Source organism: Apostichopus japonicus, chromosome 17, assembly GCF_037975245.1.
Source record: "Apostichopus japonicus isolate 1M-3 chromosome 17, ASM3797524v1, whole genome shotgun sequence".
Lineage (NCBI taxonomy): Eukaryota > Metazoa > Echinodermata > Holothuroidea > Aspidochirotida > Stichopodidae > Apostichopus > Apostichopus japonicus.
In genome coordinates, this window is record NC_092577.1 from 27,325,443 (window position 1) to 27,454,470 (window position 129,028).

The 129,028-nt window shown below is 38.1% G+C and overlaps 8 protein-coding genes and 1 pseudogene across 17 annotated transcripts; 5 read left to right on the top strand and 4 right to left on the bottom strand.

Moving 5' to 3' along the window:
* Positions 1-954: 954 nt before the first annotated feature.
* LOC139984740 (uncharacterized) lies at positions 955-16,250 on the bottom strand. Of its 2 annotated transcripts, none has more exons than XM_071998767.1 (10): positions 16,010-16,250; positions 13,539-13,746; positions 11,230-11,317; positions 10,799-10,856; positions 8,969-9,758; positions 7,909-7,983; positions 6,740-6,805; positions 4,098-4,239; positions 3,728-3,873; positions 955-2,204 (listed from the first exon to the last, which is right to left on the bottom strand). In XM_071998767.1, exons 2-10 carry the CDS (start codon positions 13,737-13,739, stop codon positions 2,049-2,051), a joined length of 1,722 nt encoding a protein of 573 aa, XP_071854868.1. In that variant the 5' UTR covers positions 13,740-13,746; positions 16,010-16,250; the 3' UTR covers positions 955-2,048. The 2 variants fall into 2 exon arrangements, with proteins under 2 accessions (XP_071854868.1, XP_071854869.1); XM_071998768.1 differs by lacking the exon at positions 16,010-16,250 and adding an exon at positions 15,949-15,967.
* A 3,776-nt stretch (positions 16,251-20,026) lies between these two features.
* On the bottom strand, positions 20,027-34,421 carry LOC139954744 (uncharacterized). The gene is made up of 7 exons (XM_071954664.1): positions 33,982-34,421; positions 27,501-27,893; positions 27,022-27,087; positions 26,336-26,401; positions 25,498-25,563; positions 24,354-24,410; positions 20,027-21,810 (listed from the first exon to the last, which is right to left on the bottom strand). Exons 1-7 carry the CDS (start codon positions 34,046-34,048, stop codon positions 21,539-21,541), a joined length of 987 nt encoding a protein of 328 aa, XP_071810765.1. The 5' UTR covers positions 34,049-34,421; the 3' UTR covers positions 20,027-21,538.
* A 5,278-nt stretch (positions 34,422-39,699) lies between these two features.
* On the top strand, positions 39,700-50,966 carry LOC139984548 (DNA-directed RNA polymerase III subunit RPC10). Of its 5 annotated transcripts, none has more exons than XM_071998485.1 (5): positions 39,700-39,859; positions 42,495-42,582; positions 43,956-47,173; positions 47,219-49,482; positions 50,601-50,966. In XM_071998485.1, exons 1-3 carry the CDS (start codon positions 39,749-39,751, stop codon positions 44,081-44,083), a joined length of 327 nt encoding a protein of 108 aa, XP_071854586.1. In that variant the 5' UTR covers positions 39,700-39,748; the 3' UTR covers positions 44,084-47,173; positions 47,219-49,482; positions 50,601-50,966. The 5 variants fall into 5 exon arrangements, with proteins under 5 accessions (XP_071854586.1, XP_071854585.1, XP_071854584.1 ...); XM_071998484.1 differs by having other exon boundaries at positions 43,956-47,218; positions 47,264-49,482; positions 50,601-50,965; XM_071998483.1 differs by having other exon boundaries at positions 43,956-46,990; positions 47,036-49,482; positions 50,601-50,965.
* A 979-nt stretch (positions 50,967-51,945) lies between these two features.
* On the bottom strand, positions 51,946-59,021 carry LOC139984547 (ciliary microtubule inner protein 5-like). Its single transcript, XM_071998480.1, has 3 exons — positions 58,368-59,021; positions 56,333-56,372; positions 51,946-55,001 (listed from the first exon to the last, which is right to left on the bottom strand). Exons 1-3 carry the CDS (start codon positions 58,652-58,654, stop codon positions 54,807-54,809), a joined length of 522 nt encoding a protein of 173 aa, XP_071854581.1. The 5' UTR covers positions 58,655-59,021; the 3' UTR covers positions 51,946-54,806.
* Positions 59,022-64,837: 5,816 nt separating this feature from the next.
* Positions 64,838-72,569, top strand: LOC139984868 (uncharacterized). 4 transcript variants are annotated; one of them, XM_071998982.1, is made up of 4 exons: positions 64,838-64,969; positions 67,689-67,851; positions 68,555-68,712; positions 70,433-72,569. In XM_071998982.1, exons 2-4 carry the CDS (start codon positions 67,694-67,696, stop codon positions 70,567-70,569), a joined length of 453 nt encoding a protein of 150 aa, XP_071855083.1. In that variant the 5' UTR covers positions 64,838-64,969; positions 67,689-67,693; the 3' UTR covers positions 70,570-72,569. The 4 variants fall into 4 exon arrangements, with proteins under 4 accessions (XP_071855083.1, XP_071855082.1, XP_071855081.1 ...); XM_071998981.1 differs by lacking the exon at positions 64,838-64,969 and adding an exon at positions 65,401-65,616; XM_071998980.1 differs by lacking the exon at positions 64,838-64,969 and adding an exon at positions 65,402-65,889.
* Positions 72,570-76,512: 3,943 nt separating this feature from the next.
* Positions 76,513-96,978, top strand: LOC139984878 (mdm2-binding protein-like). 2 transcript variants are annotated; one of them, XM_071998993.1, is made up of 18 exons: positions 76,513-76,655; positions 78,129-78,268; positions 79,601-79,754; positions 80,390-80,448; positions 81,821-82,092; positions 83,978-84,079; positions 84,498-84,592; positions 86,365-86,567; positions 87,708-87,875; positions 89,377-89,499; positions 90,006-90,173; positions 90,827-90,955; positions 91,272-91,488; positions 92,777-92,942; positions 93,404-93,504; positions 94,236-94,713; positions 95,566-95,679; positions 96,289-96,978. In XM_071998993.1, the coding sequence occupies exons 2-18, from the start codon at positions 78,190-78,192 to the stop codon at positions 96,391-96,393; spliced, it is 2,733 nt and encodes a 910-aa protein (XP_071855094.1). In that variant the 5' UTR covers positions 76,513-76,655; positions 78,129-78,189; the 3' UTR covers positions 96,394-96,978. The 2 variants fall into 2 exon arrangements, with proteins under 2 accessions (XP_071855094.1, XP_071855093.1); XM_071998992.1 differs by lacking the exon at positions 76,513-76,655 and adding an exon at positions 77,107-77,142 and having other exon boundaries at positions 78,157-78,268.
* A 4,906-nt stretch (positions 96,979-101,884) lies between these two features.
* On the top strand, positions 101,885-104,750 carry LOC139984682 (uncharacterized). The gene is made up of 3 exons (XM_071998690.1): positions 101,885-102,228; positions 103,014-103,106; positions 103,680-104,750. Exons 1-3 carry the CDS (start codon positions 101,944-101,946, stop codon positions 103,995-103,997), a joined length of 696 nt encoding a protein of 231 aa, XP_071854791.1. The 5' UTR covers positions 101,885-101,943; the 3' UTR covers positions 103,998-104,750.
* A 5,401-nt stretch (positions 104,751-110,151) lies between these two features.
* On the top strand, positions 110,152-116,110 carry LOC139984683 (caveolin-1-like). The gene is made up of 3 exons (XM_071998691.1): positions 110,152-110,533; positions 111,803-111,895; positions 114,457-116,110. Exons 1-3 carry the CDS (start codon positions 110,309-110,311, stop codon positions 114,775-114,777), a joined length of 639 nt encoding a protein of 212 aa, XP_071854792.1. The 5' UTR covers positions 110,152-110,308; the 3' UTR covers positions 114,778-116,110.
* Positions 116,111-117,260: 1,150 nt separating this feature from the next.
* LOC139957871 (U2 spliceosomal RNA) lies at positions 117,261-117,337 on the bottom strand (annotated as a pseudogene).
* Between the last annotated feature and the right edge of the window lie 11,691 nt (positions 117,338-129,028).

A 129,028-nucleotide genomic window follows, 5' to 3' on the forward strand; every position in this document is an offset into this window, starting at 1 on the left:
GGACTTTGACCCCAGTGAGCTGAGAATACCTCTGAACTCAATGACAAACATGAATACTTCACAACTAGTTGGACCAACTTATCAAGTAACAGTTTACAAGAATTCAGATTTTGACATCTGGTAACCTTACAGGAGAACCAGTTTACATGCTAACACAATCATGACTGCTCACATATAAAGCCCTGCATGGATTAGCACCAGAATAGTGAGAATACATGAGTAGCATGATCAGTCGGATTACCACCACCCGCTCTCTCCGATCCTCAAATCAGCTACTGCTCCATGTACCTAAGTGGAAGCTGAAGTCATTTGGTCAACGATTGTTTTCTAATGCCACTCCTACTCTTTGGAACTCACTTCCACTGCACATCGAGTCGGCAACCAACGTTAACATTTTCAAAAACAGACTCAAAACTTATCTAATTTGACTGCCTTCCCTGAGCACTAGCACCACTGAGCATTGGTTTTCCTCTAGATATTGGCGCTATATAAATTTGCATTTATTATGATTATTATCATTATAGGATGTTGTCATGGAAACCAAGGCTAGAGATGTCTATCAGTTTCACTGCAGATTTAATGCATCCATGGGAGCTTGTCTGTTGTTCCGCTCAAATATAAAAAGTTAACATATTTGGTTTTTCTTCTGATCTACATTTAGTTCTAGAACAATGAGACTTGAGGCGAAGATATTAATTTTCTAGACTAGAGGGAATTGTTTACTTGGATAATTTCTTGGTGGCACTCATGATTTGCTCTTTGGAGCTAATTAAGTCCAGTAATTAATTCTACCAATGAAAAGAAAGGAGATCTTAATTATCACTAGAATAAGAATGATCTCATCATGAAAATTGACTTAAGTCACTGCTATTTTAATCTCCATACTTACTTCACCATTTATTGACCTTTTTTCTAACAAAAGTACTCAAACTAATAAGAGAGACAAAGAATGAATCACCGTGAACTTTTCATGCTTTATTTGGACTGGCAAATTGACAATGTGTAGGCTTCGTAACCCTACCTAGAAACCAACCCCAAGGCCAGGCAAGATCCGAGATTCATAGCTTCTACCCGAAAATACTGGGAACCCATCCTGCAATCGCAACAACAGGGAAAGGTTTTGAAGTATATGAATGCTTTTCATCAGAATTTAAATTGTTTCTTGTTGTAGTTGAAACTGCAAACCTGTCACATGAAACGGATTGACCTCATTCGGAAGTTCTAGCGTATTGTACTAAGTGTTTTATGTGAATACGTGATAACGCAATTTGAATGACAAACTAAAGTGGTGGCGCTCTTCATGTTCTGTTATCAGGCAGAGTACGATAGGTCGCTATCAAGCTTGAGTAAAAAAGAGTAAATAAAAATAAATTAATAAAATATAAATACATTAAAAAATAAAATAAATAATTGTTTGAATCTATTTGTTAAATTATCGGATTTGAGACTAATTTTTTGTTATATGCGAGACACATGGGCATAACGATAGGCGGAACTGTAAATAGGTTTAGCAGTTTATCATGCACTGCATGGGATGACACTGTGTGGAGCATATAGGGAAGGCTAATACAAATTTGTTAAGGTCAAGTTACCAGAGGGAATAGATTATTTGTCCTACTTTAAACAAGTTATGGGTAATACAGATTATGGGTTGTACCTTTATTTCATAATACATCTTTAATACTCTGGTACTATCATGTCTGTTATATTATAGTTAGGTTTAGCTTACAAATAGACTTGCACTGTTTAAGTGTTATTATGTGTAACGACACATCTGATGGCCGTGATGACTATTAAGTCCGGGAAGATCTGGGAATGTTGTTGACAAATATGTTCAAACCTTTATAAATCACAAATTTGAAGGGCCCAGATATTTTAGGATTATATACATGGGTACGGTTTGGCCAAGGTGCGATTGGTCTACGTGTGCAGTGACAACATGCCCTTCACTTGTTTTATACTTGGGTCAAAGTCCCTTCTACGTAACATCAATCAACAGGCGGCAAGTTTGCTCACAGCCAGAGCTGCGGAGAATGAATGCTATGATATCAGGGAGGATAGTCTTCTTTCCATTCTCTTTCTCTTGTTGGTCTCCATCTCTTCATGCAGATTTCATGAACTTTCAGATGAGGTATACAAGCTGGACTCTTGAGATGCAGCTCTGTGAATTCTTCTGGGTAAGTGACATAACACAGAATAATATCCTACAAAGAAACAAAGCACATACAATCATCAATTTTGTTCACCTTCATTGGATGTCCAAAAATCATACAAATCAAATGTGAGGGTACATCTGGTTAAAACCAAAGCTCAATCAAATTAACCAGAGTGGTTACTTGCCTTGAAAGTATATGCAAAACAAGCTTTCAAATAATGACTTATTTCTGGTATATTGAAAAAAAATATGCCTCGTAGTATGTTATGATCAAGCCTCAAGGAACTGCTACTTGGGAACTAACTCAAAACTTCTTCTAAATCATCTTTTGGTGAAGGATTATAAACACAAAACTGTCAACAAGATCATTATCAGTGAAATGAATTGCTCTAAAAGGAACCAGTTTACTCCCTAGAGATCATAGCAGTTTTGTCAAATTTGTCAGAATTGGCTAACACATGAAGTCTGCCACCAGAATGGACATCCAATTTCTATCAGTAAGAAAATATTGTGAAAATTTTGGTCACTACATCTATGGATGATCAGGTATTGGTTAACCGGTTGTTACAGTCAAAGTGGTGAAAAATGATACTGACTTCAGCTTACTGCCTGTATTTATTGGTCAATAGGAAACCATCTTTTAATGGTACTTTGCAGATAATCTATGACTTCTTTGTTAGCTGAAAGTAGCAATGACATCTTACAGCTGTTATGTACAGTGATATGGTACGGTGAGAGGGAAATACTACTGAAAGCAGATGTTTACAAGTACAATTAAGTCTAGATTTCATATGCATGTTATTCACTAACCACTGTGTCCTTTCACATACTGGAGTGCTGAAACTAAGACTGATATCTTATCATTATCTGAAGATGTCCGTTAATCAGAAGAAGGATTGAGTCATTTTTAGGAAAATTTAAATGACCCTCTATGCATTCCCCCCACCCCCCCCTACTACCAAGTGCTAAAAGTTGCCAGCACTGATCAACATTAGGTGCAGTACACATGATGAACATGAATCTCCAAAAGGTATCAAAAATATTTACCACTGTGAACCCTTAAACCCTTCGTGTAAAATATGACTGTTAATTAGTGCTGATAGTCGCTTCATTTTTTTGTAGTCGATTAATAGCATAGCGCTTCTCGTGATTACTCGGTTACAGTTATGACGTCATCACTGTCATTTTTACATTGCAGAAATACAGTCAAAATAACACTTCTCCATGGTGTCTTTCTTTGTTCTTTCATATTCTTGTGTCTTAACGTGTGGTGTCTTAATCATGTCAAAACATCTACCAAACAAATACTGTGAACAACTTTCAATCTACAACATTTCTTAAAATCCTTCATAGTAAATCAAAAACTTTCAAATGAATCTATGAGGCTACTACAACTACTAGCACTAATAAAAACAAAAGTGCAAACAATGAATATATGTAACACCTTGTAGCGGTGTGATGATTAGTATGCCTACCTATGGCAAGTAACCAAAAACTTACATCATATTTTGTTGTCAAATCATGAAACTTTAGACATTGATTCAGAATTACTTAACAAAAATGATTACCTACCTTGGCAGCATTTTCAATTATTCTGGAGAATCCTGTAAAATTATACCAGGATGCCAAGGCTGAAGTCATCTCAGACCCTTCCTCAACAAGATGAGCAAGAACAGCAAAGCTGGAATGATAGAAGCTTGGTCCTTTCTTGTAAACAACTGAGAATTTAAGGAAGAGATACAGGACGTGTATTTTCAGCATGAGTTGCATGACAATCAAATTTTGTCTCTTATAAACCAGCAGGTTTCTTAAAAGTTCATTTACCCAAACTGCTTCAATCCTCCCCTGTGTGCCAATGATCAATGATAACATATTTCTAAGCTTTGTAAAGCTTCCTGGTAGTTGTTTTCAAACTATCTTAAAGAGATAATCATATAATTACCAAAATCACAGCCATACTTGATGCCACATCTCGGTACCCATCCTTTACTCCTATAATAATGATAGCAGGCATATGTAGCGGGGAATCTTGGCTTCAGGACGAGAAACTCCTTCCAAATGTCTACCAAATTCATCGGGGTCTCCTGAGAAGATAAAATACATGACAGTCCATCAGATTCTAACAGAAGATTATCCAATGTCCACAAACTGAATGTGGCAGCAGTGGCGGAGCGTCCATACAGTCAGGGGGGCGGATGCCCCCCCTGGCGGACTCAGATGGACTGCTGGCGCCCTTTTCAGCTTTTTCTTATTTGCGATTATTGACTTTTTTATTGCGCTCTCATCTACCTATTGACATTTGTCACATTTTGTTGGCGATGACACCTATTTATTCTTCGTTTATCTACCAATTAGCAAGGCCCGGAAAGGGTCATTTCCGGTGATCTAGGGAGTATCTTTACTCAAAAAATTTCTGTACGCTCCGCGCCAACCCGTGCTGGAGCTCCGCTTAGATAGTGTGGAAAGCGCCCCTAGAGACTATTCTCGCCCCCCTGACCAATACCCCTAGCTCCGCCACTGTGTGGCAGCAAGTACTCCTCAACATCAGGTCAACTCACCTTACTTAGTGGTGGGTATAAGCATCAAATCATTCTACTTCCTTCGAAGCAATGGTGGTCGTTTCTCACTTTGCTTAAATTGTGGGTATTTATCCAATCATACCAACCATCATACTTGATACAGTTTAATATTGCTTGGGTTTTTAATACTGATAAAGACCTCACAAACTGTTCAAATTTCTTTCCATTCCTATCTCTGATTTTGAGGTTGCATCACATACAAGCATCATTTAAAGGGTGTGAAGACTAGTGCAAAAAGAAATGTCTCATGCCGGTAATCTGACCTAGTTTCGAATGGGGTGTACCAGAAGTGTTAGACACCACCATCGATCCCAGAAAATACACACACACAACTTGCTACCGTCGGTAATTAGACACTAGTGTACAGTCAGTACATACAGCTGCGGTCAATACCCACAGCACAGTGTACAAACCATACAGCGATGGACATCTCAGGTCCAGCTAAAGATAACAAGGTATCACGTTTCATTACTGCACTGTCTGCATTTTGTAGCGACACGAACAAAACGTCACTTGCAAGCAACAGAAAGTTAACTTTTTCAGATGGCCGCACACGGTTTGGGGAGAGTCTTCAATGCCTTTAAGTATTGGACATCTTCTGTGTCTTTATATCATACACATGTATACAGAGGAGAGCAATATGACTTGTGCTGAAACTGATATTAACCTTCCTTTTGTCAACAATAGGGAGATTCACCCTGAGGCAAAAACAAGACAATCAGATAGAAAACATTTACTGATTTTTGCCACATTTCTTTTGATTGACTACATGTTGTTGACAGTAAGCTCCTTGCACCAATGTGGATTTACATATCAACTTGTAAAACTTGTAATCAAGCATTATTTTATAAATAATATTCTTTATCAGGTTTCAGACTTTCATACGGTCTGTTGATCTCAAATGGTGTTTGACCACCACATAAAACAACAGGGTTTTTTCTTCCTAGGATACAAAGAATGAAGTTCATCCGAGTCTTGACATCAGATTCATAGACCAAATGACCTTTCACTTCCACAAAATGCACAAGGTTTTATGTCTTTACTGAAGTGCATCTATAAGGTATGACAATTCATCCACGCTTTACTTTTGGACTATTTTGTGTTAAAAGTGTTGCATACTTTGACCCATGTTGACCAGAAATGACCTTTGATGTAAATATACAATAATACACATCTTGCAATAACTATGATGAATACATCAATAAAAGCAATCCCCCATGGCTTACTGTGAAGAAACTATCTTGCAACATTGACCTATGCTGACCTCAAATGACCTTGACCTCTACCAACTTTGATAAGCTTTTTGTACTTATCAAGTTGGATCTACAGACCAAAGAGATGTTCAACATATCTGCACTTGAGATATCCTGTTTACAAGGGGTGATTCAGTTAGATCATGACATCATTAGATGCGATATTGACTGAAAGTACTACATACTTAAAGGGTGTGAAGACTCACGCAAAAAGAAACGTCTCATGCCGGTAATCTGACCTAGTTTCGAATGAGGTGTAACAGAAGTGTTAGACAACACCATCGATCCCAGAAAATATGCACACAGCTTGCTACCTTCGGTAATTAGACACTATTGTACAGTCAGTACATACAGCTGTGGTCAATACCCACAGCACAGTGTACAAATGATACAGCAATGGACATCTCAGGTCCAGCTAAAGATAACAAGGTATCACGTTTCATTACTGTCTGCATTTTGTATCGACATGAAGAAAACTTCACTTGCAAGCAACAGAAAATTAACTTTTTCAGAGCACGGCATGCGGTTTGGGGCAAGTCTTCACTGCCATTAAGACTTTGTCATCAACATGTCACTACACTTCCACTTTATGTTATTCATTTTCCAAGAGGTTTGGTCAGTAGAACGCTTCAACTGAAACAACTAGATTGAAGTCAAACAGGTTTTAATTGGAGAATTTAATTGGAATTTTTATACTTTGCACCAGTGCCTCCACAATAGTAACACTGGCTTTCCATGAACAGTATAATTACCTCTGCAGTTGTCGTTGATGGTTTCAACAAAGTCAAACAGCCCAGACCATATGAGAGAAAAAAAGACTGCAAAAATAATCATAATAAAAGAAATCATTTTAATGTTAACAAAAAATTGGGAATTTAATGGCTCCTGATTACTTTTGAGCTCTGTTGAGAAATGAATGAATGCAAACTATAGCTCAAAGTTGGTAAACCAGTGTAACAAACTTCATTTTCTTTTCCAGAACCAGTTCTGTTTTGTAAATCTCATTTACATACACCAGCCATCAGCCGGATTGACTGAAACAATCTTCGTCCAGTTAGTTTACACAATCAGTTTAGCCAAATGTTAGCAACCAATGGCTATGAGTGGTCACTGTGGTGGGGGGTTGATGTTATGTATGAAACCTTGGAAGTGAAACTAGATGACATAAACCAGAGTACTTAGCACAGAAACAAGCTATGTAGGCAAAGATGAATACTTGGATTCCTGTGAGCTACAAGTTGAACTTCCTGTAACTTCCACTTCTTGAAATATTGTGGGAACAATGTTTTCAGGCATGCTGACCTCAAATGACCTTTGACCAAAGGGGAACTTACATACCAAATATAAAATGTACCACAGTTATCTTACTGAAGTTAGAGTGTTTACGAGCAAGTGTTACATACACTGACTTACGCCATCACCATCTAAAAGATGCCTTCAGCAAAAAAAAAATCAAACATTATTGTTTTTAAATATTTAAAATCTGTGAGACTATGATTCAATTTTGCTGCATATAACATACATGACCACTCTGGTAATGTTCATTTTAGATCACAAATATTGTGTAGTAAGAGCTGCTAGCACACTTGGTATTGCTAGCTAACCAGCAGTGTATGATATTAGCCAGGAGTGTATGATATTAACCAGCAGTGTATGATATTAGCCAGTAGTGTGTGATATCTTTACAGCATTAACTCAATGGACACTTCTGTCCAACATTAGAGACTTACTGTTTAGAGCTGAGGAGTATGAACATCCTGCTTACCTCTGCCAAACAGAATGACATCACTGGTCAGATAAGTTTTGCTTGTTTAAAAACGATACACACCAGAGTTCAAACAATGTTCCATAGAAATATATATTACTGGAAACAAGATTCTTCTCAGGCTTTAACAAACACTTAAATACCACAGATATTCACCTCTTCATAGCTCAGCTGCAGAAACTCCTGGACAGGATATGGATCAGGTTTACGTATAACCTGTTTGGACTTCATCTGCCAAAGGAAAAAAGAGCACCAATGGTGCAGTCACTCATTCCATCGAAAGACAGTTGAAAACATTTTGAGAAACATCTCAGGAATTTAATAGTAATTACTGTAATCAACTCTTGCAGCAGGTATATGCATTGTTGTGACAGGGATGGATTGTGGCCTCTGATGTGAATTTGAAGATGAGATAACTGATGTTCAATCATCTCTCCCTGAAGTGACTATGTACAGTAATTATTTCTGTAAAATATTAATCATGCTACTGAATTAGTTCATTGGTAGCACTCTCTTGTCTGAAATTGACTTGAACTTATACATCCAAGTCATGTAGTTAAATTCCTTCACTTGCATCTTTAAATCTTTTGGCTTTTAGTGCAGGCGATACAGGTTGTGACCTTTACTGACCTCAAAGAACATTTGAAACATCTCGTATACTTTTTCAGATAAAATGGCCTTGAATGACCTTGACATCAAATTCTTCAAGAAGGCTAATGATCCACCATCCGATGATTATCATGTCTGTCTTTCATTCAACTCAATCAAATATAGCATTTCAAAGATGAAGCAGTAATTTCCAATGAATTCTAGGCGAGTTTCAATCTTAATCTCTAGACAAACCCACATGACCCAAAACTAGCAAATGACCATTTTGCTCACGTGTTGTGAGCTGCTATGCATTCAGTAAAAGTACCATTACTACACTGATTTGTAAACAAGACCCATTTCGATCCATAGATGACCTTTTAATGTGTCCCCTTTTGACTGATAATGAACTTTTAAGCTTCAAAATTTGCATCCACAAAACTGTGACAATAAATATCAAGAAAAAAGGAAACTACATTTGACATTCAACCAGGCAGCGTCTTAGTAGGTACAGTATCTAGTTTCAAGGTTTTTCAACTCTGTTCTCTGCTGACTAATAAGACCAGGTGTGGTGGAGTCTGGATCTTACAAATATAGCTGGACAATCTTTTCATAATTCTTTACTAACCTTGTGTGTCTGCTCCTTGTCTTCCTGTCGATGCCTCTTCTGATTCTGTGTCTCGTTTGATTTACTGTTCCTCAATTTGGTTTGCTGATGACCCGGTGCATTAGATTCATCCAGGACTTTGAATTGGGTCAACTCTGTGTCTGACTTTGAAACCTGACTCTGTTGCTCAAGTTGCTTATCTTTCTTCATCCTACAATCGTCATCACTACTGCATCTTATGTCACCTGTTCCCATCCCCGTCAAACATTTTACCTTCATCACATCATCTCTTAGGCCAATGCCTGTCAACATATCTATTGGCTGGGATTTACCTGAACATGACTCACATTGTTGACTTCTCACATAACCAGTGTGATCTCTCTTAACACCCTTCTTATGATCCCCTTCTTCTTTAATATCAGTCCAACTAGTATCCATATTCATTGAAATATTTTCCTCCAACTTTGAGGTTTCTTTCTTCAAGAATTGCTCTTGGCTATCACAGATGTGACTACTGTGACCTTCTTTGCTCTTATCTACTTGTGGAGTCCACTCACTGACATCAACATCACACGTCTGGTGATGCAAACATGTTGATTTCTCTCCTTTCTCTTCAATTTCAGAGCTGCTATCTTCTTTCCAAGATGTATCACCCATATCTTCAGTTTCTTCAATGACCTTTGACCCAATGCAAGCAGGTTGGTATTCCTTAGAGGTAGATGGAGCATTTGTATTTCCCTCACCATCTATCTGTTCCTTCTCTCCCATTTTCAGGACTTTTAGTTTACTCCAGGACAGATGTCTCTCATACCTGCAAGAAACACCAGTCAAAAACACACTGTGAGAATCTCTAGCCTTACTTTAAAAAGTGAAATGATGTCATGTGATGTGACACATACATATGGAATGATGTGATGTCATAACATGCTGTGGGAGGCCATTTCATGTTATGTGCTGAGGTGTTTGTGATGTCATATGATGTGAGGTCACAGTATTTTGCAATGTAAAAATGCATAGCTGGAGCCTGGAGGCACACAATAAAATCTTTTTTTGGGCTCATACTAAAGTATTTTAGTACATAAACAATACTGTGGTTCCTGTTTAGTCGAACGAGACAGTTATTTAGAGAAGATTGATATCAAAGTTAGCAGATTCTCGCTGACCAGAAACGTGAAGCTTAAAGCTCATTAACGTACAGGTCACTGCATGACGTCATTCTACGGAGTGTACCGCGAACATGAAACAATAACAATGGACTTTCCATGTACTTCTCATAAGAAAGTGATCCATAATTTATTAACTTCACTCTTCCAATAACCATGCAGCTACAAGAGAATTGTTCACACATTGGGTAGCAATTCTTTAATTAGATTTAGAAGTAAATTATACCGCTGTGAAGTTAGTTACTTATTCCGCGTTCCTCGTTTGATATTCGCGAATGAGTAACTGCTACCTATTCAGTTACTTATTCAACAGTGCTATCAACGTAAAACCTATGGCAAGCCGAATGCTATCTTACAAGATGTTCAAGATTTGGTCATATTTTCCAAATATATGGGTCATATGAACTCTAAAGACGATTTAGAAATCTCTCAAAATGCGTTTTGCTGGGTCCAAAGAATACTTGACCAATTCAAATGACCACTACACCATCACTTCTTAAATGAATGAAACTGGACCATGGAAATATTTTGGCCCTAATCATAGCCTTGGATCACCTACCAAATGGGTCATATGAACTGTAAAGACAAGGTAGAAGGGTCCCACGATGCATTTGACCTTGTCCAAAGAGTGCTTGACCAATTCATATGAGCACTACATCATCACTTCTTAAATGAATGATGGTCTTACCTGTGTTGACGGACTTTTTGAAACCGACTCTGCTGGAATCTTCTTTCAGTTGCTGGTACTGAGAGAAGGAATCATAAAAAGCTATAAAAAATGACATTAAAATAAAGTAAAAAAATGTTATTGTATAATCAAAAGAAAAGCCAAACCAATCCCCAGTGTTAGTTTCTTGGCACCTTTGTCAATTTCCTTAAGAGTTTGTTTCAGTCAGACATCAATAATTTCTCTGGAAGATCACCTTGCATAGAATTGTTCCTTTACACTGAAATTACTTTCATATGCAATTTCTTGTCTTTAGAAATGTGTTAGATGTCACAAACCAGTAATTTATTGGAAAGTAAATTAAATGAAAGACTGGGAAAGACTTAAGAAATCATCTCAGAATAGATACAATATTTATGTTCGGATATAAAGCTTAATGTATGGATACTTACAAGTCTTTCTCTGATGTCCTTGAAAGGAAGACACAAAATAACCATGCTCTGGTTTTCCTCGGGACAAATTACCTTTACCGAAGCATCCCTAAGAAAGAGAAGATCACATGTATATTAATGCATTAATCTTCTGTACCGTTCTTAGCACTATATTGAACAATCCAAATATCTGACATCCTTCTGTTCTTATCCGTGATAGGGAATGGGAGTGATAGGGATGGGGAGTGGTAGTGATGGGGAGTGATAGGGATGGGGAGTGGTTGGGATGAGGAGCGGTAGGGATGGGGAGTGATAGGGATGGGGAGTGGTAGTGATGGGGAGTGATAGTGATGGGGAGTGGTAGTGATGGGGAGTGGTAGTGATGGGGAGTGGTTGGGATGAGGAGTGGTTGGGATGAGGAGTGGTAGTGATGGGGAGTGGTAGGGATGGGGAGTGATAGGGATGGGGAGTGGTTGGGATGAGGAGCGGTAGGGATGGGGAGTGATAGGGATGGGGAGTAGTAGTGATGGGGAGTGGTAGTGATGGGGAGTGATAGTGATGGGGAGTGGTAGTGATGGGGAGTGATAGTGATGGGGAGTGGTAGTGATGGGGAGTGGTAGGGATGGGGAGTGATAGGGATGGGAGTGGTTGGGATGAGGAGTGGTTGGGATGAGAAGTGGTAGGGATGGGGAGTGATAGGGATGGGGAGTGATAGGGATGGGGAGTGGTAGTGATGGGGAGTGGTTGGGATGGGGAGTGGTTGGGATGAGGAGTGGTAGTGATGGGGAGTGATAGGGATGGGGAGTGATAGGGATGGGGAGTGGTAGGGATGGGAGTGGTTGGGATGAGGAGTGATAGGGATGGGGAGTGGTTGGGATGAGGAGTGGTAGTGATGGGGAGTGGTTGGGATGAGGAGTGATAGGGATGGGGAGTGATAGGGATGGGGAGTGGTAGTGATGGGGAGTGGTTGGGATGGGGAGTGGTTGGGATGAGGAGTGGTAGTGATGGGGAGTGATAGGGATGGGGAGTGATAGGGATGGGGAGTGGTAGGGATGGGAGTGGTTGGGATGAGGAGTGATAGGGATGGGGAGTGGTTGGGATGAGGAGTGGTAGGGATGGGGAGTGATAGGGATGGGGAGTGGTTGGGATGAGGAGTGATAGGGATGGGGAGTGGTTGGGATGAGGAGTGGTAGTGATGGGGAGTGGTTGGGATGAGGAGTGATAGGGATGGGGAGTGATAGGGATGAGGAGTGGTAGAGATGGGGAGTGGTAGTGATGGGGAGTGGTAGTGATGGGGAGTGGTAGTGATGGGGAGTGGTTGGGATGAGGAGTGGTAGGGATGGGGAGTGATAGGGATGGGGAGTGGTTGGGATGAGGAGTGGTAGTGATGGGGAGTGGTTGGGATGAGGAGTGATAGGGATGGGGAGTGGTAGTGATGGGGAGTGGTAGTGATGGGGAGTGGTTGGGATGAGGAGTGGTAGTGATGGGGAGTGGTAGTGATGGGGAGTGGTAGGGATTGGGAGTGGTAGGGATGGGGAGTGGTAGTGATGGGGAGTGGTAGTGATGGGGAGTGGTTGGGATGAGGAGTGGTAGTGATGGGGAGTGGTAGTGATGGGGAGTGGTAGGGATTGGGAGTGGTAGGGATGGGGAGTGGTAGTGATGGGGAGTGGTAGTGATGGGGAGTGATAGGGATGGGGAGTGGTAGTGATGGGGAGTGGTAGGGATTGGGAGTGGTTGTGATGGGGAGTGGTAGGTTGGGATTGGACAAAGCAACCCATAGCCATCCACATTTGTGAGTTCTGGCCTCCACCAAAAACAACAAATTTCTTGTTCTCAATGTGGTACTTCTATACACCAAATATGTAATTGGTTCGACCTTCACTTCTTCAGATATTGTGTTTACAAGCTGCGTGTCACAAACGCACACACACACACATATGCCATCATGAAGTTTTAAATAGTGTTGGGAGTTTGGAATGGCAAAATCTTCTTTTCAGTAGTATGAAGTCTTTCTTCAATGACTATACGATCAACAAATAGGTATCTTTACAGTGTCTCTATGAGGTATGTGGTCCGTTGAGGTTCGATGTATGGACGCAACATGAATCCATGATATCACAGCAATATTCAACTTCATAAATTGTTAAAATTTTGGGAAGTTGAGGTTACTTTCAATGCAATTTTCTCTTAACCTGTAATTCATATGAATACATGCTTTGGTGTAGTGATTTTTTTTTTTTTAGGTTACAACTTACTTGCAATAAATATGACTCTGGACTATCCTTTAACAAATACCTAATTTTGAAAGAACTGGATACTTAGGTTTTTACCATTCGGTGAAGGAAGTGCTGATCTCCCTCCTTCTGTACAAGGACTGATCCATCTATTAGTCTTGCTGTGTAATAGAACCATCTTGAATTAGAGGCAGGTTTGTTACTCAGCGACTGGATGGGTATAGGCAGAGGAGCTTCTCCTGTCTGCTGCTGCTGCCAACATCCTTTCTTGGTTCTAAGCTTTGGAGGATATTCCATGGCATATCTGCAACACAGTAAGAAAATTAACTACCAATGTGTAACCTGAGCGATAAACGTACAAGAAAAACACAAGCATTTCAAAAAGGTGATCTGTGATGATGGAGACAAAACATATATCGCACAATGAGTTAATAAAGCAAACAAAGTACTAGGCCTCTTAGAAAGGAAACTGTGGAAGGAAGTTGCCTACAAGACCCATGTTAGACCAAAGCTAGAATTTGCCAGCTCTATATATGGGACCCATATAGTGTTACACAAAAGGACGTGCAGCAAGATTTGTTATGAATGACTACAAACGCAGTGTTAACAGTATGCTGGTATATCTCAACTGGGAAGAAAATTAGAAATACTAAGGACCAAAGTTCGGCTCATCGCCTGGTATAAGGAAACTCACAGCATTACGCCTAGTAAGTAAGGTTCTTCATCTTGTAGCTGATGACAACACTGCAACAGCAACATCTCTTGATTTCAACTATAAAACCCTCAGAGCCCAAAATAACTATTATAAACACTAGCTCTATCCACACACCAACCCTCTATGTAATAAACTACCACCAGAGATCAAATCTGGAGGTTGCTATCCTTCAAGCAGCTTCTGGATCACTACATCAAATCCGGGCAAAAAAGGATCACACATCAACAGCACTTTTGGCGATTTGTGTCGACATAGATCAAGGCTGTTAACCGCACATTATTGCCACGTGCACTTACAGAAGCAGAAGTGGAAGTCAAATTCTAAACACTTTTTGCAAACGGAATTTTAAGCAACAATGCCGTGGCTAAAATTGGCTAAAGTGAAAGAAATATATATGTCCCTTTTGTTATCTTGAAGCACAGTCATTGACTATGTGCTCATTATTGGAATCACACAATTAACTTCAATGCATGCATATATGATATAGAGAAGTTTTTACTTGCTTGGTCAGTTTGACTCACAACCTTTACAAGTATAATACGTAATAATAATATTTCTGGCTGAATCTGATCAAACCAACATGTTTGTAGTGACAAACAACATGTCTAAGACTGCCCCATGCTGCGTAATAAGATAGACCAGGTTTATCGGCCAATAAATCCTGATTATCAGAGGATATTTCCAAGTTTCATTCACTGATAAATCCGTATTTTTTTTTCTCTAGGATAACTAAGATTTATCACCCAGGTATCTGGGTTTACCAGTGTTAGTCCAGGTTTACCTGAGAAAAACAATGTTTTTTCAAGTAATTAACCAAGATAATCACTTTCATCACTATTTGACAATTACGCGGACGAAACATGGCAGAATGATACACTGATCTGTACTACTACTAGGCCTAGTACTATTTGCTTTTGGGATAGGTGGGGCTTATTCGCAGGGCAGCCCTGTGAATAGCCAGACACATACACCTTATTCACAGGGCAGCCCTGCGAATAGCCGGACAAAAGCATCTTATTCACAGGGCAGCCCTGCGAATAGCCAGACACATACACCTTATTCGCAGGGCAGCCCTGTGAATAGCCAGACACAAGCATCTTATTTGCAGGGCTGCCCTGCGAATAGCCAGACACATACACCTTATTCACAGGGCAGCCTTAGACTGGGTTAACGGGCTCAGTAATTTTTGGGGCTATTCGAGTTTGCTTTTGGGGCTATTCGAGTTTGCTTTTGGGCACCAGCTATCTTTTTGAGAGTCTCAATTGGGAGCCTCTATATTTTGAGGAATTTATTGGCCTTTGGGATTCCTATCTTAATGCTGTTAGGATTGGTTTTGGGAGCCTAGGGCCTTAAGATTGAACCAGTCTAGCATTAGTACCGCCAACATAAAAATGTCATCCCACGATCATTTTCACCTTTGTTTTTGCAGAGTGACTGCTCATTTGCATGTAAAGGTGTGGGAGGTGGGGGGGGGGAGGTGTCACACCCTTGACCATATTGGCTTTCAGGCAATATCGGCTTTTGGGGAATCCCAAGATAAGCTCCCTTAAAATAAGCTTTTAAACTTGAACTGCTGGGGCTCCAAAAATTAGCTTATGAAGTGGCTAAGACTATTTGGGCCCAAAAGGTTGGCTTTTTCAAGGCCCCTAAACTGACTGGTATCAATAGCAAAACCTAATAATAAACCTATTTTCAAAATCGTCACAGCCCAGCGAATAAGGTGTCTGTGTACGTTATTCGCCGGGCTGCCCTGCGAATAATCACTTCGTTTGGGATATGTTAAGTATTTACCAGGCCTACAGGCTACACTACAGTATGCCTATTGTACGATGTTATCTACTGCCATGCCTACCTGAAGCTCAAGCATGAGTGCTGTCCTCGGCTACAAAATACACGCGATCTCGTAGCAGTAAGAAGAATGATGCAATATAGAACAGGACTCGCTGGATTAAAATCGCAGAACTTAACACAGGGTGGTGGGCCAACCACAGCAGCAGGTGCGATATGGCTTTTAAGTTCTATGTATTCATTTCTGTACTAAGCAAAACAAAATCGCACACGGCACATGAACCAACCTGAAGCTATCCCAGTATTCATCCCCAGGTTCATCCTAGGATTCAAACTCATCACAGGATTCATCACAGGATTCCTCAGATTCAGATTTATCACCAGATACATCACGGATTCAGACTCATCACAGGATTCACCACAGTATGCAAGAAATTGTCACTTACAAAAATTTGAGTGATCATGGAATACCTTACCCGATTCAATACATGATATCTGTCCATAAAAAACATCAATGTGTATTAGAATGTGAGTCGTTTTCAGATTGACCGAGAAGTATCCAAGTTACCAACAATATAATAGAACGCCTTACTGCGACTAAGAATCACAAAGACTATTCATACATACCATAATTCGTTACGAACGTCAAACGTTCCCGTGGCCTCTAAGTGTATATTTTATTGAGTGGTAGAACCTACATGTAGTATGTGCGGTGGGCCTATACTGGCGAGCGGGATGCCAAGGTGTTGGCCCAATAAGGTGCTCTTGGGATCGCCCGTCCCCGACCATCTATATAGCTATTGATATTAGACCTGAATCACTGACCAGCTTCTATTGTCAAGGGGCAACCAGTGCAAACGGTAATTTACCGAACGTGATACAACATCAAAGTCACGAAATACCGGGTTACCCGACATGCATTTACGGAAGGGGGCAGGTTGGGGGTTGGGAGATGCATGGTCACAGTAAGAAGAAATTATCAAATTCAAAGGTATTCCAATTCTACGTTGGCTTAATAGGGACATAGTGGCGGGGGGTCCCCAAATTTCAAAAGTGGACTTTTTATCTCAAACATTCCACATTTTATCTCAAAATTTGGAAATTAAAAAAAAATATTAAAATTATGAGATAAAAGTCAAAATTTGGAGATAAGAAATCAAAATTTGGAGCCTTTTGAAGACATTTTTTTCTTTTCCTTTGTCCCTATTTAGCCACCGTACAATTCCACTTTCAAAGATTGATTCTAATACATGGGAAAATACTAATCAGATTATTAAAAAGGTCTATTTGAAAATCATTGCTTTGAACATTATTGGGGGCCATGCCCCCCCCCCTCCCGGTGTCGGTGGCTCTGAAAATTCATTACAAAGCTAGTACATATATGCCTGGTTTCATTACCATTTCTGTTTGTTCATGGAGTTATTTAGTTCAATGTTGTTTTGTTTAATGTTGTTTTGATTTTTTTTTTCTGTATCCTCGGAACTAGACCAATATTTGAAGAAAAAATATTAGCAGCTGATCCTACTTTAAAGTTGTGTTGTCTTTTCCCCCTACAAGAATACCATTAGTGATATTAAAGTCACGAAACTTATTACGACCGCCATCTCCCCAAGTACATACAGTAACCAGAATGCAAAATGCATTGAGGTTTCGATGACTTCAATGCACTAGACTTCTGCTTGTTAGTATAAGCAGAACTAGCTGTTACAATAACACTATGGCATGCTAACACAGGTCAGTCTACTGTACGAGGTTATACACACCTCCATCAAAAACAATAGGGTTCTTGTACTCAATGTTATGAATCCACACACCAAGTATTACAAAACCAAACCAAATCTCTAATAACTTCGCACATTAAGGTTGCAGAGGAGTCCACTTATGGACAAGTTAGATTGGAATATGCCCACGCAACTTCAAAGAATCAACTTGAAAGAAGCTAATACAGGTCACTGGAGGTCAACCTGAGGTCAAAGGTCACCCAATGCAGTTCGACTATTGTATTACAATAGCGTAACTCCCAACCTTGATGGACATTTGGTTCTCAAGTTATTGCAAAAATACTAGTATTTGACCCCTAATTGAGCTTTGTTGACCTTGGTTCATATAACCGTTATGTTTTGAAACGATCTCTTACCCCATTCACAAATATCAACCATGTATAGTATGTATAGTTTCATTTTGACCCATAAATGACCTTTGGTGACCTTAGATCACATCACGGTTATTTTAGAAAATGTACCACTTCTTCTTTCACAACTTGTCCTAATATACCAGCCATGTCAGACTTTGTGAATAGAAGTTGTTGCAAAAATGAGCATAAGTTGGCAGTTTTTTGCACATAATCAACCTTGAATGACCTAATGGTTTTATCAAAAATGTTCCCCTTGATGATGTGCACTCTGTCCTAAAATCCCAACCTTGATGGACATTTGGTTCTCAAGTTATTGCAAAAATATTAGTTTTTGACCCCTAATTGGCCTTTGTTGACCTTGGATCATATTACGGTTATTTTGGAAAATGTGCCTTTACTTCATTCACAACTTTTCCTAAAATACCAGCTATGTCAGACTTCGTGATTAGAAGTTGTTGCAAAAATTAGCATAAGCTGGCAGTTTTTTGCACATAATCAACCTTGAATGACCTTGGATGACTTGATAGTTTTGATCAAAAATGTTCCTCCTGATGACGTGCACTCTGTCCTAAAATTTGCTTGGCCTACAATGTACACACATAATGTTGTTGCTAGAAATGTATCAAAACCAACCTTTGGCCCCTCATAACTTGAGAACTGGGTGTCCGATTGAAGCGGGAGTTGGTTTCCTACTGCACAAAGAGCTCTATCATATATCAACATATTGACAAACTTTTCTTTGTTCTGTTTTGTTTTGCCCCTTATCTCCTAAAATGAGCATATTTTTCAAGATTTGACCTTTGACCATTTGACCTCGCGGTCAGATGTAGTTTGACACGCTGATTCCAAAAAGCAACATGACAAGTCTGTGCGACCACCCTAACTGTACCTATTAAAAACAAAAACATTGACCTCTGATAACTTCGCACACAAGTGTCGCACAGGGGTCAACTATGGATCATTTTGATCAGAAGGTACCTTTGAGATCCGATTATGGCCACGAAAATTCAAATAACCCAAAATACTGATAAAGGTCACCGGAGGTCACCCTGAGGTGAAAGGTCACCTAGATGCGGGTCGACTCCCTGATTACAATAGCGTAACTCCCAACCTTCACGGACATTTGGTTCTCAAGTTATTGCAAAAATACTAGTTTTTGACCCCTGATTGACCTTTGTTGACCTTGGATCACATGACCGTTATGTTTTGAAATGATCCCTTACCCCATTCACAACTGGTCCCAAAATATCAACCATGTCGGATCCTGTCAATGGGAGTCATTGCTTGTTTTAATATTTTGGTTTTTGGCCTCTAACTGACCTTTGGTGACCTTCACAGGCACCACAAAAAATAGGGCACATCTACTCAATGTGGTACTCATATACACCAAATATTAGATTGGTCCAAGCTTCTCTACTTGAGATACCGTGTTTACAAGCCAGGCGTCACACACACACACACACGCAGGTGTATTTTCATAACAGTTTCTACTCCTAAATAAAGAGGAGAATATTTGTCCATGACAAAATTGTAAAGCCATCGTAAATCGCCAGTTTGAATCCGTCAAGAAATCCTTGACACACTATTTTGAGAGAATCCTAAATGTAAACGGATATTCTTAAGAGGGCTTTCTCCTCTCCACTTGAACACGAAATTTGCGAATTTTAAATTGAAATTGTGACCCGTTCATTATTATTTTGATTACTGCTTTACCAAATTTGAGTAAACCCTTCGCGGTGAAAACATCTAAGATGTTGTGTACATACTTCGTCAGATGTGACGCAATACAATATGTGTTTATATCATTTGCCAATTTTTATGGCCTTAAATAATACCTTTACGATGTACCGTATACAAAAAAAAAATGGTAAAGAAAAGAAAGGGTATTATATTTTGTTTATATGCATAAAATTTAAGATAGTTTTATTATTGATGAAGTAAATTACTTGTTAACAACCTGGAAATTGGTGCCGACGTGATTCTCCATCAGCTTTAAAAGCTGCTGTTATTTTAATTGTAAACAATATAAACATATGCATACATCATGTAACTTTTTTTTGTCGATTAAACAAGCTCTAGTCATCCATATATTAGATCCAATAAGATTAGATTAATGATATGTAGACCCAATGCAATATCGAATCTGCATAAATATATGTAAATCCAGGCTGTTTTATTCAAGTAAAAGAATTTTGCCTTTCAAAAATTAAATGTCATTTCGCAAGGGTATACCGGTAACCAGAGAAAGCACTGTATGGAATCAGTACCTTAGATAATACTATATACACGTCATTGTTCTTTTCATTTAATGTACAACTTATTAATACAAGAGGAAGTATAATATATATCATCGACAGTATGATCGTCATCAACAGTAATGTGACGATCATACTGAGGACGATGATGGCAGTATCCGACAGTTATACCAATGACAACGTTAACGAACATCCTATCGATACTGTTGATTACTATGCAAGTCGTCGTCGCTGACATAGTAATCACAGTATCGATAGGAAGATCGTTAACGTTGTCATCGGTATAACTGTTTGCTACTGCCGTCATCGTCGTCAGCATGACCGCCACAACGGGAATGTCGTCAACATCGTCGACGTAGTCGTCTCCGTAAAGTAGTAATCAACAGTATTATTAGGATCATCGTTAACGTTTATCATCGGGAAAGGTCGGCTAATGTCGTCATCATGATCGTCATTAACGGGAACGTCGTCATTATCATTGGCGTAGTCGTCATCGCCGACATAGTAATCAACAATATCGATAGGATCATCGTTAACGTTATTATCGATATAACTTTCGGCTACTGTCGTCATCATCGTCATCATGATCATCATTAACGGGAATTTCGTCATTATCATTGGCTTATCCACTTGGTACTTAACAGCCTAACATATACATAATTCATGACATTGGAAGTGGTTAACGCAGTTTTTTGAAATATTAAATCTGAATGAACATAACCATATTTCAGCGGCCAAAAATAGGTCTGTATAACATATATAAATCCGTATGCTATGCTGTGTTACAAATTCGTTTGCTGCATATAGTCCACACTTCGTTTATTTTTTTCCATAGAAAGTCCCCGTTTACGGGCTTGTCACCAGCAGACACATGTCTTGTCTGATTACACTTTGAAATATGAATATTGTGACGTCATGACGAATTTTTGTCGAGGATATGTATGCTTATTTTATGCAATCGAAGTGTGCCCGAAGGAGTCCTCTCGTAGGCATTATATATCGGGAGATATATTCACATCATATATCATGTCCGAGAGTCTTTTGAAACTTTACCTTCACATTCGAGCATATCCGAGAAACAACATAATACATTGCCCTTTCGGCGTTCCATAATCCGATGACTTCGAATCGTCCGAGTGAAGTATGATAAGTGGCCGGGACGCGCGGCTATGCTCGGATATTGTTTTAACGAAAATTGGACGTATTAAACACATACTGTGTTATCTCCTAGTTTTTTACATGTAAATACACGACTTAATGTACGAACGTTCTCTCCGTGAAGTTCATCTTTGTTTGGTAATGCCATTTGACAAGTATTCGTCATAATATCGTAAGATATCGCAGAACAACTTTGTTGCAAGCATTCATTAGCGCACTGGGTGGAACTGAATGTTCGAGATGATTTCAAAACACTGCTTTGTGCTGATATGGTCAATCCGAGAGAAGGTAACCCGAAAACTAACCCAACGTCGATCCCTGTAAAAAAAAAAGTAAAAAAATTCAAAAAATTATTCAAATGTCTTTGCCTTCATGCAGTATCAGCAAGAAGAGGGAGTAGGGGGCGTGGGGGGAGGGGAAGGCATTGTGCTCAAGGGCGGCGAAAGCACTTTTAATCTGGGGGGGAGGGCACCGACGTCGAAGGGCACTTTGCAGAAATTCGATTGGACTGATGCAGCCTGATATTTAGTACCCTTTATAACCCTTATTGTATTATCTTATTTGCGTATACACATCACTCCATCATCGCCCCCCCCCCTCCCTCAGTGGCGGAGCTTGGGGTGATGGTCAGGGGGCGAGAATGGTCTGTAGGCCGGGGGCGCTTTCGACACTATCTAAGCGGAGGGCCACCACAGGTTGGCGCGGAGCGTACAGAATTTTTTGGAGTAAAGATACTCCCTAGATTGCCGGAAATGACCCTTTTCCTATTTGCAGATAAACGATGAATAAATAGGTGTCATCGCCATTTTGTCAGAAAATTACACCAACAAAATGTGACAAATGTTAATAGGTATTTGAGAGCGCAATAAAATAGTCAATAATCGCGAATAAGTAAAAAAGTGGTAAAAAGCTGAAAAGGGCGCCAGCAGTCATTTTGAGTCCGTCAGGGGGGCATCCACCCCCTCTAACTGTATGGACGCTCCGCCACTGCGCCCTCCCCCCCCCCCCCTCAAGGAAAAATGCATACTAGCATTGAAATATCCAATGTGCACATTGGAAACAAGGAACAAGTTTTCTTTCGAAACAAAATGAGGTGAAATCATTACAAAGTCCAAGTCCCAACACACGCGATCGATACATGCATGAAAGCAAATGAAACATGTCAAAATACGAAAGGATGGGGTAGGTTATGGGATATTAAAACTAAACTCATTATTCATAGTAGGCTATAAATGGCTTCTGCTTATTACAAAGTCACAATTTAATATAGCAATGTATTTTTGGAAATGTATTAGGATTTTTTTGACAAATTGAATATGCATAATGGCACTCACCAGAATGCTAGAAGCCTTGTGGTAGTAAACATTTGAGTTTGACCCACAGAATCCATTATTACTTCTAACTTAGGATTAGATCTCTTACTGAAATATCGCTGACCTAATAAGGTGATCAAGAGTACAATTTTTTTATGTAGAAAAAGGGCACATTTTTATCCTGAGGAAAAGTGGGGGGCACGTGCCCCCTGTGCCCCCCCCCCCCGGTTCCGCCGCCTTTGATTGTGCTCCTTTTATACTAGTAACGAGTATAACGTCTTCCTACTTCTCTTTCATGTAATTTATATAATTCCATGATAATTCCTAACAAGGCCCATCTATTTATCACCTTCTCACCACTACTTATGACTTTATCAAATTGGATATCTCGCACTCAGCTGGAGGAAAGCTCTGAAGTTCCTTACGGAAGAAACGCTACCCGCACAATGGTCGTATAGGGTAACATACGCCAATTAAAAACCTCATTGACTTACATATTAAACCACACAAGTAATGTGGTCTCTAAGTCTAGATAGAAGTTCTCACTAGCTAAACGCTACCCATCACTGGATACCTGACAAGTTGGCCTTTCATGGCACCATCAATTTTTTTTCTGCTATCAGAGCCTAAAGTTTCCGTCACTTGTAAACAAACCTCTTCACTCAGTAGTAAACAATTTTCTGACGCTGCTCCTGGGAGGCCTAAAGGGGTCTAAAATCGTCTCAATTCACCCAATTTTTGCACCACATGTACTTCCATTCATGCTCTTCAACATGCGAGATCCATGCAGATCCAAGATAACATATCAAAATATTCTCCTACTGCATTTTGGCACTAGTACTGAGATAGGAGAACATTCGGGCAGATTGATATAGACCAGGGTTGTCCAACCTTTTGCAGAGGAGGGCCACATGGAATGATTATGATGAAGGAGGGGGTCGCATGAACCCTACGCTCGATTTTTCGATTTTTGCGCGAAGCCCAAGGCAACAAAATGTGAGCAGTGCGCGCGGAGCGCACTGATTTATGTTCCTTCCTGATAAAACAGATGAATAAAGTCCAGCCGGCACCCCCCCCCCCTCCCCTCCGCTGAGAGAGTGTCACACAAACTGACCTGTATGCAGTTTTTTTGGACCCAGAAGGTTCGAATGATTGATTATATAGCTTCAAATTGTTATCAATAAATTTGCTCACTAAATTTCACACCGTAGAGCATCTCTGACGGGCCGGACGCAACCCTGCGGCGGGCCGGACTGTGGCCCGCGGGCCGTAGGTTGGACAACCCTGATATAGACTCTAATACGGACGAATTGATATAGACTATGTGCCACCATTGGTGCTATAACGATACAGTATTGTCACTTGGAATTTTTTATACTGAATCTGTGCAAATTTTGATTCAGTAGCAATTACTAATGGTACTTTAATCTGGAAGAACTAAATGCAACACTTGTGTTCGAAGATAATGTGTACAGAGGGGAATCTTGAAGAATTAATTGTATTTGCTTTTAAGAGATATTTTATATACAAAATTGGAACAACACTTACTTGGCAGTCCCATTGTAGAACTTTCGTCTGTGGAAATGACGTCAGAGGTGGTCGTTTCTGACAATACATATGCGCAAGAAAGAAAGAATGGAAACCCTCATGAGAAATCAATTCTAATGGAACCTCGACAATTAATTTAAATCACGTATAGACTTCATGAGTAATTTGCGACGATATTTCTAAGTAAAATTTGACCAAAAATAATATACTAACGTCCAATCTGATCATGCAAAATATTGTTTCGTTGTTCATTTGTATGCTTCTAAGTTTTTGGCACAACTGATATTTAATTGATATATACAGTTACTTTGAAAGATAAATGTAATTTACAAAGCTGTATTATCATGCGCAATGGGAACCCTAATAGTTGTGAGTTTATAACGGGCTTGTTCAAGTTAAAGATGTTACTTCAATATATAAACAAATGACTGGGGCATATTATCAATTTCAAAATATGAATTGAACCGTGTCTTTTGTTGTCCTCTTGAACAATGATGACCTTATTACAAAGGAAATCTTAATAGTCATTGGTAGGGATATATAAAAGGGCCATATTGGAGACCCTCTTGTCATTTAGTTAACATGCACTGTTCTGTGCAATGTTTTTGTTTATAATACATGTCTCTCATTGTATATAGATACTTCAATAATAATAATAATAATAAGACTTATAATGCGCACACACCACTCAAAGAATGTTCATGGCGCAAATGACAATGAGAAATGATACAAATAATACAGAATAATACAAAACAATGACAGAAGAAAAAGTCACCATGGTATTCCGTCTGTTTGTCTATGTGTATGTCTTCAAAGTTCTCTTCTGTAAATATTATTATCATTTCAGTACATTTCTGCACGTTTGTCGACTATATGCAAATTGATTTACAAAGATGACGTAATCATAATCAGAAGCGCAGAGGAAAAAGTCAGACGATTCATAAATTCATGATACATTCGTGGGCGTATGAAAAATGTTTTTGGTGGATGGAATCGCCATCTTTTTTATTTTTTTTTAAATTGTTTACAAATACTGATCGCACATTAACTTCTACATGTTGTATGATTCCCTTAAAAGAGATTTATTAATCAAAATATCCTTGATTTGTATTTGTAATGGATTAATAAGTGGCATAGCTTTTACCTGATGTCGAAGTTAACCTTTCCTCAGTTGTTGAGGTTACTATTGTAGTCATCATGATAACCGGATCTGCGAAAAACCGTAATGTCCATCATAAAAAGTATAGTGGAATAAACAGTTTCAGATGTTTTTTATATCAAACCAAACAAACGTGAAAGAAATATAATACACAGATAGAGAAGATATAAGTAATATCTAACAGACCAACATGTTGAAACATTTCTAAAGGCTTTATATGAATCTAATGAACTGCTTAAAACAGTTGTTTGCTTTCAGACGCCATGTTTTAATGTAGTTTATGGTAACTATGGAACAAACACCGCTATGTGCTTATCTTTGATATATGGAACATGTATTATATCATTGGGCTAGTTGGACGAGAAATTTATTTATGCAATTTAAATTTATCAAAAAGATGTGAGAGCTACTTTTAGGTTAGACTACCCATGTAAATAGTTACCGACCGACGTTGATTGCAGGCTAAAGTATGTCTGTAGCTATGGTAACGGCGGAAAGATAATAGAAAGAATGGAATGTGCCTATTACTACTAAAAATAATCTTTAGTATAATTGAGAAATATGAACCACGATAGTTGAACCTGGTCCATCAAGCTACTCACAGACGATGTTGAAAAATCAATTTTCAAGTATGAATGCAAGGTGGGTATATGGTTATGACTCCTTTTGTCGATGTCCTATTGAGGTCATAGGTTAGGGTCATTGGTTGAGGTCATTGGTTGAGGTCATCGGAGGAGAGGCAACAGTATAATTATAATCAACATGGGGGACCAATTCGCATTAAAGATAATATGCACTGGTCAGCATAATATTGATTACGTACCTAAAGTAGAGGGCAGGCTTTCCGTGGTTAACGAAGCGCTAATGGTTGTCGTCTGTAGAACTGGTTCTGGGAAAATGACAATAATACAAATTACAAGATATTGTGTCTTAGTAATGGAGGGTAATAATTGATTTCATTATTCTACGTAACCATAGTTACGTCTCTAACATATGACGTATTGCATACTGATTTCTGTCTGATCGTTTGTTCATCTGTTTGTACCAAAGCTTTGGTTTCATATGAATATCATTGTAGCAACTTAATTGCACGTTTGTCGAAAGATACATCACACGAGCAAAATTAATTTAAACAGATGACGTCATCATAATCAAAGCCCTGAGACAGTTATGTCAGCAAGTCCTCTCATGGAAAGTCTTCTTAAATTATTATTAAATTCATTTTCTGGTGAACGAAACCCATGACCAGATGCATTATTATTACCCTTGCCTATCCCGCACTTCGACATTGATCCCGACCCCGAGGCTGTAGCCCTGGACTCCCCTGCCCTTCTCGGTTGATTAAAGCACTTGTAAAATTTAAATAAATAGTCACAAGTAAACTTCTGCATGTGTTTTTGTTTATCGCAGAATCGCAGACTATTCAGGTTTCTATTCTGCTTTTTTCTCTCACTTTTTTTGGGACAAATACTGATATACTGATATACTGATAAGTTGTATAGTTTTTACCTGATGTCGACGTTAAACTTTCCTCAGTTGTTGAGGTTGCTACTGTAGTCGTCAGTATAACCGGATCTGCGAAGAAACAGTAATGTCCATTATAAAAAGTGTAGTGGGATAAACAGTTTCAGATGTTTTTATATCAAAACAAAGAAACGTGAAAGAAATATAATACACAGATAGAAAAGATGTTGAAACATTTCTATAAGCTTTTTATGAATTTACTTAACTGCTTACAACCGTTGTTTGCTTTCAGACGCCATGTTTTAATGTAGGTTATGGTAACTATGGAACAACCATCACCGCCACGTGCATATATTTGGTCCACGGAGTGCTATGGAACATGTATTAAATCATTGGGCTAGTTCGACGAGATATTCATTTATGCAATTTAAACTTATAAAAATGATGTGAGAGCTACTTTAGATTAGACTACCCATGTAAATAGTTACCGACCGACGTTGATTGCAGGCTAGAGTATTACTTACCTAAATCAAATTCACATATGTAAGAGTAATTTCTACTACATGGTGCGTCATACCAAACGTCATATTCGCCAACGCCTACGTCTGCTGCAATTCTATAGCATCCGGTGTCCTCATTAAATGTGTAGTTATGAGTACCAAAATGTTTGTACTCCATTACAGACCCATCGTCCCACGTTTGGATTTCGTACTCGAGGCCGTTTGCACCCAACCAATATTGGTAACTGCTGTCGTATGTTTGATTTAAATAAATCTGTTCTGCTTCGGATTCTATAAACACGAGATGAGATGACTTTGATTCACATACTGCTCGAGATTCAGCACGATCCAAGGGAGGCCAGGTAACGATATCATAACAAGAGGATAGAAACTCATAGTCAAATCCAGTTGGACATTCTGTAACTATGGAAACGGTCAGATAAAGAGAAAATTCAGTAAGATGGCGCAGAATATATGGATATAAAGATACGGGTACCGAGAACTATCTACCACGAAAAATTTAATTTCACAGATCTGTTAAATAAAAAGAAATGTTTTGTTTGTATCTATGGAACACTTAAAGGAATAATCTTAGCAGTTGCGCAAGAAGTTATCAAAAAGTGTGAGCAATGGGGTATCGAGGAGAAGCTGCTTACAGTAACACACTGGAAGCAGTGTGGGGTATCGAGGAGATGTCACAGTAACACACTGGGAGCAGTGTGGGGTATCGAGGAGATGTTGCTAACAGTAACATAGTGCGAGCAGTGTGGGGTATCGAGAAGCTGCTAACAGTAACATAGTGGGAGCTGTGTGGGGTATCGAGGAGAAGTTGCTAACAGTAACATAGTGGGAGCAGTTTGGGGTATCGAGGAGAAGCTGCTAACAGTAACATAGTGCGAGCAGTGTGGGGTATCGAGGAGAAGCCGCTAACAGTAACATAGTGGGAGCAGTGTGGGGTATCGAGGAAAAGCTGCTAACAGTAACATTGGGAGCAGTGTGGGGTGTCGAGCAGAAGCTGCTAACAGTAACATAGTGCGAGCAGTGTGGGGTATCGAGGAGAAGCTGCTAACAGTAACATTGGGAGCAGTGTGGGGTGTCGAGCAGAAGCTGCTAACAGTAACATAGTGGGAGCAGTGTGGGGTATCGAGGAAAAGCTGCTAACAGTAACATTGGGAGCAGTGTGGGGTGTCGAGCAGAAGCTGCTAACAGTAACATAGTGCGAGCAGTGTGGGGTATCGAGGAGAAGCTGCTAACAGTAACATAGTGCGAGCAGTGTGGGGTATCGAGGAGAAGCTGCTAACAGTAACATAGTGGGAGCAGTGTGGGGTATCGAGGAAAAGCTGCTAACAGTAACATTGGGAGCAGTGTGGGGTGTCGAGCAGAAGCTGCTAACAGTAACATAGTGCGAGCAGTGTGGGGTATTGAGGAGAAGCTGCTAACAGTAACATAGTGCGAGCAGTGTGGGGTATCGAGGAGAAGCTGCTAACAGTAACATAGTGGGAGCAGTGTGGGGTATCGAGGAAAAGCTGCTAACAGTAACATTGGGAGCAGTGTGGGGTGTCGAGCAGAAGCTGCTAACAGTAACATAGTGGGAGAAGTGTGGGCTAACAGTAACATAGAACATTATAAACAGTTTATCTAAAACAGAATGGGTTTTGCGTCAAAGTTTCGACTATAATTCTCCGAAATTAGATCTCGAAATTTTAGCTTTTGCTCGAAATGTGATAGGAAAATTGCAACCTGTCATTGTACCGCAATTTCTACTTTTAATCTCAAAATTTTGAGCATTTCAACTTTTTTCTACTTCTTGAATTCGGTTCATATGTACATACAATCGGTATGAAAAGTCGAATTATGCAATATCCTGGCATATAGATATAGACCTATTTCGGCATACCGTCTACATTGCATATCTTGCAAGTTTGATCAATTTGAACATACCTCAAGGATACTAGTTTTATTGAGTTGCGAGTTGGCCTATGGTCGTTCAATAAATATTATATATATTATTTCTATTTATTTTACTTTTAAATTTAATGCCAAAAGATATTGGCAAATTGATTCATTACTCAACAAGGTTGATGTGGTGCAAATAGTTAATATACGGTGTTAATATTCTGTAAAATTCAATGGAGTCTTGATTGCCAGATCAACTTAGCGAAAATGGAATTGCAAAGAATTAATTACATATTGTTTTGTGAAACCTGGGGAACTTATTAAGTCGCTATTCAAAACACCCTTTTAGAATTATCGAAACCCACTTACAATTTTCTTTACCTTTTCCGTGTCCTACTTTCATTTTACATGAGAAAACCTCACACAAGATCTCGGGCAGGAACTCAAGACGTAGAAACAGCTACCCCGCGAAGCATACTTTTCTTTCTCTCCGGTAGGCCTTTACAAAATATAAGTGGCACCGTATTTAACACAAGCGTCAGGCCTCGCAGAAACGAAATACCACCAAAGAGTGAGAAAGGCGGTTATTGGGAATCGAAATTACTTTAAAGGTTCTTGAAAATTAAATGTAAATTAAAGACCGTTTTCTTTGCTGTTATTTGACTCTTGTTTTGTTAGTTCGTTTCTGCTTTGCAATACCTAGACATCTGTTATGTTCATATCGTATTGTGTGTTTCCTAGAGAGATGTGTTGGCATTATTTGCCATGAAGCTGTATATATATATATATAAATGCTACTCTAAGGTGATCACAGGATATTATGATAACTAAATATTCTGGGAATGAATTTATTTGAGATTTCAAACCAGCTATATATGAGTTAAGTTGAACATTTTTCTCGAGGTTTTTCAATCATTTAATCCCATAACAATATGAATCCTTACCATGGCTAGTCAAGTATCCTTTCAAATCAGGAAGCCAAATTTGAAAGTTTAACATATTGAACATTTTTAAACATAAAATGAGGTAGGAAATATTATTAAAAGTGACTGGTCGAAGAAATGTTATGAAAAAGGACTTAATGTACGTTTGTAGACCGTGAAAAGCCACTGCTATCACTGTAGGTTGTAATTCTATACAACTTGAATTTTCGAGATATGACGCTATAAATAGCCGAGGTTCATCGAGTGCCTGGAAACTATAGTTTTAATACTCTAGTGTTAATATGAAGTTAAAGGAAAATGTTTGTGTTGAAATATTTGAATTTATAATAATATTGGATTAACATTAATAAGCCGACATCATCAGCCGTTTAGAATTAAAGGAGCATTAGAGAGATTTAATATTTTATGAAGGTGAAATTTTGAAATCCGGAATCGTTATAGAATCAATACTTGTCTCATTTTCTCTTATTGGACATAACGTATCAACAATAAAGCTTTACTTGTTGCAAAACATACTCATATACAGGTTTTAAGTTATACTCATGCTCAATAACTATTTTAAGCACTTGCTTACCCATACCATATGATAATCCCATTGAAAAGGTCATAAGGTCATGCTTTATCAGTTCAGGTTTCTTTCGAATAAAAAATTAGAACACCCAGATTTAAGTCAATGATAACTTAGTCATGTTGGTGGTCAATACTCAAAACTTACCAACCTGTTTGAAGGAATATTATTTGTTTCTTTGCAAATATCCAAATAAAATCATTAACATGAACTAAATTGCATGCATACGAATGAAAAAGACAATTGGAGAATTGGATCAATGTTAAAAGGTAGAGAAATGAAACGAAAAAAAAACATGTTTTTATTTAACTTGATCGATATTATTCGAAACTTGTAGCAACCAACTGAATGCATTTTTTTTCGACAGAGTATGTTGTGCATAAAAGTGAAGTCCTTATGCCAGGAGACATTTGTGTTTAGATCGGGGAGGGGGGAGGGGGAGGGGGGAGTATGGCCAACCATACACCACTGTATATCATATTAAGACATTAATCAGTTGTAGTGCATTCTGAATGCAGGTGTTATACGCATATTTGTAATACATCTATAGGCACGACAACTTACGCGGTGTCGAACTTTTTCACATGCTTGAATGCTCTTCAATTGATTGATACTTTCGAAGACCTTTATGGCCCCTTTGGCTTGCCATACACGTATACCGATATCGTTACAGTAGCTCTTATGAAGCGTATGTTACAATCAATGTTAATGGTACTAAGTAGTATTGTTGTCTATTATACTAGTATGTTTTCATTGTATCAATCTCAGCTGATCGTTTTCCAATGACATTTGTATTTTATTTTTCGATTCAAAATAAGTACGAAGAATTGAATTGTTGTATCCATCACGTTCTTCAAGGTGGATATGATAAAAGTAAACACACGAAATAGAACATGAATGTAACGGAAAGAACATTGGCATGGAATAAGAATAGCCAGGTAATGTTCTAGACACATATAGCTCATGTTAGCATTTCATTATGAAAATAACCAAGCCTTTGTGGGAACCAAATCAGGTTGAGTTGTTTATCATTTCTAGTATGATCTGATCATAGTTTGCTTTCTTAATTTTCAGTCCCTCTTTGGTGACAAATGACGGATTGATGGGGTGACATATACTTATAGCGTTATAACAAGTATACTTACAGATGAACGTATTTATATCGAGCATCGATTGAGGATTGGCAGATATTATAAGTTAATTAAAAATCATGCAAGCCTCTTTTTTTTTATAAAAAATTTGAAATTCCAAATTTGTAAACAAATCAAAAAAGAACTTAATCTGACATGTTGTTGGCCAATATGAAGTGAAAGTCAAATAAGACATTTGGATTCCCGGCGTGTTCTGTATAGATGACTGGGTCTTTTATTATTAGGAGTAGTTTGTTAACAAAAGATTTAGTAAAACACGAATTTAAGAACACGTTAATACCGATCAATATGTGATGATGTCTTAATAAGATAAAATGATGAATTATCAGATGTTGCACCCCACCCCCCCCCCCCTCATATAGAGAAGAAAATGTACCATCTCCATTTTCACTTGTTTGGGGGTCCTCCTCTAGAAACAATAACTGCATTCTGAGGCATAGTTAAATTATAAATTAGTTTTATAATTAGGTCTATACGCAAGGTTTTGCTAATATATACTTTAAAATTTTTTCCCGACTATAACGGTTTCCCAGACTGTGGGTTTCCCTGCCTTCTAGCGGCACACGCCACGACCGACCGTGCCCTCGCCCCCCCCCCCTCCGTATAGACTACTCTGTCACCCCATCTGTGTCATCATCATGTGTAAAAACACTATACAAGTTACAAGACATGAGTATTGTGCCCCTCTTAAAATGTTTGGTGCCCCTCGTTAGAATGTTTCTGCCCCTCCAACAAGAATTCCAATGCAAGATAAGATATCATCTTTACCATACAAGCCATTAAAACGAGACGTTCATAAATGATCCAGTTTATAAAATCATCAGAATTATTCCGTCTTATGTCGCAAGAATGGAATGCTTACTGGTGCAAAGTAAAATGATATTGGAAACTTGAAGAAAAAAACCTTAATGAAATGTCTTAAAAATCTCACTGATTATTTACTTGTGCATCGAAGACAAATATCCGTGAAAAGGAGAACCACAATAAAGTGTCTTATACAAGGGCGTAGGAACCAGGGGGCTGAGGTGGCGCCAGCCCCCCAGTGAAAAATATGGGGGCGGAAGTATCATTCCGTGGGTGTTGAAGTGTGCTATATTGCACCAAATTGCATCTGAGGCTACCTGGAAATGCAAGCAAAAAAATTCCAATGGGGAGGGGGACACCCCCTCCCCTTAGACCCCTCCCCCAGGCCGGCCATCAGTCTTCAGCCTCCCCCCAACTCAAAAGTACCTTCCTAAGCCACTGGTCTTATAGATCTCACTGATTACTTACCTGTGCATCTAAGACAAATATCCGTGAAAAGGTAAACCACAATAAAGTGTCTTTTAAATCTCACTGATTACTAACCTGTGCATCGAAGACAAATGTCCGTGAAAATGAGAACCACAATAAAGTGTCTTTTAAATCTCACTGATTACTAACCTGTGCATCTAAGACAAATGTCCGTGAAAATGAGAACCACAATAAAATGTCTTAAAAATCTCACTGATTACTTACCTGTGCATCGAAGACAAATATCCGTGAAAATGAGACCACAATAAAGTGTCTTATAAATCTCACTGATTACTTACCTGTGCATCTAAGACAAATATCCGTGAAAAGGTAAACCACAATAAAGTGTCTTATAAATCTCACTGATTACTTACCTGTGCATCGAAGACAAATATCCGTGGAAAGGAGAACCACAATAAAGTGTCTTTTAAATCTCACTGATTACTTACCTGTGCATCGAAGACAAATATCCGTGGAAAGGAGAACCACAATAAAGTGTCTTTTAAATCTCACTGATTACTTACCTGTGCATCGAAGACAAATATCCGTGAAAAGGTAAACCACAATAAAGTGTCTTATAAATCTCACTGATTACTTACCTGTGCATCTAAGACAAATGTCCGTGAAAATGAGAACCACAGTAAAGTGTCTTATAAATCTCACTGATTACTTACCTGTGCATCGAAGACAAATGTCCGTGAAAATGAGAACCACGAAAATCCTCCTGATGGTGAAATCCATCGAAAAACTTGAAGACGTAAAGAAAGAGCAATTTCATAAATTTATTCCCAACATTTCATAGAAAGTGACAGAGATAACATCGTCCAATTGAAACTGTTTCTTTTCTAATGTGGTAAATATATCATAGGTCAGAATTTAAATGTCATTTAAAAGTTTATATAACGAAGGTTGTTTATATAATTTTATGCTGCTTCGACTCAGTGGCTGTTCCTTCGATATATAATTGTACGTAACATAATACGCGAACTGTCCATAATTTCGATAAAAATCAATATCCGTGGATATCACATGGACTGTGTGCGCCAACGGCTGGACGAAATTAGACAAAAAGAAATTAAATAAATCGAATCCTAGTCGTCTAAGAAGTGACTTTTCAAGGTAAAGCTGCTGAAAAAAAACACAATAATTTGTTCGATTGTACTGTATTGAACTCAAATTTAATGTTGTAACACAGAAAGTTTGCTTACATGCATGTAGTTCAAATGAATCTTTTTATACAATCCAATATACAAAATGAACCAAGGTTCCAATAATGTAAACATTATCGCGTTATTAACGTTAAATTTGAAAAAATGATCATTGAATGTAACAGAAGAAAAAAATTAATAACGAAAATTATATCCGTCCATTAGTTTCTGTTTGATGCCATTGACAGAAATGAAATTACCGGAAATGCACTGAAACGACCAATCGTGCAATCTCAATAAAGCCAGTTCTGAAGGGTGGTGGTACTGGTGAGCTAGAATTATTGTTATTATTATTATCGATCCTCAGAGTGCTAGCACTCACAAGGACTTCTTGTTCAAAATAACTTGATCAACATTAGTCGGCAAGCTCCGAAAACTTTAAAATAAGTTTTCCGTCGTCTGTAAACTTTGGCGACCTACCGAGTCCTTTTTGCGTTCCATATTTTGCGGACTGTCGGTTGCATTTATATTTATTTTTAACCCAATACTATAATAAGAAGACGTAAGTATCGGATACTCTATAGTTACCATGGAAGCCAATTTTGTGATCCGGTTGCAATTATCGTGGGGCAGAATATGTTTCCAAGAGTTCAGCTGTTTGTTTTATATTGCGAGGGCGGGGGGGGGGGGGGGGAGACTAACCTCGTTATTTTCAAACCAAAATTCAAACATTTCTCAGATTGAATAAAGCTATTGCTTTCATTCTTGACTGTTGACTATTTTTACTCTGATAATTGGAATTGAAATATTACATATTGAGTTTCAATAATGATATGCTAATGTTGAATTGTACCTTGCCGATATTTTCACCCGATACTCACTCATAGCTGGATATAGTAACTACTGTTCATGTCCTGTAACACATATGCTGTACCAGCTATGAGTAGGGACTGATATTTTTCCTAACTTACTGATAAGTTTACTGACATCATGTCACCGATGGCGTTCCTTACTACTCGTCACGTTCACTCAGCAGCAGGTAAAGATAAACTCTTCAAAGACAAACTTTTTAACTGGGAAATTTGACATCTGTCCATTATTGAAAGGATCTAATTGTGGCATGCTTACAAAAACAAATAGAATGAAAATTATATTTGCTGAAGTGATATATTAACACTACCATAGACAACTGAAAGAAGTAAATATAACACAAACTGGAATTGAAGATAAGAGCTAGGTAAGTTTCCTTGCTTCGTCAAATATATGTGAACTGTCAACCAATGGATTGTAGTCTATGCAGCAGTGGATAAGACAACAGGAAGCTGGTATATCGGACAAGTGGCGAACGCCAATGGGCGGTGGAGGGAGGGGGGGGGGTGGGATATCACCCTACCTGATGTCGTCAGCCGGGAAGGAAACATTCAATGCAGAGGTACTTTTGCATTCAGGCGGGCTGAATTAGACCACTCTTTCGGGCACATGTGGAAGCCCTTCCACAAGGTTGATGCCACAACTAACATCAGTCTACTGAATCCCCCTCCTACCCACTCGGCCCCTCCCATCCCTCCCCCTCCCGTCGTGTTCTTTGAAATCCTGTTCATGTCACTGTATCTGACTTGTATAGTATAGAGGACAAGTGAAAGCTCTATTCGTGTATCTATATATGTTTATGATGAGGGTTATATATACTAAGCAGAACATCTCAGCAACCCATGAGTCCTGAAGTAAGGGGAGGGGGGAGGTGGGTTAGGGTAAAACAGGCTTTAAATGAGCCCAGCTTAGACTCAGCCTTCAAAGCGTTAGAAATTTCATTTGAATCCAAAACAAAAAGTGAATCCATGTAGTTGTTTGGTGGTTGCAGTAAAGGTCGAAACTGAATACTTCCGCAACTCACTACTCCTATACAACATTACAAAGTAATAATAATTAAACATTGCAATCTAATATTCTGTATTAAATATTGTAGTCCGTCCAACCAAGAGGAAGTCGATAGGAATTACTCTATATTTTGGTTGTGTGTCTTATCGATTACGAGTATGATAAAGCAGCGAGGCATTGATTTGTAATAAGGTCACGGTTTGGTCAAGTACAGGTTTGCCGATGAAAAGGTAACTTTGTCATCGATCTTAGCTTTCTATCACGTTCTCGTTTATTTGGGTTGATAACGAGTTATTCACCCATTGGTTGATCCCAATCGCGGTATCTATACATACACCTATATTGCTAGAGAGGTGAGGGTGGGGGGGGGGGCTGTTCACGTCTTCTCCACTAAGATGTGGATGAGGAAGCCTTTAACACAAATTTCCTCGACGTTCTCCCTTTCCTGCAGTATTCGTTTGTAATTAACTTAAGTTCCACAAGTGCGCGATATACTGTGAGTAATATACATCTGCCATATTAACAGTTATCAGCACTGTGCCCTAATATGCTAGAATGTCAATTTATGGTCACCCATTGTCAACAACAACTTTGAATAACACCTTCAAAATATCTCACCCTAACCGAAACATTTATTTTGTATTAATTCAACCTTTGGCATACTTGATAAAAAAATTGACGTAAATTTTAAGACCCAATGGAAACAGGGGAGGGGACGGATGGGATGGCGAGGGGAGGGGAGGGGGAGGGGAATCATCACAGGTGACTGGTAAGTTGAATTCCCAACAACGGTTCTTAAAGTCACTAAAACTAGAGGGGTTTATGTAGTGTTACAGAGCCGATGTGAATTATCGTGCGTATAAACAAACGAACAGTTGACGTGACTTTAACTCAAGACTACCGTTGTCTGGTATCGGCTATTCTGGGCACCTTTCTTACATAAACTTGACATAATTCATCATTCCGTAGAGATGTAAACAGATTAACACGATATTGACAATAAGATAGACTTGTTGGTTATGTATTGGCTATGCAGCATCTCAATTCTATAGAACTAAACCAGTAGACTCATAGATTCAGAGTAGATTTTAAAATAGCATGCACCACCGTGCTTATTCCCAATTGATAACATATAATTCTGACATTAATACAACAACAACAACAATAACAGCAGCAACAACAACAACAACTACAACAACATGACGAGACTTAAAAATGTTCCAAACCCGCAAGTATAGCCTATTGCTAGCTAGTGAAATCAGGGAGTTTCCATAACAACTCCCTGGTGAAATAAAATTAACTTATTCATGCAGTATATCCTTGACATTCCAGCTGTAGAATTAGTGCGCCTTGTTGCTGTGGTGATTTATGAACCTCCCTGCAAGTAAAAAAAACTAAAACTATATCATTCTGAGTATTCGATTTTTGGCAGAAATGGGATTGGGTGGAATATTAAGTATTTAGATTGAACTTTCCAATATTACTATTAAGCGAATTGATGTTTAAGAATTAATAACACTTGAACTAAGAAACTTACGTTGTTTGGCATACGTGTTACGTAGTCCACGTAAATCAAATTATTTTCAGAGTCTATGAGAAACGATATCCACAAGTTTATTTAGATTGGGAAATTTCATCAACAACATATTTTGAAGACAATAAATGTGAAAATAAAGAATTGTTTAAAAGGTTTTAGATATTATAATGACTTAAACTCTGCCTGCTTAAAGTTAAGGTAACTACAAGCCAACAGGTAACCATTTCAAGACGAAGCCTGGCTTGTTTGTTTATGTATATGCCTACAATACAGGTTACAATAGTATACGGTATGTAACATGTTACCTCACGGAAACAACCAAAGTGTCTGTAGGTATAGCCTTATTTACGTTTTAAAACAAACCTATGAGATTATCAGTTTAACTTTATACATAACCAATGCAAAATTACATTGTGGTTTCTATGATGTAACCTGAGCAGTTTTCTTCATGAATCTGACGTAATGTATAAAGAGGGTGTACAACATACGTATCAAGTACTTGATCTAAGTAATACAGTAAAACGCAGTGTGATGTGACGAACAATAATTCACAATGACACAGGCTGTCCTGAAATGACCATTGACCTCAGTCAACTACAGGTTTCTTGTACTAAGTGTGATAGATATATCAACATACTAAATATGACATCTGTCCTTATTGAAATATTGTGCCAAACATGGTTTCACAATTTGACCCCTGTGACCCCAAATGACCTTTGACCACCACCAAAACAATGAGCATCTTGTACTCAATGTGGTACTTCTACACACCAAATATGAGTGTGGTCCGACCTTTCCTTCTTGAGATATCGTGTTTACAAGCTGGGTGTCACACACACACATACACACACTCTCCGCCTGCATGAATGCATAGGTATCGATTTCATCGAAACCAAAAATGGACTAAAGGTTAGAACATGCTTGTCGCATCTATACACAGTACCTGGACTGTAATATGAGCATTAACGACGGATCCTGCATGATAGGGAGCAAATCCATGAACTGACGTCCCATCTGCCTTTCCCTATATTTAGAAACGCCTTTGACAGGCACTCACGTTATTGAAACAGGCTGAGAACTGTCTCACAGACTGTATGGGCCGAAATGTTTGGAAATTTACTTAATACCTTTGGGATCACATCACAATTAATACTATGTTTTTAAATTGCGTCTATTAATCTGTAAATATTACAGAAATCACCAGGACCGTTTAATTTCAAATGCGAATAAATGTGTCTTGAGGATCAGAAAGCATGTTTTAGGGAAAGAAAACTACTATTTCCGAGCCCTCAGTGATCAGCTAATCAGAATCGGAGTAGAGCTTTCTTTGGCCTACTGTACATAGGAAAATATTTCAGTGTATTTTTTTACACTTAGATTAGGCTAAGAACATCAGCTTTGGTGAATATTTTAAATGTATACCGGTAAATTTGCTTGATATGTATTGCAACTATTTTTTCCTTTTAATCCATTGTGTGTGTGTATAGATACTTCTACGATACTAATTAGTCTATAAGTGACTGAAATGTGATCTAGTAATGCTCTACTTGACTTCAAAAAAACATAATAATATAACAGCTCTTTAGCTTGAGGTTTTATCACAGATGTGTATGGGCGGAAGCAAGTTTTTATCTGTTGCATTCAAACGTTTTCGAGTAGATGCGTCCCTGGGACGCACGTTTCAAAATCCTAGTAAAACACTGTTTCGTGAACCGTGATTGGTTTATGTTCGAATCAGACTACGGATATTTTATTTCCTGACTGTCTGAATACTGTGATGAATCCTGCGATTAATCTGAATCCTGGGATGAATCCTGTGATGAATCCTGGGATAGCTTCAGGTTGGTTCGAATTTCAGATCGATTCCACAGTAGCGAAATGTTGCTCTTCTGTCCTACATGCGCGAATGTTCTGATAGTCGAAGAAGGGCCAAAATGCTACAGATTTGCTTGCAATACATGTCCATATATACAGAACGTAACAAACAAGGTAAATTCATCGAAAGAAAGTATTTGAATCATGAATAGCTTGTGTATTGAGAAAACAACTATGTTATGCCATACTCATCTACATTGGGAGGGATTTTGCGACATTGGCAACGGATGTATGAATATTATGATGGTACAATATGTGGTAAATTCGCTAAGGTAAAGGCATGAATGTGCTTTCAAATGATAAAGGTGATGCAAGCATTGCTTTACTTGCTCAGTGCTTTAGTTCTTACCTTCAGCTATGTGATTTTACTGATGGCTAGACCAGATTCCATCAGTAATAAAAAGACCTACTGTAGGCTAGATACAACTTGCATAAATTTGAACAAGTGTTAAGGCTACAATTTGACTTACTCTACGAACACAGCAACTACAGTACAGTGTAGCTACTTATGTGTAACACAGAACGTCAAGTTAGGGGACGTGAAGAGTGAAGTTACTGAACAATAAGGGGTTAATCAACGGTCTAGCGTGCGTTACTAACAGGATTATTGCACGATCGGGGGATAATGCAAGCGATGCACGAGGGCGGAGCCCGAGTGCATCCAGCGATAGCATTAACACCCGGAGTGCATTAATCATGTGAGTAACGCACGCTAGACCGTTGATTAACCCCGTTCATTCATACACTACCATTTGTGTGGGGTAAAAATCATAAAACAAAACATTTTTGGTTACATATAACCAAAGATATATTAAAGTGATGCCCCGTAATTTTACCGTGCGTTACTCAGAGGATTAACCACGGTCAGCTGACCTGAATGGACCAATAGGATTTAGGAATCTTTACTAAGTATGAATGAACAACATATACTGCTCTGAGTCTGATGTTACAGTTGCTTGCAAGGTTATCTGTACAGTCTTACTTTTAGGTATTAATGTGATAGAGCTGCTGTGAGTCAATTCATTTCTGTAGACTTGAATAGGCTGATATAAATCCTTGCAGTGCCAAAAAGGAATTGTTAAGTGAAAAATGTGATCCAGCCCTTTTGGTCATATCATGTTTTGTCTTTGTATCGCCATAAACCTTGCCCTGTGATGAATTTTAGCTTCTGTGATAGAGTGCTTGAAATGTCGGCCCATCCTGCCAGAAAATTTGAATCTAACACTGACTTACGTCAAGACGTGTGGCACATAGTTATGAAACTTTATGAAGTAAGATTCTATTGTTTGTTCAATTAGTTGATTTGTACTGCAATCTAGCAACACAGTTAGTTGCAAGGTAGCAGTTACATATAGAGTCAAGTATTATGGTTTGCTTTGCCGGAGGAAAAAATTGATTTTGATTTTTGAAGGGTATCTACATGAAATTTAGCATATACCTAGGTGGTCAAACTGTCACTGTTGATCCCCAATATTTTGTTACCTGAAATCTTTCCATCATAAAGTATGACCAGCATCTGTAGCTTAAATAGCAAATTGAAAATTCTTAAATATGCATGCTTTTGATTTGAAATGAAAAGAAAAGGTTGTAAAATGTTGATCAAAGTCAACCTGAAATGATACTTTGGATCCACAATGAGTTGTGGATTTTTTACAAATTTTGTCTATGATTTGCTCTTGGGTTACAGAGCTTCTTGGTTGTCAGCAGTTTGGGAAGCTTCAAGTTACAATAAGGGATCTGCTGATCCTCCATTTTGAAGTTACATGTATGTTTGTTCACAGACACATAAACAGGGTGCACATGTAAAAAGTGCTTATGTACACTGACTAGTTTATATATTAGATTCAGACACCAACTAACTAGTTTTGCTAGTTTGTTGTATCAGTGCCTCATAAGAATCCATTTTTGATCAATTTTGCTGATCAGTAATACAAATGACCTGGTTCAGACTGAGCATTTGTTATTCCTTGCCAGAGGAAATGATCCTATGCGATGGTGTTGCCTTGTAAACACAGTATTCTCAAATACTATATGGTAAGTGAATGTAGATGCATCTTATTGAGTAAAAGAACCCTACAGTTTTCTGTGGAAGTCAAAGGTCATTTGAGGTCAACAGAGGTAAAAGTCTGAAACTTTGTAAACATGAAAGCTCACACAAATGATGCTTATTACCTTTGCAATGGTCAAGTTATCTGGATCTCTTTTCCTATGCACTGGTACTGTCTTTAGGACACATTTTGCTCAGTTGTTCCATCGGCATATATACTTCAAAGGCAAGAAATCACCCAGCCTTTTGGCTTTCTGGTTGCCTCTCATTGTGTGTTGCAATACTGCATAAATTATTCCCTTGGTTGAGGTCAAAGGTGTGATCCGTATTAATATAAACTGTTGCACATTCAGTTGATATGGGCTGTGTTTAAATTTTTTAATTGATTTGCAAACCTCAACAGCTTGAAACTGACAGCTGGCATTCAAAATATTGTTTACAAGTACTCAACAGCTATATGTCAGATGGTTTAATAGCTTCATAGGCATTCATAATATTGTTTGTACTCAGCAGCTATATGTCAGATGGTTTAGTAGCTTCATAGAAGCTATCCACAGACATTTCTTAACCTACCAGCCCAAACGTTTCTCATGTTCTGTTCATCACACATAGCATGTTTGCCACTCCAATGAATACATTACATTCTGGTCATTTTCATGAGAGGCAGGCATTGAGCTATAAAGCTTTTGTATTGTCTCATAGATGACCAACAGAAAGTATCCCAGACTGAAGGAAGTCGATGATGTTTTAGGGGGTGCTGCAGCCTGGGAAAATGTTGATTCCACAAAAGGTAAGTTTGAGGCAAATGGCAATCACTGAATAGAAACGATTGCATGTTGATACAAAGCCTGACAGGAGACCTAAGTAGCATCACAATTCAGTTAATTCACCTTCACAGACAAGATGCATACTGTACCATGCTCAGATCTGGTTCAAGGGAACTAATAGACAAAATTCTCACACTTCTAAGTAATTTGTTAATAATTTGTCCAGGCAGTGTTGTCATTGCAATTCTATGCGAAGTGCATGTTAACTTTCTCCTTTGTTTGAGTAATATTTATATTGATCAGTGTGAAAGAAAATGTTATAAGTGTTGTCTCGGCAACAGTTGGAAGACTATATCACTAAGTGATATGAAAAATTACAAGAGTTTTAAGCAAGATTAAACTCCAAACACAGAATGCACATAAGAGAATGGAAAAGGAAGAAACGTTTATTGGAGCTTTCACTGTGACTCTAAGACATGATTAATAATACAGTCATTAAAAGTATATTGGTTAGTACTGTAAATACTATAGGCCCCTGTCATGGTGGGCATGACAAAGATCTTGCAAGCCACAGTGAAATTCTGTATCCAAACTCCATGTTGCAATGCTTTACGATGTACAGTATCAGCTTCCTTGGCGAAAAGGAATCTTTAACGGGAACAAAAATATGAAAAAGTTGTACATATTGCCCATCTGTTATGTTGAAATACCCTATCTTAAGTATGTACAGTAAGTTGCATGTTTTTCCCTTTTTAAATGAAGTGACTTCTTTGCTTCAGTTTATGGTGGGTTAAAAACATTGCTCTGATATTTATAGGATTCCACAGGCCACATAAATACCTTGGGCTTCTCACATTCTTCACTGCACATCTATGTAAAGAGTAAACACTGGAGAGACTGTATGCAGAGTTTCTTCTACTTTCTATACCTTGATTGAGACAAGCACCACATTATTAAGGTTTGGTCGAAGGCTCATGCTGCAAAGGGCCCTTCTAGACTAGTGATCTAAACTGCATGGACCCTGCTTTGTCCAAGGGATACAGGATCTGATGCCCAAGGGAAATTTGCAACTTCAAGTATTGGATTGCTTCTGGGCATTAAGTTTACAGCAAAATAGATTGAATCAAAGGTCTTTGAACTCCTTAAAACTAAAACTAAATAATCTCTTACATGCCTTTAGTGAAATACACAGTCATGGAAAAGAATGTTAGTGAGAAGCTTTATTGTAAAGGTTCAAAAGATCAGTAGATATAGTTGAAGTATGATGCAACATACTGTATATGTTTTCTATATATGTTTTTTATATGTTTATTATGTTAAATGTAAAAACACTTTGCTCTCACCATTTCTTTGGCTAATTCTTTATTAAATATATATATTTTCTTCTCCTCCAAAGAAAAATGTCCAAAGTGTGAACATCCAAGAGCTTACTTTATGCAAATCCAAACCAGGTCTGCTGATGAGCCAATGACAACATTCTACAAATGCTGCAGTCCTGAATGTGGCCATCGATGGCGAGATTGAACAGCGGTGGTTCATCAGATGCTGCACTTTAGGCATGTCGGAACAGCAACAAGACGCAGGTCAGAGTCGGTGACATTCAAGGTGCTGGTTAATGTGTCATGTAACAGGGCACAAAGGGAGTGAAGAAAGAGTGGAAAACACAAAGGGAGTGAAGAAAAACATGGATGTGTGTAAACATCTTGCAACATTCCAACCAACTAATTTTCCTTTATGTAAGAAAAGTATCAGCAGCATCATAGAGATAATATGTAACACCTGCCATAAACCAGTTCTGCTACATAATTTAATCATTTTTGTCACATGATCATTATGTGGTATGTCATATCTACATGAGTGTCAGTTATCAAACACAGTTTGTATGATACCACTGGTTTGTTCTTTACCTTCTTGTCAACAAGAATGAAGGTAGCATAGCATTATAAGTCAGCGTTAAGTTGAAAGCTTCACCAAAGATACTGAGTACTGCAGTTTATCTACCCTAGATACTGTGGTGATTTAGAATGATGAAATTCAGACATTGTTGATGTTTATTAAAGTTTCTTTCTAGAGGATGGTACAGTAAAAGAGGAAGCAGACGGGACAAAGAGAATCTTCATACAAATACTGGCGTGGCAATAAGAGCTAGACAGGGTCTGTTGAAATCTGTTGAGCACTGTACCCTTGTTTTGGCAACACTGTTGTTTTATTGTGATGTTATAGTAAATAGTAGCATACTTTATTGCTTACATGTACACAATGTTGATTAGTACTTTAATCTGCACACTGCCCATGTAATAGATTTGAACTGACTCATCTCACCACTTTGACACAATTTTGCTTTGGCTTAAACTGATGAGACTTAAATCTGCTAAACTCTTGATCAGTAAGTTACAAACACTGCCTACCTACAATATCCTGTTACAACTGTCAAGTCTCATCTGGTCGCATTCAATCCAGCAGTGTATACATGACAGGCTGTTAAGCTGATTGATGTTAGTTACAACCTTTGCACACTCAGGCAGTCTTTGGCACACTGTCAATCCTACATCTGGTATATCTTGAGACACTGTCCCTTAAAAAGTCTTTCTAGAGTTGGACCAGGTACAGTAACTTCAATTAATGGTTGAGTCAAGTCATTACCAGTATTTTCCTTCACTCAAGGCAGTCACTGTATTATCTCTATGGGGCAAATTGTGACAAATTCATTGGTATCACTTGGAATTATTGACCTAGTCACGACTCGTTACAAAACTGACTTTACAATGTTTAAATTTAAAGTGTGGATTGCAGTGATTATGCCCAAAATATTTGTAGAAAGAAAAATTGCTTGTATTTGTTGAAACAAAAATGGAAATCTTACTTCAAAAGTTACAAAATATGACACAAAGTTTGAATATAAGACCTGTACATCACTGTTACTTGGCATTTCTTGCATTTATCACTTGTGTTAGTTTTAAGACAATTTTTTTAGAAGGTTGAACATGTCCAAATATTGGAAACTACAGCTTCCTCCTGTTTTAAATAGTGATTTGTTTGATAATTTGGAATGATGCTGAAGGCAGTTTTCATGGAAGATGAGGTGAACATAAACAAACACTAACAACATTATATTCTAAAGATCTACAGACACATGTGGACATTATTGCACTAATCACTCTAACTAGGCAATGTTAGAAATCATGAAAATAGCTGCAAATTCCCATCAAAATTCATCAAAGATTGACTATTTTACAAGTCTTTTCTCAATTATAGTTCTGATTATCAATCCTGATTTATTGATGAATCCTGATTTATGAATAAACATTAGCTAATTATGCACATTAATGATGCACATTTAGTGACTGCCTAATTTTCTGTTATGTAATCACTTGGTTTTCACAACCTTTGTTTCAGGGACATTGGTCACAGGTTTGTGGCCTAGGGCAATTATTTGAAATATTTTATTTTCTTCTTTGAAAAGAGCAACTACATTATTCAAATGATATATGTTGGCTTGTAAGTTGTAATTAGGGGTTAACTTATAAGGGCTAAAGATAGAAATTTTGATGAGTGCAACACTCCACGTCATATTTTGCGCATATTTAATGCTTTTCCCATATCAAAAACTTTATATCTTTGAAACAAGAAGAGCTTTGCCAAAACTTTCAACAGATTTACAAGTATATATATGGTACTGAATATGGGCAAATTGGCTAGGTGTCCGTAGTACTTTAAAACACTCTCAGTTTTAAGACAAAACATAAGATAATAGCTGAAGATAAACCTACCGAGACAAGCTTCATCAATGTGGTTTGATACTCAACAAATGGACTTTCCTAGTAAGATTTCATTATATGAAAGAATTAAGCAACAAATGGTTACTTTAGAACTGTCATATTTCATGCACTTAGAATTTAACATAGACTTTGTATCTAGTGGCCAATGGAGAGAGTGGAAGCATTCACATTATGTGTGTATCTAGTGGCCAAGGGAGAGAGTGGAAGCATTCACATTATGTGTGTATCTAGTGGCCAATGGAGATAGTGGAAGCATTCACATTATGTGTGTATCTAGTGGCCAATGGAGAGAGTGGAAGCATTCACATTATGTGTGTATCTAGTGGCCAAGGGTTAGAGTGGAAGCATTCACATTATGTGTGTATCTAGTGGCCAAGGGAGAGAGTGGAAGCATTCACATTATGTGTGTATCTAGTGGCCAATGGAGAGAGTGGAAGCATTCACATTATGTGTGTATCTAATGGTCAATGGAGAGAGTGGAAGCATTCACATTATGTGTATATCTAGTTGCCAAGGTGAGAGTGGAAGCATTCACATGATGTGTGTATCTAGTGGCCAAGGGTGAGAGTGGAAGCATTCACATTATGTGTGTATCTAGTGGCCAATGGAGAGAGTGGAAGCATTCACATTATGTGTATATCTAGTGGCCAAGGTGAGAGTGGAAGCATTCACATGATGTGTGTATCTAGTGGCCAAGGGTGAGAGTGGAAGCATTCACATTATGTGTGTATCTAGTGGCCAATGGAGAGAGTGGAAGCATTCACATTATGTGTATATCTAGTGGCCAAGGTGAGAGTGGAAGCATTCACATGATGTGTGTATCTAGTGGCCAAGGGTGAGAGTGGAAGCATTCACATTATGTGTGTATCTAGTGGCCAAGGTGAGAGTGGAAGCATTCACATGATGTGTGTATCTAGTGGCCAAGGGTGAGAGTGGAAGCATTCACATTATGTGTGTATCTAGTGGCCAAGGGAGATAGTGTATGTGTTTACCCATACCCACAATGTATCAGAGAAAAAATGAAATAAGATTACAGTGCATTTGCTTGTTTTGTTATGCATTTCCTAGCAGTGAACATTCCCACTAAGATCATTTATTAACATTGTAAACTGCGGCCCTAAGGTAGAATCTCACAAAGTAGTCAAACAATAATTAACATGTGGTTATAGTGTGATATTACTTTACAGTAGCAGGAATGTTTCTAGTAGAACTGAGACATGTCATGGTGTATTCGAATGCTTATACCGAGTACCAAGTAACTTCAAAACTGTGCCAGAATATAGCTAAGAATCTGGGAACCAAGTGAGAACACTATGCTATTTCTTCCTTATGGTTATTTCATGCAAATAGTAATAAGTAACAGAGATAAACAAATGACTGACTCAATATGAATTCAATTACATAACTGTTCTTTCAAGTACTAATAATGGACTGTCCTGAACAAATTCAAGCATTTTAGGACTGAAATAGTGAATTAAAAGTGAACTTTAAATTATTTGTGAATTTCATTGTGACATGGAGTCAATATTCGTATAGAAAAGTGCCTGGACCACTGATTGTTTAAAGTGGATGAAAAACACTCGCTCTGTAATGCTCAATTAGTAAATAATGCTTGTAGGAAGTACAAATTTGATCATTTTAGTAGCACTTGGTTATTAAAGATAAACAGGAGCCCTAAAGGCATTGAAGACTCGCGCACAAAGAAATGTCTGATGGCGGTAATAGTGACCTAGTTTCGAATGAGGTGTAACAGAAGTGTTAGACACCACCATCGATCTCAGAAAATACACACAGCTTGCTACCCTCGGTAATTAGACACTAGTGTATAGTCAATACATGCAGTACGGTCAATACCCACAACACAGTGTACATAGCAGCGATGGAGGATCTTCCCAAACGTATGTTTGTTGTATAAAACGTATAGAAATCTTTAAATTGATGCCTTGTTCGAATAGTTTGTACATCGCATTGCATCGATATTGCAAAAACAAAAACAAATCCTTTTTGGCAAATTTTGCAAAAATTAATTTTTTGAATTCTGCCAAATTAAATGACCAAATTTAAACCACTTTATGATTTTAACATGTTGCAAAACATATAAATTTCAGTAGAATCCATGGAGTGGTAACCTTACTATAATAGCATTTTCTACTTTTTAGGAGGCAATTGCCAGTGTGACTGTTGGGGGCAGGCTTCATAGCAAAAAAAATAATAACTCCATTGACTTAGTGTGCAGTGCTATACTTTACACAGTTAAGCCACAAGATTCCTCAGTTGGGGGTAGAGAAACTGACAACTAATGGGCCCATTTTACAGTCATTTTAATGTAAATTATTAAAACATCATCCATTTCATCTCAGCAAAGGGTTTTCTTTAAATATAACTTGAATTCATGGACCATCTGAGAGTTTCCTTTAAATTTGGACAACAAAACTAGAACCAGAATGCAAAAATGCATTGTGGTTTCGATGATGTTACATGGGCAGTTTTCTTCATGAATCTGACGTAATGCATACCGAGGGTGTACATGTTTTACAAGGGTTTCACAATTTGACCTCTGATGACCCCAAATGACCTCTACCAAAACAATAGGCTTCTTTAACTCAATGTGGTTCTTCTACACACTAAATCAGAGGTTGACTCAAGCTTCCAGTATTGACAATTTGACCCCTGGTGACCCCAAATGACCTCCGACCTCCACCAAAAACGACAGACTTGTTGTACTCGTGGTACTTTTACACACCAACTATGAAGTTGGTCCAACCTTCCCTTCTTGAGATATTGTGTTTACAAGGTTTTCACAATTTGACCCCAAATGACCTCCACCAAAAACAATAGGCTTCTTGCATTTAATGTGGTACTTTCATACATAGAAATGAAATTGGTCTGACCTTCCCTTCTTGAGATATCATGTTTACAAAGTTTTCACAATTTAACCCCTGGTGACCCCAAATGACCTTTGACCTCCACAAAAAACAATAGGCTGTTTGTATTTAATGTTAAACAACTTCATCCACACACCTACACACTAAATATGAAATTTGTCTGACCTTCCCTTCATCATGAATGCATAGGTTACTATTATCATCGAAACCAAAAAGTATAAAATGAAATGTATTTTGAAATTTCAGGGCCCTCACTCAGGCAGTGGCGGCGGAACCGGGGGGGCTTGGGGGGGCTCAGCCCCCCCAATGAAAAAGTTGAGGGGGCAAATGCATGATAAGCCCCCCCAATATTTACCAAGGCTCCGAAACGTGCATCTGCCCATTTTTCAATGCACACCTTTCGATCTGTCCGATGCACACGTATACTATATATATAGGTGTAATAATTTTAGTAATTGCTGGGGGACCCTCGGCCCGTCCCCTGGCTATAGACCACATTGTCACCCCAACCGCGTCTTCACGCCCCGTGAAAAGTGGAAGCAGTGAGTGTGAGTACCGGTAAGCGTAACACAACTTCGTCTTAGGCCAATGACTTGCCTCATTTCAGCCAGTTCTCCAACATCCCCTTACTTAGTGGCGGAGCGTCCATATATACAGTCAGGGGGCGGACGCCCCCCCCCCTGACGGACTCAAATGGACTGCTGGCGCCCTTTTCAGCTTTTCACTACTTTTTACTTATTCGCGATTATTGACTATTTTATTGCGCTCTCATATACCTATTGACATTTGTCATATTCTGTTGGTGTAATTTTTCGACAAAATGGCGACGATACCTTTTTATTCTCCGTTAATCTGCAAATTAGCAAGGCCCGGAAAGGGTCATTTCCTGCAATCTAGGGAGTATCTTTTCTCAAAAATTTTCTGTACGCTCCGCGCCAACTTGTGGTGGCGCTCCGCGCCAACTTGTGGTGGCGCTCCGCTTAGATAGTGTCGAAAGCGCCCCTACAGACCATTCTTGCCCCCCCCTGACCAATACCCCTAGCTCCGCCACTGCCCTTACTACACTCAAAAACGTCTTTGCGAGTACACTACGAGGAATAGCTACTCTCTTAAAACACCATCGAACATACAAATTACAATGTTTTTACAGACTTTTAGGTGCAATCTGAGAAATTGCAGGCTTGAGACCCATATTTTAGGGCTAGGTATTCGCAGCATTAAACACTCGGGAAGTGCCGTTTCCGGCCATCTGGGGGTTTGAAAAAACCCAAAATTTTCTTGTACGCTCCGCGCCAATCGATGGTGGCGCTCCGCTTAGATAGTCTCCACACATTAGCCCCCCCAATAATTTTTCCGTTCCGCCGCGCCTGCACTCAGGGACTTCAATCTGGACCATTTTGGGGTCACTTGTTCATCATGGGCAAAACAGTGGAATCAAGTACTGCCCCTGAAAATTTGATCATTATTTAATAACAAACAAAAAAGTTATTTAATAAACTGCTAGTGCTAATACTAACTTACTCATTGAAGTATTGTGTAATCTGGGTATAGCAACTCTAGCCTAGTTGGTGATAAACTACTGACAAATGACTAATTGTACACCACAAGCACTCGTAACGTTATGTGTATGCATTTAACACTGAGAGTTCCTGTGTACTGTACTAGCCTAATACTATAAGTACTCAGTACTATTGTAGGCCTCCAAGCAGTAGTTTTGGGTGATATAGCTTATGAAAGGGGCGAAACTGTTTAAAAATTCCTCTTATTTGGGGTGACTTACCATATATATTCTCTAACTTCCACTGACTGAACTTCTGAAATCTGAAGTAGCACTGTCTTCTGCAGCTGCAGTACCACAAGTTGGCTTAAATAGAGAGGGCGCTATTTCCAATCTTGCAATGTATGCGTAAGAATTGCATACTTTTCTGGGATGCCATTTGAGTTCCATGGTGGTACGCATTTCTGGGGCCATCTACAATGCTGTACTGCCCTTAACTTAGTGAGACCATAGGTGTTAGGCTTCACTTTGCAAAATGTTCTCACTTCGTATGTGAATTTTGGGTGACTGGCTTCACAAAGCAGGAAATACAAACACACGCACACCAGCGCGATCGCAAAGGTTACTGAGCCTTCGGCATCGTAACCAAAAAGGACTGCTATTGAAATCTATAGAACAAAATGTTATTCCAATGTGCCCATCTTATTGGGGAAAAAGACATTCAAATAGTGGAATTTGTGGTAGCCAAAGGAATGCACAGAAGATCCATTTTGTCTTTAAATTATGAAGTGGTCCCCCTCTCCCAGTCATATCCCACTGCCGCTCGTAGTTATTGTTCCCCTCCCTCCCCCGGATTGAAACCTCGTCGCCCCGAATAGATGATAAATAAACCATCACATCAGCCCTCAGACCACCAACTCTGCAGACAAGCACACATTTCACCATACATATTTACAAGACGTTTCAGTGTAAACCTTAATATTGAAACATCAGTTACCGTTTAACCAGCAAGTTGTTCCATAACAACTCCCTTGTTTAACCATGAACTGTTCAACATTTTAGCAAATAGTGCAAGTCAATAAACGTACTATGCATGCTAATACAATTCTAATAATCAGTCAACTTAATATAAACTGGTAAAGACTAAAAGATATAAAAAATAGAAAATTGTGCCACGAACTCGCAAAATATAAAGATCAAAATAAACAAGCTTTTGAAACAATTACCAGTGCTACCTTGAGTTTTAATGAAATTTCCAGAAAAACTAATGATTGGTAAGTGAGTACATGCCTATATTCTGACACTTATATATTAGTCAACAGGTTCGAAAATATATCCATAAAGTATATATACATGAATAATACAATTGCACGCTTAGGAAGGCATTAACTCTGGAGCCGACCAAGGTGATAATTAGGTGGATCACCATTAGGAAAATGGCTTTATCTCCACTTCGGAACTTTAGACCAAACACCCACAATGTGTAAACCTTAAGCCGTTTGTAGTTACACAGTAGTATCTGCGAATCGCATATGGTATATGTTTGTTTAATTAAGAATACTACCAATAGTGTAATTTTTAATGGTCCGAGACGACCAAATTTCTGTTTGGATGACAAAAATCAGCGTGGAGGCACGGCCCGAGGGACGACTCACACTCAGATTGCATGCGCCCCCTAATACACACAATGATACATTGTTATTACCATCGGTCACATTGAAAAAACTGAATATACAAAACTATATAGCAACAATGCTGCAGAATCTATTTAACATTTCTAGACTTGTCTTGAGGGCTAATGTCTTAAACAATGCCCTTTATTATCATGATATTAGATATAGCAGAAAATGTGATTGTCTTGCGACAGTATAGTATGCTATAAAGCAAGCAATTTACGTTGTCGTTACCTACCGTTAATGATAGTTGGACAGGCCTTAGGCATATTGCATTGCCATAAATTATCGTATGGACAAAAGTGTCAATTTTTGAAAGATTAAAATTTGAAACAGTATGGACAAGCGCCTCTAGTGGGTAAAGGTCTACGGACACCTAGCCTATTTGCCCCATATTCAGTATATCTGTTGTGTGTGATAATCTCATTTAAACTTTTTCGAAAAGCTCTTTTCGGGCAAACTATGACGTAGAGTTTTGCGCTCATCAAAGTTTCTTATTTTAGCCCTTAATAAGTTAACCCCTATAATTACAAGCCCATATATATCATTTGAATAATGTGATGTTTCTCTTGTAATAGAAGACAATAAATTATTGAAAAAATCGCCTTAGGCCACAAACCTGTTCTGTGTCCTTGAAACGAAGGTTGTATACGAACAAAGGAATAAAATAAGAATAAATGAGGCAGTTACTCCCTTTACATCACCAATGTTCCTGCTTAGCTAACCTTGATTCATAAATAAAACTTGGGTTAAGACAAAACTTGTAAATGGTCAATCTATGATACCTTTTAATGGAAGATTTCTTATGACTATTAGAGTGATTACGACAATGTTGTTCCTATGTGTCCGTAGACCTTTCATCCTATTTTTTTTTATATGAAATTCTACTTTTCAGACGCGATTAAATTTCCTCAAAAACTTGACAAAAGTTGTAAGAAATATCGACAAATTCTAACAGTAACATTCGAAGGAGGATTAAATGAAAACAAAGAACGTGATTATATTTAACATTCAACATTGTAAGGCTAGCCTAGCCTAGAAAATATACATTACAAGCCTACAAGGGCCCCCGGAATCTTGATCACAACGTTAACCAAACTTATTTGATATGGACCCCGAAAATAAAACAATTTATCCAGTCATAAAGTTTTTGACATCAGCCATAATATTCCCAAATTTTGTAAATTCGAAAAAAAGCAATTCCAGTCACGAAGATTTTGTAACTTCGTCTTTGTTTTCAGGAAAAGTCCATCATCCTGAAACCATGGTAACTCAAGTCAAAGACTAGTAAGGTCATCATAATTGTGTAATGACCTCAAAGCATGATAAATAAGTTATAACATTATCTGCCATTTCATAGCCAGTCAGTCCATGATCGTAGTCAGGAATAATGTGTTGGAGTGGCATCAATAGTTTAAGGAAGGGAACAATATTAATTTCCTGTAACTTCCTGCAGTAAAGGTTTTGTACAGATAAAAGTGACATATACCGGGCTATAGTGATAGCATAACCAGTCCAAACGTCATTATCTGGTAGCCATAGCATATCGTGATAACTCGGTTCATGAGATGATATACGTAGTAATTTACAGTTAGTGATATCAATACAATATAGCAAAATGAAGCAGCCACATAGCATACAGAATAGCCTAATGAAGCAGCCATATAGAATATCAGTGATACCAATATCATATAGCAAAATGAAGCAGTCATATAGCATACAGAATAGCCTGATGAAGTAGCCATATAGAATATCAGTGATACCAATACAATATAGCAAAATGAAGCAGTCATATAGCATACAGAATAGCCTAATGAAGTAGTCATATAGAATATCAGTGATACCAATACAATATAGCAAAATGAAGCAGTCATATAGCATACAGAATAGCCTGATGAAGTAGCCATATAGAATATCAGTGATACCAATACAATATAGCAACACGAAGCAGTCACATAGAATATCAGTGATACCAATACAATGAAGCAGCCATATAGCATACATAATAGCCTAATGAAGCAGCCATATAGAATATCAGTGATACCAATATCATATAGCAAAATGAAGCAGTCATATAGCATACAGAATAGTCTGATGAAGCAGCCATATATAGAATATCAGTGATACCAATATAGCAAAATGAAACAGTCATATAGCATACAGAATAGCCTGATGAAGCAGCCATATAGAATATCAGTGATACCAATACAATATAGCAAAATGAAGCAGTCATATAGCATACAGAATAGCATAATGAAGTAGTCATATAGAATATCAGTGATACCAATACAATATAGCCCTATGAAACAGCCACATAGCATACATAATAGCCTAATGAAGCAGCCATATAGAATATCATATGTATTCATATAGCATACAGTATAGCTCGATGAAGCAGCCTTATATAGTTTATCAGTCATAGCATAACAATTCTTTATGGTGCTTCCTCCTGTTTGTTTGGCTGAGACGGTGCTGTAGCGATACCATGGATCGGGAGACTCTAGATTTCACCTGTCTGTGACCGATCCGTTCGTTATTCGTATTCGGGACTTCATCTGAATAAACTGACAAGTTCGATGGCGTGTCTGGTCGTTCCTTTAAGTTACCCTATGAAGGAGAGGAACGGGAAACTATAAGTCCGGACAAATTATATATTTGCTAAATTATCCTTTGTCCATTTTGACAGCTAGTATCCTGGATTTAATGAAAATTATGAGTTTGAATATGCTCTATATGAAAATAGCATTAGGAAAGGTTTGTTGAACAATGAAGAAATCGCTGTTATAGAATTGTATGTAACATTAAAAATAGCCACTGGTTTAGGACAAATAAATTAATATGGCCCAATCTAGTAAATTAGCATCCACTGACTTAAGTTTGAGACATTAAATGTCACACTGATCATTCTACTGTCTATTTTTCTACTAAGTCCATTAAACGCAACAGGAAATATGATTATATGAAGGAAAAAAATCATACTAAATAAGTACATAAATATGAATAATATACTAGATTGGGCCATATTAATAAAGTTATATGCCAAAAGGAAAATAAAACCAAAATCAAATCGCTTGGACAGTCGTTGAGCGTCATGGTTTGTATAAGTACAAAGTCCAACTGTCAAGATAGTAATGAAATCAATGGTTTAAACATCTATTTTCGAGATTCAATGTACAAATTCGTAATTGAAGGCTAAACATTACAGTTTCGAGATGGAATGTAGCAATTGTCAATTTGTCAAAGCTCGAGATAAAAAGCCAATATTCGACCTAAAAGGTGGATTTTTTTCATTTGGTAAAACGTCACAATTTCGAGACGAAGATTCGAAATTATATGATAAAACATCAAAATTGAGAAGTTTTGTAACTTTGAAATAAAATGTCGAAAGTTACCTTTAAAACTGCACTTGTTTTATCAAATGTGGATTTGTCATGGTAAAACGTCACAATTTCGTGACGAAGATTTAAAATTATGTGATAGAACAAGAAAATTGTGTGAGAGAAATGTTTGCAACCTGTGAGATAAAATGTCTTCACTTGTTAAACCGCAACATTTCCGGATATCCTTCACCGTTTTACACAACGGATATTTATTTCTGGGGCTTCTACAAACTATAACCCCTCCCCCCCCTCCCCCGCTGAGATATGAAAATGAATAATTTGGGGAAGAGGGAAATAAATTACTGTGTGGGCATAATAACTTGCTCTACAATTGACTGTTAATGTTTCAGGAATTATTGAACAAACAATTCAAAGAAGAATCCAAACATTAGAACGTTAATTTACGAGCTTCGTAGCCACGTAAGTTAAGGAAAATTCTGTATTCGCACAGCTCTCCGCCACTCTTTCAAAAGAGACCATCCCGTTATCAGTGTCATTACTATGTTGGGCGTAGGCCTACGTGTAAATTTCGGTTTATAATATGTAGGCCTTACTCACCTTTTGGTCAAAATTTTTCATGAAGCCACATGTCTGTTCCCTGGAGGAAGAAGAACATGAAGAAGAAGAATGTTACTTAAAAGAGTGTTTGTAACAACTTAGTATGAATCTACATAATTGAAAACATCCACGAAACCATCGTGAAGGAAACGAGCAGTACCTTGCCTGGTAAATATCAAACAGTTGCCGCCATAAACCTGTAATGTTGAATTCTGAATGAACTCATTAACTTAATTCCTTATGTGTTTTTAACATCACCGAGCAGCTAACGGCACCGAGACGATATAGCATTGTTGTCAATATATATATTGTTGTCAATATCTATACCACAGAACTGCATCATATAGAAACCACTTCCGGCTAGTTGTTTGCAGCAATTGAAGACACCCAACAGCGTCAACCTACACTACTGTTATACGTAGAGTGAAGTGGCAATTAATTTCCCATATTGTAAGAAATGAACTTCCAAAAGAATGTGTACACGGGATGAAAAACGAAAAGGAAACTTGAACATATTTTTATAGAATAAAGTTGGTGCCACTAAACAGTTTGTTGCTGCTCGACCTGTACTGCTAGGACATAACAAAAAAAAGCTCCGCGAAGGTAGCATTGGTCATTTTGTCGATCCCCGATCTCTGTTCCAGTAGATCGTTTTTGGAGACCCAATCCACGTACGTAGCACCAGCTCAAGTACACTTTTCATGCATGCAATTCTCTGTTCCTTTATCGCTCACTGCTTTTGGCATCGGGACCCACAATAAAGCAACCTGTGCCTTCCACCTAAACAGCGCGGCGACGCGACCGCAATATACACGTTACGTGTGTTATGCTACCACTGCATGAAACTGTGCTATACATTACGTATATTTACATACAGGATTTACACTGTACAGTGGCAGTATACAACAAATACCGTGTCACGTGAGTAACGGTGTACCAGCGAAACCTATGAAATTGGCCCGCCCTCTAAAAATTTCCTAGCTGAGAGAATGCCTTTAATAGTGCTTGTCTACGGAAGGATACTGCACAGTAACAATTAACAAGATGACCCCCTTGACTACTGTACATTTACATTATTTTGTTAAGACAAAGTGGTTGTATAATTCGGTCTGGAAGGGAGTTATTTTATGACGCTATGAGTAACCATATGTGGATGTGATAGAAACTCCATAAATGTTTTTAATAACATTTTAGGTAATTTACATCTCTTTCCTAAAAAGCTTTGCCTCGATCCTACGTCCTTCCATATCCTCGTTTTAAAATGGAATATAGTGGGGGATCAAGAATTTAAATAGGAAGGGGCCGTGGAGTCATTGAAGCCGACTCCAATGAGATTAAGGGAACAATTGTTTAGGAGCAATTTATCACTAAAAATAGCACATTTTTTAGTGAAAAATACCACAATCGAATATTTTCACACTTTTAAGACAATGTTTTTATAGCCTAATTTTATATATTCCTTTTCTATGGGATGGACTCTATAGGCATCTGTATTAGAAACGTAGTACCACAATTAGAGTAGTGTTCATCCGCTCGAAAGAGAAGAGAGGTAAAAGTACCTAAGGTAAACTTGTTTAAGCATTTTATCAGTTATTGTCATGGTGATATCGAAGGTGATATAAACCATATTAGAAATTCTTTTGTTAAATGTTGATATTACTCCGAGTGAGCAGATGGAAGGGTTGGAGTCCAGTATGCTAAACTTGCTCCTCTTCTAGCTCAAAATCTGAACGGTCATGATATTGAAGTTTGCAAGTGCCATGATAGGCCAAGATCTCAGAATATGGATTTTTTTTGGGAGGAGGGTGCAACAACAGCCATCCGTGATTTGACACGGAAAGACACTAAGCACCTTTTAAATTTCCATTGAATGATCTCATTTGAAATGTGCCAAGGAATCAGTAAGCCTTTTTGCTTTAACGTTACAGATAACTTCGCAATCAGTAATAGAATCTCAATTGCTTTGAAATTGAAAACATTGTGCAAGCATAAACAGTACTCAAACCAAACAATAATCTGATATATATGTACTAACCATTTTGTCAGTGCATTCTTTTCTCGTGTACAGGATTCCCTCCATATTTTGTCACCATTTACGTGATGGCAGTCCTCGTAATCTCGGCGGGTGAATGGTCTACCCGTAGTGCTAACAACCGTTGCTCCCCCATGTCCATCTTGTTTAATGGCATGATTTAATGTTGCATTCGCTTCCGCAGCTCTTTGGGCAGCTGGAATGCATTTCTCGTGGTATGAACTGGTCGGTCGCGGGGCCTTGATGCGGTAACCAGCTGAAGTTCCACGATCGACGTATATGTGAGTCATATTGACCTGAAAAGTATAGCTAAAAGGACAACTGGACCTTCTCTTCTCATATCACGAGATATACTCACAAATCAATGAATTACGATCCGCAATCGGGACCTCCTAATTAATTGAACGTGTTCAGAACTGTACCTCTACATATCTTCCAATCATGAAACGGTGCAAAGTACTCTTTTGATTATTTACATGTTGTCGTGAATTGTTGTTCCTTTGTCAATTCCTTTGGATATATCGAAGAATGAAAGTACGTAAGGTGAGGAACTACAATATTCCGGTAAAACTTCTCTTTCCTTTCCGTGTACCGCACCTCAACAATACTCTATCACGGCAACCGTTGCAGAGGCTTATCCTCTGCAGTTTCATTCTGTATAATGCAAAGAGTCAATACACAGCTACTCCTCATTCCTGGCTATTGTATTTGTACCACGTACGCAGTAAAATCGATAATCGCGTCCGTTGTTATGGCTACAGTATAGCTGTACGATGACAGGTGCGGGTTATTAGCTCAGGTCACCGAGTCAACTTAGAGAGTGAAAGGCTTTTGCGCGGAGACCTATATTGTATAGCACTATGGTACATATGGCAGCTCAAAGTCAAGCGAATAAAATCTCTTGGTGGAGAGAGAGAGGTGGAGAGAGAGAGGTGGAGAGAGAGGAAAAGGAACATCAAACAACTCTTTTAACCTCAAAATAGCATCTCTCAGTAACAAAACAACATGTTGAATGTAGGCCTACATGAACGGTATCATAATTCTGTTCATTCAGATGGCATAAAACACATGAGCCCTAGCTGTTTTACTACAAACATACCCCTTCCCGACAATGATAGAAACACTTTTGTGTTATGGCTCAGATGCCAAAGAAACTCATTTAACCTCGGCCCTCTTTTACAGGGATACTGCGGGGAGTATGGACCAAACGAGTCCGTTATCAGAAGAAAACATCAGGCACGGTTTGAAGAAACGGTATACATTTATCAAAGGGAGTAAGTTAGTTGATATGATTGGATCTATCCATAGTGATATATTTTGCCAAGACAAATATTTATTAAATGGTATCACTATGAAGCTGAAATTCATAAGAAGTAAAAACAAATTTTGTTTAATGTCTGGTGAGGATGATGCAGATTACAAGGTCGTTATTAAAGATGCTTCGTTTGTGAGCAAGGTTAAGTTAACCCGTCTGTTTCTTTGGGTCATGCACGCGCTCTCGATCTACCGATCTACCATTAGACGAGTTGTAACCAAAATGTTATCGATTCCACTGCTGGGAATATGTCGTTCAGGCAAGATCACATTTTCTTAGGACAGCTTCCCAAGAGAGTTATCAACGGCTGCGTACGGAAGCGTAGAAGGGACATGGTGTGAAAGAGAAACAAACTCGTCAAAATGACAAAATTCAGAAAAATGACGTCAATTTTCAGAATTTTGTCATTTTGACGACTTGTTGTATCTTGGCAAAACGTCAATTTTCGAAATTTTGTCATTATGACGACTTGTTGCATTTCGGCAAATTTAATAATTTTATCGTTTTGACGAGTTGTTAAACTCGGCAAAAAGTCATTTTTCTGAATTTTGTCATTTTGACGAGTTTGTTACTCTTTCATCACCATGTCCCTTCTACGCTTCCGTAGCTGCGTAACCAACACGGCATTCAACGGTTCGTATCGAGAAAACCCGTTCAACATGAATCATTTCGGAGTAATCTTCTTAGCAGTATACTTTGATGGTGAACAGATACCATAGAAAACAATCAAACCAAATTTGACGGGGGTCCCGGAAAAAAAACTACATTAGAGCATACCATACACTATTTACTGGAACTGATAAAGCTAATCACGACGAGGGCAATGTGATCAGTCGTGAAGACTATTCCAAAGGCTACACTCTGTATGCGTTTGACTTGACTCATGATTTATCTTCAGGGGTCACTTTAATCTCATCATGGTGGTAAAAACCTTCGAATGGAAGTTTTCAAAACCTTTAACTTCAACTGTCAATGCTATATTGTTTACGCTGAACTGGACAACATTTTAGAGATTGACAGAACACGCAATGTTGTGTTTGACTACACAAGCTAAATAGCAGGTAAAATGGATTCTAATCAGATAGCACACGCACCAAGCAGCGACGCCTTTTCCGGTCCATGCTTTCAGGGGCTGCTTCCATCAGACCGTTTCCGTGTGCGATAGTCATCAATACCGACCCTAGCCATCTTCCTGGTACTCATAGGGTGGCTCTCTATATTTCACAGGAGCAAATGGGTGAATATTTTGATTCTTACGGGCTCCCACCTACGATGGTGCCGCGTATATAAAGACATTTTTAGAGCTACACTTCACAAATCAGCAATATAGCGGCAGAACTTTACAGGGACTGTTCGACCTCGACCATGTGTGGTTATTATGTCATTTTTTATTTATTACACAAAAGCCGGGGATTCAACACCGGACAAATTACATCTTGGTTTACTCAACGACCCAATGTCAATGACGAGATGGTACGTGGATTCATCGAAAGGCATTTTCCGTGTGTGAGCACCGCTGTGAACGATATACCCAGAGGTTGCCAGAGGTCAACGACGCACAAAAAGCAAATCATGTGTTGATGTATTAATTTATTATTTCAGTGGTGATGGGAAACGGACCCCCCTCCCCTTTTTTCACCCTAAATTGGTAGCTGGGCATAATATAAATGTTAATATAAAATACAAGGAAATATAGTAAATTATAAAATAATAACAATGAACTTATCTGTCTTTTTTATTCATTTTTATTTTAAATACTTATCAAGTTTACCGTTACGACCAGACGGTGTAGTACAATACACACTGTTTGTTACGACAAATATGAAAAATGCAAGGAGAGAATTTTCTGTACCCATCACCGTTCTAAAAGAATGGTATGCAAATTGTTGTGAGTATGGCAAAGTAAACAGCAAATAATCGATTGTACCCAACCAATTTGATGTTAATGCAGTAAGTTCTTCGTGGGTATCCTTCTTCAATGGAAAATTTTCTACGCTTCACACGCTATAGCTGTGGTTTAGCAGTCCATCTTTTGCGAACTTGACAAAACGTCACACTCAATTTCATTTTTGAGAAATTCTCGAGCTGCACCAATGATCCATTCGTCTCGTATTAAATAGTTACAGTCTTTAAAGTAAACACCATTCATACAATATCCCCATAATACAGACAAGCGTGATCTAATTGTGAAGGATATTTTTCTTCACAACCTTCACAGTTTGCCTTTAGCCATCCATAAATAATCATATCCATCATGGTGGCAAAAATAAGTTCAACTGCTAGTCTCTTCGCTTCGGTAATTTTTTTCGGAGCACACTTAAATTCTTGCAATTTCATAAAGATTTCGGTTGCAGTCTGCATCATTTGTTTCTTCTCGTACAACTGATTCTACTCCTCTTCTCTCAGATTAATCCCTTTTTTGTTCCATGGGAGATGAGTTTTAACTGCATCTTCGTGAAATTATCTAATATTTACATATTAAGCATTACGATAGACATATCACCACGACATATGTCGCTTATCTTTTCTTTTTTTCATCGCTGTTTGATTGTTTGTATTAGGCACCTTATCTGAGAATATACGTATAAACAACTGCCCAACTTCATCAAGCAAATCCAAATATTATATCAATGACAATTAATAACCAGAATGCAAAATGCATTGAGGTTTCGATGACTTTAATGCACTAGACTTCTGCTTGTTAGTATAACCAGAACTAGCTGTTACAATAACACTATGACATGCTAACACAGGTCAGTCTACTGTACGTGGTTATACACACCTCCATCAAAAGCAATAGGGTTCTTGTACTCAATGTTATGAATCCACACACCAAGTATTACAAAACCAAACCAAATCTCTTAATAACTTCGCACATTAGGGTTGCAGAGGAGTCCACTTATGGACAAGTTAGATTTGAATATGCCCACGAAACTTCAAAGAATCAACTTGAAAGAAGCTAATACAGGTCACTGGAGGTCAACCTGAGGTCAAAGGTCACCCAAATGCAGTTCGACCATTGTATTACAATAGCGTAACTCTGAACCCTGTCAGTGGTAGTTTCACAAGTTATCGGGGAAAAAACACATTTTGACCCATAAATAACCTTTGGTGACCTTGGATCACATCACGGTTATTTGGGAAAATGTGTCCCTACTTCATTCACAACTTGTCCTAATATACCAGCCATGTCAGACTTCGTGACTAGAAGTTGTTGCAAAAATTAGCAAAGTTGGGAGTTTTTGGCACATAATCAACCTTGAATGACCTTGGATGACCTAATGGTTTTTATCAAAAATGTTCCTCTTGATGATGTGCACTCTGTCCTAAAATCCCAACCTTGATGGACATTTGGTTCTCACGTTATTGCAAAAATACTAGTTTTTGACCCCTAATTGACCTTTGTTGACCTTGGACCATATTACCGTTATGTTTTGAAATGATCCCTTACCCCATGCACAACTAGTCCCAAAATATCAACCATGTCGGAACCGTCAATGGTAGTTTCACAAGTTATTGAGAAAAAAACACATTTTGACCCATAAATGACCTTTGGTGACCTTGGATCACATCACGGTTATTTTTGAAAATGTGTCCCTACTCCATTCACAACTTGTCCTAATATACCAGCCATGTCAGACTTCGTGACTAGAAGTTGTTGCAAAAATTAACATAAGTTGGGAGTTTTTTGCACATACTCAACCTTGAATGACCTTGAATGACCTATTGGTTTTTATCAAAAATTTTCCCCTTGATAATGTGCACTCTGTCCTAACATCCCAACCTTGAGGGACATTTGGTTCTCACGTTATTGCAAAAATACTAGTTTTTGACCCCTAATTGACCTTTGTTGACCTTGGATCATATTACCATTATGTTTTGAAATGATCCCTTACCCCATTCACAACTAGTCCCAAAATATCAATCATGTCGGACCCTGTCAGTGGTAGTTTCACAAGTTATTGAGGGAAAAAAACACATTTTGATCCATAAATGACCTTTGGTGACCTTGGATCACATCACGGTTATTTTTGAAAATGTGTCTCTACTCCATTCACAACTTGTCCTAATTTACCAGCCATGTCAGACTTCGTGACTAGAAGTTGTTGCAAAAATTAGCATAAGTTGGGAGTTTTTGGCACATAATCAACCTTGAATGACCTTGGATGACCTGATGGTTTTTATCAAAAATGTTTCTCTTGATGATGTGCACTCTGTCCTAAAATTTGTTTGGCCTACAATGTACAAACATAATGTTATTGCTAGAAATGTATCAAAACCAACCTTTGGCCCCTCATAACTTGAGAACTGGGTGTCCGATTGAAGCGGGAGTTGGTTTCCTATATTCAGCACAAAAAGCTCTATTATATGTCAGCAATTTTTTAAACTTATCTTTGCTCTATTTTGTTTTGCCCCGTATCTCCTAAAATGAGCATATTTTTTAAGATTTGACCTTTGACCTTTTGACCTCGCAGTCAGATGTAGTTTGACACGCTGATTCCAAAAAGCAACATGACAAGTCTGTGCGACCATCCTAACTGTACTTATTAAAAAACAAAAACATTGACCTCTGATAACTTCGCACACGAAGGTCGCACAGGGGTCAACTATGGACCATTTTGATCGAAAGGTACCTTTGAGATCCGATTGTGGCCACGAAAATTCAAATAACCCAAAAAACTGATAAAGGTCACCGGAGGTCAACCTGAGGTCAAAGGTCACCTAGATGCGGGTCGACTCCCTGATTACACTAGCGCAAGTCCCAACCTTCACGGACATTTGGTTCTCAAGTTATTGCAAAAATACTAGTTTTTGACCCCTGATTGACCTTTGTTGACCTTGGATCACATGACCGTTATGTTTTGAAATGATCCCTTACCCCATTCACAACTGGTCCCAAAATATCAACCATGTCGGATCCTGTCAATGGGAGTTATTGCTTGTTTTAATATTTTGGTTTTTGGCCTCTAACTGACCTTTGGTGACCTTCACAGGCAACACAAAAAATAGGGCACATCTACTCAATGTAGTACTCATATACACCAAATATTAGATTGGTCCAAGCTTCCCTACTTGAGATACCGTGTTTACAAGCCAGGCGTCACACACACACACATACACACATACACACACTCTCCGCCTGCATGAATGCATAGGTTACGATTTCATCGAAACCAAAAAACTTGAAAACCATACAAAGATAATTTATGCCTTTTCAGATGTCTCAGGAGGAACAAGCAGCAGAGGTATTGGCAACCCCAGAAAGGACTCAACCACTTACAGACGTAAGGTAAGGTAAATAATACAGAAAATTGTCTCAATTATTTTCATTCTTCACACAACTATCACCTGTTGTTTGAATACCCTTTTCTAATAAGTTGCAAAAGAGACGTCGATAATTTCCTCGAACAGTTTAGCAATCGAACTATTGAGCAATTGCTTATTAACATTCCCTACTCAAACATCGACATAGTTAATCTATACAGGGTAGTAACATTGAACACATTAGGTCAATAACTGATTCCTCAAGGAATTCGGACTACATATTTTTCAAACGTCCGTTCGTTGCACATAACATGGTCTGCAAAACAAGTCTGATGAGATGAATGAGATACGCTATACATATGTATGGAATACTTTGTGGCATACATGATAGTGTTCGTTGTGAGCTCCTTGTGAATAGGCCTTGTTTATAAACAATATCAGTAGGCTAACATCCTACAAAGAATCACCATCTCAGACGCATTGATATTTTGCTCGATTTCTTGCCGTTAGGTGTCAATAGGAGCCATCATTTTTTGAAGCGAACACATTCAATGTTCTTTTTTACCTTACGTAATGGCTCTGCGTGGTTATTAATCTGCCACGATACTATAACCGGAATATTACCGAAATTAAAGGCACATTGTCTTATGTTGCACTGAGCATAAAACGGAGGTAACTGAAACCCGAGTTCTGTCGTTCGTTATTCTAGTCAAGCCTAGAGTCTCCTTTTCTGATTGCACGATCTTGTTCCACTATCTGATATTCTAGTAAGAAGTTAAGTTTTATTCATTTTCAAATTTGAACGCAACGCAACCTTGAAATAGCTACTATCATGAAGGTTTCTGTTCGAACGGAGTAGTAACAGCAACGAAAATACATTACACTTGTCATTATTGTTTACCCGGAAGCTGGACTTAACATTTGTACCGGTTTCACTACGGGCAGGCATGCAGTAGCATGGTGACTTCGAAGTTCGGACACTTAAGACTTAAAACACCCCAAAACTAAATCTTCTGGTATAAGTCACCGGAAAATAAACATCATATGGTGGGAGAATTGTGTTATAGTACGATACACGGCCAAACTTTCTTTCCTGCAAACTGTTTTCACGTTGTATTCCAAGAAGATTCTTCGTGATTGTGGAACTGGTATTTCTTTGCTAGAGTATTGCGAAGTTCGGACACGCAACCCACAGTGTGGCGCTGGTGATAAAATAGGTGGCGCAGTTGCTTTTTCAGTAATTATAAGACTTCATATATCTCGGTCATTTTATTGACTAATATGTAAGTATTTTCTTGCACACGGGCCATTTTGGAGAGAAAATAACTGTAGCTTCGTACTTTTTGGTGAAATTTGGCTCTTCCTGTAAGTTGCCATGGTAAAATCGTGTATTTCTTAGGGTGTCCGAACTTCACAGTATGCCGAACTTTGCACTACTGACTATACTTCAACAATGTAGTACGGTGCAGTGTTTGAATAGGTCCCGGACTGGGTGTCTAGCCAGAGGGAGTGTGTGTGTTTAAGCATAGGGTTAAGTATTAAAACTATTCTGTATATCTTACTAATTAAGTGATTGTTTGGATGGGGTGTAGGATAACGTAAGATAACCGTTTAATTTAAATTAATTAATTTAAGCGCTCACAAAATTTCATCAGTGTAATGTTTATGCCAATTAGACCAGCGTTCACTTCATTGTGGGTATACTGAATAAAAAGGATTATCATTTGAACACCATAGGATATAATGTGACCTGTACCAGTAATGACACGTACTTTCGGATTTTATGATAGCAACGAAATGTAAGCCAAACTTGAACTTGTGATAGCAAGTCACTCAATGTGTTTTCCACAAAAGTGAAGTCAAAGGATGATGTAAATATGAAAAGCTATGTCATTATTACAATGATATAGGCTATAGTACTTGAAAAGTGCTAGTTCCCAGTGGTGTAGCCAGTGGGGGGGGGGTTGCAGTTTGTCCCCCCTAGAAAGTTTTGGGTAGGGGGCCTACGAGATGGGCGAAAGTGAAATCCAATGGGAGCAAAACAAATATCTATAAATGGACTTGAACCTGGTGATTGGGCCAATGATGGGGGCCGGGGGATCAACCACGAAGTAGAATGTAATGATTGGTTCCCTCAAAAATATGTGCGCTACACGCGGTTGTAATGTCTCTTTGAGTGGCCATATATGTCAATATGTGATATATAACTGATTTTCAACCGAGTAGGCGCACACATTAATTTTTTATTTTTCCCCCCAAAAATAGTTTTTTGTACCAAGAAAGGAAAATTTTAGTAGGCCTACATGGCTATAGTAAAAAAAAAATGAAAATGATAGCACCATTTTGCATCTAAGCCCTTTTCGAATTTTTTTTTCTCTCCACACATCCCCTCCACTTACACCTCTCCCCTAGGACGGCGATCCACCGTTATGTGCCTGAAAATTGGGACAGAAGTATGACTTTGCCCCACCATACCAAACCCTGGCTACGCCCCTGCTACCCAAAAAAAGAGGTGCTATATCGATCCCCAAACTTGTGGTGCTACTAGCCTAGAAGCATACTACTCTAACAAGAGTGGTGCCGCTTCTATTGCAGGTGATGCTGTAACTCGATAGGAGTTGATAATATCATTTTGAGCAGAACAAAACTGTTAGCTGATTTACTGCATCAATTACACCTCTTTTCAATGGAGTCTTTGACAATGAATGTACATATTAATATCGCTGTGCTTTCTTTCATTTCAGAATCTATGGCAGTGTCTGCTGATGTAAGAAGATTACTGCAGGAAGGAGAAGAACTCTTCAAACTTGGAAAAATGAAGTTTGCAGAGGAGAAGTTTTCTGAGGTTATTGTCAAGGCTGAAGAGCAGATGAAAGGAGGTCAAGTGTCACTGGATTCCAAAGAGTGGTAAATGCAGTTGAAATGGCAAATGACTTGTGATATTATTGATTGGAAAGTCTATATTTGTGTGTGAGAGAAAGGTGAATGGGGAGGGGGTGGGGAACCATCCTTCTTGAAGTCACTATTCTGTACATGCATGGTCGCTGCATAAATTGGATATCATGTTTGTGTCTGTTAATCTACTGTTAGTAGCTGTATATATATATACAGACATATTATACAGACGTATACAGACATTGTGAATATGAATGCAGAGGTTCGTTTCCTTTATTCATTGTACATTAACACAACAAATAACGTAAGAGATTCTGTATGACAATTTTTACTTTCGATGATAATCGTTAACCAATGCAGTCATGATGTGGTGTGTGTGCGGGTGTGTGTGATGCCCAGCATGTAAACACAATATCAACAGGGATGCAAGTGAAAAAGAAAAATTGGTGAACTGTGCACTTTGTGTAGATCCACCTTTAATATTACCAAGTACAAGAAACATTTCATTTATTCTTAAGGTCAAATGTCACCTTAACCATTATTTATTTTCCCAACAGATCATTTACATGTAATTTCTATTTAGAATGATGCAGATGAAGATTGATATCCCTCTTCAGTTTTCCTTTGTATGATTTTTCTGTTCGCCTTTAGCAGTATCAAATATAATATTGTAGCCTAAACACCTCTTCTCTTTTGCTGAATTTTTTAAATACAGGATGGATCTGTTAGGGAATGCATACAATCAGAGAGGTCAGATAAAATACCTGAGAGTGGATTTTGATGAAGCAATTGAAGATTATACCCAAGCTCTTGGACAGTGCCCTGACTTCGCAGTAGCCCTCTATAACAGAGGACAGATTCATTACAGGCTAGGTAAGTGTACTAAATAGTCTATATGAACTTTCCATACTGTTAAATGCATTGAAGACTCGCCCCAAACCGCGTGCTGTGCTCTGAAAAAGTTCACTTTCCAATGCTTGCGAGTGAAGTTTTCTGCTTGTCGCTACAAAATGCAGACAGTAATGAAACATGATACTTTGTTATCTTTAGCTGGACCTGAGATGTCCATCGCTGTATCGTTTATACACTGTGCTGTGGGTATTGACCGCAGCTGTATGTATTGACTGTACACTAATGTCTAATTACCGACGGTAGCAAGCTGTGTGTGTATTTTCTGGGATCGATGGTGGTGTCTAACATTTCTGTTACACCTCATTCGAAAGCTGGTCAGATTACCGGCATTAGACGTTTCTTTTGCGCGAGTCTTCACACCCTTTAAGCTCAATGGTATATTATTGTACAGTTTAGGCAAAGAAATCTATGCCACCTTTTGCCTGGTTTGCATCTTAAAAACTGGAAACTTTGGTAAATGTGCAAATTGAGCTCTTAAATTTAGATTGGCTCTTGGACCAAGCCTAGACTGGTTTGTGCATGTGTGCTCTCATTTTAGTTATTTTCCTACTTATAAACAAAAGTATTCTCTTGCAAGAAGAGTGCAATACGATTAAAACATTACTGCTATCAAATTCTGATTTGTGAGATTGATGAACTTTCCATAAATTTCATTTTTCAAAATGTGGCAGGTGAATTACTGTTGAGTAGTTACATTTACACCAGTGGCGGAGCGTCCATACAATCAGAGGGGGCGGATGCCCCCCCTGACGGACTCAAATGGACTGCTGGTGCCCTTTTCAGCTTTTTACCACTTTTTACTTATTCGCGATTATTGACTTTTTTATTGCGCTCTCAAATACCTATTGACATTTGTCACATTTTGTTGGTGTAATTTTCTGACAAAATGGCGATTCCACCTATTTATTCTTCATTTATCTGCAAATTAGCAAGGCCCGGAAAGGGTCATTTCCGGCGATCTAGGGAGTTTCTTTACTCATAAAATTTCTCTACGCTCCGCGCCAACCTCTGATGGCGCTCCGCTTAGATAGTGTTGAAAGCGCCCCTACAGACCATGCTCGCCCCCCTGACCAATAACTCTAGCTCCACCGCTGATTTACACTAACCAGTTATTACAGATAAAGTGCGCCCTCCTTCAGACTTGCGCCAGTCTACAGTATGTCTGACAAGGGCCAGTAATGGGAGATCTTGGGCCACATAATCCCCTCAGTGGTCACCTTACTACAATCTTTATAGCCATTGCTGAACCAGGATCCTCAATTGAATCCAATCATCTCCAGCCAAAAGGGAGATTCTGGTTGTAGGGTCAGTTAGAGTTACAGATCGTTGATTTGGAGGCAACTCGATGTGGAAGTAAATATAAGTTAACAGCAAGTGTAGTTCTTTCACAGTGTAAGATTTCAAGTCCATCCAAATGGGTATAGCAAATTAGCAACAAATATTTCTTTAAGGTCTGATGACATTTGTCTTATTTGGCAATATACACTGCTGGTTATTATTCTGCTACTCTGAGGAATTCAGCCATTAAGTGATTTTACCAACAAAGTATTCAAAGTAAGGGATCATTAATTGCAGTCTTCATTTACTTCTATTATCATATTGCCATTCTTCATTAATAGTGTCTCATGAAATGTTTTTCAAGGATAAAGTTATCAATGAAGTTTATTCTTTCATCTTGCAGGAAGATTTCAACAAGGTATTGATGATTTTAATGAAGCTCTTCAGATTCAACCAGATTTTCCCGATGCAAGACTAGCCTTGAAAACAGCTGAACAGGATTTAGCTGCAAGTCTCATAAAGGAAGGAAATACCATATAACAACATACTTCAGCTGATGCTAGGAATAATTTGTGTTAGTTGACAGACGTCTTGAGACACCTAGAAGACTGGAATTGGAAGAAGAATTGGAGAGAAGTAGGAAGGTAAAGCAAATAATCCTGAGAGCAAAATTTCAAAAGTGCAACATCCAAGAACTGTGAAACTACCTGAAAGATTTTTCATGGAGACTTTGATTTGAGGAATTCCTGCAGAGTACATTTTAATTCTTATCAAAACAGATTCTGAAGAGAATGTATGTCGAAGGATTCATTTAAAAGCTTAGAATAATATTGACTGTACCTGTAGCACACTTATAACCTAGATTAATAGTTTACGTAATGGGTTCAGTAATCTCTCTCTAATGTGAAGTGAGGTTGAGTGAATATAGCAAGGATTTTGCTATCTGTTGCTTCAGTGTAAGGCTTAGTGGACACAGCAATGATGGGTACAATACTCTGCTGTTACAATAGCTGGGGTGGCCATGACAACAAAATGGAGGACATGACAAGATGACATGGTACTGCTAATTATGAACTTTTGTCAACAGTTGTAAAAGAATCACTGCAGGTTAATGTCTGTCATAATACTAATACTTTATAAGTACAATTTCAATACACTTAACATGAAACTGGAAAATATTGTATTAAATTTAACAAAATTGTACTTGTTTGCACAAATGTATTTATTAGAGTATATGTACATGCTTATACAGAAGCAAGTACAGTACACAGCTTACAAGAAGAGCTTTAAAATGTCAGTCTAGCTTTAGAATACTGTAGGTTGTGCCAGCGAGAGTTCTTGCAGGAATTGCTGACCGCCCTGTTCTCTACTGTACTGAGGTGTGGAAGACAGCAATGATGGATTCTGTGATCTGATGCTTTCATTTTCATGCTTTCAACCACTTAAAGGCATTGAAGACTCGCCCCAAACCACGTGCCCCGCTCTGAAAAAGTTTACTTTCCGTTGCTTGCAAGTGAAGTTTTCTGCTTGTCGCTACAAAATGCAGACAGTAATGAAATGTGATACCTTGTTATCTTTAGCTGGACCTGAGATGTCCATCGCTGTATCGTTTGTACACTGTGCTGTGGGTATTGACCCCAGCTGTATGTACTGACTGTACACTAGTGTCTAATTACCAAAGGTAGCAAGCTGTGTGCGTATTTTCTGGGATCGATGATGGTGTCTAACACTTCTGTTGCACCTCATTCGGAACTAGGTCAGATTACCGGCATTTAGACGTTTCTCTTTGCGCGAGTCTTCACACCCTTTAAAGAAGCTGAGATTGTCTTTATGTTTGTTACCAGCTTTCAGCCCTCAGTGGTGTTGTCAAATGTTTCTAATCTGGAGTAGGGGTGGGGTAGGGGTAGGGGTAGAGAAGGATGTGTTACCATGCACAAAGAAGCAAAACAGTTTCACTACTTATTGCCTTTGGAAATGAGCACTTGAAAATGTTACTAGTTTTCATTTCTTCTTGTGAGGTTTGCAAATCCAAATTACCTTATTTTCCCGTAATTTGTCATAAGTTCTTCTACCTAAAGGGAGCTAAGGAATATATGTGCATCCAAATGTACAGCATTTTTGGTAAGAAAAGATACTATTTGAATTGCAAACAGATCATATCTTGCAAAGCAAGTTTCTATAAATAGTGGTAAAACTTTTTCAAGACTTGCCTAAGTTTGTATTAGGTTTGTCATTAATGCAATTCATACTATCAACGTGTTGTTTTTGTGTGCATATCATGAATATTACTCAATGAACATAAAGTTCATTTTCAGATATCTCTGAAATAGTATGTCTAATCAGCTTTATATCATGTACTTGCATAATACAATGTTAGTAAATAGACACATGCTAACTTATGAGATAAATTTTGACCTGATTAATATATTGTATCTATTTTTATACTGTGTCACTAAATATACTTTGTCAACATGATAATTGATTCATGATACCTTTCTTTATATGTTGCCGCATTAGTCAATAGATAATCCCTATATATCGTTTTGGTGTGCATGACTTCATGAATATTAACATATTTGCCTTACCACACTATGGATATGCGTAAGCATAGGAATGACTAAATATTTTCGTTATCTGGTATTGATAACATAGCGAAAAAGATGTTCTCCTGTTGCTTTCCAGCACTCTCAGGATTGTTATTAGCTGTAGGGACGGAGAAGCAACCCTAGAAGAAACTTGGGAAATCTCCTGCATCTTTAGGTCAAAACTACGTCCTCTTATGCCACATTAGTGCAAGTCGCATCTGGAAGTTTGTTATCAACATTGGCGTCTGCGGGGGTTGTGGGGTGGGGGGGGGGGGGGTTACTTGACGTACCATGGCCAGTCACTGCGTTCGGTCTCATAAAAAGCTAGTTGGTCTCAAGAAAACGGTCACCTTGTACAATCGCTTGAGCGAAGAGCTTGCCAGCTTTCAAGTGGCTTCATCTGCTACATTTGCGGAAATTACCTGCCAAATCGGATTGTTATAACTGGCCACATATGGTAGGGTACTGATATAAAATATGGAAAATACCCCCAGACGGTGGCCCATTGATACTACTACGCCACCTCCTCAGTGCCAGAATCTCGACAAAACTGGGAAATTTGACGGTTTACATGTTAATTCTTCAGGCGCGTATCCAGGATTTTCAAACCCGGGGGCGCGAATTACTATCTAAGCGGAGCGCCACCATCGGTTGGCGCGCAGCGTACAAGAAAATTTCTTGTTTTGAAACCCCCCCAGATCACCGGAAACGGCACTTCTCGGGCTTGAAATGACCAACCAGATGTACACTTTTTGCCTGAGAACCAGGTATTTCCTAATAGTTTTTTTTCCATCCATAACCTTTTTGAAGTTTGTCAACCCGGCACACATCATGTTCGACCTGATGGCATCTCCTGTGGGTCTTTGCTTTTGTAGGTGATTCTACGTCGCGGCCCAGAATACCCGTCAGCCCCACTTTTCAAGGTTTTAAGCCCCATATTTGTTCAGAATTTGAAAATTCACATTTCTCGTGAATAAACTCACTCGGAAAACATACCCATAATGTTGTAAAAAATTTCATCTATGGACAACCAATATAGAAAAACTTCCTTGAACCCCTAACAGACCGGTGAAAATTGCACGAGTAGAGGGAAGTGTGATGCAGAATGTTGGTCAGAAATTTCTAAAATTCAGACGCAGTTAATTTATTGGTGTAGAAACATTAAGACCTCTTATAACGGCTATTATAAAACTTGGTTGAAGGAAATGAAAAAATAGCAGATATTTCCGAAAGCGAACACTACACACATAGGCGTAGGAGGCGCGGCGGCAGTGGCGGAGCTAGGGGTATTGGTCAGGAGTGGCGAGAATGGTCTGTAGGAGCGCTTTCGACACTATCTAAGCGGAGCGCCACCACTGGTTGGCGCGTAGCGTACATAAAATTTTTGAATAAAGATACTCCCTAGATCGCCGGAAATGACCCTTTCCGGGCCTGGCTAATTTGCAGATAAACGAAGAATAAGGTGTCATCGCGAAATTACACCAACAAAATGTGAGAAATGTCAATAAGTAGATGAGAGCGCAATAAAAAAGTTAATAATCTAGAATAAGTAAAAAGTGGTAAAGAGCTGAAAACGGCGCCAGCAGTCCATTTGAGTCCGTCAGGGGGGGGGGGGCATCCACCCCCGACCGTATGGACGCTCCGCCACTGCGCGGCGGGGGTGCAGCCCCTAATTCGCCATTAATAATGTAAAAGAGAGTTTTGACATAATTGGACCTCCATGCTTTTTATACATCTGCATGAGACATGTCGTTGTTTACATTAGCATCCCGCGAAATACTGCGCAATTTGAACGGACCGTACGGTACATGATGGCATGCGATATAATAATCGATGCTTGCTTATATGATATTGACATGAACACGTTGAACGCGCGCTTCGCGCGCGAAAATTTTTGGTTATTTTTTCAGGCAAGTCGGACAGTTTTGAGGCTTTTCATCCTGGAACGCCATTTTCATGCTCACTGATATGATGTGATATCTGCTGTTTGCGTTACAAATTCGAACAGGCGCGTAGCGAGGAATTTGCCAAGGGAGGGGCGAAGCCTGTAGGCAAATTATCTAAGCGTAGCGCCACCATAGGTTGGCGCGAAGCGTACAAGAAAATTTTGGCCGAAAATGCCTCCCAGATCGCTGGAAATGGCACTACCCAGGACCATTTGTTAGCGCGAAGCGTACAAGCAAATTTTGGCCGAAAATGTCTCCCAGATCGCTGGAAATGACACTTCCCAGGCCTTGTAAGTTGCCTCTAAGCACTTTCTATTTTGAAATTACTTAGCGATATCATTTAAAAAAATGCTGAATGGGGGGGGGGGGGGCGGGCGGTCGCCCCCATCCCAAAATGCGTCATGTTCCCCGACGACACGGTCGAGTTCGAGACCATGCAGCCACAGTTGGTTTCATAGCACAATTCTACACACGCGTTATGATAGACCATATATAGTACATATATAGATCATTAGTGAGAGAGGAAAATGGAAACGTCAAAAAATAGAGTTGTCGGTGTAAGGGGTAGGGTGAGTCACACTTTTACGAAATCATTGATCCGTCACTGGCTACCCTTCAGCGCTGTAATGATGTCACTGTTCCTCTTTCTCTCTCCGGTGTCTTCGCGTTTTCTTTTACTCCCTCCTTTTCTCCTTTTTCTCTCTTTCTTCTTTTTCTTTTCCCTTCCTTCCTCTCCTTCTCCTCTTTTTTCCCCTCTTTTTTCCTTTTTTCTTCTCTTTTTTTTTCTCTCCTCTTTTTCTTACCCGGGGGGCGCGCGCCCCCAACGCCCCCCCCCCTGGATACGCACCTGTTCTTTGATTGTTACCCGGTTAACTATTCGACAGCTACTATAGTACTTGAACCAAAGTTTGTTTGTCCCCGTTGTATTTACCTTTCCCTTCTTTCGGTTTTAAATATACTTTATCAACGAGTGAAAATTAAAAAACTTATTAGTAAACTCATGCATTGTTTTTTCATGTTTTCAATGGAAGCGAAACGCAGCGAAATATGTTGCATTTCTGTTTAAAAATAAAATTTGCAACTAGTTTATAAAGTGGATTCCAAACTAATAGTTATGAATGTGTTATCAATAACGGCTATTCTTCTCACAACTTCCATTTAGAGTTATTATGCAAGGTTGTCCACTAAGCCCGTACCAGTTTGTCATCGCGGATTTACATCAAAAGTTCAACTCTAATAACATTATTAGAGGTTTACTTATTTATCTTATGAGGCTAAATATTGCAATATGCTGTTAGAAAAAATGATTTAATAACAAATTCATAATTTGTAATAATTACTTCATAATTTTTTATTGCAAAGTTGCCCTTATAAATGCTATGGTAATTTCGGAATAATTTGAACGATTAGAATCTCCACGGAACGTAGGCCTACTTTAAGAAACAAAAATTAGCTTGCTAAAAGGCTTTCATTGGGCCGGCCCGATGATACTGCTGAGCTTTGAAGGGATGTTCTTTTGGCACGCAATGTGACATATATGAAAAAGGAAAAACTTCCACACTGCCAGTTGAAAATGCCAACCATGTAAATGGCCAAAAGATGTGTATTTCACCTAAATAACTACAGGTGCAGAAACATTGAGCACTTTTTACGTTGATTCGCCACCAATAAATTTTCAGCGTATTTTGAAACCTTTACTCAGACTTAAAGTGAATTTTATTCCAAAGGTTTTTTCTTTCATCTCCCACATTCTATTCACAATCTCCTGCCCCTTCCTCTCCCTCCCCACCTTCCCATCCCAAATCTTTCAATTCATCTGCAGTTATGGCACACGAACCATTGTGAAAAATCGATCCCGGGCGCTGTTGTCCGGTTACCCAAGTTCCGGGGTATGCTGGTAGTAATACACAGGTACTACCTATCGCGGCGCTTTCGTAAAAAAGGTAAAACAAGTCCCGCGGTTACGAACGTACCTTTGTTAATTTCTATTACGCACCGTACCACAGGATTCTTCGTTACCATCCAAAGCAACTGTATTGAACTTCCGTTGAATTTGGTTCAACACTTTTGCCACACTTTTGCTGTCTTCCCAGACGTGAGTCGAGCCAAGTTAAGAGTTGAATGATCTTTTTCAAAGAAACAACCAACAGTAATAGTTAGGCCCTAGACCTCACAGAGTCACAGTCACATAACTCATCGTTAGGGCTATGCCTATGTATAGCCTAAGGATTGGCGTATGGCTCTGGGTTGTGTCTACAGGCCAGCCGTTATCTTAAAGTTACACTACTTTCGTGCTAGCCTACCCAGAATGTTATGGATTTTAATAGTGCTCTTGATGACAGGCATTCATACTGCTAGTCTACCTTCAGTGCAAGTAGGCTAGTAGTAGTAAGCCTAGTACTAGTAGTAGTCTACGCTATGGCCTAGTACTACTTAGTAGTACTGTATAGCAAAGGCTTCATAATTGACGCACCTTTGTAATTGACGCACCTTCAAATAGTACTAGCAACAATATAGCAGGCAACCTAAACTTTTTGCAGTCAAGCAGAGTTACATATTTCATGAGTTTGAATTCATTTCAGGTATTTGCTGATCATTTTTTTTAATAAAGCTTTTAACTGACTCCCCCAGTTTTGCACATTTTTTGGCATTTGGAGTCTTACTCCCAAAAACTCACCAAAATTACCTCAATATAATACCACTACTCTCTGGGAACTCCCCTGTCTGAGCTTAGAGGCTCAGAGCATAGCAAACAGCATCCAATATACTTAGGCCTACACTACAGTAAGGTTATTGACAAATTTATGTGTCAATTAAGGGGTACTGTATGAAAGAACTTGCATACATTTTGTTGTCAAATTCTGCTCAATTGTGAGTTGCGTAGGCACAGAAAAATAAATATTTTGAAATCATTGCATTTCTGAGGAACTGCACTTATGAAAAATGCATACAGTTGAGTGATTTGGATACTTCGTTGATAGACATCAAATTCAATCAAATCCTTAAAAGAATTGTCTGGTAGGCTTGGTTAGTAGACAACTACTGCAGTGTACCTATGGTTTTTTACCCTGACCACAGTTAAAGCCATCCAATAATATTAGTTTCAAGCTTAGGGGCAATATCTTGTAACCACTGGTTTTTTTGTGCATATAATCACTGAAATTGGAAGCTCTCACAATCTTTATGCTAAAATAGTATTATTTTCAGCATAATAAGATGTGACATTAGTATCTTTCAGTTTTCTCAAAGGTCATAGAAATTAAGAAATTTAGAATGACTCAACTGCATGTCCCCTATTCATCCATATTCTGCACTGTACCCTCTGCGAAAGTCTACTGGGAGTCCCATCTTGTAACGCAACAGTAATATTGTAATACTGTATCCCTGTCCATTGTATCTCAATGCTTAAAGTGCCAACTGGTACAGTACTGAAGCTGTTCAGCAAATCATGCTTCTGTCAAGAAGAAGAGACAAAGAACTTTAGTGACTTACTGTAGGTAGGTAAAAAGAATGTATAAGATTAGATCTGTTCTGACAGTTTATGTTTGGTTTTTCCTTTGAAATACAGTTCTACATGGTTATATTCTGCACTTCAGCTTTATCCAGGCAATCACCACGGAAACAGAATTATGCACAATCTCAACTTTAACCAGTTCGTCCAAAGAAAACCCAAATATGTGATTCTCCTCTGCCTAGAAACGTTCCAAGGTAAGCAATAAGCATCCTATGGTAAAAAATAACATGAAGACAATGGTATTAAACATAGCAGTTGCTATATTTAGTAACCAGTAAGCAAAGCACTGCAGTTATTATCTACAGTATATATGTAAAATCATGCATTGGCTAATTGTGTGGTGTTTGTTACTATGTATATTTCCTCAGTCAATAAGTAAATTGTTTTTAAACCATTTTTCTTCATTAACTTATCACCAGTGTGTTACCCCATCCCTCCCTTGCCCCTCCCACTTCTTCCTATCTCCTTGCTTTCACCACAGTTTTTCACTACAAATTCCTCATTCATGGGTAACTATTTGAGCAGATATTAGTGATGTCAAGTAATTAGGATTAAAGCTGCATTTTCTGACCAGTGGATGTCATATTCAGACATTGTTTGATGTTACTCTTTCTTTAAGCCATGTATCAGTGGTTACAACTTTAGCTTGTAATTAGGAAGTTACTGAACGTACAGAAAGTGTTTGTGTCCCACATATTTAATTTTATAATGTTTCGTTTGCAATGTTTTGCTTACTGCACTATGTTTAATATCATTGTTTATCATGATTGTACTAATTACAGTAGTTAATTATATTACAGGTACCGACATACTGTTTGTCCAATGGCTGAAAACAGTTCCACCAGGTTCTGCCAATTTCAACCCAAAAGAAAAAATACATAAAGCTTTACAACTTAAACCATTTTTGGTTTCGATGATAATCATAACCTTTGCATTTTTTTACAGTAGATTGTAAGCAGTTTTGCTAACAGTTTTTCCTCGCTTCCAAGAATTCTTTCGATTGCTTTGTTGTTTTTTCTTTCTATTGTTAGTTAAAGCTTATGTACTGTTTGAAAACCAGAACTCCTGTTCCTTAGCAGATTGCTATCACAGGATTACAGTAATTCTTTGTTCCTTAGAATTAGACCTGTCGTGTCACTATTTAGTATTTTGGATTCCTTTTCTAGCCAAAAGTGTTCTTTGCATTCTGAATCTATCAGAATAATTGACTATAAATTTGGGTATTTCTAGTCACAGTTAATTGTTAAGTGTTTTTTTATATTGACAATAACAAACATTTAAGCTATGAGGCAGTGTCTGTATTCCTTGATACTTGCTGCGGTTTGGTGTGTTGAAACTTATCAGGGAATAATTTATCCAGTATCACATCGCAAAATGCTATACGAAATGTTCAAGTTGCCATAGAAACTGTGTAATGATGCATGACAGTTTTCTAGAAAGGATTTATACTATTCAATGAGAGAGAAACACACTTCCATTCCAAACTGCCCATTGATTGTGACTATTTTGTTTTTTGCATTTCTTAGAAAAACCTTTTGCCAAATTCCTAGAAAAGTTATTTTATGGTAGGTTCTGGTATGCCCATGTAGCACCGCCCTCTATCCAAACTTCCTGGTCCTCACTAAGATGTGCGGATGAGACAAAAGTCGGAGGAGATGACCATGGCCAAGAAAACTGGAGGTAGGTACAGTAGAAGCAATCCTGACAATAATTTATTGTAACCAATTCTAGCATTTGGTCATGCTAAGTACTTCATTATTTTACAGCAGATTCAGCATTTTACAAAACCCATCTCCTGATATATAAAGGTAAGCATGAACAATTCATGCTTTGAGAGAGTGGTGGCCAATTGGCTAAGGCGTCGGACTCATGATCCAAGGAATGCTGGTTCGATTCATTCCTAGTTTATTACGTTGGGCAAGATGATTTATCTCACTTGCCTCTCTTCACCCAGGGTTTAAATGTGTACCTGTGAGGTAACTTGTCATTGGGTGCAGTATATAACTGCTGCCGACTGGAGGGATTGTCTCTGGGACAGGTTATCATTGACCAGGGGTAAAATAACATCTGTAAAGTGCTTTGAGACCTATTGCTGGTGTAAAGCGCTATATAAAAATCAAATATTATTATGATTATAAATTGCTTTGAAGATGCCAAAGTCGTTTGATTATAAACTCAAACAAATCATTGAGGATTGAATGAGGTATTACAGGAGAGGCCTCCCAATATTTTATCCAGTTGTATTCTTTCTAGTTTCTGTCATGTTTGAATGTGTCATTTGTCAAATTAAAGGTTTTTACTATTTGTCTCTCCAGTGTCCGGGAACAAATTGCAGAAGCACTGCATTCTCTGGTGGACCAGTTGCCTGTAAAAGGTATGGATGTTTGTGCACGGTGCTGCATGGAATTCATTTGGGATGATAGGGGGATGGGTGTAGGGTGCATGGTTGGACCGAGAATGATTAGTGAAAATTAACAGTCACTTTTAAGGTAAACTTTTTGTTTATCCTTGTTACCTAAATTCTTAGGAAGCCCTTTACAGCTAGATCATTAGGAGCACTTAAGAGCTAGGCAACTAGTCCTATTAACATTAACTATAGTATTAAACCATTGTACTTCTCCAAGAACAAGTGCAATGTTCTTTACTAACAAAGTCAAGTATTTCCTTGTACCTGATATCTCAAGATAGGAATCATGGATAGTTTTCAGACTTGGCTTGTAGATGTCCACTATCAAGTAGAAGAACCCTAGATGGTTTCTTATGGAGGTCAAAACTCTTCTGAGATCACCAGCTCTACCTGTATGTCAAAATGTGAAACCTTGTAAACACAATATCTCAAGTTAGGAAGCTTGGTAACCTTTCATACTTGGCATGTGGAAGCACCTTATTGAGTAGAAGTTCCCTATTGTTTTGGTGGAGGTCAAAGGTCATATGATGTCACCAAAGGTCATACACTGAAAACATCGTAAACACTATATCCCAAGACAGTAGATGTCGTAGATGTGTCATATTGAAAAAAAGCCTACTGTATAGTTTTCGTGGAGGTCAAAGGTCACCAAAGTTAAAATAAGAAATATTGTAAAGATGATATCTCAAGTTAGGAATCATAGATACTTTTCATACTTGGGATGTGGATGTGTTATATTGAATAGAAGAACACTATGGTTTTTGGTTAATGTCAAAGGGCATCTGGATCACCAGTGGTCAAAGTCTAAAAACCTTTTAAACATGAGTACAAGATCCTTATTGTTTTGGTGGAGGTGCGTATTGCCACAAACAGTAGACTCGGTGCCCTGTCTTTATCATGCCATAGTGTAATTGTAAATCAAAATAGTGGTTCAGGACATTTATTCTGGTAAACAAGCAGATGTCTTGTGTAATGAAGTCATCAAAAAATCAATACATTTTGCATTTCTGGTTCATTCAGGCACCATTGAGCCCAATGCAGAAAATCGGTCACCAACACTATTTGCTAGACACCTAATAGTACTAGTTTAATACTTCTTTTGACATTTTTTGTAAAGCACAATTGGATTTTAGAAGGCAAATTTGAATACTTCTGAGCATGTATTATTAAGGCACCTGTACTAACATAGCCGGCCTACATAAAACATTCTGCTCATTGTGTAGTAGTGTAACAGCAGATGATACGTACATGTAGTTCCACTTATGTCAATCGTGCCTTACCATGCTTTCATTTTATAATGTGTCAAGGACTGTATTTTGAACTTGATTTCTGCCATCAGGATTTCAGTTGGATGTATTTTGGTACATTCCTGATGTAACAGCTGCTAGCGTTGACCAGAATGTGGCCCTTCTGGGGGCGCTGAAGCGGCTTCATGCATGGCATGGTGCCCAGATCAGTATTGTTGAGATGAATGATCACAGCAGTGTCCTCAGTGACTGGTTGTCTCTCCTAGAGGCGAGGAACATCGTCCTTAACAAACAAGAGAGACCAACTCTCATGCTCAGACGACGTGTCATCTGGAGAGGAAACTTGAAATTATCAGAAGGAAAGGTTTGTAGGACTCAAAACATTTAGCTTTAGTTTTATTAGCTCATACCAGCATGCTGGAGTGAGCTATTGTTACAGTGCGGCGTCTATCACTCTATCCGTCAACAATTGGTAAAACCGCTCCCACTCGCACAGTGTTTGATGGAATTTCATGAAACTTGGACACAAGGACCATTGGGTATAGGGCCATCAGAGATGGTCCGAAATTTGGGGTCAAAGGTCACATGTGGGCCGTAATGGGCCATTTTGTGGAAATACGCAAAATGCTTCTTCTCCTACAGATTCCATGGTACAATGTTGAGGGTTTGTCACGATAGTACTATGGAAGTTTTACCTTCAGGGTGTTCATGAATTTGAGATCAAAGATCAACTAGGGGTCTTTTGTGGCCCGGGCCGCGGCCCTATATTTTCAAATTGCTCCTGTTCGTACAGTGTATGGCCAGTTATAATGAAACTTGGTCACAACGTTCCTCGGGATGAGAGTTACGAGGGGTGTTCGGAAAATTGAGGTCAAATGTCATTTAGGGGGTCATCGGGGGTCATTCTTTGTAATATTTTCAAATATCTCAATCTCCTCAAGATTTTGATGGATCATATTCAAAGTTGAACTGATGATTGTTGGATTGTGTATGAATTAGGTGATGCCTAATAATTTTTGGTCAAAAGTTAATTAATTACAATTAATCCCCATTGTTTAAAAAAATCTGAGCCTTCACCTTTTGCCAAAGCTCCTTTAATTTGTCTCCCAGTCTCTGCAGTGTTTGTTTACATTTGTGGTTAAGCTCTGCAGAGGCTGTTAGTGGAATTAAAGCAGGACTGGGAGTTGTTATTAACTGTCGAACTGTAAGCATGAGAGCCCTATAGCCAATCAGTACTTGCCGATTCTTAGAAGTCTTTGAGCCTGAGGTATTGTAGGCAGCCAGCCAAAATTTTGGCAAGGAGTGCTTCAGGTCTGCTCAGGTAGAGGGGAGAAAGTTTAATAGGGTAGGTCAGTGGTATTGTTTGAGAGAGTGGGTAAAATAGGATTTAAAGGGGGAAAATAGGAATTATAGCCAGTGGTGTGGCCAGGATTCTGCTAAAGGAGGGCGGGGGGGTTATCCCTCACGGGCCCAAAATTGGTGGAATCTGAAAAATGGCCTGAAATTTGGTGGGCCATAAAGTTTTGTGGGCCCTACATTTTTAAGCTCGAAAAGGTATGAGCTTCTGCACCATTGGTGCTCTAGTTTCTATTCCTCAAAGTAAAACTTACAAACTCATTTTTAAGACAATTGAGCCCTACTATATAAGGAATTGTAACTGGTCCTACCATGAACCAGGGCTCATTTTTAAGACAACTGAGCCCTGATCTATAAGGAATTGTAACTGGTCCGACCGTGAACCAGGGCTCATATTTAAGACAATTGAGCCCTGATCTATAAGAAATCTTAAATGCCCCTAGCTGCCTTTGCTGATACTGGCTTACACCAGCCATTTGGCAACAATGTTCAGTAAAATAATTAGAATTAATGTGGCGAGATATAATATTTCACATCATTACTTTGGCAACAAGTATCCAAGTAGAAACTGGACAGCCTGATATGTTGGCCCTGGAGGTTGCTCTCTCTAAATAGTTTTGTGTGCCACTGTAACTGTCTATAGATAACATTCCAATGAATTACGCCACTAAGTTAAGTATACATCTTCACTTAATTCTACCTCTGCTGTAACTGTGCATGATTGTCATTGAGAACTGCAAAGTGCAAACTAATAATAATAATTATTTGTTCATTCTGATCCTATAGTTGTCAGTTGGTATCACAATGTGTAGACTGCATGGATCAAGAACTTATAACTCACTGTGGTCCAGTTATTGTCTCAAAAACAATGATCTTTTATTTCCTTGCTACAGAACAATGCTTCATTATCTCTTCCTGGTTTCCAGTTATCCAGTATTCCTCAGCATGGTTCTGCTGCTCCATGTGAACGGAGGAGAAATAAAGCTGTTGTCAAGGTAACAGTAAATTAGTACCATGTGCCGTTAAACTATCACTTTATCTTACTTGAACATTTGTGTTGTACCTTTGATAGATCAGCTGATTTTTGTCAGATTTTACAGAATGCATGAGCATTTCTTTATATCATCTACCCATTAGTTTGCTTTTCACATGGTTATGAGGTATGTTCATTTTGAATATACTGGACCATGTAACCTGTCACTTTTAATTCAGGCATGAGCTTTATCCGCGAATTCGCGGAATTTCAATGATTTCTTTTCTACCTTGGGGACAAAAACCATTATCCTAACACACTGTAGCATATGCAAACTGGAGCCTATACCGCAAAGTTCTGAGATCTTTTTTTACCCCAGGCTCATCCCTGATAATTGCTGTGTAATACTAATTTGATATATTCTGTTCATATCGTTACAGGGTATGCACATCTTGAGTGACAGGATTGAGGTGGTCAACATTGTTAATTTGGATGAAGTTCCAAGATCTTTTCTCCTGTCAGAGCATATGATATTGTATCCTTCCATCCAGCAATCATTAAAGATCTGGTTTCTTGTGGTGTTGTGTGTTTTATATTATGTTCTTAAAGTAGTTGTTTATCGCAAGTTACAGATATGACATATTTTCCATCTCAATTCTTAGTCCTATCTGCATACGTTAGGAAGACTGTTCAGATCAGAGAAATGCTTGCTGGTTGTTAGTATGACTGCCTTCAGCTTTTTTTGTCACATGGCGTAAGGCAATTGATTACCTACAGTATGTAGTTAATGTTGGTGTGTGAGTGGGTGTAGTTAAAGTTGGTGTGTGATTGTGGGTGTAGTTAAAGTTGGTGTGTGAGTTTGGGTGTAGTTAAAGTTGGTGTGTGAGTGTGGGTGTAGTTAAAGTTGGTGTGTGAGTGTGGGTGTAGTTTAAGTTGGTGTGTGAGTGTGGGTGTAGTTAAAGTTGGTGTGTGAGTGTGGGTGTAGTTAAAGTTGGTGTGTGAGTGTGGGTGTAGTTAAAGTTGGTGTGTGAGTGTGGGTGTTGTTAAAGTTGGTGTGTAAGTGTAGGTGTAGTTAAAGTTTGGGTGTACGTTTGGGTGTAGTTAAAGTTGGTGTGTGTGTGTGGGTGTAGTTAAAGTTGGTGTGTGAGTGTGGGTGTAGTTATAGTTGGTGTGTGAGTGTGGGTGTAGTTATAGTTGGTGTGTGAGTGTGGGTGTAGTTAAAGTTGGTGTGTGAGTGTGGGTGTAGTTAAAGTTGGTGTGTGAGTGTGGGTGTTCTGACATTAAAGATCCAAACAGCCACTTGGGTCTAATTGTGCTGGAAGGAGTGGACACAGCTGTCTTTGGATGTACAACACCCACTTTATGTTTGACAAGTTGAATACTTGGAGCCTATGTGTAGGTGTCTGTTGAAAAGGAAGACTGTTTGGATGTTTTCAAAAAGTTTGATATCTCCATGTAAAAGTACACTAAACTGTGTATGCCAATCATAGAATGCAACACAGTTTGTATATGCCAGTCATAATCCACACCATACTGTGTGTATACCAAATTCTGCACCATGTTGTGTGTATACCAAGTCTGCACCATACTGTGTGTATGTCAGTCATATTCTGCACCATACTGTGTATACCAGTCATAGACTACACCATACTCTATGTGTACGCCAGTCATAGTTTGCACATACTCTATGTTTATGCCAGTCATAGTTGGCACCATACTGTATGTGTATGCCACTAATAGTTTGCACAATACTATTATGCCAGTCATAGTTTGCACAATACTCTATGTGTATGCCAGTCATATTTGCACATTATTCTATGTTTTTGCCAGTCATAGTTTGCATAATACTCTATGTGTATGCCAGTCATAGTTTGCACAGTACTCTATGTGTATGTCAGTCATAGTTTGCACCATATTCTATGTGTATGCAGTCATAGTTTGCACATACTCTATGTGTACGCCAGTCATAGTTGCACCATAATCTATGTTGACGCCAGTCATAGTTTGCACAGTACTCTATGTGTATGTCAGTCATAGTTTGCACCATATTCTATGTGTATGCAGTCATAGTTTGCACATACTCTATGTGTACGCCAGTCATAGTTGCATCATAATCTATGTTGACGCCAGTCATAGTTTGCACATACAGTATGTGTATACTAGTCATAGACTACACCATACTGATTGTGTATACCAGTCATACACTACACCATACTGTTTGTGTATGCCAGTGGTAGTACAACTCTGATAGTAATGTTACTGTCTTTCCATTGTTTATATATTGTTTCTATTAACTGTGTCATCCAGATCTTTACCAGCTGATGGTATTCTTCCCAGGTCCTTTCAATTTTTATCATGGCTAAAGTCTACGAGAGTGGGCAGAAAGATTGCCATAGTGTTAGAACTTCCATATATAACCTGTACTAAACGCCTTCCAACCTGTGCTTCTGCTGGGCTGGGAACCTCTGATTGGAAGCAGCAGCTGGCTAACAACTCACTTGATTTTTCTGGTTAGTAGTAGACCTACTGTGTTTCTTACTTTTTGCCAGATCATTCATTCAATATTTGAATTTTTAGATGATCTATAGTTTGGTTTACTGTAAAACAATGTTCATAATGTCAATGATATAATTATTCCTCACTGAAAATATAAATAAACTGGCGAGAAGAAATTATAAATGAAAAGAAAAGAGTAATGCAACATAGTCTGATAATGAAAGCTGAAGATTTGTTTGTGATATGAATAGAGCTAAAGGCAGTAAGCGATTCTTCACATATCGAGCAATATGCTGGTAGGCAACTTACCAATGTATGGTTTCTATCAGTATAGGAGTTTATTGAGTCAAATGTATTGAACAGTTTGAGAATCTCTGCATTTATTTGGTGTAGACTGATAAATGTCACTACTATATGTCCAAAATATTTTCTAGATACCTTTTTTTGCTTTGTGACCCTTTAACCATCAGCGACTCATCGGTTGAAATGATTGGACTACTTAGTCTAGCAAAGAGACCATTAGGTGAATTCTCTAGAAATAACTCACAATAATACAAGAGACTGAGTAAAGAGAGGTTATGGTCTCATGAAACATACTTGCAATGAAAGAATTAATCAAGGACAACTTGCCGCTGCATGTCGTCCAAACATGCTCTGTTTTACAAAGTAAAGAGAATAGCATTTTGTATTGGTCTGAGAAGGTGACTTTATCAATGAGTCTTACAGGACCCTTTACGAAATTAGCTTATTTAATAAACAAACACAAAACTAGAATAGCCATAGAAACTAAAATTGTTTGTTGCACCCTGAAATATAAGGACTGCAAAAAGTCATCCTGAACATGAGCAGCTGTTCTTAATACACTCCTTTAACTTTATCATCAAATTCATCCTGAACATGAGCAGCTGTTCTTACAATCCTTTTACTTAATCATCATTTATCGTAAATAGAAAATATTTCCTACTGTATGTATGTTTCCATTTTAAGTGCTGTGTAACTGCCATTGAATAAAGTGGATGTTAAATGGTTTATAGGATGTAATACCACTATTGGCGGTTTAAAGTGTTTATATCAACACCGTCTAAGAATCTATTGTGGTAATGAAGATGTCACAATTATTTTAATTACTCTTATCTTGAGAATTGACTTTTTAGTTCCAGAAATCAAGATGAGAGCTAAACATGGATCTCAGTATTTGCTTCTATACCTTGGTCCATCCGGTCAGTGCATTGTACAGTCCTTTGTGCCTTTGAAGAAGCTAAACGGAGCAGTTCCTGCAAAGATTGCAGAGATGACCAGCCTCGGGTGCTTCAGGACTCCTGGTAAGATATTATATTGTATTATATTATATTGTATTGTATCGTATATTGTATTGTTTATTGTATTGTATATTGTATTGTATAGTGTATTGTATAGTGTAGTGTATTGTATATTGTATTGTATATTATGTTGTATATTATATTGTATTGTATATTATATTGTATTATATTGCCATTTATTTTGTGGGATATAAATTCTATCCATGTCTCAACTTTTAATATGTCAAATATGATTTAGCACAGTAATTAAACACATATGCATTGCAAGACACTATCAATAGTATTCCACTTTGAGTCATTTAAGGTTGATCAGTTTTGAAAGGATCATGCCATGAAGTATCTGGTATTACATTGTCATTGCAAAACAGATGCTGCTCAGGCACTAAAGCAAACATGTCTGGCAGTTTTTATAAAACAGGCAAACTCAAAATTACTGCGACAAACTAGTTTTGTGTTTGAGCTTTTAAACACTGAATCATTTCTCGTTATGATTCTCATTGGCTAGCTGGAGTCTTCTTAGGTTACATAGAACAGTTACATGCTAGCTGGAGTCTTCTTAGGTTACATAGAATAGTTACATGCTAGCTGGAGTCTTCTTAGGTTACATAGAACAGTTACATGCTAGCTGGAGTCTTCTTAGGTTACATAGAACAGTTACATTCTCGCTGGAGTCTTCTTAGGTTACATAGAACAGTTACATGCTAGCTGGAGTCTTCTTAGGTTACATAGAACAGTTACATGCTAGCTGGAGTCTTCTTAGGTTACATAGAACAGTTACATGCTAGCTGGAGTCTTCTTAGGTTACATAGAACAGTTACATGCTAGCTGGAGTCTTCTTAGGTTACATAGAACAGTTACATGCTAGCTGGAGTCTTCTTAGGTTCAATAGAAACGGTTACATAAATATTGTGATGTCTCAAGAGCATACCATATTACCATGTATTTCTGTCATATTTGGCTTGATTTTTTATGGAAGTTTTGTCCAGTGTTAAGTAACTGGTTTATGTTCTATGCAAATCTTCCTTCTCGTCACTATTTCCTTGATATTTATATTTTTCACAAAACATAGTCTTTTTGTTGCAAGTCATTAATTCTTCTACCCTAAGTGTTGCGTGATATTGATTATCAAATTTTATTCTTACTATTGAAACAAAATGCTATTTCAGTAAAATTGTTATCAGGGATTGCAGTTATGACATAGAAGTTATTACAATGCCTATTGTGTAATTTGTGTATTGTGTAATTTGTGTATTGTGTAAATTCGTGTATTGTGTAAATTGTATATTGTGTAAATTTGTGTAAATTGTGTAAATTTGTGTATTGTGTAAATTGTGTATTGTGTAAATTTGTGTATTGTGTTAATTGTGTATTGTGTAAATTTGTGTATTGTGTAAATTGTGTAAATTTGTGTATTGTGTAAATTTGTGTAATGACTATTGTGAAGTAAATTGGACGTTGTTGGTCATGATAATGGTATGTGTCATTATATTCTATTCTATTCTAGGAAGTCATGTTGGTGTTGTAAATCAGCTTCCAAAGAGGATACCTGTGGTCTGTGAACAGGTTTTGTGGGAATTCCTAGAACATTTGCAGTTTTACAATATAGGTGCAGTATTAATTTTGAAAGGTATGTGTGATTTGGTAATATCTCCTATCATTTAATAACAATAATTATGACATTTTAACACCCTGCTTGCTCTCTCTTAGACTGAGCCTTGAGTTCGACGGTCTGCAAAAGAGACCCTTAAGTCTGTTACCAGACACTGAGTACAGAAGTTGCTCTGAAAGTGTCTGTCATTGGAAAGAACCCTTTTTTATGTTGTAATGACCGCAATACTTGATTTTAAATCGAATCACTTAGGGTTTCCTTCTGTTCCTCCTTCTGTTTGATTTGTTTATGACATGAACTATGCTTTTAATGATTGCTATAGTGCCCAAGATTTATCCCTTCATATTACTAGTTACTCTATAAGAGTAGACTTTCTCAGTTTACTATATATGTTTAAGAGTATTTGCAACTTGAAAACTCCCTCTGGAAAGTTGTGTGATGACAGGGTGACTGCATAACAAAATAGTGCAGCAGAAATCTGCTAGTTATATGTTTGATGCCTTCAATATCCTTTCCTTCCTCAGCTAGAAGACGGAGAAGAGGTTACACACGTCCCATAACTCATCTAGAGCTGATAATACTTCAACTCCTTATACATGTAAAGCTTTTCCGTTATTCACCCTTTCTGATGAATTCTATTGGTTTCTTTGGAGATATATTCCCCAGTCTAACCACCAGCAACCCACCAGATGGTGAGTGTTATCTTTGCCTAACTACTAGAAACCAACTAACAACCAGATGGTGAGAGTAAGTTTTGTCTACCACTAGTAACCCACCAAATGGTGAGTGTTAGGTGTCTACCACTAGTAACCCACCAAATGATGAGTGTTATCTTTGTGTAACCACTAGCAACCCACCAAATGGTGAGTGTTAGGTGTCTACCACTAGTAACCCACCAAATGATGAGTGTTAGGTGTCTACCACTAGTAACCCACCAAATGGTGAGTGTTAGGTGTCTACCACTAGTAATCCACCAAGTGGTGAGTGTTAGGTGTCTACCACTAGTAACCCACCAAGTGGTGAGTGTAAGGTGTCTACCACTAGTAACCCACCAAATGATGAGTGTAAGGTGTCTACCACTAGTAACCCACCAAATGATGAGTGTAAGGTGTCTACCACTAGTAAACCAACAAATGGTGAGTGTAAAGTGTCTACCACTAGTAACCCACCAAATGGTGAGTGTAAGGTGTCTACCACTAGTAACCCACCAAATGATGAGTGTTATTCATCGTCCACCCACTAGTAACCAACTAACAACCAGATGGTTCTGGCAATGAAAAAGTTTTTAGAGTGATTTTCAGAAGACAAGCAAAGTTTAAGTTGTGGCTGCTTTTCGTTCCATTAGTTCTTGACACAGAGTTGGTATTGGAGCGTTTAGCTCTCGTTAACGGAGAGCAAGCTAGAGAGAAGAGGAAACGAGAGATGCAGGAAGTTCAGCTGGCTGGGATGATGGTACCGCCTCCTATTCATGATAGTAAGTAACTCACTCTCAGTGAACATCTCTTAGACCTGTCAAACAATGTTGTGAAGGAACATTGCATGTCACATTTGGTCATCGACAGCAGTTATTGTTAACTCTATTTGGATGTGGGTGGATGCAAGCAAAAAATGCAGAGGATGTCTATGCAAATGGTTTTCATAAATCACCATGGTGATATGTAAAGTTCATAGCATTGAGGTAGTAGACATTCCTGCAATTTCACTGCTGAACTGCTGCTATAGTTATATAACACAAAGTTGACTAAAATATGGTAAAGGTGGTTCATGTTTAATATAATCTCCCTTTGCAGCTATAACTCTCCAGCTCAATGCTTCTGAGTTTCTCAAGCATTTCCATCCCAGTGGACTGCCAATTGGTCAGGATTTCTCTCCCATTGGCATAGCAACAAGATCCCAGTCACACACAAGTACTCCATCAAAGCACAGAACTCGGCCAAACCTGCAGGAAGAAGAGTTGAAGAATCTAGAATTTCCAGAATCTTTGAAATACAATTTACCAGGATTTCAGTAAGTAACTCAAAAGGAACAGCTATTATCTTCCACTTATAAGAGTACAACATAAGAAGGGTAAAGAATGAAAGTACAACATAAAAAGGGTACAGAATGAGATTAGATCATAAGAAGGGTACAGAATAATAGTAAAACATAAGAAGGGTACAGAATGAGAATACAACATAAGAAGGGTACAGAATAATAGTACAACATAAGAAGGGTACAGAATATTAGTACAACATAAGAAGGGTACAGAATGAGAGTACAACATAAGAAGGGTACAGAATGAGAGTACAACATAAGAAGGGTACAGAATAATAGTACAACATAAGAAGGGTACAGAATAATAGTACAACATAAGAAGGGTACAGAATGAGAGTACAACATAAGAAGGGTACAGAATAATAGTACAACATAAGAAGGGTACAGAATAATAGTACAACATAAGAAGGGTACAGAGTAATAGTACAACATAAGAAGGGTACAGAATGAGAGTTCAACATAAGAAGGGTACAGAATAATAGTACAACATAAGAAGGGTACAGAATAATAGTACAACATAGGAAGGGTGCAGAATAAGAGCACACCATAAGAAGGGTACAGAATGAGAGTACCACATAAGAAGGGTACAGAATAAGAGTGCAACACAAGAAGGGTACAGAATAATAGTACAACATAAGAAGGGTACAGAATAAGAGTACAACATAAGAAGGGAAAAGAATGAGAGTACAACATAAGAAGGGTACAGAATAATAGAACAACGCAAGTAGGGTACAGAATAATAGTACAACATTAGAAGGGTACAGAATGAGAGTACAACATAAGCCTCCTTTAATATCAGTCAGAAGATCTGTTTGCATTTGGATCATTCTTTAAGTATCAAATTTACTGTCCTGCAGTATTGGTTCATATTTCAAAATCTGTAGAATTGCCTCGTATTTGATTATTTCAGAGGTTGTGGCCACCAAATGAATTGTTTGCCATATTTAACAGCCCACAGACTCTATATAGGGTCAATGTAATGTAGTAAAATATATTATATATTGTCCAACATGAAACATTTAACTTTGGTGCTTCAGTATAATTATTATGTGTACAGGTTGGAACCAAGTGACATGTCCATTATGCTGGCTTCTTCATGTTCATTAAACTAAGCTCATGAAGTACAAGGAACCTTGTACAATGTCTCTGTACACTCCTTATATATGACATGAGTATGTTATCTTTGGCATCTTCCTCTCTTGGGATTTAACATATTTTGTATTCATTTATCAGATTTAAATATTTTGTATTCATTTATCAGTTACTGCATAGACCAGGAGGCCATGGACACCGATACAAGAATGGCTCGTTTAATTCTGAGAGTTGTTACCATGGAAACTGCTTCTACTTGCTCACACAATGCCACAACATCTGTGATTAAACTACAGAGAGGGGCAAGTGTCACCAAGGCAACATCTAAGAGAAAGGTAAATCCCATGAGTCAACACTCATGTTAATAGTAAAATTAAAACTATTTTAAGGGAATAAAAGAATATTGGGTAATATGAAGTTATTATAAAGTAGTTTCTAAACTGAAAGGATTTACACATATTCCTTATGTTAGTTCTTATTGAATGTTCTGATTTGATGAGAGTGAAACTAATATGTTTTGATGAGACTGAGAATATGTTTGGTGAGACTGAGACTAAACTTGATGAGACTGTTTGATGAGACTGAGACTATGTTTGATGAGACTGTTTGATGAGACTGAGGCTATGTTTGATGAGACTGAGGCTATGTTTGATGAGACTGTTTGATGAGACTGTGACTATGTTTGATGAGACTGTTTGATGAAAATGAGGCTTTGACCTTGTAATCGATCATATCAGACTTAATGAAAACTGGCTTCTGTTAACAATAACAACCAGCTGAATACAATCTTCATCAGGTTCCCACACCGAGGAAACCTAAAGTAAGATGTAACAGCAAGTCTCCCAGACGTTTAAAGCGGCCTCGGCACTCAAACAGTGGAGCCACTCCCAGGAAGCGGTAAGACTCTAAGAAAGATCCATGTAACATCCTTAATCTCAACCTGAGACATCCATTCATGAAGTCTCTGTAAATTCACTGGTAGCTTGTCAGTTTCTTTGTTTTGTTGCTGCTGGAACATCAAAGTGACACCAGTTGTGGAACAAGTTTATGGAAATTAGCAAGACAAGCCCACTGATGACCACTGATGACCAAATTTGTCAATGGCAGTGGTTGTCTGATAGGTGATCTGTAAATTAGTTTAATGTCAGCCCTGTTCAACCCATGAGATTTCAGTTCTTTCTACTGAAGGCTCGTTGGGAAGTATTTAAGTCACACTTTGCATGAAGACGATATATTTCAAAGAATGTTTGATTAATGTATGCTTGTGAACTTTCATTAAGAACAACTGGTCTGGCAAAAATGAAAATGTCTGACTCATGGAACAACTGTGTACTTCACAAACCAGAAGTATTACCATTGTGCCCGGCCTTATGTCAAAAGAGTTTCATTTACAAATTAATCATCATTTGAAGTTGAAATTTACTCTCAGATTAGTCTATGTCATTTTCTTATAACTTTGAAGGTGGTGATGGTATGAAACCAAAACAGACTGATCAAATTGTGGACAGGAATTTAAAGTGTGGGAAAGTTTTGTGAATGGTTCTGTATGATATTGCAGTTTGTTGAATTGTTAATATCTTGATCAAACAGAACCAGTCTAGAAACTTCTTGTTTTTTGTTTTTTATAGGATTAAGGGAAGTAGGGATCATGGGATCAACTCCAGTGTTACAGCGAGGAAACAAGAACACCAAGGAGAGCTGCTAACGGTAACTCCAAGAAAGTCTATGAGACTACAAAGTCCTCTTAAAGGGATTGATCAGAATCTTGTATCTACTCCAACAAAATCAGACAGATTTTCGACCCCAAAGAAAGTGAAAAATGATGAAACTCCTCGAAGATCTAAGAGACTGGAAACACCAACAAAGACTGAAACTGGTCAGAGCAAGAACGGTAGTGTATTTTGTGCCGGGAGAAGTAATCTTAGGAGAGCTCCTCCTCATCCTCCTCCTCGGGTACAGTCTAACTCGAGCCCATACAAAGGGAATTCATCACCAAGGAAACAACCTAGCATTCCATCAAATATAAGGAGAAAATCCTTAGCAACAGCCAAGGAGAGAAACAAAAGGGCGGCAGGACTAGTGCCTCGATCAGAGAAGCATAAAAGAGTAAGAAACATCACAGATGTAGTTTGTACAGCTCAAAGCTAATTAAGGTCAATATATGGTTTTTCTTTTTAAAAGTTAATAGGTTCGATTATGAGTCTGTTTGAAAAGGTATGTGGTATGTCAATTTGATTAAGTAAGAGAACCTCATTGGTTCTTATGGAAGACAAAAGTCATTGAAGGTTAAACTGTTGTATGTTGTAAACATGGTACCTTCCAAATGTTTGCTTGGTTGAACTTTGGGATGTTATATTGCATACATTTCTTGGATCTGCTGAGGTTCAAGGTCAGTTATGTATTATTTTGGCAGCGTTAGAAGGGATATATTCAAGTGGCAGACATTTTATATATTCACAAAAGGGCAATTGTGGTTAAGCCTAGCGGTAACCTTATACTGATCAATGACAATTTCGGTTACATCCTAGGAGTTGTGCTCTTGTGCAGTTAAACTCTTGGCAACTTGAAAATGCATTATGCTTCTGTAGATCTGTAGACAGGCACTGTTAAGTGTTGTGACTTCCTAGCAGTACGGTTGAGCAGCAAAAAACTGTTGCATGGACCATGTTTTATTTTATTAGAATATATTCAAGATTCCTGTTTGCTTTGGGTGAGCTATTGGTCCTCAAATTGCTGCAAGAGACAAGCTGGAAGGAACTTCTATGTGAAGTATAGTAGTTCTGTGGTATGACAGTTGTCTGATCCATTTACATTAGATTAATAGAGTGGTAATAAAGATTACAAAAGTATGATTGTTATTTCATAAACCAAGTTCTTGTTATTTTATATATCATCACTGAAGAACTACTTTACAGCAAACCAAACAGTTTACATGTGTTTGTTATTTCTTATTCTCAGAAACTGATGGAGATAGTTAGTAAAGTTCTTGCGTCAAAAGGGTTGGATGAAGCTCACAGCTACTACAAGAAATGCTTTACCAGATTATACGACCTCTCAAAGAGTTATGTAAAGGTAAGCTGCAATGATTTAGATGTGATGCAATGTTTAGCTGCTCAATGGAAGTTCTTATTTCGAAGGAGGTTTAAGTCTGAAAAGCTTGTAAACAATCTATGTCAAGTGTTGAACTTGGTGTAAGGATCGGCCATGACAAATAAAACCTGATTGTGTTGGTTGAGGGCAATGAAATCTCAAGACAGGAACCTTTATAACAGGCGCGTAGCCAAGGGGGGGAGGGGGCATCAGCATATTTTTATTGTACGTTTTTATGATATCGCTAGTAATTTCAAAGAGAAAATGCTTAGATGCAACTTGCATGGTCTGGGAAGTGCCATTTCCAGCGATCTGGGAGGCATCTTCAGCCAAAATTTTCTACTGCGCTTCACGCCAACCCATGGTGGCCCTACGCTTAGATAGTTTCCAATGCCGAATCTACGGCTCTGATAATTTACCTACAGGATCACCCCTCCCTTGGCAAATTCCTCGCTACGCGCCTGCTTTATAAAGAGGTTTTTTTCCCTTATAGTGGATCTCACCTATTTTTTCTTGATGTTTGTCAAGTTTCAATGCATTCAATCGCAGGGATTAGAAAAACTAATTTTTTCATTATTTTTGGTCCACCAGGATTTGAAGAGTTCTCGACACCTGTACAAAGAGATGGAACAAATTGCTCAAGACAATGCTGACTTTGTTGTTAAATTTGAATTGAGAGATAAAAACACACTTTAGTGTTTTGGATGGAAAGGTGTCACAGATATAGCTATGGTCCAATTCTGCCACATTGAGTGAAGTACGTCTGATGAAGAAACCAAACTGTTTTCATATCACATAATTCAAAAAGGCAGGAATTGAGTGATTTTAGGAAAATTTGGGCTATAGCAATGCAATTTACAAAAGTGTTCCTGAACTATTTAAGAAGGTGGAGGATGGTTGGGAGGGGTGGGGGAGGGGAGGATGGACAGTCATTGTTATGATCAATGATGAGATCTTGGGCTCAATTTTTAAAGACTATAGTAACTCTCTTCTGGACCCATCTTGATTATCTTGGTTCCACTATTTGAAATAATGAACATGCTGTACTGGTGAGCCATTATTATATCAGCATACCAATGGTTTGAACCAAAATGACATCAATTTTATTTCACAAGTGCAGTTATAATTGTCTGAATTAAGTTGATATTAATAACATTGTTAAATCTTAAATGAGATACAAGTTATAGCTGTGTACATGTGTGAAACACTTTTATGTTATCACTGTAATCTATATATACATATGGTATCACTTTTGTCTATATATATGGTTATCACTTTTATATATCTATATCTATATATAAACATATACATACATATATATATATATATACATATATATATATATATATATATATATCTATATCTATATATATATATATATATATATATATATATATATATATATATGCATATGCATATATACATATACATATACACACATATATATATATATATACATGGTTATCACTGTTGTCTATATATATATATATATATATGGTTGTCACTGGTACCTATTTAGATATCATTGTTATCTATATATATGGTTATGGGTGTGGTGGGTTCTAGTCAGTGAACGTGTATCCTTACAACACAGTTTTAATGGGTAATGTGAACATGTATCCTTACTGCACAGTTTTAATGGGTAATGTGAACATGTATCCTTACTGCACAGTTTTAATTGGTATTGTGAACATGTATCCTTACTGCAGTTTTAATGGGTAATGTGAACATGTATCCTTACTGCACAGTTATATGGGTAATGTGAACATGTATCCTTACTGCACAGTTTTAATGGGTAATGTGAACATGTATCCTTACGACACAGTTTTAATGGGTAATGTGAACATGTATCCTTACTGCACAGTTTTAATGGGTAATGTGAACATTTATCCTTATGACACAGTTTTAATGGGTAATGTGAACATGTATCTTTACTGCACAGTTTTAATGGGTAATGTGAACATGTATCCTTACTGCATAGTTTTAATGGGTAATGTGAACATGTATCCTTACTGCACAGTTATATGGGTAATGTGAACATGTATCCTTATTGCACAGTTGTAATGGGTAATGTGAACATGTATCCTTACTGCACAGTTGTAATGGGTAATGTGAACATGTATCTTTACTGCATAGTTTTAATGGGTAATGTGAACATGTATCTTTACTGCATAGTTTTAATGGGTAATGTGAACATGTATCCTTACTGCACAGTTTTAATGGGTAAAGTGAACATGTACCCTTACTGCACAGTTTTAATTGGTAATATGAAAGTTGACAGCCAATTTATAATTGAGTAACATCAATAAAATCATCACTCATCAATTCCTTTGACTATCCACACAGGTAGTATGAAGTATTATTACTTATACTGTGCACTGAATCATCAACAATGCTAGGAAACCAATTTAGGGGTTTGTGGGCTTCACTTAGTGAATATTCATGACCAATCAGAATGATATGGTTTACAACAGGGGTGGGCAACCTACGGCCCGCCGGCCACATGCGGCCTGCCAGTGATTTTTGTGCGGTCCGTGAGATGGTTCACAAAAAAGAAAAAAAAAATCAATCTATTTTACATCATCACAAAACGAGCTAGCTGCTTAGAATTTATCGGCACTAATGATGCTGTCAGGTAGGCCTATTATCCCCATTAATGATCAAATGTACTGTATTGATATTATGTTACAGATTAAGTACACACACCTATTGCTAGTAAGGCCTCGGAATCAAATGTTTGAAATCAACAGCAGGCCGTTGGTTAGGTGCGGCCCAGTCAATTTTCACTCCTTATATCTGGCCCTTTCATTCAAAAAGGTTGTCCACCCCTGGTTTACATGTAAGAACAAATAGAGTGGCAACAAAACTGACAACAAGAATGCAGCTGTATCGTTAAATTACAGCCCACACCTTTATTACTGATTGTTAGTGTAGGGCAAGTATACTTTATCAGTCTAAAGTTCAAGTGGAAAGGATATCAAGGTTTATTTACAGTAAATATTTAACTATTCTAAAGGTAATATAAAGTATTATAAAGGAATAAAAATAACAAATCTATGTGTAAATGTGTGTTGCTGTCATGTAGCTTTTGTTTAACAAGAAAGGATAGCTGTTGATTTTCAGAATGCTCTGACATCATATTTTTTAATGTGATTGATCTTAAGACATTCACAGGGACATAATCATTTCTGATAGGTAAATAGTTTTGGCCTTTTTTTTGAAAATAATCAGAAGCTCCCTTACTTTCTATCGTAACTATATATATGTGAGCAGCCTATATGCTTAAATCGTAACTTCATTTTAGCCAGAAAACACTGATTTTATGATGATCATAAAATAAAGAAATATAATTTTGATCATGTGATGGTGCATCTCCTGTTTAATCAACCTACGATATACCCAAGTATAACAATTGGACGTAAAGACATTTTTACCAGCATTGCAGTTTATCTTTAACATGCCTAACAAGGATATCCAAAAATGGTGATATTTGGTTTTTGCATTGAAAATATGAGATGTTTAGAAAAAATATCACCTAAAAAGTGTTGCATGTCTCCCCCGCCCCCCCCCCCCCCACCTCCTCTCACTCATGCCCACATCTCCACTCCACTGCCAAGTTTTCAACCTGCAAACTTCCATCTTAAAGCAGTTTTAGGAAACAAGTTCATAAAAAAAATTGTGATCAAAATCAAACATTTTTTAATACCATGATGAAGGCTCGGTAACTTTGCAATCTTCATGGCACGCTCGTTGTATGTGACGGCGAGCTTGAGAGTGTGTGTATGTGACGGCTTGCTTGTAAACACGATATCTCAAATAGCACAAGTTGATTCAGTGTCATGCTTGGTTGGTAGATGCCCCATGATGTGTAAATGTGCGCTATTGTTTGTGGTTCCCATCTCATGAATATTAAAGAGTGGGCCGGCCTTAACATAAATTCTTATGATGGCAGTATCTCTTCAACCGTATGTCCGACGTAGTGTATACTTGGTATGGTGTCAGCTGATGATGTGTACATCGTCATATAATCGAGAAATCCATTCTCATTATAATTCATGAATGGGCATATCTAGAGTTTTATCAAAGAGAAAATCTTGTAAACACAATATTTCAAGACCGACAAGTTGAATCAATATCATACTGGGTAGGAATATGCCCCATGGTGTGTAGATCAGCCCTTGTTTTGGGGTTACCATCTCATGAATATTAACAAATGGGTTGGGCTTAACATAAAATTCTTAAAATATCAATATCTCTTCAATAGTATGTCCAGTTTAGTTGATACTTGGTATGGTGATGTAACTACATAGTAAGTACTTGCTCTCTGCAACAACAAATTGGACCTCATTAATATTCACGAGTTTGGTGGGGCTTATTGGGAAATAGTAAAAAGAAGCGTGTTAACATGATATCTCATCAACCACAAGTTGAATCAATGTCATACTTGGTAGATAGTTTAATCAATGTCATACTTGGTAGATAGATGCCCCATGATTGAAACTAGTAGAGTTCAACAGGTGTGTCCTACGTTTAGGACTTACAGTGATTACGTAGGTCTCGAAAAACGAATACATGTGATGTTTTATCTTACATTTTCCCATATATTTCAATGTACCACCGCTGTTGTTCGTGAATAAAATATGTCATTTGATATTAGTCTGAAAATGAGAGTGATAGTTGTTAAAACTAACGGAAACGGCGTAAAAGCGGTAAAATTTTGAAAGCAGAAGAAAAACGGCTCTCATTTTAAGAACTAGACCACGCCAAGATGTGAATTTAATACTGAATATGCCACACTACACAGCGACCGTGTCATCAGTGTAATACGTGCATACTAATCAAGTTTTAGATTCTAAATTTGAGTTAAAATGTTGAATTGGGAGCCACTCGAAGCAAGGAGTTGTTATAACAACTCCCTGCTTCAAGGGATTACCCCTTTCTTAGATTGTTAAGACGCTAGTGTAATGTCCGGGCGGCCTAATTTTTTTTCCTAGGACGAATAAGGGTTTCAGGTTTTTCAGGAATTCACAAATTCGTTTGAAATCAGAGTTAGGGTTTTGAAAGTGGGTTAGGGATCCAGTTTCTATGAATGTGAAGGATTGTCGTTCATAATCTGGGGTCAAAACTAGGAAAAAAGATTCAGAACATGTTTTTTGAAAAAGCGTCACATGTTTGGAATCTAGGGATTTGATTGGCCGATGCCCACGTTCGTCCTGGGAAAAAAAATACGCGTCCGGGCACGGAGTTGAAAAGCCGACTAAACTTTGCTGAAGACGAAGACGAAAATCCGTAATAACACACACTGACGAAAGTCCGTAGTAAAGTAATAATACAACTAGTATTTACAGAGATATTTACACCGTTCGTCACAAAAAACACGAAAAATAAGGAAACAAAATAACTATATACAGTTATTTTGCCAAATATATTTGGCCTTCCATAGAAAAGTTCCTTTTATGTTTTCGGGTGTTGAAGGTCTACAAGCCAACAGGGTATTTACGAGTCAGTCAATATCACCATTTACGAGTCGATTATATGATTTTGAGTATTTTAAGTGCGTTTCGATAGCGTTCAGAGTGAATCATTCTATAGAATGATCCACTCTGAACGCTATCGACTGAATTCAGTTTTCGTGGCAGGTTCTTTTGGCTAGCTTTTCTAAAAAAATCCCTTGATGATGTGTCAGTTGTAAATGAAAACTGCAAGAAAGTCCTTTGGAAAGTGATCTATTGTAACCCTATCTTTGAATATACTAGGCGTTTAGCTTATTTATGTTTCGTCTTGCGGTGTTTATGTTCACTAAACTGGATTCTCTTGTGGTTGGTACCGACTAGAGTATAGGTTACTATACTTGCTATGTTTCTTCGTCAAATGATTTATGTAATATTATAAGTAAGCTGTTTATGGTTTCTTTGTTTTTTATGACCTCGCAATCAGGGCAGGAATATAAAGAGTCAAATAAACTCAAACTACAATTCTCATACACAAAGTCGGCTTACTATAATCTCGTGACGTATAACCAGTGTAATACGGGTAATAATAGCTATGACTATCATGTGAGTTAGTCATTAATTATACTTTATATACGACTAATGAGACCAAAGTCTACAATTTGGATCGCTATATGGTGGGTAGATGTCGTTTAATGATTGACTTAGAAGTAGATCTCTTGATTACATTCAGTTTCGGTATAAGTGTTTCCAGATAAGTAATTTACAGCCATTCGCACGTAAACACTGACTTCGTATGGCCACCAGTCCAGACTCAAAAACCGATATGGCGGACACAACCCAGCAACATGTTAACATGCAACAAGTGGGTTACCCAAACTACGGATCACAACAACCCACTGTTATTGTCACAAACCCACCACCTCCTGCTTACAACCATCCCGTCCCGAACAACGTACAGTATGGCTATCAAACACCCGAGCAATCATGTTGCCAACCGTCGCAAGAAACTGCCGTAGATATAGAATCTGCTGCCACGGGCCAGCTCGAAGACTTCTTTGAGATGAAGCCTCACCTAAAGGTAAAGCAATCTTTTATGTAGATTAAGTTTGACAAATCTTTCATATAAGGAAGGATTCCTCGGTAACCAGTCCGTCATATCTTGTTTTATAAAGGTTGCGCCATTAGTGGGAGGGTGATGGGTGGGGGGGGGGGGCGGGGAGTGGAGGATGTGGTACGTGATTGGAGGAGATAGTTCTTCCCATTCAATCAGTTTTTGCGGATAATAATTGTTTAAATATTCTTCCTGAAATGTAATCAAACGGATGTTAGATTAGATCTGTTAGCTGGGAACTAGCCTTTTAGAAACAGTTCTAGAAATTACTGTTACTGTAAGTTGTAAAGTTTGACACCTCATTTTGTGATCAATAAATTACAGCTTCTTTAATTCTGTTCTTGTTTGAAAGCAAATGCTGGTGTGGGACTGGTTCATATAAAATATTTTGTGCTTCCTTCATCTTACACGTTATACTGAGCCATCGAAGGTATACGTCAGTGCCATATATACATATATATTAAGAGCAATGAAATGAACTAAAACCGTTAGGTCCCCACACACCTCGATGGAGTTTTCATTTCACTATTGAATGCTTTCGTTTTGTGAGACAACAGAGGCTTCGTGTGTTGAAACAGGATGGCAATAAATTGCAGACGATCAGTATATATAATACCAAACCAAATTGAGTATCAACTCAAGTAAACAATAGAGAGGTTTGTTACTGGCTGTAGCAATCGGTGATAAAATAACTGCTCGGAAACATTCGGACCTTGTGAATTTAAAACTGTTATTTGTTTTTCACCGTACAGGTTGACTTTAACGGTGTATTCCAAGAGCCCAAAGACGCCGGCGGCGTTAGCTTCGTGACCACATATAACACTACCATATACTATTGGACTAAGGTAGGAATAATAACGTTCAATAATATATCACAATAAAGATTTATAGAGCTAAAGACTAGAAATTGATGGTATTGAAAAATGTTATATAGTAAGAATGATAAGAAAAAGTGAGTAGCCAACGCCCTTTCCAACAGGCATGATTGCGCGGATGTAAAATATCAGCTATTACCTTCACCCTCTCACCTGGACCCCGGCTGTACAATATCAGCTATTTACTGCACCCTCTCACCTGATGTACAATATCAGCTACCGTATTTACTTCACCCACTCACCTGGACCCAGCGGGAGTGGGGTTTCAGTTACGTTTCAGTATCTTCATCAACTTTCATATATTTCCTGTCCCTGATTGTTGCATTGTAGTGCAGAAATGTGTTTTATTTATCGGACACACATCGATGACACAACCCTATAGTATCAGCGAACATTTACTTCCTATCCAATATTAACTCACCTACCTATTTGTATTACCTATAGTTCTTGTTCTCTCCTTTCATGAACTTTGCTCTATTTCAATGCAATTCGGAACTCAACTTTTCCTTGTAAATGTACATGTTTTGTGTCTTTTTTTTTCAGCGTTGTTTGTATATTTTCCTGGTGTGCATCCTTGGCCCTATTATGGCTTTCAGCTTCGGATTGGTCTTCGCGCTGATGGATTTCCTTAGTATTTGGTGTGTGAATCCTTCGGTGCGTCTACTGCACATCATGCTCCGCTTCACCAGTAATGCGTACCGCCCTCTAACCAGGATTCTTCTTGACCCTATCTTCGAATCCTTTGGCCAAGTATATCGCGTCAGGAATTCCGGAGTGTTCACTGAAAGAAAATACAAGTTGGACGTCACTGGTATCACACTTGGCGGCGGCGGTGAGAGCGATCACCAGCATACTTCTTAGCAGGCGCGTAGCCAAGGGGGAGGGGCGAAGGGGGGACCGCCCCCACCCCTCGAGCATGTTTTTAGTGTACGTTTTTATGATATCGCTAGTAATTTCAAATAGAAAATGCTTAGATGCAACTTGCAAGGCCTGGGAAGTACCATTTCCAGCGATCTGGGAGGCATTTTCGATCAAAATTGTCATGTACGCTTCGCGCCAACTTATGGTGGCCCTACGCTTAGATAGTTTCCAATGCCGAATCTACGGCTCTGATAATTTGCCTACAGGTTCGCCCCTCCCTTGGCTCATTTACAAGAAAAAAAAAAAAAAACAGGTGATTACCAAGAAGTGCGAATCATATTATCAGTCACATTATACTGCGCTGTATCATAACTTTTCAGTTGAAGTGAGATAAAGTCTTATTAACAGTAAATAGCTGCTAGCTACGAGTGTTATCATTAATATATGCCTTATAGGTTTTTATCTAACAGATGTATTATACGTGTCATAATGTGAAAAAAGTAGACAATCGATAATGAAATCTCTTCTTTGATTCAATTTACTCGACGTGTATACTCTTAGTAATCAGGGGTATTCAATATCTGGAGACTGATTCACCTGAATCAACCAATCAATTGTCTGTAAATCAAGTCACATTATGTATAAACTATTCAAAGACGCTCATACTATGTTTGACTAATTTCAATGAAGAATGTCAACAATCTGCAATGTTTAGGAAGAGTTTGGAAGTCAACCCCCACCCCCCCCCCCCCTCTCCGCCTAAAAAGGAAATAAACATTTAAAACATTTAGTCGATATTCTATGATACCACAATTTCGAATTGATGAGCAGCTCAAGTTATATTATTTTAGAGGATACAACAGAAAATATTATGTTTAGACTTACATTTCGAATGTATAATTTACTTGATGAACTATTACTTACCAAATGATGATTTTTTTATTTATCTTTTAAAATTTGCGATCTGTTATTTTACATGCATGCACTAATTAAGAACGGGATATCTTGGTTTATTGTGTGCAACGTATTATACAATTGAAATATTATATTATACAACTGAAATGATAAATTTACGTGTTTTTTAGTTTTGTTTGATTAGTTTGACTTTAAATACATCAAATGTTTAAAATACATGAAACTTTTCGTTGAGTATGACATGCATGTCATCATTTCTGTTCAAATTTAATTGTTAGTTTTCATAAATTTATTTGATAACATTTGTAATCACTCTTAATTGTCATAAAATGTTCTTTTACTTTTCTATAAGCACAAGATCCAATGACAATATAGCACATGACAAATTTGTAATAATTTGTTATTATTACTTGCATTTTGTTTGAGATTTTCGTGTTATCCCAACCAGTGTTGTGTTGAAGTGATTTACATCAGGAATCTGGATTTGTTATCCAACCACTGATCCTTAGTATTCCTTATAATTATAATCATGAGGCAAACGATATCGTTGATCCTTCATCCTAGATCAGAGTTGATCCAATGTCTGATGCCTTCTTTCATGGCAGTCTATTAAATCATTTTGATTAATGAGCCTCTTTTAAGTGTAGTATCCAGGGGGCGGACTGGGTCTTAAAACCGGCCGGTGCATTTTTCACCTAGACCGGCACATTATTCATTGATATGTTACTTACATAGTGATCACCGTCCTGGGGGAGGGGTCTAAGGGGAGGGGTTGCCCCTCCCCTTTGCGATTTTTTTGAAGTTAAGGAATGCCTAGATGCAATATGGTGCTATATTTCTCAATTTTGTAGGTTACAGTAATCCTTAAAAAAAGACCCAAAAATAATTTTCCAGAAGCAACACTTGATGAAAATGAGTTAAAAACGTAAACAAAAATAGACTAAAATATATGTTTTAGAATGGATTTTATTAAGTTTTTTAAGCATTTTGTGACAACATGCTTAAAAAAAATGGAAAAAACCTAAATAAAATCCACTAAATCATATAGTTCAATAACACGAGCACATGTCATGTCTACGAGAGTATAGCCTACGCAGTTCGCTGCTTCTGGCAGCCACACCATCAATGATATTTTTAGTGTCAAGTTTGGCCAAGATCCTTTTTCTACAGACATCAACATAAACGCCTCAAGATGTTCGTCGACGACTAACATTCGTCTAATTTTGATAAACAAACACCCTACTGTATGTGGGTCATTTTTATTCATACATAATCTCAGGAAGAAGCTACTGAGCGATATCCAAATAATCTAATAAGATTTTACCTTATTTTACTTCGTTTTCTGGAGTTCGAGATTAATAAAATCTGTATTCTCTGCCAATGCTATGTATACGTCAGAATGCATTGGTCACCGTACTTGTATATCTGCCACTGGTAGTATCCCAAAGTGCGGGTATTGAAATTAGGCTAGAATTAATAGTTATTATTCATAGTTCACAATATTTGTTATACACGTTTAACTTGGTATACCAGGGACTAGAGTCGGGTACAGTATTTTCGAGTCCAAGGTAAGTTCCTTAAAACACCAGTAGATTCGAGAACAGGGTAAGTTCCTTGGAACACCAGGGACTGAAGTCTAGTCCAGTAGATTCGAGTCCAAGGTAAGTTCCTTGGTATACCAGGGACTGAAGTCGAGTCCAGTGAATTCGAGTCCAAGTTACAGTTCCTTGGTATACCAGGGACTGAAGTCTAATCCAGTAGATTCGAGTCCAAGGTAAAGTTCTAGTTCGAAGTATATGGTCTAGATACCACCGACTGCGACCACAGTGCTACCCCTACACCTTGTCACGTCCATTTAAATATATGATGAGATATCAATTGTATTTTATTTAAAGATTCAGGACATAACAAAATATACACCTGCCTTCAGCTGTATTATCTAGGTATCGTAGTAAATATCTATCTTCTAAGGAATCACAGAAAATTAAACTCAAACTCATATGGGTATAGCGATATTGATCAGCTAGGATACATCAAAACGTCCAAAAAGTATATTATAGCAGTATTAATATATATAAAGTTATTTGACGATTGCTTGTAACAAACTGTTAATTGAAAAAGTACTGACATGTTCACATCACTTTATGCAGAACATGGAAAAAAATACCAATATATAGCAAGGAGAACCTTCCAACAAACACACCATTTGTAGTCTGGGTTGAGGTTTTTCATATTCTACGCAGCGCCGTTTAAAATTTGATGCACCTGGCTTGGTCATAACAGAACTTACAGAAAGTTAGCTCTTGAAAGTTATTCAAAAATCAGCATCTGTTGTTGGTGAAAGAAGGTTAGCTCTTGAAAGTCATTCACAAATCAGCATCTGTTGTTGGTGAAAGAAGGTTAGCTCTTGAAAGTTATTCACAAATCAGCACTGTTGTTGGTGAAAGAAGGTTAGCTCTTGGGAGTTATTCACAAATCAGCATTGTTGTTGGTGAAAGAAACATGCAGGTTGGCCCTGTCTTTGATAAAATGATTGGGAGGTACAAGTGTGCTATATAACATTCAATTTTGGTTGCCACAACTTCAAGTTCAGGACATATACAGGGTGTGGATAACGAACTATATATATCTGAACTATTTCTATAATTCATGTTCCATGTTTGATAGAGAGAAAAAAACCAGCTACTTGCATGAAGTCATATAATATATTCTGCACGAACTTATTATACCTTTGAGTTTTTGCTCCTATGATGAAAAGTATACAGCAAGACCTACTATGACAATGAGTAACAAGTACTTTGTTTGTTAAACAAATGCGTATCCCTCGTATAAATCCACGATAGATCATAGCATACTCTTGACAAGTTTCCAAAATACGGCCTTATGTTTACTTAGGTCTTATCTTGTTGATTGACACTTAAGAGTTCAAATTCTGTCCCAACAAATCTTCTGATCATCTACGTAGTTTTGGTGTGCCTCAGGGAAGCGTCCTATAGGATCATTATTATTCACAATCTATACTAAGCCACTGGGGTGATATTCTACTATAGAATATCGAGTAAATCAAAACTTTCTTTCACATGAAAGCGGATGATAAGCAAATTTTGGACTGACGTTGATTTAGATGACCCAATTGACATGCAAACTAAGATCGGCTTAATTATTTATATTCAGAATTGGATGGTACTAAACAAACTCAAACGTTTAACACTGACAAAACTTAATTTTTGCTGTTAGTATCAAAATCCCGACAAAAGAAGGTGCCCAACATAAAATTAAACCTTTGCGGGATAATTGTTAATCCATGCACTCATGCACGAAATTTGGGCATCACTCTTGATACAAATTTAACCCTAAAGAAACATATCTCAAATATTTATAATGTACTACCTGTCTCGTGAACTAAGTGAACGCTTAATTCATGCTTTTGTGACATCTCGTCTCGACTTTTCCAAACACCTTATACAAATCGTCTGCAAAACGTTCAAAACTGGGCTGCCAAACTGCTGTTTGAACAGTCAAAATGCGCTCACGTTACCCCTTCTTAGATTGTTGCACTGGTTACCAATTGAAGCAAGAATACAATTCAAAATTATTACTTTAGTACATGGCTGCATCTACGGTTTCTTACCAAAATATCTCTGTGAAACTACATCCATTAAGAAATTCAAATGCCATACCCGTCAATCTAGTTTTGTTACTTTACTTGTTCTTCAAACTGTTGGTGTTACTTGTAGTAAGCGTGGTTTTTGTATCTCTGGTCCAAAGTCATGGAGTTCCCTTCCCAATTATCTAACATGCATACCCGATAAATCATACTTCATGGCCAAGCTAAAACGTACCTCTTCACGAGGTGTTGTTGCTGATTTTGTTTAGGATTGTTTTGTTTTCTATGTTAATTGTACGGCGCTTTTGACAACTTTATCATCATCACCATCACCATCATCATCACCATCACCATCACCATCACCATCACCATCACCATCACCATCACCATCGCATCACCATCACCATCACCATCACCATCACCCTCTCCATCACCATCGCATCACCATCACCATCACCATCGCATCACCATCATCACCATCATCATCATCATCATCATCATCATCATCATCATCATCATCATCATCATCATCATCATCATCATCATCATCATCATCATCATCATCATCATCATCATCATCATCATCATCATCATCATCATCATCATCATCATCATCATCATCATCATCATCATCATCATCATCATCATCATCATCACCATCACCATCACCATCACCATCACCATCATCATCATCATCATCATCATCATCATCATCATCATCATCATCATCATCATCATCATCATCATCATCATCATCATCATCATCATCATCATCATCATCATCATCATCATCATCATCATCATCATCATCATCAACATCAACATCATCATCATCATCATCATGCTATGATAAGATATCAGAGGTCCAGTACTGTATGTATGATAGCATAGGCATGATAAACTAGCGAGTGTTACCTTTACTGAACAATGGTGCGGTATTCTGGTAGCATCAATGTTAATACTTTACAACAGCTAGGAACCACGGTAAGTGCCATCATATCTAAAAAATACTAAATGATTTCAAGTGATGCTTTAACGCTTTGCAGTTCACAAACACGCGGTATAGTGAAGATTGATTAGCAAAGATGTATTGTTTGTCATACGTGACAGTTGCTATTGAGCTGCATAACACGTTAACGTATATATTAGACTTTAGCCGCATTACTGTAATTTGGTCCCGTACCGAATATTTGAGATGCCATTGAGATTTATTTTAGATAAATATCAATATGTTAAGGTTTTGTTGCTATTCTTTGTTCTATGTTTCATTTCTTAACGTGAAGATACTTTGAAAGGCGATCGTTATTCCCGATATCTCAATATATAACCTCAATATCAAATACATTATGATATTGATACCAGTATAACCATCATCAATATTTTTAACGTGGCGCCTTAAAAGCTCCGTACTACTTACGTCATCTTCCGGTGACTAGAATTGGTATTTGTTTTATTGACAAGCCGTCCATAGTGATGGAATTATGTAAATAACATATTTAACTACTCTTTAACCTTTCTTTGTCTCTTCTTTAATTTTCGCGTGACTTTAATTTTTTTGCTATAAATAAACATTACCGGACAAGATAACGATCGTGTCAAGCACGTTGGAAGTAGTTAATAAATAACACACTGCAGCTATATAGATTTATGATTCTGTTCATCTTTATTAACGGCCAGAGATCTTTGTCGCCAACGATTACGTCATATCATATTTTGTCAGTGACGATTGAACACCACCACGATTTTGATATAATATCTATAATTTCATTTCGGTTCATTGGACACCAAAATGGCAACAAGTTCGGTTGACAAACTGAAAGAAGCCGAGCAGAGGCATGGCCTGAGTGGTCCAGGGACAATTTATCCATCCGTACCAGCTTACGAAGAGCTGCAGGTCATGTCGACCCCGAATCAGCAGTCCTCGGGATGTTGTGGGGCCCCTCATTGGAAGGAGTCACCTCAGTCATCCTACAGTGAAATTGAAGATTACTATGAGCTAAAACAACATGTATCGGTAAGAAACCGTGTATATACTTCAACTCAACCTTATTGAAAACTATGTTAAATGCTTAATTTATTGTAAAGGAAAAATTCGGAAAAGAGTGGGTACGAGTTCATGTTATTAGCTTTATATATAGTTGAAGTATAGACTTACACTGACCGCATCAGCTCATGTTACAACTTTTATGGATATAATAAGATACGTATACGTAGGCTACAGCAGTCTTATACGGTGACTTCATTCTAGGTTGCTGAGAGCTGCATCATAATGCATGTTTATGTAAGCTTGTTTGTTTATATGTGAGTGTGTTAATTATGCTAAGGATCAATGTTAAAGACATTGATTCATTATAGGTAAGGGACCGATTGAAATTTTCAATCAATTCGTAAACAAGGAATTCCATAACCAGAAAATCGGTTTACATTGATAATGTAGTAAGCACAAGTATGGACCCTGACCCAGTACTGTATTCTAGAGTTATTGAATTGGACTTCATGCATACGGATGGTGGGTGGGATTTAATTATTATGAAGGATTCCAAGATACTGTTTCTCAATAACTGGCACCGGTGATGTGTGCTGAGTGGATAAAGGCGGTGATATTTGAAGCAATGAGGCTTAGCCATCGGGAGGTACCGGGTTCAATCCCCGGCCGGTCATAGTAAGGTGGGGTTTTCATCCAAGAGCAATCTACGGTTTAACCATCTGAAATGACTTTTTAAATTGAAAAGTTTCCAATTTGAGTTAAAATGTTGAATTGGAAGCCACCCAACGTGTAAATGGTATTCCATAAGCCCTGTTGGCTTTCTACCACATTTGTGGTCGCTTAAGCGTTTAAAAATAAATGCTGAATTTTATTATAATTATTATTCGGTTGTTATTATTATTATTATTATAAATACTATTATTATTATCATTATTATTGTTGTTATTATTATTGTTGTTATTATTATTATTATAATTATAATTATTATTATAATTATTATAACCGCATCTTGTGTTGATTTCGTACCTCTGCTGAGAGCCACGTTTATGAATATTGACAAAGTAACAACTCAGGCCTGTCATGCATACGGCCGGGAGAGAAGATAAACACAGATTATCATGATGCGTTTGTCGACAGTGATGTAACGCATTATCTCGTGATGCAATCCTACGCATATATTGCGCATATATTTGACATATAGCTAAGAATATTCATTAAGCCATTGAATTTGGTAAATGATGTTCCCACTGAAGTATTTTATCCTATCATAAAGTGACGTGACCTTTTCGTTTTCAGGTTGATTTTCAAGCAACGTTCCGGGCACCAGAGAGTCGCGGTGCTGTCGAAGCTGTGACAAAGTTCAACCGCTTAGTGTTTCACTGGACGAAGGTTAGTTTAATCTGAAAGATGGAATACATTTTCCACCAAATACCATGTGATACAGGCTTTGTCAGTCTATGAGACTCAAATGGTTGAACATGACATTTAAATTATTGATTTTAGTTACAATACTAAAGAGTAACAACTTGTAACGAGAGGAACAACTTAACCTACTTTTCTTGAGAATAAATTATGAAAGATCCTATACTAGATTATTGTACTGGTGGGTTTATTTAACCAGCAAACTGCTGCTCTTACAAGCTATCTGAATTAACTGACCATCTATAGTCAACCGGTGGGACCCATATAAAGCAAACACAGAATATATATAAATGATTCAGTTAACTAGCACTAAGAAGGTGTATTAACGTTTCAGAAAATGAAACGTCTAGCGATTTGCCAAATTATTCAGGAAATGCTTACAAACTGGATTTCAATAAATAACTCTAAGTGATGTAGAAGCAAACCTTCATCTTTTTCATTGTTTTTTTTTCTATAACTTTCATATGATTTCTTTGAATTGTATGCAAGGCCGGGAAGACACCTTGTAGCCCTCTTATTATTACACACTTACCTGTGTACTAAACGTTTACATTATTCATGCCTGGATATACTTTTATACTATTTATTAAAAGGACTGTATATGACACCAACTATGCTTGGTTTGCTGAAATAGCTATACAGTTTCAAATATAATAACATCTGGTTAATAACATATGGTTAATTTTGAATTGGAATAACTATAACATACAATATGGTGAGTAGGTGACATAAGGCTGCATTATTCATAGGCGTACGAGGCGGGGGGGCAGGGGGGGCAGACTGCCCCCCCAAATTTCCAGAGGACAAGAAATTCGGGCAAAAGTCCTGAAAAATTCGGGCAGCCTAAGAGGAGAAAAAAAAAAAAAAAATATATATATATATATATATTTTTCTTCTTCTTTTCTCCTCTTAGGCTGCCCGAATTTTCGGGACTTTTGCCCGAATTTCTTGTCCTCTGGAAATATATATATAAATATGCAGTAGCTTGCCCGAATCTTTTTCAAGTTTTTGCCCGACAATTCCATGATTTTCTTTATTTAGCATCATGATGCCCGAATATTTCTGTGTAACACCACCGTAAGCGCAGTTCATCTGGGCTACCACGCTTTTTGCACGATCATTTTTTTTCTAACTATTTAATTGTATACCTGGACCAAGGGCGGCGGAACCGGGGGGGGGGCACAGGAGGCACGTGCCCCCCCCCCCCCACTTTTCCTCAGGTTAAAAATGTGCCTTTTTTCTACATAAAAATTGAGGTGCCTCAAGTTAGCAAGAGGCCAGGGAACCAGAATGAACACTCGGGAAGGGCCGTTTCCGGCCATCTGAGGGGTTTGTAAAACCAAAAATTTTCTAGTGCGCTCCGCGCCAACCGATGGTGGCGCTCCGCTCAGATAGTCGTGCATACAACTTTGCAAATCTTGGCTAAGCCCGTGACTTTTAATGAATTTCTTTGGGTCAAACTCAAAGCTATTTCGAATGGAAAAAATTTGTTAAGATATTAACAAGAAAAAACTCTAATTCGGAAGATTCCTACATTAGCAACTAGCATGATTTCACCTCATTTTGTCTCAAAAGAAAACTTGTTCCTTGTTTCCCAATTTGCGCATTGGATATTGCAGTGCTAGTATGCATATTTTCCTTTAGGGGCGGGGGGGGGCGTTGATGGAGTGATGTGTATACACAAATAAGATAATACAATAAGAGTTATAAAGGGTACTAAATGTAAGGCTGCATCAGTCCAATTGAATTTCTGCAAAGTGCCCTTTGATGTCGGTGCCCCCCCCCCAAATTAAAAGTGCTTCCGCCGCCCTTGACCTGGACATCCCCAACATGAGTGTATATAAGAAACATTTTCTTTTTCATGGATGGAGGGGGGAGTGCCTACAAGCCTAGAAGTACAGTTTTATCATATTCTTTGTTATATTTTATACTTTTTGGTGAGACAAATTGCAGTCTCACCCGACACAGCGACATTATCCCGCCTACGTGTCGTTGAACAATGTATGTTTTTCTGGAGGTAGCTGAGTACTGTGTTAAAATAATAAATACGGTAACTAAATAGGAGCTTAAAAAATATACTGTCCCTTTTTTCCTCTTCAAAGTGATGTTACCATTTTTTCTTCTTCTAATTTACCAAATTTTTTGGGAAGTGTAAATTTCTAAAACGTGAGATTATAAAATAAAGAATGTTTAGATGCAACTTGCAAGGCCTCAGAAGTGCCGTTTCCGGCAATCTGAGAGGCATTGTGTGCCAAAAATTTTCTTGTACGCTACGCGCCAACCGATGGTGGCGCTCCGCTTAGATAGTGTCACGGGAACTTTCGGGCACAAAAAGTTCTGCCCCCCCAAACTGAAATGGTCCCGTACGCCTATGGCATTATTTATTGAATTTAAAGAGATGCCTTTCTGCTTGGCCTAATCTTTTCAAGCATATTTGCACACTGTATGTTTGAGCTATTTAATGATCTTTCTTTTCTTGCTACCCCTTGCTACCCCGCCATGACTCATCCCGTGTTGTTTTCTTGCAGCGATGCCTCTATTTCCTTTTCACCTGTTTGTTGGGTCCAGTTATGGCTCTCTCATTCGGCATGCTGTTTGGTATCATGGACTTCCTGTTTATCTGGATGATGAACCCTATCACTCGGATCGTTCATGTCCTGACGAGGTTTATCAGTGACGTCCACAGGCCTCTCATCCGTGTCTCTCTTGACCCAATCTTCGAATCCATTGGTCAGACACTAAGAATAAGAAATTCGGGCAAATTCACAGAACGGAAATATAAGCTGGATGTAACTGGTATTAACTTCAATGGTGCAGGGGCAACAGTCCCCATGTTGGAGGATGCATAGGTTGTTCACCGGCTAAAGACAAGAGAGTTTGCTATGTTGGAGTTGTACAATAACTAAATAACTGTGTTGATTAATATATAAATCATCTTGTATAGTGAGAGAGGTATATCCACGTTCGGCAATTGTTATTTTCTTGTTTTTGACCTCCGTCTATAGTTTCATTTAGAACACGTTTCCTGTGTGCAATTTATCTTCTAATACAACATGTATATTCTCATATCAGCTGGCTGTACATATCTGCAACATTTATGTTCGTGCAAAAACGCATAAGAAATAATTGATAACTCGCACCCAATTATTTTCTGTTTCATATACGTTTTAATTTCATGGACGAATCATGCTAAATTGTACCATACAGCAAGTGTTCCCTTGCACTCCACTTCCCTATATATGGTTGTCATAATAATACATCCATGTTATGGCGATGGAATTTCATTACGAGAATAAGACGAAATTTGCTCTCTAGTGAGAAGTTTAATTGTTGAGAACTGTTGTCCAATAAACTATGACCACTACAGTTGAAGTCAAATTCACTTTCAAGAGAAACTGTTCCATGTCACTGCGATCTGATATTTTCCAAAGAAGAAGACTGTTTCAATGACGCATAATCCCGTGTCTGGTTTTGCTATACGATGCACCAGATTGCATTATCTTGGAAGTTGCGCTCAATACATTGCGTTAAATATAATTATAATAGTCCCGTTTAACTTGTTCATGTTGGGATATACCTATATCGTTGCCCCAGTTCCCCCGGCGTTGGAGTATATCCTCTCTTTCTTGCCTAATCCCTTGTCCATTTTGTCCTCGTCCGTCATACTGCTCCTCGCCCGTCCATCTCACCAAGGGCGGCGGAAGCACTTTTAATCTGGGGGGGCACCGACATCAAAGGGCACTTTGCAGAAATTCGATTGTACTGATGCAGCCTTATATTTAGTAACAAGGAACACGTTTTTCTTTTGAGACAAGATGAGGTGAAATCATGCTAGTTGCTAATGTAGGAATCTTCCGAATTAGAGTTTATTTCTTGTCAATATCTTAACAAATTATTTCCATTCGAAATAGCTTTGAGTTTGACCCACAGAAATTCATTAAAAGTCAGGGGCGTAGCCAGGATTTGCAAAGTTGTATGCACGACTATCTGAGCGGAGCGCCACCATCAGTTGGCGCGGAGCGTACAAGAAAATTTTTGGTTTAACAAACCCCTCAGATGGCTGGAAAAGGCCCTTCCCGAGTGTACATTCTGGTTCCCTGGCCTCTTGCTAACTTGAGACACCTAAATTTTTATGTAGAAAAAGGGCACAATTTTTACCCTGAGGAAAAGTGGGGGGGGGGGCAAGTGCCCCCTTTGCCCCCCCCCCCGGTTCCGCCGCCCTTGCATCTCACCATTTCAGATCACTGAGAGTCCCTCATCTATCTGATTGGACCTATATGGTGCTATCTGATTGGACCTATGGTGCTATCTTATTGGACCTATCGTGTTATCTGATTGGACCTATGGTGTTATCTGATTGGACCTATGGTGCTATCTGAGTGAAGTTTTCAGTTTATTTTATTTATTTCCAGTATAAATATCAATATTTATAAAAAGGACATCAAAAATTCAAAAAGACTATTACGAAAATTGAAGATGAATTAGTAAAAACTTCATTTAAACATCAAATAAAAATATGAATATAAGTATAGAAAATTAAATATTTAAACACTTTTACTGAATATTAAAATCAAAACAAAGGTTTAACTTTGCCATTTTGAATACTTATAGCAGCTTGGTATACAAATAAATTTTTGTAAGCACATATTCTGTATTTGGGAGTTATTGACTTGTTTCTTAGATTATAGTTAGTCGTTTTCTATAGAGATGTCAATTCATTGTGTAGTGAATGATTTTCATTTTTATAAATATTCGTACTTACTCTTATAAAATCATTTTTGGCAGTATCACTTACCTTCGCTATCAAAGTTTCAAAGTCAAGTTTAAACATTTTGGCACAATATTTTAAAAAGGTTATAATTCTTTGCTTTTCTTTGGCCAGTAAGAACCTATGGTGCTATCTGATTGGACCAGTGGTGCTATCTGATTGGACCTATGGTGCATTGGCCCGTGGCTTAACAGTTGAGATATGCACTAATTTGTCGTAAAACCAATTGCATATAATTTGGCGTATATTTACATGACTTGCAACTTAACATGTAATTTAACATGTAAGATTTCAATTTTAGTGGAATACAGGAAACTTTAATTTGCGTAAACGAGTTCTCGTCATAAGAGTGGTATAAACTACAATAAAACATAGAATGGATTATTTCTGTAGCCGCTCTCATGTGAGTGACGTATCCCGTACGTATATCCGTTATAGGATCATTATACTGTTTAAGAAAAAGTCGCCCAGGAAAGAACCTGGGCACGAAAACCGAACTACTGAACGACTGATCCGCTTCTAACCCCAGTCCCCTTGCATCGGGACTGTGACTGTGTGATCATCGTCAGGTGTGCATCACTATTCGCCTCGAAAGGGAACAAATACTACACATGATCTTAGCCAAAAGGCCGAGAAGCGATCATTATGTTATACTTACATATAGGTCATAAAGTTACATATACTATATGATATATACTACGTGATATAATACTATGTGATATATACTACAGAAACCCAGGGCTTGACATAAGCTCAAAAAGGGCACGGCAAAAAGGCCATTGGTCATTTCCAATTGTGACGGCAAATGGAAAGGGCATGACGGCAAAAATTATTTTGTGTAAGAGCAATGACGGTATTTTTGGTCGCGCAATTCTAACGTCATTTTGGAGCAATAAAAGTGTCTAATCAGGCCATTTAATTATGAATAATGACACAAATACAAGGATAAAGCTATTTTTTCGCCGAGGCTCTAGACATTTCACGTTGTTTTTTCCGTTTGTTTCGTTCTCTTGATGGCATATAGTGAATCGGAAATGTCGAAAACTTTTAAACTCCACGTGGGTTGATATTCAGTAAAAAGCGCAGCGCAAAGCAACTTTTAACTTGAAAGTCTCCACCAGACGTAAATACAAATAACTATCACCCCTTCCGTATGTGGTATGTGCCGTATGACATGATACGTCACTACTTCCAACAACTAATTATCCACTCACATCGTTTTCTAAGTGGAGGTTACTATTTCTATGAAATTTAGGTGTTCTCATATTAACATTCCCGCCCAGTTTACAGCTGAGTACAGGACAATAAATCGACTAAAGTAAGTCAAAATTTCACGCGACAAAGTCAATGGGATTTTACTGTGTGAATTCCCTCGCACACAGTTAACTCAAATGGAGAGGCCCAATTGACTTACTGGAAGTAAAACGAACGTCGAATAGCGAAATCCTTGCGAAGAAAGAATAAATAATGATCTAAACGACATTAATGTTTGTAATGTATGTATAACAGATTCAGGTGTCTGGCAAAACTCATGAAAAAGAAGGGCAAAAAACAAAACAAGAAGAATCAAGGTACTGCATTACGAAAGATGAATCAAACAAAATCTCCCCAGTATTTTGGGGTTACTCTATAGTGTAACTTAGTGTAATCAGGGAGTTGTTACGGAAAACCCCCTGGTGTAACACTCGCAATGCACAGGGCACTGATCAGACGGTAAAACGTAAAGGGCATGACGGCAAACTTTTGCCGTCGGCGAGGTGTATTTTTCAGGGGCACCCCGGCAAACAGCAAGGGCACGACGGCTTTTTGCCGTCGCGGTACCGTCGGTTATTTCGAGCCATGCAACCTATCTGTGTCATACATTACAGTGATAACTTCTGCATTCACTGGTAATAACTTTCTTTTCATTATACAATTACGGTGTTAACACAGTCACAGAACTCTTGTCAATAAATAATGATCACAATGAAAGAATGTCAACAACACAAAAGATAGTTATATGGACATAATATTGCAAGCAGTTTGGCATAAATAATACTATTAAAAATACTGACTAGATTAATATAGCAGCTGATCCAGAAATAATCTGCTCTAGGCGCTTTACAAACCAAAGATGAAGAATGAAAAAATACATACAAATATACAACAATAACAAATTTATCGAAATGTAAATTGAAAAGGCAAGTCTTACGTTGTCTTTCATATATAAGAGTCAACTAATGTGGACTGTTTTAGATAAATGGGTAGTGTGTTCCAGAGTTTCGGCGCCGATGAAGAGAAGGAATTATCCCCATAATGGGATTTTGTCATATATAAGTTGTCGCAGTCGATATGAATCGCCGAAACGCAAGTTGCGAGAAGGAGTATATCTGTAAATGAGATTACTGAGGTCAGTCGAGGCTGTACAATGAAGAGATCGATATGTCAAAAGCAAAATTTGAATATGATGCGTTTTCAGTTGGGCAGCCAATGAAGTTCTTTTGAGAATGACAGTGATGTGACTATGTCGTCTTAATCCAGTAATGAGCCTATAGCAGCAGAATTTTGAACGAGCTGAAGCATGCAAAGGAGAGGGAGCTTCCATAATCAAGGCTAGGAAATGAAGCAATGAACAAGCTGTGAGAGGACCGGTACGGGGAGGTATTTCTTAATTTTGGCTAGGTACTTTTAACATGAAAGTATGCTGATTTACAAACGTGATTAACGTGGGCGGACATAGACAAGTTCAGGCGCGTAGCGAGGAATTTGCCAAGGTAGGAGCGAAGCCTGTAGGCAAACTATCTAAGCGAAGCGCCACCATAGGTTTGCACGAAAGCGTACAAGAAAAGTTTGGCCGAAAATGCCCCCCAGTTCGCTGGAAATCACACTTCTCAGGCCTTGTAAGTAGCATCTAAGCATTTTCTATTTTGAAATTACGAGCGATACCATAAAGAAAATACCAAAAAAAAAATGCTCAAGAGGGGAGGGGGTCGTCCCCCCCCCCTTGGCTACGCGTCTGGATAAGTCTAATACAATTCCAAGGTCGCGAACAGCTTAACACGGCTCAGTGAAAACTTGGGATGCAAATTCAAAGGAATAAGTGATTCGAGATATTGTAACGTTTACTCAGACTTAGATTCCGGGGCGCCTAAATATTCCCTACTGAGGACTGGTGGTGGTGTGGAAACAAATGTGGCTTGGATGGTTGTGTGCTAGTAGCGACGAGCCTTGAATTTCGCTATTACATGCAGAGAATATAACACATAGATAAATGAGTAAAGAACGAACCCTGAGATTTCGTAATCTATTAACTATACAATCAGCCACAAAACATCGGCACGTAGCCCTCAAAATTAAATAGCAAAACATGTACTTAAACAAAAATGGTTACAAACGAGGTCTCAATACCGAAGTAGAGTCCTATAACGATACGCACAAACGTGTGTAAAAGACCATATAAATACGACTAAAATGATCGGGGCCAGGGCTACTAGAGAACCGAACGATTCAGAACGGGAGCGAAGATAGTATTGGCCAAGTCTTTTCAGGCGCGTAACCCAGGGGAGGGGGAGGGGCAGCCGCCCCCTTGAGCATATTTTTTTGTATGTTTCTTTTAAGCCAAAATTTTCTTGTACGGCGCTTCGCGCCAACGTATGGTGGCGCTACGCTTAGATATATGGAACGCAAAAAAGGGCAACCTTATTTCGTTGTCTAAACTAAGTTTGTTGCTGTCTAAACTAAAGTTGTTGCTGCTGTTTTTACCATGTTGTTGCCTAAACTTACGTTGTTGTCTAAACTTACGTTGTTGCCTAAACTTCCGTTGTTGTCTAAACTTTTGTTGTTGCCTAAACTTTTGTTGCTGCGTTAACTTACGTTGTTGCCTAAATTTCTGTTGTTGTATAAACTTTCGTTGTAGTCTAAACTTCCGTTGTTGTCTAAACTTCCGTTGCTGTCGAAACTGACGTTATTGTCTAAACCTTCGTTGCTGTCTAAACCTACGTTGCCGTCTAAAGTTGGTTCCGTTGTCTAATCTTACGTTGTTGTCTAAACCTACGTTGCCGTTTAAAGTTGGGTCCGTTGTCTAAACTTACGTTGATGTCATCGGCGCTGTTCAACAATTGCTCAAGCACGTGATGTGAAATATAGCTTTTCGCTCGAAATTCAACTTGCGCTGCAAATGTTTACTATACGCACGTATACTAATTAATATTTACTGAGCCATTAGTCGACAGTCATGGCGAAAATCGACCAACTTAAGCATTATATTTTCTTGGGTTACACGAACAAGAAGATTGCAGAGTATATTGGAAGCTCTGAAAGGACTGTAAAGAGTCGGAGGAAAGAATATAACCGTCGAAACAAAGATGTTCAAAGTGCAGTGAATGGTACGTCTGTCTAGAAGTAGTAGTACTATTTAGTAGTAGTACTTCTATCTAGCCTAGGTCGAGAAATATAATTAGGCTAGTAATATTGCCAGATAGGGTACATGACATACCGTATTACTACCAGGCATGTTATTATTAATAATGGTCGTCAGTCTAGCAAACTCGTCCCCTCGATATACAAACCCTGGCAGATTCACCTCTCTAAATTCCAATCACATCGGCCCTTCACAAACTTCCTCCAAAGATCAAGGCCTAGAAACATTTAGCATGCTGCAATGTATTTCTTAGACTTGTATTGTAAGTTGTAAGGCATATGTAGCAAGAGTAACCATTTTTTGGGGGGTGGGGGAGGGGGCACAACCACGCAGTCCGACTGAATCACACCTAGGGAGGATGCCAAATGATGCAAACTGTTTCATTATTTTCACCTATATTTGTATTCTATTTTGCTGTATATAAATTACAACCTAACCTTTTAAAAAATGGGGTGGGGATACATGTACCAACCCCCCTTCACTCTGGCTACGGGCCTGTCGAAGATAAACTGAAACTGTCCACATGCCAAAGGAATACGTTTAAATGTACATTAGTACTAGAAGGCTGGGCTTTATGTGGTTGACAGTCAGCTTGCCACCTCGCAAACTTGCCCTCCACTGTCAACAAACTCTCCCTTGAGTATAAGGTTAAAGTTGTGATTAATTATTTTATATGTCCTAAAGGCGACACAGTCTGTTCAAAAGGTTAAGGGCGAAGTTCCAAATGTGGTAATACTTGTAGTCGTGCACTGCATGGTTATTGAAGGGAAAGAAGTCACACTAGTACTTGAAATAAAGGAGACAGGGCTAGGGTGTGAGCAAGGAATAGACACCCTCCCTAATTGATCTTAAAATGAAAAATGATGATGTCACTGTCTTAAAATTTGCATACATCCCTTTCCTTATAGCTATCTTATTTGTCAATCTACAGTATTAGTCCAAACTGCACATTCTGTAGGATATGGTAGTTTCCAGATGGCATAGAACTGAAGAAAAAAACAATTGTCAATTTCGTATACAATATGGGCCAAAGCCAAACTTGGTCATCCTCAAATCCCAAAAGTAAAGTTATTTCTCTGGGAGAAATTTATTTTGGGCTCATGGCAGTACTAATTGACACTTAAGAATAAAATTTAAAAAAAAAAAAAAAAAAAAAAAAAAAAAAATCCGAAAATTTTCGTTATCAGTGACATAGAGGTCGTTGAAATCTAAAAAGATGCGCACTAGGTGCGAGGGACCGAATTTAGTCAAATTGACCTAGCTGAAAATGAGGCTGGTGAGGTAAATTTGGTTTTCTGTAATTTTGATGTTCATCTCTAGTGCAAATTATTCATTACAAAAGTTTTGATTTTTTTTTTGAATAAAAATGAAGAAAAATAGGAAAACACGGTTCAAAATTCCTTCCCTCGCATTTTTTGACACAATTTTTTTTTGAGAGAGGAAATGGTACTGTATGCATAAAAATCTGCAAAGTATCAACTATCAGTGACTTGAACATCTGTAGTGATGAAAGAAACTGAACAAAAATATGAATGGTGCATTATGGGTAATCAACATTTTCGCGAGGGACGGAATTCAGTGCGAGGGACGGAATTCTGTTACAGTTTGGTGCTACACGTCTGTAGTCCTAATCTGTCGCAAACAGAAATAGTTGGCAGAACATACGCGTAAATTTCAACGACACAACTATAGCAGAATTCGACAGCATGCTGAACTTGCAAAGTTGAAGAAAGCACTTCCAGGAACAAACAGTGCTATCATCAAGTGGACTTCAGCGAGAACTATGCTAACACCCAAAATAATGAAATACAATCGGCATACTTTGGCCACGAGAATTTCACATTGTACACTGTTTGTGCATGGTACGCTGAAGGTGAGGAAGTGAAGTGCAAAACCTACTGGGTCATCAGTGATTACATGTCACATAACAAGTTCTTGGGCTTGCACTTCAATAAAGCTATCATTGAAAAGGTCCAACAGTTTGTTCCAAATCTGAATGAGGTTCACTGTTGGTCCGATGGCTGTGCTAGTCAATTTAAATCAAAATATTGCTTTAACTTCCTTGCCACCCAGTACCCATGTGACATTCGTATAATATGGAGTTATTTAGAATCTCACCATGGGAAGGGCCCAGTAGATGGGGTGGGGGGAAAGATAAAATCAATTATGTACAGTGAAGTCAAAGCAGGTAAAACTGTCATCACTAGTGCCAAGCAGTTTGCAGAATATGCCAACATAGAGTGAATGCAACAGATACATTCTATGCAGCTGCATATGGCATAACCATGTCTTCTATGCCAGACAAAGTACCTGAAGTACCAGGTACACGCAAGGTCCATTTTCTTGACCGTACATGCAGTAATGGTAAGAGCAAACTGACTTTCTTCCTACAGTGTCAGTTTTGTGAACCAGTTGAAGAGATGCTTAGGGAGCAGTTGTATGACTTTAATGATGGGGTTGAAAGTCGTGAGCCATGATCAGGAACCAGATCCTAATCTGAATAAAGTGGGAAACAGTGGTCAGGTTGAGGAGAATGAGGATCAAGATCAAATTGGTAGTCAGCTGGTTAACAATGATCAGTTACCATGGAAAGTGGGGGAGTGGGTGATAGTTGAATATGATGGTCAGTTGTGTCCAGGCGAGGTGGAACACATAATTGTCAGTAATTCACAGGTTAATGCCACGGCAGAAACAGGGAAGTATTGGAAGTGGATAGAGGCAAAAGACCTACTTTGGTATTCAGGGGATATGGTGAAAGGAAAGATAGCCCCTGTTCTCCCTGTATGCTGAACCAGAGACAATTATTTGTGTAATGAATTGTAAGCATTCATATCAATTCCTTCCACATTGGTGAGCTGTTTTTTGATTTCCAAATCTACATCATATCCAAGAGTTTGACATGTTAATGTTCCAATTTATATTGAATTGCATTGATGTATGTTGTGTACAGTAGTTCATTTTTCTTGTTAATGACAACTTAATGATTTAACGTCATGATGGGGGAAGAAGTTTTTAACTCGTTCATATGCTGTTTGGAAAATCTAAGCAGAGTTTTGTTAATGAATATGTGAATTGTCAATTTGAATAACAATGGTGACTTTGTTTCCTTGTATAAAGTATAAATGTTGAATTTGTACGGTAAATTAGTTTTCAGTTTCCAAATTTAAAAATTACAGTATATATTGTCCCACACTATTGTATTCACCTACAATATAAAGGTGGAAAATAGATTTAGTATCTGTGTTGGGTTTAAGATTCCTCATTCCGGGGGAAGTGGTGGGTGCAGGTGACTAAATTATAATTCACCAAGGCATTTGAGTGGAGAGTGATGGAATGAATTTCAATTTTGATTCCAATTTACCTTCATTTCACCCATCATCCCATCACCACCCCACCCCATCTGTTCCTTGAATGTGTGTTCATACTTGGATTGTGTAATTTGTGATAATATTCCCACTGCTTGTGGGAGCTTGGCGATGACAAACAGAATTTACAACAGCTTTTTCTCTAATTAATCAACATAGGCAGCAATTCCGTCCCTCGCATTCCGTCCCTCGCGCTGGTTTTTTTGTGAAATTAACGAGTAACCTAATTGAGCTATGAGATTTTTAAAACACATTTCAGTTAATATCAGAAGAGTAATTGATCTTATTATAAATGGTATGATTGGATATAGATTCCTCCTAAATTTGATAATAATACGTCAATGTTTGGAGTGCATGCACACCCAGTTTTTATCATTCCGTCCCTCTCGCCAATTAATGTTCGTTGCTACGGCAACATGTTAAATTTTGAATATGTTTCAATTGTTTATTATGTTGAATGTTACTCTCTTTATTTAACCTAATACTGGATTTTCCTATTTCACTACTGTTGAGCTGGAACATATGGAAACGTATATCAAATTCCGTCCCTCGCACTTACGAAGGTTTTGGCTTTGGCCCATATGGCAGCCTCCATGAATAGACAAGTAGTACTTTCAATTTTGTTTTACGCAACTAAAAAAATACTTTCATGGGGATCTTCATCACAGTGTGAATGATGATGTCGTTGTGTTACAATTTGTGTACAGCCCTTTCCTTATAGCTATTTTATTTGTCAATCTACTGTATTAGTCCATACTGCACATTCTGTAGGATAAGATGGTTTCCAGATGGGATAGACATGAAGAAATAAAATTGTCAATATCGTATAATATGGTGAATAGACAAATTCTGTTTTTCGCAAACTAAAAAAGATACTTTCATGGGAATTTCTATAACAGTATGAACATTTATTTATTCTCTGAACCAAAGAGTAGAAGTACGATCACCATGGTTTCATTTCATGACGTACATTTATCCAGGATACCATCAGTGTGCAGTTCATCTTGGTACAATACACCAGTGTACTTCTTTCCCTCTTATTGTTATGAAATAGTAATACTGCCTCTTTAATGTTACCGAAACACTCCATCGAGACACCTTACAGGCCCCTTATATATTTATCTAGGTCGAGGATTCAGTTTTCCCACGAGAAGTTTTAACTATCTTATTGAATCATGTTACAGGGTCTTTTCCCGAAATAGATCCGATGTGTCTGTGGAACATTCGAGAAGGTTCTTCTCACGTGTTATGGAAGTTTCCATAGAAAGGGGTGGACTTCCAAACTCCCAACCAATCAGGGCAGATCAGTCATTTATCCAATGATTTTTATATCGTTAGCTAATGTAGGATGAGCAGGTTATTGGCTGCCTTCTGATTATGCGCAGTGGGATTTTCGGTGGAGAAATGTATAAAAGGCGGCATGGGTCGCGCAAGTTCGCTACTTCGTCATTACTTCGTCACCATTTCATCACTCCTTCGAATTGCGTAATTGACGGAGTCAAATCATTGTAATTTTGTTTTATTGTAAGAGAATCGACAGAGAAGAAATTATACCGAGTCACTAATCAAATCCTATCTCGTCAACTTGTTTTTCTGAGAACTCATTGTTTTCTTCTATCTTCCGTTCGAGACGTCTCCTGAAGAAGCATAAAATACGGCATCAAGATAACCCTAGTACCTTTCTATCGCGAGTTCCGATATAATATTACATGTTGAAGGAGCCGGGCTCGTCAAAATATTACATTATTCTTCAATCAATTGAAGTTATCTATATTCTGTTTAGATGCAGAGCTGGATGAGATGGTGAAAGCTGCTGTTGGAAAGAATCCATCCTATGGTGAGAAGATGGTTGCTGGCCTTCTAGCATCAAAGAATGTACATGTTCAACGTGATAGGATTAGACAGTCCATTCCCAGAGTTGACCGCCATGGTATCTTGTTAACATAGTGATGAAATGAGGTGGGATGAATTGTTTCATGAGTGAAAAGAAAACAATGTAGAACACAGTACTAGTTTGTAAGTAATACATGTATAAATAAATTAAATAGTTCAGTACTTTTCAGGTAACATGTCCCCTGATTACAATAGTGATGAGTACAGTGGTTTACATCTTAAACATTTTCACATAGTGTTTCATCCCCTCAATTTGAGGGAATTATGAGGCAACCTACATGCATAATGTCTTGAATGTTCTTTAGCTTAGTCATTCTGAGCCATATAAATACACCACAAACTATCATGTCAAAATATCACTACGCACAAATTATATACGTACAGATGGATGCATCATCAATCTCTTTGTAGAGTTATGAACTCAGTAAGGAAGGTCATATATGACATATTGCCTACGTAACTGTTCCGACTTTATCCGAACTAAAACTCAAGGGCACTTATCTCTAACAATTTCATAAGGTACTCTCAAACTTTTTATGAGCGATGTGCAATTACTTCATCCCACCCAAGACAAGCTCTGAAATATATGCAGTATTAAATCTGGGCCATTCATTTCATGTTAAGTTGATACAGAAGGCAAAAGTAGTCCACCTGAAGAGTGAGTATGACAATTAGTACAATTCACATAGGCCTATGGAACAAACTTGCCTTTGAAACTTATTATTTCAACATGCAAATTTGGATATACTGTACGTCGGTGGCTGTGATGTTCACCAAGAAAGGTAACACAATTTTAGTTATACAACTGCCCAGAATAGTGAATGTTGCAAATGGATGTTTATTTATTACTATACCTCCACATATGACCTCCAATGAATTTGTCAGTGCCTGAGTCAATTTTATTCTAACACCTAATTCCCATGTGCAACATATTGAAGGCAACCTCCCTTAAATGAGTTACATTTTGAGTGATTGTAGGTTTGGGTCTCTCCTTTTATAATGTGTAATTGACAGTAGATATTCCATTCTTGTACCAGTTTTTATTCCCTTACATCAACTTACGATTGCCAATAAAGAAATACACAAAAGTCATGGGGAAAGGAGCAGTTTGACTGAACATTATGACCTTTCACCATCTATTCATGTGAATTTTTGTATATTGTACTCATATACATTCATCAGCCAATAATTGTCACTAACCTTGGTTTTGTCATTGAAAGTCTCTTGGAAGAGAAGCGGATTAAACGAATTTGTATTTTGACCTTTCTTGATGACCATGATATTGACCTTTCATCCTTCAAGATTTGATGTTTTCTTTGTTTTGTCATCCAGTGACAATATTTAAATAGTATTAAAGTGGGTTGGTTCCTGGCTTTTGTGTTATGGCTTTTGCGGCATGTCATATTGGAGTTCCTAACTCCTTGAAAGTTCAATTGTCTTAAAACAAAACACCCTTTTCCTTTTTAGGATGTCATATTGGAGTTCCTAACTCCTTGAAAGTTCAATTGTCTTAAAACAAAACACCCTTTTCCTTTTTAGGAGTGGAGACCAGAGAGAGAGAGAGTAGCGCTTCACAGAAGGCAGTACAGTGTTCCTGGCCCTAACTCACTCTGGCATATTGATGGAAATCATAAATTAATAAGGTAGGCCTACATCCGATATACATTAAGGAAGTTGACATAAAGCATACATGCTTAACATATAATTTCATTGCCTTCTGCATCTTAGAAGATGTATAAAAATGGTGATTTAAAAAAAATCAAGTTTCTTGCATACTCAGCGAAGGCTAATATTGTATGGAGGCAGACAGTAGTTCAATCATATAACAATGGACAGTGATGATATTAATCATATGTGTAGTACACAAATTGGATGATGTGTGTGTAATATGTGGCAACCACACTGGATATTTTGTTAGACATTGCTATGAATTTCTAAAATGGGACTACAGAAATACTTGAAACATACGTTCTTGGAATGATCATGGTTGTAAGTCATGTTTGTTTTCTAACTTAAAAGATTCAGTTTGATAATTACACCAACTGTTGATCATGCATGCAATTTTAATGTTAAATTTTTAAGATGGCGTTATGTAATATATAGGGGCATTAATGGTTACATAATTCCAAGGGGAGGGGTGTCCCCCTCCCCTTTGGAATTTTTTTTGCATTTCCAGGTGGCCTCAGATGCAATTTGGTGCAATATAGCACACTTCAACACCCACTCCATGTTTGTAAATAATTTTGCATTTTCACCTGGCCTTAGATGCAATTTGGTGCTCCAAATGAGATTTTTTCTGCCAAAATGTTTTCTGTTAAAATGAAGAATGTTGTTATCATTTATTGAGAAATAGAAAAAGGAGTTTTCTGACTTGCGAAGCCGGGGGAGGGGGGTGAGGGGGGCGGAATGATACTTCCGCCCCCCATATTTTTCACTGGGGGCTAGCGCCCCCCAGCCCCCGGTTCCTACGCCCTTGGCGGAAGGTGTTCTGCAGTATGGGTTGCCATCGACAGTCAGATCTGAATACCAGTGTCTGTGCATTCATGATGGCACATCCTTTAAGATGGCCAGGGTGTGGGCACTTCATTGCAGGAAGGAGTGTCCACAATCAGAAAATTGAAAGACTTTGGAGAGATACAGTATGTTCACAGTAAGTTGTAAGCTCAACCCACTAA

Coding starts and splice junctions, on each gene's coding strand:
- LOC139984548 (XM_071998485.1), top strand. CDS start 39,749: ATGTTGCTCTTCTGTCCTACATGCGCGAATGTTCTGATAGTCGAAGAA. Junction 39,860..42,494: donor TACAGAACGTAACAAACAAG/GTAAATTCATCG, acceptor ATTGTCTCATAG/ATGACCAACAGAAAGTATCC. Junction 42,583..43,955: donor AAATGTTGATTCCACAAAAG/GTAAGTTTGAGG, acceptor TCTCCTCCAAAG/AAAAATGTCCAAAGTGTGAA.
- LOC139984547 (XM_071998480.1), bottom strand. CDS start 58,654: ATGACTCACATATACGTCGATCGTGGAACTTCAGCTGGTTACCGCATC. Junction 56,373..58,367: donor AAGAATGCACTGACAAAATG/GTTAGTACATAT, acceptor TTCTTCCTCCAG/GGAACAGACATGTGGCTTCA. Junction 55,002..56,332: donor TGAAAAATTTTGACCAAAAG/GTGAGTAAGGCC, acceptor TCTCCTTCATAG/GGTAACTTAAAGGAACGACC.
- LOC139984682 (XM_071998690.1), top strand. CDS start 101,944: ATGGCCACCAGTCCAGACTCAAAAACCGATATGGCGGACACAACCCAG. Junction 102,229..103,013: donor AGATGAAGCCTCACCTAAAG/GTAAAGCAATCT, acceptor TTCACCGTACAG/GTTGACTTTAACGGTGTATT. Junction 103,107..103,679: donor CCATATACTATTGGACTAAG/GTAGGAATAATA, acceptor TTTTTTTTTCAG/CGTTGTTTGTATATTTTCCT.
- LOC139984683 (XM_071998691.1), top strand. CDS start 110,309: ATGGCAACAAGTTCGGTTGACAAACTGAAAGAAGCCGAGCAGAGGCAT. Junction 110,534..111,802: donor AGCTAAAACAACATGTATCG/GTAAGAAACCGT, acceptor TTTCGTTTTCAG/GTTGATTTTCAAGCAACGTT. Junction 111,896..114,456: donor TAGTGTTTCACTGGACGAAG/GTTAGTTTAATC, acceptor GTTTTCTTGCAG/CGATGCCTCTATTTCCTTTT.
- LOC139984868 (XM_071998982.1), top strand. CDS start 67,694: ATGGCAGTGTCTGCTGATGTAAGAAGATTACTGCAGGAAGGAGAAGAA. Junction 67,852..68,554: donor TCACTGGATTCCAAAGAGTG/GTAAATGCAGTT, acceptor TTTTAAATACAG/GATGGATCTGTTAGGGAATG. Junction 68,713..70,432: donor ACAGATTCATTACAGGCTAG/GTAAGTGTACTA, acceptor TTCATCTTGCAG/GAAGATTTCAACAAGGTATT.
- LOC139984740 (XM_071998767.1), bottom strand. CDS start 13,739: ATGGAATATCCTCCAAAGCTTAGAACCAAGAAAGGATGTTGGCAGCAG. Junction 9,759..10,798: donor CAAAAAGTCCGTCAACACAG/GTAAGACCATCA, acceptor TGTTTCTTGCAG/GTATGAGAGACATCTGTCCT. Junction 7,984..8,968: donor ACAAGGAGCAGACACACAAG/GTTAGTAAAGAA, acceptor TTCCTTTGGCAG/ATGAAGTCCAAACAGGTTAT.
- LOC139984878 (XM_071998992.1), top strand. CDS start 77,122: ATGAGTTTGAATTCATTTCAG. Junction 79,755..80,389: donor CATGGCCAAGAAAACTGGAG/GTAGGTACAGTA, acceptor TTGTCTCTCCAG/TGTCCGGGAACAAATTGCAG. Junction 90,956..91,271: donor ACCGCCTCCTATTCATGATA/GTAAGTAACTCA, acceptor CTCCCTTTGCAG/CTATAACTCTCCAGCTCAAT.
- LOC139954744 (XM_071954664.1), bottom strand. CDS start 34,048: ATGGATTTCACCATCAGGAGGATTTTCGTGGTTCTCATTTTCACGGAC. Junction 24,411..25,497: donor AAGGTTAACTTCGACATCAG/GTAAAAGCTATG, acceptor ATGTATTGTCAG/AAACGACCACCTCTGACGTC. Junction 21,811..24,353: donor TTCTACAATGGGACTGCCAA/GTAAGTGTTGTT, acceptor TTTTTTTTACAG/GGATCGACGTTGGGTTAGTT.